This window comes from Odocoileus virginianus, chromosome 1, assembly GCF_023699985.2.
Source record: "Odocoileus virginianus isolate 20LAN1187 ecotype Illinois chromosome 1, Ovbor_1.2, whole genome shotgun sequence".
Lineage (NCBI taxonomy): Eukaryota > Metazoa > Chordata > Mammalia > Artiodactyla > Cervidae > Odocoileus > Odocoileus virginianus.
Genome location: NC_069674.1, coordinates 57885004 through 58029182, shown reverse-complemented (window position 1 = coordinate 58029182; position 144179 = coordinate 57885004).

The window sequence follows — 144179 nt, the reverse complement described above, 5'->3', positions numbered from 1 at the left end:
CCAAACTCTATAGAGTTGGGGAGTACTGTTCTTCCCCATAAATGGTGCATGTATAGTCAACCTCTGTGCTCTCGCATCCCACTGTAACTTGGGAGGAAGAAAAAAGAGCACAAATATAAGAATTATTAAGAAAGTTCTTTATCTCAAAAATTGCCCCAATCCAGGTGCCAAATTATTTGCAATATCTTCATTATAATTCAACTCAACACAAATTCTTTTAACACTAGCCAAAAAAGATACTATGGGTAACTCTATATGTAATAAAGATAAATAAGGCACAGCTCCTACCCTTGAAGAGGTCACAGTTCAAGTAGAAAGAAATAAGGTATATTGCTCTGTATTATGGTTATTTCATAGATGCAGAGAATAGAAACTTTTATGAAGTGCTATGAGGATACAGGGCTTCCTTGATGGCTCAGCAGGTTAATAGTCCACTTACAATGCATGAGAGACAGGAGACATGGGTTCGACCTCTGGGTTGGGAAGATTCCCTGGAGGAGGAAATGGCAACCCACTCCAGCACTCTTGCTGGGGAAAATTCCATGGTCAGAGGAGCCTAGGGGGAGGGAGACAGTCCATGGGGTTGCAAAGAGTTGGACACAACTAAGCTACTGAATGATGATGAGATGAGATGAGGATAGAGAATGAAGGTCATTTTCTTTTGGTTAATCATTGCTCTCTTTCAGATATTATTTCATTCAAATTATTCCAAATAGCAGTACATTATTTATTAGAACTCTCAGCCCCTTATCTCTTCCCCAAACTGTGAGGTACAAGGTGATAAGTGTGCAGGGAAAAATTAGAGCAAGAAGCATCAGGGACATACTCATTAATGCATTCATTCATGTATTAGACATTTATAAATCAAATCTAAGGCTGATACTGTGCAGGATGAAAAGTGCTATCAGGCATAGTTACTGTCTTCAAGGAAACACATATTACTACCTGTTCATTGATGTTAAGAATTAAGTTGGGACTTCCATAACTTAGAGTTTAATAGCTGAACTTTTAATATTTCAGGACTATAACATCCCATTATACAACAAGTACAGACCTGCCTTATATCTTTTATTCCATGAAGTGTCACTCAGGTTCATTCCTACCATAACATTTTTTTTTGAAGGAAAAGATTAACTGCTTATATCTATATTTCACAGAATGGAATCACAGCTATTTATACCAGAAAGAATCACTTGATTGCTTACAGAATACAGAAAATCTGACTCAGAATCTCTGCATTTGAGGGTCAGAAATCTACATTTCTAATAAGCACACAGATCATTCTGATGAATACTCAAGTTTCAGAACTACTATCTAGCACACCTTTACCTTTGCCTTATGCCCTTGAAGGTTTAGACTATTTTCCCTTTTAAGCAAGTCTCTGCCTCCTGGACTCATTTTCATTCAGAATAAAGTGATCAAGCAGCTTGTATAGATATGAGAATACAATTAACTCATGATGTGGCTTCATGGCCCTGCAGATCTGACTTCTGCCTTCCTTTCCGAATGCATCCTTTACTAAGGTGAGCTGGCCTCTTGCCACCCACTCCAGTGTTCTTGCCTGGAGAATCCCAGGGATGGGGAGCCTGGTGGGCTGACATCTATGGGGTCGCACAGAGTCGGACACGACTGAAGCGACTTAGCAGCAGCAGCTGTCTAGCCACAGTCTGACTTCCACTTCCCTCCCTGTGTCAAGTGCTTCCTCAAACCAAAGGTTTCTATCATGTCGTGGCTAACAACTACAAGGTTTTCCCCTAAATTCTTTGCCTAGATAATTATTTTTCATTCCTCATATATCATATCAAATATCCTTTTCATGGTGAGACTTTCCCTAACCACTCAAAGTTAACTAGGTCTCACCTAATATTTTTTTTATAGATCTCAGTTCCTTTCTATCAAGGAGTTTACCACAATTTATTATTATACACTTGTGTACATTTTTCCTGACACATATTTCTCCTGCCACTGCAAGCAGCTTCAGAATGGATACCATTACATTTTTATTTCACCATTGTATATCATCTCCTAGCAAAGTGCCTGACACAGAGTAGACACTTAATAAACACTTGAATGAAAAGCAAAATAAGTAAATAGTGATTATCTTCATATGAGTGAAGACAGGGAACAGAATACTGCATGAATAATATGTAATAGCTAATTAATTAATTATATGCAAGTCATAAAATGGTTTAAGAATTCAGAGGGCAAAGACATCAGTGTGCACTGAAGTGGTCAGCAAAGACTTAGTAGATGAAATGGAACTTTAGCTGGGCCCTAGATAGTAATTAAAATGGGCAAAGAGAAGGGGAAAGGTCTCATAGGTAAAAGTTCAGAGGCCAGATTACTGAATTTCCAAGTTAAAGTATCCCAACATTTATTCCAATTCAGCATATTCTGTTTATAGATAAAAGTGGTTAGAAAATTTTTGATTGTGATTGATTCTCTTACCCCCAGAGAAAAGGTCCAGAGAAAGAGCGATATTCTAAATTTTTCAGTAGTTTTATTGATCCCACCACCAATCCCCAGAAAAAATAACTCTGTATTATTCAAAGTATAAAGAGAGGTTAAAAGAGCATCAAAATGTGACCAGATATCAAAGCTGATATTATGAAACATGACAGAAGTGATGTAAATATTGAAACAAACCACCCCCAACTTATCAGGGAATTAAATCAGAAGATGAAGTTGCTGATCCCTCTAATACAAACCAGGAATCTGTATGTCAGTCTCCCCTGAACCTCAAAAATATCACTGTTCTCCCTATGTTTATTTCTACTCAAATTGTCTTCCCTTGTTTACAAATGTAACCTCCCAAAAACATTTTTTTAAAGCACTTTCACCTAAATTCCTAGTCTACTGAACAGTCTGAACTTAGATGTAAATATAAAATGGTTTTATTTTTTCCTCTTTTTATTTTTGCCAAACGTATTTTGAAGGCTATGCCTACACATAGCATTGGTGTCTCTTTGAGTCTTTTAAAAAGCCCCTTGACATGTTATTGTGTGTCCTTTTCTGAGGCTTCTACCATATTAAATTAAGTAATTTGGTCTGTCTGAACTTTATAAACAATCAGAACTCTGGTAAAAAATGCACACACATATATCACTGGATAGGCAAAATAGGAGATTATACACTGATGGAAAAAATCAGTACTTCTGAAGACATAGCAATAAAAAATTTTCAAATTGAAACAGAGAACACAGTGACTGAGAGAAAAACTGAACAGAGCCAAAGTGACTTATGGGACAACTTAAAATAGTCTGACAGATATGTAATTTAAGTGACAAAAGGTAGAGTCAGCAGAAGCAAATTATGTAAAGAGAAACTGTCCCAATTTTTTTCATATTTGATGAAAACTATATACCCATGTATCCAAGAAATTCAATGACTCAAAAGAAAGAAGAAAATAAAGTATAAAGTAGCCATACCAAGGCATGCATAATCAAAAAGAGAAAATCTTAAAGGCAATCATGGAAAAAAAAAAGGCCTACTAAATATACATGAAGGGCTCCCCTTGTGGCTCAGCTGGTAAAGAATCCTCCTGGAATGCAGGAGACCTTGGTTTGATCCCTGGATTGGGAAGATTCCCCTGGAGAAGGGAAAGGCTACCCTCTCCAGTATTCTGGCCTGGAGAATTCCATGGACTATATAGTCCAGAGGGTTGTAAAGAGTCAGACACAATTGACTGAATGAATTTCACACACACAAATATATATATGAAAAGGAAGGACCAGAGCTTTGTTCAAAAACAATGCTATCAATAAGAAATATAATTTCTTTAAAGTGCTACAAATTGTTATTCTAAAGTTTTATACTCAGCAAAAAAAAAAAAAAAAAAAGGTAAAAAATGTCATTTTCAGACAAACAAAGCCAAAAAAAAGGTGTTACCAGCAAATATGCACTATAAGAAATGGTAAAGAAAGTTCTTCAGGCAGAAGGAAGAAGGTGACAAATGACAACTTTGATCTGCATATATCATCAAGAACTTCTAAAACAGTAATTATGTGTGTAAATGTAAATGATATCCACATTTTAAAATTTCTTTAAAAGGTTACATGATTAAAAAAATAAAAATATATTACTGACTTATGTAGAAATAAAATGTATTACAACAACAGCATAAAGGATGAAAGAAGAATTAGGGGGTAAACTAAGTTTCTGAAACTTTGTCTGAAGGGGTACCATATTATTCTGAGGATGACTCTGGTAAGATAAAGGCACTCGCTGTTAACTCTACAACCACCAATAAAAAAAGCTGTAACTTATACTTCAGTAATGTATATAAAATGAAAGGCAAAATGTAATTAATGCAAGAGAAGGCAGGAACCAAGGGACAAAGGAACATCAACAGCAGAAAATGGCACAAACAGAAAATAAATATTATTTTGCACTTAAACTCAACTACACAAAATTTTGTACTAAATATACATGAAGCAAAGTAATCAAAGTAGAAATTATTAGATTGAATAAAAATCAAAACCAAACTATACATGTCTATAAAAATACTCTTTAAATATAAAGACACATGTAAAATAATAAAGAAAATTACAAAAATGCTAATCATAAGGAGGCTGGGAGTGGTTATATTAATATCTAAGCAGATTTCAAGACAAGAAATTTATCAGGGATAGAAAAGAAAATTTCTTAGTAATATGAGGGGTAATTCATTAAGAAGGTATAATAACATAAATATGCTTGTCCATTTTTGAATGGTGACTTCAACAGTGTGCTCAGGAATAATTAAAAATAGTAATTCAAAAATAATTAAGTACAAAGAATAATTGAATCACACTATCAACTAACCTGATTTAATTGACATTCATAGAACAGTCCTTTCCAATTATATTTTAGGTGCAAATGGAATATTCACCAAAACAGATCATTTGCTGACCCTAAAAGCTGTCTCAATAAATACTGGAATACTGAATTTGAACAGATTAGATTCTCTAACCACAACATGTTTGCTAGAAATCTGTTTTTATTTTTTTAAAGAATTTAATGGAATATTGCCAAATATTTTGAATATTAACAACACTCTCCTAGATGACCCATGGATCAAAGAAGTCATAAAAGATACTAGAAAATACTTTGAACAAGTGATGGTGAAAGAAAACATGTAAAAAAATTGTGAGATACAAATAAAGTAGTACTTAGGGGGAATTGTATATTATATTAAAATAAAGATCTAAAATATTAAAATACCTAAGAGTCAATCTTAAAAAGCTTCCAAAAGAAGAGCAAATTAAGCAAATGTAAATCAATCAATAAAAGAATAAAAACCAGGAAAAATTAATGAAATAAAAGGTGATTCTTTAGAAAAACCATTTAAATTGACAAACCTCTACCTAGACTAAATGAGGAAAAAAAAAAAAAGCACAGATGACCCGTAATGGGAATAAAAGATGGCATATAAATGCAAACCCTACAAGAAATTAAAAAGTATAATTTGAAAAATTTTATGTCAGTTCATTAAACAAAATAAAGTCCTGGAAAGATATAAATTACCAAAATTGAAATAAGATAAAGAAAATATAAATAGCCATATGTCTATTAAGAATTTGAAAGGATAATTAAAATCTCTGCAGGGAAATTTCAGACCAGACAACTCATTATAGTGGTCTATAAAATATTTATACAAAAATGCTAATCCTGTATATATTATTTTAGAAGATAGAGAAGGATGAAACATTTACCAAATCATCACATGAAGTCAGAAGTGCTCCAGGTAGACAAAGCATTACAAGAAGAGAAACCTACAAAGTCAATATCCATCATGACTACAAATGCAAAAATCCTTAACAAAATATAAGACTGAACCCACAATATATGTAAAAAAAATATTGTGACCAAGGGGCATTTACTCGAGAAATTTGAGGATGCTTTAACAATTGAAAATTAATGTTATTCCCTATCTTAACAGAATAAAGGAGGAAAATATGATTAACTCTATAAATGTATGTGATTATACTGGATAACCACTTATATAAGTTTACTAGCAAATGAAGAATGAAAGAAAATTCTATCTGACCAAAGGCATCTATGAAAAATATAACATTAATTCCAATTTAGTAGTGAAAGACTGTCCCTCGCCCCCCAAATTTGGGAGAAAGGCAATTAAAGTCTGCTTAGCTAAACAGTACAAAGGTCCAGTTAGAAGATAAATAAGTTCTGGGGAGCTAATGTATGGCAAGGCAATTATAATTAATATTATAATACTGTATTTTATACTTGAAAGGTGTTGAGAGTAGATCTTATATGTTCTCATAATAGAAAAGAAATGCTAATTAAGTGACTTGATAGAGGTGTTAGCTAATACTATGGTGGTAATCATTTTGCAAAATATAAGTATATCAAATGAACAGGGTTAAGCTTGTACAACATTATATGCCAATCATTATTGTAAATTATATAGTGTTCCAATGTAATATGCCAATAAACCTGGGGAGAAAAGGAAGTCTGCTCTCAGCACTCAAATATTCTACTGAGGGTTCCAGCAACTATAGTTATACAAGAAGAGAAAAAAAAAAAAAATAAAGCATATACAATTGAAAGAAAAAAATTAAACTGTCACTATTCTCAGCAACTAAGACTGTATGTATAGAAAGAAAACTATAAAACGAGTACTAAACTAAGTGAATTTACTGAGGTCTCAGACACGGTATATATGAGTAAAACATAAGAATCAACTGTAACTCTATACACTAGAAAATAAGATTTTTTTAATGATACAATTTCCAATAGCATCCAAAAAGATAAAATTTTTACAGATAATTTTCTACGTGTACAAAACCTATATACTGAAAATATAAAACATTGTTGAGAGATATCTTAACATATTAAATAAATGGAAATATATATGAATTTAATGTATCAGTATTGTTAAGACTCAATAGTTTTAAGGTGCCAGTTTTCCCAGTAAAAAGCCAATGTTCTATAGGAATGTACAAGCTGATATTTATACACATGCAAACACTATATACATACACATATATCAGACAAAAAAGCTTGTATCTAGATATTTAAAGATTCTTATAACTCACAATAATAGATGAACAATATAATTTTAAAATGGAAAAGATTTTAGCAAGACTCACATGAAAACTGGGGGTCCCTATCGGCTCAGATGGTAAAGCACATGTCTGCAAAGCAGGAGACCCGGGTTTGATCCCTGGATCAGGAAGATCCCCTGGAGAAGGGAATGGCAACCCACTAGAGTATTCTTGCCTGGAGAATTCCATGGACAGAGGAACTTGGTGGGCTACAGTAAATGGTCTCACAAAGAGCCCAACAAAACTGTGCGATTGAAAATATTGGGAAAAGCAGTTCAGTTCAGTTCAGTCACTCATTCATGTCCGACACTTTGCGACCCCATGGACTGCAGCACGCCAGGCCTCCTGTTCATCACCAACTCCTGGAGCTTACTCAAACTCATGTCACCAAGTTGGTGATGCTATCCAATCATCTCATCCTCTGTCATCCCCTTCTCCAATCCTTTAGGATGGACTGGTTGGATCTCCTTGCAGTCCAAGGGACTCTCAAGAGTCTTCTCCAACACCACAGTTCAAAAGCATCAATTCTTCGGTGCTCAGCTTTCTTTATAGTCCAACTCTCACATCCTTACGTGACTGCTGGAAAAAACACAGCTTTGACTAGACAGACCTTTGTTGGCAAAGTAATGTTTTTGCTTTTTATTATGCTGTCTAGGTTGGTCATAGCTTTTCTTCCAAGGAACAAGCATCTTTTAATTTCTTCCAAGGAGTCACCATCTGCAGTGATTTTGGAGCCCCCAGAATAAAGTGTGTCACTGTTTCCATTGTTCCCCATCTATCTACCGTGAAGTGATGGGACTGGATACCGTGCTCCTAGCTTTCTGAAAGCTGAGTTTTAAGCCAACTTTTTCACTCTCCTCTTTCACTTTTATCAAGAGGCTTTTTAGTTCCTCTTCACTTTCTGCCATAAGGGTGGTGTCATCTGCATATCTGAGGTTATTGATATTTCTCCCAGCAATCTTGATTCCAGGTAGTGCTTCATCCAGCCCAGTGTTTCTCATGATGTACTCTGCACATAAGTTAAATTAGCAGGGAGACAATATACAGCCTTGCCATACTCCTTTCCCTATTTGGAACTAGTCTGTTGTTCCATGTCCAGTTCTAACTGTTGCTTCTTGACCTGCATACAGAGTTCTCAGGAGGCAGGTCAGGTGGTCTGGTATTTCCATCTCTTTAAGACTTTTCCAGAGTTCGTGGTGACCCAAAGAGTCAAAGGCTTTGGCATAGTCAATAAAGCAGAAATAGATGTTTTTCTGGAACTCTCCTGCTTTTTTGATGATCCAGAGGATGTTCGCAATTCGATCTCTGGTTCCTCTGCCTTTTCTAAAACCAGCTTAAACATCTGGAAGTTCACGGTTCAAGTACTGTTGAAGCCTGGCTGCAACAGAATTTTGAGCACTACTTTACTAGCATGTGAGATGAATGCAATTGTGTGGTAGTTTGAGCATTCTTTGGCATTGCTTCTTTGGGATTGGAATGAAAACTGACCTTTCCAGTCCTGTGGCCACTACTGAGTTTTCCAAGTTTGCTGGCATATTGAATGCAGCACTTTCACAGCATCATCTTTTAGGACTTGAAATAGCTCAACTGGAATTCCATCCCCTCTACTAGCTTTGTTTGTAGTGATGCTTTCTAAGGCTCACTTGATTTCACATTCCAGGATCACATCACTGTGGTTATCTGGGTCATGAAATTCTTTTTGTATAGTTCTGTGTATTCTTGCCATCTCTTTATATTATCTTCTGCTTCTGTTAGGTCCATACCATTTCTGTCCTCTATTGTGCCCATCTTTGCACCAAATGTTCCCTTGGTTTCTTTAATTTTCTTGAAAAGATCTCTAGTCTTTCCCATTCCATTGTTTTCTTCTATTTCTTTGCATTGGTCACTGAAGAAGGCTTTCTCTTCTCTCCTTGCTATTCTTTGGAACTCTGCATTCAAATGGGTATATCTTTCCTTTTCTCCTTTGCCTTTCATTTCTCTTCTTTTCTCGACAATTTGTAAGGCCTCCTCAGGCAACCATTTTGCCATTTTGCATTTATTTTTCTTAGGAATGGTCTTGATCACTGCCTCCTGTACAATGTCACAAACCTCCATCCATAGATTCTCAGGCACTCTGTCTATCAGATCTAATCCCTTGAACCTATTTCTCACTTCCACTGTATAATTGTAAGGGATTTGATTTATGTCATACCTGAATGGTCTAGTGGTTTTCCCTACTTTCTTCAATTTAAGTCTGAATTTGGCAATGAAGAGTTCATGATCTGAGCCACAGTCAGTTCCCAGTCTTGTTTTTGCTGACTGTATAGAGCTTCTCCATCTTTGGCTGCAAAGATTATGATCAATCTGATTTCATTATTGACCATCTGATGATGTCCATGTGTAGAGTCTTCTCTTTTGTTGTTGGAAGAGGGTGTTTGCTATGGCCATTGCATTCTCTTGGCAAAACTGTTAGCCTTTGACCTGATTCATTTTGTTCTCCACCAAAATTTGCCTGTTACTCCAAGTATTTCTCGACTTCATTCTTTGGCATTCCAGTCTCTTATAATGAAAAGGACATCTTTTTTGGGTGTTAGTTCTAGAAAGTCTTTTAGGTCTTTATAGACCCATTCAACTTCAGCTTCTTCCACATTACTGCTCAGGGGACAAACTTGGATTACTCTGATATTGAATGGTTTGCCTTGTAAACGAACAGAGATCATTCTGTTCTTTTTGAGATTGCATCCAAGTATTGCATTCTGGACTCTTTTGTTAAGTATGATGGCTACTCCATTTCTTCTAAGGGAGTCCTGCCCACAGTAGTAGATATAATGGTCATCTAAGTTGAATTCACCCATTCCAGTCCATTTTAGTTCTGATTCCTAAAATGTTGATGCTCACTCTTGCCATCTCCTGTTTGACCACTTCCAATTTAACTTGATTCATGGACCTAACCTTACAGCATTGGACCTTGCTTCTATCACCAGTCACATCCACATCTGGGTGTTGTTTTTGCTTTGGCTCCATCCCTTCATTCTTTCTGGAGTTATTTCTCCACTGATCTCCAGTAGCATATTGGTCTCCTTATGACCTGGGGATTTCATCTTTCAGTATCTTAATTTTTTGCCTTTTCATACTGTTCATGGGGTTCTCATGGCAAGAATAGTGAAGTGGTTCACCATTCCCTAGTGGACCACGTTTCGTCAGAACTCTCCCCCATGACCCGTCCATCTTAGGTGGCCCCACATGGCATGGCTGGGCTATGCTCCCTATGAAAAACTAGAAAATGAATTCTTCCTTGCTTTCTAGCTTTCCGCATTTTCTGGAACTCCATGGTTTTCTTTGCCTTGTGGTTGCATTGTTCCAATCTCTGCCTTCATTATCACGTGGTGTTCTCTGTGTCTGTGTATCCAATCTCAAGACCTTCCAGGTTCCAAGATGGCTGAGGAGGTTCCAGGAGATTATGCACACTTTTCTGTCAATGGGAGGGTCGTGTTCCCTCCCTGTTGTTTAACCTGAGGCCAAGCGTGCTGGGGAAGAGCAGTAAGAGCCTGGAAAAGTGCTCAACATCACTACTTATCAGGGAACCTCAAATTAAATATCACTGAGATAGTGAAATTTAAAAGATTAATAACTTCAGCTTAGAACCCTACCTGGGGGCTTCTACTACAACAGTTGGGGAGAGACCCTGTACCCGACAGGGCTGTGACAGGCACAGAGCAAAGAGAAGGCCCCATCCTACATCCAGGGCAGGCTGTGGTCACTACAACACCAACCAGACCCTCCATGAAGCGGACAAGGACCAGCACACCCTGAGGAAAGACAAGATGCTGTCCATACCCAAAACAGCCCTCACACCAAAAATACTAGACTCATGAAGACTACACAGGGATGCTCCCAAATAACCATCAAAACCACAGCAGACAACTGTTTCTCCTAGCTTCATAGTCATATAAGTAAAATCAAGAAGCCGGGGAACCACTCCCAATGAAAAGAACAAGAGAATTCCCCTGCAAGAACAGATGATGAGACAGACCTCACCAGTCTACTGGACCATGAGTTCAAAAAATAGGCAAAATTGTAATGATGCTGAAGGAGCAAAGAAGGCTATTGATAGAAAGGCAGATCACTGTAACAATAAATAGAAACTGTCAGCAGTCAATCAAAATTAGACAACTCAGTTGCCAAGATGAAAACTCAGCCAAAAGCAGTAAGTTGCTGCTGTTTTTTAATCACTAAATCGTGTCTGAGTCTTTGCGCCCCCATAGACTGTAGCCCTCCAGGCTCCTCTGTCCATAGGATTTCCCAGGCAAGAACACTGGAGTGGGTTGAATTGCTATTTCCTTCTCTAGGGGATCTTTCCCACCCGAGGATCAAACCCTTGTCTCTTGTATTGACAGGCAGTTTCTTTACTGCTGAGCCACCAGGGAAACCCTGAAGCTATAAATAGCAGAAAATAAATGCAGAAAGACAAATAAGTGACCTAGAAGATAGAAGAATCAAAATCACCCAATCAGAACAGTAGACAGAACAACCAAAATATTAATATCAAATGCTGCCAAGAATGTGGAACAACTGGAAATTTCATTTGATGAGGATATAAATGGTTGATGAGGATATAAAATGGCATTTTAGTCAACATTGTAAGAGCTTCTTATAAAATTACCCATACACTGAATACACTGTTGTTATTCCATTCCCATCACACAGATGAAGTCAATATGACTTGGCCCACAGGTAATGAAAAACTATGAAGTGTTTGATGACAGTCAAGGTTTTAATAGTCTTAGAAAAATTTATTTTGTACTAAGAGGAATTAAAGGAGGCGGGGGAAACTGGGACAAGGGAGATACTATTGTAATACCTTAAAGCACAAAGAGAGAGTCTCTCAACTAATGCTACTGTTAAAAATATGAAAAAAGCCTCCCACAGAATTTTACCAAGTAAAGATACATATTTTATTTTAGCTAAAGACAAAGGCTACATCCTAAACATTGCTAAAGGATTCATTTTCCTTCCACCTTGAAGAGAAATGTTCATAGGAATCTAGACAAAGACAAATGGGAACACATAAGTGACTCTGAAAAGCTAAAAACTCTTTTTACTAGTAGTTTAGAATACATGTTTAATATTTATTTAGTGGAAGCAGTGAGAAACAAGTGTTTTATTAATAAAAGCTGTACACCTCAATTTAAATTTGAAGTAAGGAATTTATCATATGTACTGAACATAACACAGCATTCAGAATATTTAAATTGTCATCAAATTGCAATTTTCCAAGCCAGAGAACTTCTTAAGGAGCATAATAAAGGTATTTAAATTAATGAAATAGAGTACTGATTCTGAGTAAACACCACACCTCATGGATTATTGTTTCAAGTTTTTAGCTGCCCGCAGTCATTAAGTATCTGGCCATGGGATTTGGTGGGTGTGCTGTGGTTGTATAGTACATTCTATATGGAAAACTACAAAGTACTTCTTAAAGATTAATTGGCAACAATGAGGGTGGTTGTTTACTTGTCTGATGGTTCACTCAAAGGTGGTAACTTTGTTAGGAGTGGGACCTGCTATCTGTGAAATATGAATTTACTGACAACACTGAATGTCATTAAGCATCATATGTCTACCTGATCCAGCTTTGAGAGCTCTTCTGGCCCATTGTATGCTAAGGAACAGAATTCTCAGAGTGAACATAAGTTAAAAGTGCTTAGATCTATGAGGTCTTACTAGTGTTCCTGTATGTATGTGTTTGTTTGTTTTTAATTTATGTTTTTATTTGCTTTTTTCTAGTACTGTGGCTGATTCTCTGCCCTGGAAACTCACTCCAGTCTTGAAGGATAAGAGAAAGCTGGGCTCTAGTCAACAAAAAAAGAAGCATCATCAAAATTGCTCAAATAAGCCTCATCCTTGAGAAATGACTTCCTGGCTCCCCTAGGATCTACATCGTAGGTTCTCAGACTTGACAAACATTGGAATCACCTGGAGAGATTGTTAAAACACAAATTCATGGACTTTCCCCCAAGAGTTTCTGATTCAGTAACTTTTAACAAGTTCCCAGGTGATTTCAATGTTGCTGGGACAGGGATCATGCTTTGAGGACCACTAATTAACTAATTAATTGGGGCCTGAGGTTCCAAAGATAAACTTTGGGTCTAAATCCTAGATATTTCTAAGTGTTTTGTTTTAGTTTTGGCCTTTCTTCTTTGTAATTCCTTTTGGTCTCATAAACCTGCAGTGGTTGTAGGAATCTGATTGAAGGATTATGAAAAAGTTCCAAATACCACTATGTATCTTTCAGTCTTGGGCACATGACCAGCAACAAGCAGTGTGGGTCTTACTAAAGAAAATGAAAGTGTCAGTCGCTCAATTGTGTCTGATTGTTTGTGACCCCCATGGACTGTAGCCCGCCAGGCTCCTCTGTCCATGGAATTCTCCAGGCAACAATACTGGAGTGGGTTGACATTCCCTTCTCCAGGGGATCTTCCTGATCCAGGGATTGAACCCAGGTTTCCTGCACTGACAGCTGGATCCTTTACCATTGCACCTTGTGGCTCCTCCCATAATAATGATAATTATAATTAACATTATTTCATAGCTTCTAAGGGATGACATTTGCAATTAATTGTTTCACTGTTTTGTTTCCTGTTTGTTTTTTCTTATGAGTGTCAGAGAGCTGGAATGGGTAACCCCCTTAAGTTCTGTGGCAGCAGGTTTGAGTAAAGATGGACAAGCTTTAATACTGTGCCTCATGCACATGGAGCAGTCATCAAAATGCATTTTAAACTACCTTGTGTACAATTTATACTGCAAAGCTGTCATCATCAGATACTATCTAAATGAAAAATAGGAGTTGAATGATATTAACATATTAACAAGTGTAGAGAAAATGAGAAATGAGTTCAAGAAAAATTTCTGTCCACCATCATACACAATATAAACCAAGAAGTGGGGGGGGGGGGAATCTATTTAGGAAAAGTAAGTAGATTCAATTAATCAGATTCAGAAGGCAAATGACAAATAGGTATGAATAAAAATGCAAAACTCTGGCAGAATTAAAAATGTAATGATGTTAAGAAAAACATAGGGGGATTTAACTAAAGGAAAAACTCCTGTGCAGACAAGTTTACTAGAAATACAGGATATATGATATATATTACATACAATATGGCTTTATGGATCTCAGATAGATTAGATTTTTCGAACTAGTAAGGGTAAAAACAGGCAGAATGGATTCAGGTAAAGAATGAAAAAAAGGAAATCTTTACCTTATTCAAAATATCCAGTCTTGGATAATGGAAATCTATAGAATATAACACTTAACTGACATATTGTTTTATTCCACAGAGACAGAGAAATGTTGATTTGAGACTTGAGGTATTAATACAAAGTTAACTTTAAAATCCACCAAGGCCTGACATTTGTCCCCCTCTATTTCTACCCATTAAGAACTGATAATTCTAATTATAATCTTAAGGTGCTGTAAGATACTTCTAAAAGAAATATTCAGGTCAGTTCAGTTCAGTTGCTCAGTCATGTCCGACTCTTTGCGACCCCATGGACTGTAGCATGCCAGGCTCCCCTGTCCATGGATTTTCCAGGCAAGATACTGAAGTGGGTTGCCATTCCCTTCTCCAAGGGAAATTCCTGACCCAGAGAGGGAACCTGCATCTCCTGCTTCGCAGGAGGATTCTTTACCACTGAGCATCTAGGGAAGCCCCAACATTCTAGTTAAGGTTTCATCAAAACAAACAGAAAAGCAATACACTTATGTAGGCCACTTATATTTCAAAGATAGCTACAGCAGATAAGTATAACCCTCTTTTGTTTTTAAATCTCCTTTATGGTATTAGTTACTTTCAGCAAATATTTACCCAGCCCCAACTTAATTACAATCTCTCTACCTACATTTTATAATGTGTGGATTTTTTAAAGCAATATATTCTGCCCAAAACGCAAATTAAACCATAAATACCAAGGTAGATGTTGTAAGGAATTACTAAATGTCTTTCCCTTGCTTATAAACCTCAACAAAGGAATTCTGATTTTAGAAATATTAACTCTTTAATCTTATTCACTCTGGATTTATAGAAAGAGAAAACAAGAGCATTACTAAGGCTTTGTATTTTGATGTCAGTTTCAGTTGTTACATGGAGGAAGAAATGGATTCTTACGCTTCATGTTTTTCCTATTTACATATTGTTTTTCTACACATAATAATTTATATATGAGATATAGCAAAACCATCAAATAGAAAAACTTCAGGAGTTCATCAAACATTATATAAAAATGAAAGAACTATTCAAGGATGATCAGGTATTGTTACATTAAAAAGTATAATTTGTTCTGTAACCTGATTATACAAATACATTCTTCTAATTAGGGTAGATTGATGAAATCTAAGTGTTTAGAATGACTACTCAGGAAAAAAAGTGGTATTTAATTAATGCAACTCATAACAGTTTCTATAGCTCTTTGTACTATTGATTCCTCTTTTTGTGAAAAATTACTCATGAATAACTCATAAAAGAATAGTATCATTCATAAATATAATAGCAGGATATATATATGATAAAAAGTATTCAGCAATTTACTCAAAGCTATTTTATTACTATTTACTTGATAATAATTCTTGGTGTTGGACAAAAATAAAAGAGAAAAGCATACTCTTCTGGTTCTTGACAAATGCTTAATTTTATTTTTAGATTCACAAAAAATAGATGAGTATTTATAATTATCCATAATTAAATGATAATCCATAATCACTCACCATTAAGTAAAACATATGTTAATTAGAGAGTCTAAAACTAATTGCAGGCTGTCAAATGCATATGTGTAATAAAAATTTCTTATTTTCATAATAGTCTATAATTATATATTTCACAATAGACTAATGGATTTTCACGAGCCATCACATTGTGCAGTGCTCACTCTTATTAAACAACATGGTGAATAATTTAGAAAGAGCTGTTTTCTTTCTTATGCTATCAAAAATGAATTAAAACCAAGTAAAATTCTGGTTCAGGAAACCAGAATCAATTTATATTAATAGTCTAAAGGGAAAAGATCAGAGTAATTCTTTGTCAGTTTCTTCTTTTTTTAACTGAAGGTATAGTGTTAGAAGACTGAATTTTAGTTCCAGGCACATCTCTTTTTTTCTCTTTTCCAACTTTAGCTCCACTTTGAAAAAATTTTTCAAAACCTTTTTACTTTGTATTGAGATGTAGCTTATTAACAAACAATGCTGTAATAGTTTCAGGTGAGCAGTGGAGAGACTCAGCCATCCTTGCGTGTATGTGTGTGTATGGGTGTGTCTTCAGTCATAGCCCGCCAGGCTCCTCTGTCCAAGGATATATACATGTATCTCTTCTCCCCCAAACTCAGCTCCCATCTAGTCTGTGAAAGTTGCTCAACTGTGTCTGACTCTTTGCGACCCCATGGACTATACAGTCCATGGAATTTTCCAGGCCAGAATACTGGAGTGGGTAGCCTTTCCCTTCTCCAGGGGATCTTCCCAACCTAGGGATTGAACCCATGTCTCCTGCATTGCAGGCGGATTCTTTACCAACTGAGCCACAAGGGAAGCCCAAGAAAACTGGAGTGAATAGCCTGTCCCTTTTCCAGGGGATCTGCCCGACCCAGGAATCAAACCAGGATCTCCTGCTTTGCAGGCAGATTCTTTACCAGCTCAGCTACCAGGGAAGCCCATCCAGGATAGGCACATCTTTATTGGAACCCATCCAATGGGGTTTGTTGGTTGAAGTAATAATAATAATCACTTTTAGTAGTAATTGCACAAAAGACTAGGAAAAATATTTTTTGGCCACTTCCTTATATTTTTGCCCATGAACAGAATACAAGTGAGAGAGGGAATAATGTAGAAAAGCAAACTTCAAAATACTTGTACTGTAGAGCTCTTTGTCCTGGGTTCTTTAACCTTATATCAGATTCTAAAGACTTTGTACTCCATGAGCCATAACTCAGCCCAGCAGGCCTGGGATGCAAAATTATTGTGACAAGCTCAATATACAGAGTCAGTATTCACAGTTGGTATGGATACCATAGTTCCACTGATGACACAGTGGTCCATGTTAATTTATAATACCACAGCAACCATGAAAATAATCTTGTCTTTTCAATATTCTCATCATTTTTATCCTAAAACACAAATATTATAAAAAGAAAAGAAAAATCAAGCAGCACACACATCATAAATTTTTAGGATGTCATCTTTAGATAAAATAACAGAAGTCAGAGGCCATAATTCATATATCAACATTTATTTAGTACTTACTAAACTCCAGCATCTGAGTAAGGCACTTTGACTTACTATTTCATCTTATCACATATTTCATTTAGGATTTAAAGGGGAAAATCTAGATTAGTTTTCAACTTAAACACACCATCATTTCTGCTTTATTGGGGAAACATTCAAATGATTTTTATTTTTTTGAATCTTTAATTATTTTAATAATCTATCTTCACCTTGCTCTTTATTTTATATAAATAAAAACAGTCTGCAATTCACCTCACTTCAGTCAGTTCAGCCACTCAGTCTGACTCTTTGAGACCCCATGGACTGCAGCACACAGCTTCCCTGTCTGTCACCAACTCCCGGAGCTTGTTCAAACTCATGTCCATTAAGTCAGTGATGCCATCCAACCATCTCATCCTCTGTCGACCCCTTCTCCTCTTGCCTTCAATCTTTCACAGCATCAGTGTTTTTTCCAATGAGTCAATTCTTCGCATCAGGTGGCCAAAGTATTGGAGCTTCAGCATCAGCATCAGTCCTTCCAATGAATATTCAGGACTGATTTCCTTTAGGATGGACTGGTTGGATCTCCTTGCTTTCCAAGGGGCTCTCGAGAATCTTCTCCAACACTACAGTTCAAAACCATCAATTCTTCAGCACTCAGTTCCCTTTATGGTCCAACTCTCACATCCATATGTTACTACTGGAAAAAACCATAGCTTTGACTAGATGGATCTTTGTTGGCAAAGTAATGTCTTTGGCTTTTTAATATGCTGTCTAGGTTGGCCATAGTTTTTCTCCCAAGGAGCAAGCATCTTTTAATTTCATGGTTGCAGTCACCATCTGCGATAATTTTGGAGTCCAAGAAAATAAAGCCTCTCACTGTTTCCATTGTTTACGCATCTATTTGCCATGGACTGATGGGACTGGATGTCATGATATTAGTTTTTTAAATGTTTCATATTTTTTTGCCTTTTCATACTGCTCTTGGGATTCTCAAGGCAAGAATATGAAAATGGTTTGCCAGTCCCTTCTCCAGTGGATCACATTTTGTCAGAACTCTCCACCGTGGCCCATCCATCTTGGGTGGCCCTACACGACATGGCTCATGGTTTCTTTGAATTAGACAAGGCTGTGGTCCATGTGATCTGTTTGATTAGTTTTCTGTGACTGTGGTTTTCATTGGGTCTGTCCTCTGATGAATGAGGATAAGAGGCTTGTGGAAGCTTCCTGATGGGAAGGACTGACTGAGGGGGAAACTGGGTCTTGCTCTGGTGGGCTGGGCCCTGCTCAGTAAATCTTTAATCCAATTGTCTGTTGACGGGCGGGGCTCTGTTCCTTCCCTGTTGTTTGACCTGAGACCAAACTATGGTGGAGGTAATGAAGAAAATGGCGACCTTCTTCAAAAGGTCCCATGCATGCACTTCCACACTCAGTGCCCCGGACCCTGCAGCAGGCCACCGCCTACCCACGCCTCCACCAGAGACTCCTGGACCCTCACTGGCAAGTCTGGGTCAGCCTCTTGTGGGGTCACTGCTCCTTTCTTCTGGGTCCTGGTGCACACAAGGTTTTGCTTTGCCCTCCAGTCTGTTTCCTGGCCTACCGCAGGGGCAGGGGCTCTGGGTGCAGCTACCTGGTCACACAGCCTGTGGCATAAGCCCTCTTGGAGGAGGTCACCATTAACCCCACCATAGGGCCACCAAGCAGAGGACCCACAAACTGCAGAACAATTATACCAAAGAAATTCTCTCACTGTTAAGAAAGTTCTAGGACTCACAACAGATTTCCCAACCTGGAGATCTGGCAAAAGGACTGCAAACTCCCAGAGAATCTGTGATTCACCTAAAATTCTCAAATCATTTTTGATTAATATTATACTACTTTCATTGGTTTTACTGAATTAATTCTATTGACTTTAAAATTATCTTTAAAAATCTGACTTAAAACCATTAGTTCCTTTGGTTGTGATACATTGGTTTTGAAGACTGAATCTCTGAAAATACATCAGCATTTCCTTAATGTAAAGGTAAATAGAAAATATTAGATATTTTCTGACATAAGAAAGGGAGGAGAGAAAAAATAGAGAAGAGAGAAACGCTTCTCAGCCAAATTCAAAGCTAGCTGACTTCCTAAAAAGAAAGAAGAGGCAGGAGTAACACAGCTATTTTGTAAGACTAAGCCCATGAGCTGGGCTTGTGAAGGCAGGAGGGAATTTGGGACATGTTTAATTAAACCGTATTTATTGTAATATTGTCTCCCTGAGTAGTTAAGTTTTTTAGTATCTGCATTAAAAAATGTCACTTTTTTCCTCACTTTCTAACATGAACTAGCTCTTTCTCCAAATCATTTGGGAGCCACTGAATGGTCCTTGGTGTTTGCACCCCAACAGAACAGAGTTACTTCAAAATAGTTATAAAGTCCTGAAAACACATATGAATATAACTCACATTACCCTACTGTACTGAAAAAGCAGTTAGATCCTTGTTGACAGGTCTGAGAATTACAGTCATGTCATTAGCAAGGACTTCAACTTCCAGGGGAGGGATCAGTTGTCATCATGGCTCCCCTGTAGGGCAAAGACATTCATTAGAATGAGAATTGTGTTTCCACTGGCCTTGACAGGCTGTCCACAGATACCAACTCAAGACTCCCTCTCTTGTTTATCATTATCAGCAGAAATATCTGATAGTTTTTTTCTCCTTGAGCAGATGTGTAAACTAACAGGAGAGTATGGCCTGTCAAAATGACAATGTACATTGATTCCTCTTATCTAGATGTCTTTGGGAGGACAGCTTATCTCAAATTTATAAAAGAAAGAACTCTGTATCAGAGTTTCTTCATCAATAAATGACAATGGCAGGCTTACTTTATAACTAATTGCCTGTTTTCAGAGCAACATTTAAAATATAATGTAAAGCATCCATCCTTATAAACTGATGGGAAACTACCTCTGCTTCTGAATAAATAAAGCCATAGTATTTAGAAGGAATAATAAAAAAATCATACTGTTACAAAAGTATAAATATATACATAATTTTAAAAAATGATTATAACAATGACCATAAAACTAAGAACTAAAGTGTAAGTTTATAAGATGTATATTTATAGAAGTAAGTTATATGTGAACTATAAGATAAAGATGCATGAAATGCATAGAGGAGGATGTATGATAAACAGTACAGTGAACGTGAAAGTCTCTCAGTCATGTCCCACTCTTTGTGACCCTATGGACCACACGGTCCACGGAATTCTCTAGGCCAGAATACTGGAGTGGGTAGCCTTTCCCTTCTCTAGGGGATCTTCCCACCCAGGGATCGAACCCAGGTCTCCCGCATTGCAGGCAGATTTTTTATCAGCTGAGCCACAAGGGGAAGCCCAGGAATACTGGAGTGAGTAGCCTATCCCTTCTTCAGGGGATCTTCCTCACCCAGAAATTGAATGGAGGTCTCCTGCTTTGCAGGCAGATTCTTTACCAACTGAGCTATCAGATACTTAACCCCAAACTCACTGAGTGATAGCCATTAAATATATACAGATTTTTACATGTCAACCATAATTTAATAAAGCATTTTATATAATAATAATAAAATAAACCTAACTTTTGGCTCTTATACTCTTAACTTTTTCTCTTTATTTTTAAAACCATAAAGTTTGGAAGGGCATCATTTTGTACCAAATATTAAAAACTTCCTATAGATATATAATATAGGTATTTATTAATAAGTGTGATTGACCAGTAAATGAGAGAGGAAGACAAAACTAATCAGCTCAATGACAAACACCACCTTCCAAAACTCTGCCCTATCTCCCTTCTGACTCATTCCTCAAAATCTAGTTTGTGAATGTGGGGATCAAGGAAGCAGTATGCCTGAAAGTTAAAATATACTTGTTGTTTTTTATTATTTCCATGTACCTAAAATTAACTGTTAAGGAGAATGGCCTAAGTGCATTCTTTTAGTCCTTCTGAATTTTTGGATTCATTGCTTCAGCTTAGGATGTAGATATAAAGAGCTAGAAAAGAATCATCTATAATTACCTCATCTTTACATCTCAGGTGCCATATCCACTGTGATCTTGAAGTTTGGTTGAGGTTAAAACTAATTTGAACTATTTCACTTATAGCAGTTACCAACTATGTACCATGTAAGCTATTTAATTTCCTCATACCTCAGTTTTCTCATCTGTAAAGTAGGGATAAAAGTATTTATTTCAAGTGTCTCTGGAAACACAAAATGAGATATTCCACATAAGGTTCTAAAATAAATGCCTAGCACATGGCAAAGTTTCAATAAATTTACAGTAAACACCATGAAACTATAATGGTCAATAACAATAATTTAGGCCAGTTTCCTAAAAGGGACACTATGTATCACTTAAGCCTAATTAAAAAATTATTCTTTAGAATTCAAAAAGCTACCCTATCATGCTAAGTCTGCAGTGTCCAAAAATAATCACCTTGACTTCTGTGAAGTCATATAAACTTAGAGATTCTGGCTAAATTTTACTCGTACAAATCAACACCTCTGTTAGGATAGCCTGTCCTAAAAAGGTGTACCCAAAGTCAAAACTATTTTAAAGAGGTGAGCTTTGCTGAGATAATTCTCCTTTACAGAGGAAGGACTAGGATAGAAGTATATAGTTAAATTTGATAGAGTGATGCATGCTTTGAAATTGAGTGCTTTGTCCCTATTATTCACATCGACTATTGAAAGGTGTTTCTAAATTTTTTTCGCCAACTAGTCATGTACACAGAAATAGCATATTTCTCTGGGAATACTTAATTTAAAAACTAGGTAGACCTTACCCTGAATAGCCAAAGCAATCTTGAGATAGAAGAACAAAGCTGGAAATATAATGCACCCTGATTTCAAACTGTATTACAAAGTTATAATAATTGAAACAGTACTGCATTGGTATAGAAATAGACACGTAGATTAATACAACAGAATAGAGAGCCCAGAGATAAATCCATGGATATGTAGTCAAGGACTTTACAACAAAGATGCCAAGACTATACAATGAGAGAAGAACAGTCTCTTAGATAAATGGTTCTGGGAAAATTGAAGAACCACATGCAAAAGAATGACACTGAACCACTACAATATTACACCACAGACAAAAAATAACCCAAAATGCATTAAAAATTTAAACATGTGATCTGAAACCATAAAACTTCGAGAAGAAAACATGGGTGGTAGGTTCATAGAAATTGGTCTTGGCCATGATTTTGGGGGATTTGACACCAAAGGCAAAAATAAACATGTGGGACTACATCAAACTTAAAAGCTTCTTCACTGCAAAGGAAACCATCAATCAAATGAAAAGGCAACCCAATGAATGATAAAACATGTCATGTATTTGACAATGGGGTTAATATGCAAAGTATATAAAGAACTCATACAAGTCAATAGCAAAAATTCAAACAGTCCCATTTAAAACTGAACAGAATATCTGAACAGACATTTTTTAAAGATGACAATACAGATGGCCAACGGGCACAGGCAAAGGTGCTCAACATCACTAATAGTCAGAAAAATGCAAGTCATAAGCACAGGGAGAGATCACAAACTGTTAGAATGGCTATTATGAAGAAGATAAGAAGTATTGGTAAGGATGTGGAGAAAAGGGAGTCCTTGTGTACTATTAATGGGAATAAAATTTATGTAGCCACTACAGGAAGCAGTATGGAAGTTCCCCCAAAGTTAAAAAACCTAACTACCTTATGGTACAGCAGTTCTGCTTCTGTGTATTTATCTGAAGAAAAAGAAAAAAACTAACTCAAAAAGATATATGCACTCCAATGTTCATTGAAGCATGATGTACAATAACCAAGATATGGAAAAAACTTGTGTACAACAATAGAAGAATAAAGAAAATGTGATATATATGTGTGTGTGTGTGTGTGTGCGCGTGCACGTGTGTGTGTCTATGTGTGTGACTGAGTGTGTATGTGATGTATATGTAATATTATTCAGCCATAAGAAAGAATGAAATCATGCCATTTGTAACAATCTGGATGGACCTTCAAGGCATGATATTAAGTGAAGTAAGTTAGACAAAAAAAGACCATATGATCTCATTTATACAAGGTACCTAAAAATAGCACTGAGCTCACAGATACAGAGACCAGGCTGGTGATTGCCAGAGGCATAGGATGAAGGCATGGGTGAAAGGTACAAGTTTTAGGTTATAAAATAAGTAAGTCATGGAGGAAAGTAATGTATAGCATGTTGACTATAGCTACTTTTACTGGACTATATATTTGAAAGCTGCTAAAAGAGTAAGTCTTCAAAATTCTCATCACAAGAAAAAAATTGTAACTATGTATGGTGATGGATATTAATAGACTCCTAGTTAACATCCATCACCATACATAGTGGCGTACCCATACATCATATTTTCAGAATATACAAATATAAAATTAAAAAAAAAAAAAAAGACTGGACAGATCTTCACTATTCCCCTCCACCCTCATGGAAAGAAAAGACCAAAGTTGCTGCTTTGATACCTATCTGGCACCTTCTGAGTTAAGCATATGAGGGAGCAACTAGTGTTCCACCAAATATATGGTTTATACACCCAAACATCAATCCTATTCACCGTCTGAGTCACATACAAGACCTGACTGGCAAATCACACTTAAACGAATCAGAGATCCTATGAGGCATTGTATTTTACTAGTAATTTCAAGAGTACAGACAATCAAGAGACTCAACAGAGGAGAAAGACGCCTAGGACATCAAGGGCAGTTCCTCAGTCTTATTCTGCCAGGTAAAACGTTAACCTTTGGCACATAACAAGAAATGAAAAATAAATCTCTAAAAGTGAAGTCTGTGGCATTACTTCACATAGCAGAAAGTGTTAGTCATTCAGTAATGTCCGACTCTTTGCAACCCCATGGACTATAGCACACAGGCTCCTCTGTCCATGGAATTCTCCAGGCAAGAATACTGGAGTGGGTCCAGATTCTCATCTACAAGGGATCTTCCCAACTCAAGGGTTGTACCTGGGTCTCCCATATTGCAGGCAGATTCTTTATCATCTGAGCCAGCAGCAAAGCCCCTCACGTAGCAGAAAGGCTTTAATTGTGAAATATCTCCATTTAATACCCTAGAGAGTTATAGCAGTTATACTGCATTCTCCAGGAAGCTATGCCTCATAGATTCTAATTTTATTAAATAATCCATTGGCCAGGGAATAGTTCCACCCTCAGACCTAGTAAGTAGGGCCTCTGCCCCAGGACGGGTCCCCCAGAGAGTCCCTTCATTGAAATTTTCTAAGTTCTGCTTCAGTATCTGGGATTATATGAAGTAGTCAATTCAGGAAGAGTTTCCTAACCTGGTCCTACCTGGTCACCAGAAACACAAAGTTCAAACTTTCTATCTCATTTTGATGGTTGGGACTGGTTGAGACCAGCAATACTGTCTCATCAGGATGTCCTTAGCCGGGACCGGATTCTATTTGGGCCCCTTTGCTAGAAATGCCTCCCGGAAAAGTTTCTAAGTCCCTTCCAATGACTGGGACTGCCTGGGATCAGTAAATCCCTGCTGGTACAGAGCTACATGTGCTATGGTTTCCATGGTTTTTTTTGGAGCTCTCTCTGATCCTTTATATTATACATGGGGTTAACCAAATACCTTGAGAAGCTCTGGTCGGTTTTGATACAGCTCCACAGTCCAAGGACCGGGCCCCAGTTCCAAGAGGGCAGCCTTACAAACAGATTGCTTCCTCTAGACAGTTTATTTCTTTCATTACATTGCATGAAATTTGGTGACCAGTACTGTGCTTACACACTGATTCTGTGTGACTCACACTCGTATCAGACACAGGACAAGAACAGATTTCTGAGAGGTCAGCCCACCTCTGACCCCTGGGCTTGAGCTGCTTGTTTAGGTGTATGCATCAGCTCTAACCTGTCTATGTCTTGGCTGTGGTGCTCGCTATGGGCTTCATACATGAGTGCTGGAGGTGGTGGTAGGCATCCTTTACTCTGTGTTCCCCAGTGCTGGCGCCCAATGCAGTTACCCTACTGCTTCTAACGGTTCTATATGACATACCAGGCAGTGTCCTCATGTAGCCACATCCATCTCTTCCAAGGATATTTCATTCATTGGTTTGCAACCCAAATGGGACATTCCAGTTAATGTCTGATGGTTGTGCATGCTCAGTTGTGTCCGACTCTTTGTGGCCCCATGGAGTCTAGCCTACCAGGCTCCTCTGTCCATGGAATTTTCCAGGCAAAATTACTGGAACTGGTGGCCATTTCCTTCTCTAGGGGATCTTCCCAATCCAGGGATTAAACCCATGTCTCTCGTGTCTCCTGCTTTGGCAGGCAGGTTTTTTACCAGCTGAACCACTAGGGGTGCCCAGTGTCTGACTGGAGTGGTGATATCATGCTCTCCTAGATCAGTCTTAAGGTAGGCCAGGCAAACGGCAAACATTCCTTTCCCAAGTAGCATCTCTCTTTTTATTCTATGACCTCCTGCCTAGCAGTTCCTGGTAATGGTGAGTAGAAAAGAGAGATGTGGTCAACAGTGAATGAGGTCACATCATAGGAATGCAGTGATTATGGCATGAGGTGTTCAAAGTAACACATGATTGGAATATACAATAAGATTTATGCTATAAAATTCTAAACAGTAAATTTAACAGGACCATGAAATAAATTGTCATTCACATTTACCTGCATGCTCTCTGACAGTCTTGCACTTGTGGGTATCAACAACAAAGCACAATCACAACCTTAGAGCCCTTGAGGTCCATATTCATAAGTACATGATGGATAATATAGCACCCTGTATAATGATGCAAACAGAGTAATAAATATATGATTTCAGGGAGCTGTAGAGCCAAGAATATTCATGTTGTTTCAATAGAAATAAGGAAGATCCATGACAGGTGAGTAACAACAGTATCAATACCTTTTGATTAAGTGGGAAATAGAAAATTTGTCAGGAAGGGCACATTTGACAAGAGCATGAAGAACATTGTTCCTGGATCTAATGCTGCCTGGACAGCATGAAGAATTATCATGTGCTCTGATAAAAAAAATAAATATTTAAGTGGCTCAGCTGGTAAAGAATCTGCCTGCAATGTGGGAGAACTGGGTTCGATCCCTGGGTTGGGGAAATCCCCTAGAGAAGGGAAAGGCCACCCACTACAATATTCTGGCCTGGAGAATTCCATGGACTGTATAGTCCGGGGTAACAAAGAGTCATACAAGACTGAGTGACTTTCACTTCACATACCCAATGAGTATTCATTTTATTTTCTGCTATTTAATCAAATTTTATAGACAGGGCTCCCACACCCCATATTCCTAGAAAACATTTCCCCGGGTTTTGCCTGCCCTACAGGTTGTCCTGTATGGTGCATCCATTTAGGAATACTAAATACCTACAAGGAATGTTCAAACTATCATACAATTGCACTTATTTCACATGATAACTGGATTATGCTCAAAATCACTCAAACTAGACTTCAACAATATGTGAACTGAGAACTTTCAGATGTACAAGCAGGATTTAGAAAAGGCAGAGGAACCAGAGATCAAATTGCCAACATTCACTGAGTCATAGAGAAAGCAAGAGAGTTCTAGAAAAACATCAACTTCAGCTTCATTGACTACCCTACAGCCTTTGACTATGTGGATCACAACAAACTGTGGAAAATTCTTAGAGATGGGGATATCAGACCATCTTACCTGTCTCCTGAGAAACCTGTATGCAGGTCAAGAAGCAACAGTTAGAACTGGACATGGAACAACTGACTGGTCCAAAACTGGGAAAGAGTAGGACAAGGCTGTATATTGCAACCCTGTTTATTTACCTTATATGCAGAATATACCACATGAAATACCAGGCTGAGTGAATCACAAGCTGGAATCAAGACTCCTGGGAGAAATATCAACAACCACAGATATGCAGATGATACCCCTATAATGGCAGAAAGCAAAGAGGAACTAAAGAGCCTCTTGATAAGGGTGTAAGAGGAGAGTGAAAAAGCTGGCTTGAAACTCAACATTAAAAAAACTAAGGTCATGGTATCTGGTCTTATCACTTCATTGCAAATAGAATGGGAAACAACGGAAATAGTGACAGACTTTATTTTCTTGGGCTTCAAAACCACTGTAGATGGTGACTGCAGCCATGAAATCAAAAGACACTTGCTCCTTGGAAGGAAAACTATTACAAACCTAGACAGCATATTAAAAAGCAGAGGCATCAGTTTGCTGACAAAGGTCCATACAGTCAAAGCTGTGGCTTTTCCAGTAGTTGTGTAGAGATGGGATGTGAGAATTGGCCCATAAAGAAGGCTGAGTACAATTGATGCTTTCGAATTGTTGTGCTAGAGAAGACTCGAGAATCCCTCAGACTGCAAGGAGATCAAACTAGTCAATCCTAAAAGAAATCAACTTGAATTTTCATTGGAAGGATTGATGTTTAGACTGAAGCTTCAATACTTTGGCTACCTGATGCAAAGAGTTGACTCACTGGAAAAGACCCTGATGGTGGGAAAGATTGAAGGCAAAAAGAGAAGGAAGCAGCAAAGGATTAGATGGTTGGAGGGCATCACTGACTGAATGGACATGAATTTGAGCAAAGTATGGGAGATAGTGGAGGACAGAGGAGCCTGGCATGCTACAGCCCATGGGGTCACAAAGACTTGGACATTACTTAGCAACAACAACAACAAAATAGCTACAGTTCTTGAGTAATATTAACGTCCTGCGTATCCTAATTTGCAGGTGACAAGGAGACTTGATAGGGTGATCTGCCTTCTATTCTTTGCCTCAGGGTATCACCCTTGGATACAATGTGAATAAATCACTGATCAACTATTTTAACTCTTTTCATTTTGAAAAGAAGAAACTTAAAGAAAAAAATATGTCTGTAGTTGAATTCTGTCTCCACTCTGTACTGGCTGCCTGACCTCACACAGCTATTTAACAGCTGTGTGCTTCAGTTTGTTACATGTAAAGCATTAGTTCATTTTACAAGCATTTATTGAACAACTATCATGTACTATATAATCTTCTAGACTGCCCAGGTGGCGCTAGTGGGTAAGGGACTACCTGCCAATGCAGGAGACTTAAGAGATGTGGGTTTGATCACTGGATTGGGAAGATCCCCGGATTGGGAAGATCCCCTGAAGAAGGAAATAGCAACCCACTCCAGTATTCTTGCCTGGAGAATTCCATGGACAGAGGAGCCTGGTGGCTAGAGTCCATAGGGTCACAAAAAGTCGGACAAGACTTAGCACCCATGCACTATAACCTAGGTGGCTGAGATACATCAGGGATCAATAAAAGTCCTGTCCTCATAAATGTTCTTAGGAACTCCCTTCCACCAGCATAACTTCTTTTCCTATTTACTTTGAAAGACTTTTCATCTTAAAAAAAATTTCTGTCTTGAAATAGAAATGTCTTAGATGGAAGGTACAGCTAAATTATATCAGCCAAAAACCTAATTTAGTAAACATTTAACCAGGGCTCAGTTGGCAACTGAAAACAAAAATGAAACACCGGTTAAATACTGTTGGATTGGAGTTGTGTATGGGTGAGCTGGTGCAAAACAAAGTTTTGATGTACAGGATTTGCTGATTTCTGTGGTACAAATATTCTCCATTATCAGTAGCTTTCAACCAGCTTGTAAAATCCTTGAATTTTTAACAATCATATGAACATCGGGTACAAGTTGGCTTGAGTACACCACTGGGCTGGTGGAGAGTGGGCAGAAGGATCAAAGGCAAGCAAACAGAAGCAGGGCTTTCAGCAAGACAGAGGCAAAGTCAAGGAGACTTTGCCCAGCGTTAAAACATGCATAGGATAGCTTCTGGGCTTCTCCATCACTTTGTACTCCATACATAGATGAGTTTTATACTTAAAATAATAGTACTCAGTGTTATTTTAAAAACAGTAGTAACTAAAAAGTTTCAGTTGACCTCGGCCCTAACAAGAGCAATAATTAACCCAGCCACTAAAACAATTATATGCCACTTTAAAAGAAGTACTATCCATTTGACTTTAAAAAGGAACTAATCCTGATATATTTAGCATGAGTGAGAGTACGTGTGATGTATTTTGACAATTTCAGATATCATCATCTTATACACATACAAAGAAATGCACATACATAACTAATATCATTTACCAAGTGCTGGGAGCCATCATAAGAATAAGAGCTAGGTACTTTATTTATGCTCCTGCTGTTTTTCAACCACTTAGAAGATAGTGTGGTACACAGTAGGTGCTCAACAGATATTTGTGAAATAAATGAATGTTTTAGAGGTAATAAGTAAACTGAGGCACAGAGAGGTTAAATAATTATTCAAAGTCTTGGAGCCAGTACGGAGTAGACCTGGAAATCAACATGAGTAGTCTTTTAAAGGGGTTGTTAGCAAAACTAAAGACTGGCAAGGGGAAGAGAAACAAGAATGTGAGCTTTCAGGAAATTAGATGGTATACAGAATGAGTGGCAGACCTGGAACTACACAGTCTGGAAGAGACAAAACTCAAGTTAGAACTGTTTTGGCCTAGTAAAATATGAGCTACTTTGAAAATATTCTTGAGTACCTCAGGTTAGAAGAGAGGTGAGAAGAAATCTAAAATGATAGATTCTCAAGAAGGTAGAATTTCAGTTCAACAATGCCAGTAGGACATATAGGAAACAAGTGACCCACTTCTTCCTGCTTCATTCATGGTGAGTATTCAAGTAGAGGCTTCATAAAGTGGTAAGTTAAGATTATAGCCATTGGGATTTTCCCAGTTCAAATATTCTTTGTTCTTGGAAATTAAGCACACTCAAATTAGAATTTGTCGAAAAAGAAATGAGTTTGGAACAATTAACACTTTTAGACCTGCCACTTGATTTCTGTTTCTTACTTGTTTCAAACAAATGCAACCTCATTGTCTCTTTGAACTGAGGAATGGGAACTCAGTGAATACATTTTAAAGTATCTTTGCATCTAAGTCACAGGCTGGATTAAATAGATGAGGATATTTGGCTGTATGTGCCTGGTTTTATACTTTTCTTTTTAACCAAAATGAAGATTGAAAAAACTAGACCAAGACAAAAACTCAAGAGAAAAATGTTTGCCAATCAACCACATTTTTAAAGTCTCCAAAACAAACCATCACATATTCAAGAGCATCTAAAACTTTATCCTAGCTAATTTTTCAGGAAGTGCCCGAATTCAGTAAGAAATGTCTTTAATCAGTAATTTATTCATTAATATGTCTCCAAGGTATGGAAATTAGAAAAAGTTTCTTACAAAGATCAAGGGGTAATATCTCACAGTAGCAGGTCAGTGCTTACATACGAGTTTCCTATTTCTCTATGGTTGCCTGGGAAGAATTCATTCAGTACCAAGTTCAAATGTAGCTGCTATGCATAAAGTTGCTGGAAATGATTCATTACCCTCCCCAGCATTAGCTTTGTAGAACCTGCCATGTAATAAATATTAAGACTATTATATAGAGAAATCTGAAGTGCTTTATGACTTCAGAATCTTCAGTGGTAATTTGTTATTGGTTTTTGGATGTGCTTTCGGTACCATTAGAGCCAGGACATATGCACCCTTGTCCAAATTAGAGAAAAAAGTTTCCTGTGGGGTCAACCAACTAAAAGCACAATTCTTCGCTCTTTCTTCCTCCCAGGGTCATGACTTGACAAAAAGAGCCTGGGGTAGATTCTCATGCCTCAGCCTGACACCCTTATGAGGGCATGATCGGGACAGGTGTTGGTGGAAGTCTGAGTCAATTTTTAACCACAGAATATCTCTGACTCTGAAAAAATATGTTTAAGATAAAAGCTGAAAGAAAAAACATCCTTTTGCAACGCATTAACTATTCTCCATTTACTACTCCTACTCCACCCCACCCCAGCCCCCAGCACCAAACAAATGGGGTCAACCCAGAAGCAGACAATTTTCAACTAATTATTTATTACATTACATTCTCAAAACCTAGCAATTCTCACAATTGGTTAAAAAATCTAAAATAGGCCAGATGAAAATCACTCTTGCTCAAGACTAAGTCTATGTTTTCCTTTTAATCCCCAGGGCAGGCTTGCTCCACTGGAGTTCAGGTATTCCAAACTTACCCCATGGCTTTACCACTGATCTATTATTGCTTTTCAAATCTCACTTTGGGGTCTTTTCTTGACCTTGGTTACTACAGATCCTCAAAATACTCTTTTGATAACACCTTCCATACCTTAACCTTCCTTCACACTCCTGATAATTAACTATCTAATCTTTCAACTATTATTCATTAAGCATTTATCATGTGTTTGGTTAGGGCTTCCCTGATGGCTCACAAAGCAAAGAATCTTCCTGCAATGCAGAAGACCTGGGTTTGATCAATCCCTGGGTCAGGAAGTTCTCTTGAAGCAGGGAATGGCTACCCATTCCAGTAGTCTTGCCTGGAGAATTCCAGGAACAGAGGAACCTGGCAGGCTACAGTCATGGGGTTGCAAAGAGTCAGACAATTGTTGGAAATACATATCCTATCAAGTGGGGCATTCCTGAAAGCAAATACATGAAAACAGTCTTATAAAGGCAAAAAACAAAGTAACTAATCTTTTAGATTATGTATTGGAGATTCAAAGAGAAATAGGTCATCTGCTAAAGTGACACAACTGAGGACTCAGGTTCTTCCAACTTGAGGCTGCAATACTGCCACTCTTTACATTTGATTAACCTATAAATTAAATGATTCATTTATTATTGCAGAAAGCATGTTTATGAACAGCACTATTTTTAGTCACTGTGGCAAGAAAACCATAAGGTGAAGATGAAAGCTGTCAACTCAGAATTTACAATTTAAACAAAAAGGCAAAGTGAGAGAGAGAGAAAGAAAAATATAGGAAATGAAGGAAAAAGTGTGTCTTGACTAGTATAAAATGAATAGCTTAGATTAAATTCCATGAATTTCCTACACATTTACCTACATTTTCCAACATTCACTATTTACAAGGGCTTCTAATCGACAGATATGAAAGTTCACGTTGAGCAGCTAAATTTGCACATGTATTATACTTCTTATTTTGACATTGTTAAAGTATGCTCTTCTTATGTACTATGGAGATACAGGAACACTTTGTACAGTTTATAATTTTAAAAATAAATCTCTTTCAAAATAATAAAATGGATCAAGATATTTCTCTGTAATTTAATTCTTACAAAAAAAATATGTTAACTTGAGTCCCCACTTTAGCTAATGGCCTTTATCTGTTTATCTGGTCAATCAAGTCAGGACTAGAAAGGTTATGCCCTATCATCTCTTCCTGGCATCTCCAGGACCCATCAGTTAATCACTAAATTAAGTGGAACCTCTTTTGAAACTACTCCCTCCCTCTTCAAGTACCACAGGATTTATATAATTTCCACTTAGACGATGGCAATTGCCTCCAAAAAATACCTTTTTGCCTCTGGCCTTGACCCATTCCAGTTCCTCCACAATATTGCTATAAAAGTTATTTTATACAAAAATCTCCAGGGCTTAAATCCCTTTATTGGTTTGAATTTCCTAAAGAAAATGGTTAAACCTTGTGTATGCATTTCTTCTGACTTTACTTCTGTCTGCTTTTCCAATGGAATCTCCCCTATTGTCACTTTGAACTCTTAATTTCCAGCCAAACAAAGCTACTTGAATATCTTCTAAATATTTCATCTTTCAGAACATATGCCTTTTCACATCTCTTTGGTTAGAACAGCCTTTACTTTGTTCACCTGACAAAAATCCATTTTTCTTCACTCTGGCTTAAATAATGTCATTATCAGCAGTATCCTTCAAATAAACACCACTTTATTATTGCCCTGTTTTCCTTCCCTGCCAACATATGAGACTCGGAAGAAATCTGCTGTGTTCATCTTGTTATTCCCATATTTTAGTGTAATATCTGACAGAGCACTCAAAAAATGTTGATTGAATTCAACACTCTAATACAGAGTATTTCTAAGAATGACTGGATGTTTTTTAGAGTTTGGGCACTTAGAAAACTGTATCAGAGACAAAAAAGAATGATGCTGTTTGGGCACTTAGAAAACTGTATCAGAGACAAAAAAGAATGATGCTGTTCTGGATTGTCTGTTGACAATCTGATACAACTGCTATTTTCTTCATTCAAGTGTGGGAAATTTATTTTACAGAATCCCCTTCTCTGCGTGATTTCATGCTGATGTTTGGTAATGAGAGCATCTCATAAATTATTTAGAAGGTGAAACTGAGGTAGAAGCCATTATTCCTGGAGACCCTGGGAGTCAAACGTGATGACTTCATTTACTGCAGTGCTTCTTCAAATATTTTCATGAGTTCCCAATTTGAGGTTTCCTGGGGAGAACTCAAATATTGTTCAAGATTTTTCACTCATGCTAGTGCTTCAGAATAAAGGGATTAATGAGAGTTTCTCTATCATCTAGCTGCAGCTCTGCAGACAATTCTCTAGCAGCTACCCACAGAATCATATAAATTTCAATTGTCATATTAAACCATTGTACTTGTAGTGGTGCTGAGCAAACACTGACTTACACAGCTTTTGGTACTAAAAGTGGATCCAGGGGAATAGAATCTTTAAGATGAGACTCTAAAATTAGTTCTATAACTGAATTAGATTTAAAAGCACTAATAACCTCATTGTCCATGGTAAATACAACTCTTTGTAACCCCATGGATTGTAGCCTGCCAGGCTCCTCTGTCCATGAAACTTTCCAAGCAAGAATACCACAGTGGATTGCCATTCCCTTCTCCAGGGGGGATCTTTCTGACCCCGGGATCGAACCTGCATCTCCTGCATTGCAGACAGATTCTTTACCGTCTGAGCTATCAGGGAAGCTCGGTAAACCTGATACAGACCACAACATATGGTTGTAAAACAGTTTCTTAAATTATCCCCTGGGGTCAACTGGAATCAGGAGACAATAACTTTGGGTGACCATGTGAAAATGAAAGAGAAAGCATGAGTCACTCAGTTGTGTCTAACTCTTTGCAACCCCATGGACTATAGTCCACCAGGTTCCTCTGTCCATGGGATTTCCCAGACAAGAATACTGGAGTAGGTTGCCTTTTCCTTCTTCAGGGGTCAAATCTGGGTCTCCTGAATTGTAGGCAGATTCTTTACCATCTGAACCACTGGGGAGCCTACAAAAAATATCATGATAACATGGACTATAAGGACAGGGTAGGGGCAGAGGAGATGGCTGGCTATTTCAATAGCACTGGAAAAACTGGGAAAAAAAAGGAAATGATGTCAAGGCTTTAAATTTCCATGTCAAGTCCTAAGTAAGGAACCAGAAATATCAATGGCTACCATAAAAGATTGCTTATTGCTTTTAATTGAAGGTTTGTAAATTTTGAAAAACAAATCCAAAATCTAATACTGCCAGTTACTGAATTAAAATGTGGGTCAAGTTCATAACTTCTTGGGATTTCTTACAGTATGTCTATGACATTGATTGGGAAGGACTGGAACCCTGAAGATTGAGATAGAGATATCTGGATAGATTCCAATGAACTGAAGAACCCTGAACCACCTAATTCCACCTAGTAGGAGCCTCCTTTGCCTAAATAAATTCACTTTCTCTTGCTAAAAATCCTGTACCTTGTGGGAGAAATGCTGATTCTTACAACTCATTCCATCACCTCTCACTGATTCTAAACTTTTAAAAAGGATTCAAGCCTTGGGGAAAAAACAACAAAAGTCTTACTCTGGAGGCAATAGTACACACACCAAGAACATTACAAGTTTGACAGTTTACATCAGTGGAACCTGGGGAAATATCATCAGTGGAACCTGGGACACCAAGGATGTTAGGACTAGGAGGAAGAAACACACTGTTTGATTCAGCGGGGTTTATTTATGTGAATCACTGACAAGTGATTTTGGATTCAGTGTGCTAGCTTGAACAGTCAGGAATAACTCTAGCAGCTTGTTTGGTTGACTACAACTATGTCCCTGTGGTGGCCAAAATGAACTGAAGGTAGTATCCAAAGGCTTATGGAGATAGAGGTGGAATTGCGGGGTTCCACTGCTCACACGCACCCCTTTCTCCAAGTTTTTCAGAAATACAGTGTTTAGGGGGAACAAGCAACCCTGAAAGAGTCTTTAATGGCTATTCTTTGCAAATCAGGAATACAGAGAGGCTATTAGTGGAAGACACTCCCAGAAAACAATGAAGATGGTATGATTATGACATGGCAAGGAGTCGCATGATACCTTTAGCTGCTACTGGAACTTAATTCACAGGGTCAAGGTAGGCAAAGTTACTATAATGGGTAGCAAGGACATGCAGACATGTAGAAAGCCCTGTTTGTGGCTAAATAATTATATTCCTAGGACTAACAGATGAACAGCCTACTACACCAAATCTACTTGATATGCATAAGTGCAAACCTTTGGGACCAGTGAGTAGGGGCCTGAATTGCATTACTATAATAGTTGTGGATTTTATTTACTTTCCAAACTTCAGTGGTTTGCAGATTCAGACCTCTTTACATGATAAGGAGGCTTGATTCTCTTGAGGAAGAATACAGCCACACTGCCAAAAGTGTATATTATAAATTATTCATTTAGATTTTTCCAAAAGAACCTGTAGGGTATTTGTGCTTTAGGTAAGAAGTACCAAATATCTTATGAGATTACTGGACACCAGGTTTGAGCTAACACAAATTCTTGGGGACACAAAATAGCACAGTTTCTACTTTTCAGGAAGAGGACCTGAGAGAGCGAGGTGATTAACTTTAACCACCTCCAGAGGGGCTCTCAAGACACTGTATGGTCATGTTCCTTGTACTAAAGTGTAGAGCTGGAATAGATGCACTCATCAACATGGGCGTCCATTTAATGCTGATATGACTATGTCAATGCTGAGTGTCCAACCTGCCAACAGTACAGATAAACCATGAGCCCTTGGTATCATAGTATTCCATAGTGGGGATTCTAGGGCAGATGGCTATATGACAACAGGTTAATTATACTTCTTTCATGAAAGGGGCAGTGATCTCTTCTTACTGGATTAAACACTAAATCTGGATTTGAATTTGTCTTCCTTGCTAAAAAGCTTTCTGCTGGCTTAGATTTAAGTTTCCAATAAAATAATGACTCTGCAAGGAGATAGAATAATGGCTTCATTAAACTAAAAGCTGAGAATGCCACCTAGTCACTTTAAGTTCCTTACACTATGGAATGAACAGCCCAAAACATGGCAACTTGAGTGACTGGTTCAGTTGAACCGCTAATACATAATGGTGGCAGAAAGAAGTATGCCCAATGAGATAGGCAGACTTCTAAGGCGGTCCCAATGATCCCCAGCATTTGATGTTTATTCCCTTGTGCAATCCACTCCTTTTGAGTGTGGAATGAATGAAGTGACATGCTTCTAGCAAATAGGATACAGCAATGCAGTTTAGTTTCTCACAGATGTGTTGCTATTTCATTATTAGGTTACAAAATATTACAACTTCTGTCTTAGACTCCACCATTTTTCCAGCTTGCATAGGCTGAGGAAACAAGCTTCCATGTTTGCTTGGTAAGGAAGTGACAGAAGCCTCTGGGCAATACTCAGTCAGGAACTGAGCTCCCCACCCACCCAAGCGCAATAGCCCATGAAGAATTTAATCTTGACAATAACCAGAGGAGTCTGGAAATGGATCCTTTGCCAGTCAGGCCTGGAGATAACTATATTCCAGTCAACAGTTTTATTACAGCCTGTGATGGATCCTGAAGCAAAGCATTTCAGCTAAGCTACTCCCAGATTCCTAATCTATGTAATTTATAAGATAATAAAGATATGTTGTTTAAAATTGCTAGACTTTGTGGTAATCTGTTGGGCAGGAATAGGTAATCTATACTCCCATGATTCAGGAGATTCCCTAGGGCACCTCTTCATAATCTTGTGACAAAACTGAATGGAAAACTACAACATGAGCATGAGGGCTAAGAGCCCAGAATGCCTCCGGAGTAAAAAGTCTGGGTCACCAAGCAGCAAAGAACTGCAAACAACTGAGGAAGTTCTGAGAACAAAGGGATATGACAGGAGGAGGAAACCAGGGAGATATAATACCAATTTACACCTATGTGACCACAATGCAGAAATAAGGAGTATTACAGTGATACATATTTTCTTGTATCTATAGACATTCACATGCATTACATGTGCATTCACATGCATATATTTGCATTATATATATGTAGAAAACATTATATGTAACATAGTTATAATATAACATAGAGTATGATATAATTGGGCTTCCCAGGTGGTTCAGTGGTAAAGAATCCACCTGCTGATGCAGGAGATGCAGGAGACATGGGTTTGATCCCTGGGTTGGAAAGATCAACTGGAGGAGGAAATGAATGGCAACCCATTCCAGTATTTTTGCCTGGGAATTCTCATGGACAGAGGAGCCTGGTGGACTACAGTCTATGGGGACACAAAGAGTCAGACACAGCTTAGTGATTAAACAACACCATGATATAATTATTAGTCAGAGCTATGATGTGGATTGTGTGAGTGCCAAGTTGACAAAAGAGGAGACCATGCTGGATTGTACCATGCCATTTTGGTTAGCTTGGAACAATGACCAATCAAGTTTACAAGTGAAAGAACTTGTGTTAAGATAAAGCAGAAGTGAAATAAACAACATTTTTATAGGGAGATCATGAGGGAACCGATAGCATCTCTGTGAAAATGGCTAGTAACTTTCTCTGATCTTCCACACACAGCCTCATGGATCATGTTTACCTCAGCTACTCACAAAGCTAGGAAGCAGTTAATTCCTATATTAAATCACTGTTCCTTTAATATTTGTGACTGCTATTCTCAGCAAATTGAGACTGATACACTCAGTACAACCTGAATAGTAGTATAAATGTGTTTTTAAAGTTTAGAACTCATGTATTTGATTTTTTCAATTTACTACTTTAATATAAACTTGAAAGTAGTGAAGAAGTACAAAGATAAGGAAAAAATTAACCATCAGCTCCATGTCCCCTCTCTCATCCCATCTTCCTATCATGAGCCAACCTATGTCTTGTCTGTATTTTTCCATATATTTCAACTTGCTTATTTAAACTTATCAAACATCTTCGTGCATATAAACAGATACTTTAAAAATTCCCTTTGCTCAGTTGCTTATTTTGTCATAATAAAATCACACAATAAAAATAATCTGAACTTTGGCAAAATCTTTATGTAGATCTAAGTATGTCTGGCTTCTTGTTGTCTTCTAAAATTAGAATTATAGTAAACAATTTTCTATATTCTGATTTTCTTATTCATAAATACTTTATGGAAATCCCTCCAACTCAACAAGCATAGCTGTCATGTATTTAAATTCGTGCAAAATATCCCATAGTTTGGCTGTTCCATTATTATTTAAGTATTTTTCTATCCACAAGCATTCACATTGTTAACAGTCATATGCCATCAACATCCATGTGAATATACTTTAATTTGCATTTATTTGTATAAGATAGATGTGAAATATTGAGTTGTCTAGGGCTTAAGGTTTGTGAACCTTTAATAATTGCTGCCAGGTTGTTAAAACGTGTAGCAATTCATATTTCTTTTAAAACCAGAACATATGAGTGCCTCAGTTTTTTACATTAATTTTTGTTTTGTTTCTATTGTTTGCATTGCCACAACTATTAATTCAGTAATTGTTCATATGTTTACTGGCCATTTGGTTAGTTTTTTGTGAACTGGGCATGTTCTTATTTGCTTGTCTATTTTTATCTTGTCTATTGATAAGCCTTTTTTGTGTTGTATAGAAGTGTCCACTTTAGCTGTAATGCAGTTTACAGAGAGATATTTCCAAAATCTGTCTTCTTCAAAATGATTTTATCTATGCTTTTTGCTGTATTAAAGTTTTTATTTTTCCTTCGTTTTAACTGGAGTTAATTGCTCTAAAATGTGTCAGTTTCTGCAGCACAGTAAAGTGAATCAGCTATCTGGACACACACATCCCCTCCCTCTCGCACCTCCTTCCCACTCCGTCCCCCACCCCATCTCTCTAGGTCATCACAGAGCACTGGGCGGAGCTGCCTATGCCATACCCCAGGGTCCTGCTAGCCATCTATTTTACACCTGCTAGTATATTTATGTCCAATCGAATTTTCCAGTTCATCCCACCCTCTCTTTCCCCCTCTATGTCCACATGTCCCTTCTCTATGTCTGCATCTCTCTATTCCTTCCCTGGAACAAAAGTTTCTTTTTTCAGTCATAGCTTCCAGTTTCAGCTCCCCGACACAAACAGCTTGAAAGGCATCACTCCCATTCTTGTAACAAGGAAAAGCTATACAAACTGAAGATCGACAGTTTTCTTGAATCCGTCAGAGAACTGGAGTTGCAGATAAACCATCATCCCTCAAATGTGGAGAGACAGGTGCCTCAAGGAAGAAAGAAAATGGAAATCTGCCTTCTTGGAGCAGAAGCTGCTAGAGCAATAAAGTGGTAGGAACATTTAAATGTAATTTGATAACTTCCTGGAGGCTGGTTGTGAACAAGTGGAGAATGCGAAACTCCAGGGGCAACACGCTTGTGGGGCTGCTTCTCCCAGAATTCCATCAAGTCCCTGCGCTAAGGATTCCAGGACATCCCTACCGGCTCTGGCAGTGGGAAGGGAAGTGCAGACATTGCAGAACCAGCCCAGAGCCTTCTTTGTGACAAATGCCTACACTCCTGAGCCTGGACCGGAGTTCCTCCCGCCCAGCTCCCTCCAGCCTTCCAGTCTCACCTAATTAGGCAACCAGGGATACATAGCATTCAGGGCCACAGATTCAGGAATAAGGGGGTAGGGAGGAAAAACAAACAAACAAACACTTGTATTACTGGAGAAACACTTATGAGTATCACAGTCCTGAAACACAAGTCCACTGAAGGACTGACATTTAATTGGAAGATTGTAGAACACTCATCTTCCCTCATGCCTTAGCACAATAGGGTTCTGGTATAATAACACTGGATTATATCTGAAAGAGCTTCAACGCATAGGCTCTCTAAGAAGCAGCATTCAGGAAAATCTTAAACCAAAAGGAAAGATAAAAACAAGGATGCTAGTGAAATCTAAAGCCTTTGAAACCTGTAACTTCTATTTTAGCCCAACTCCTAGCTATTAAAACGTATCATTAACTGATTAACAATATGTTATAACACTTAGCATGTTAATTCACGGATTCTTGTACTAAAGGTCTATTTATCTCATTTCCTTTAACCCTCTACAGCAGGCGCAGCTTTCAACAACAAATTACAAGGCACGCCAAAACCCAAGAAGAAATATAGTCTGAAGAGACAAAGCAAGCATCATAGCCAGACTCAGATATAATACAGATGTTAGAATTATTAGAAAATTTAAAAACATTATTAATAGTTTAAAGGTTCTAATGGAATAAGGAATCTTATTTGCAAAAGCAAATAAGTAATGTAAGCAGAGAGAAAATTCTGGAATTTATTGGTATAATCATGTTATGTGTATTCAACAATAAGAGTGATATTTTGAGTTATGTTGACAGATTTCCTGTTATTGAACCACTCTTGCATTGCTGAGTTTTCTTTGATAATATTTTTTACAATTTGTTAATCAGATAGTTTTACCTATCATTTTCACTGGGGCATTGCACATATTATCTTTTATATTAAATTTATATAGCCTTTATAAAGTAATTGAGGATTATTTAATCTGTTTGACATAGTTTAAGTAACATGGAATTTATATTTAAAATTTAAATACAAATTAGATGTGACTCCACCTGTCCTGTTATTTCATTTTAATGGTAATCTTTAATCATTATAGTCTCTTTTATGTTCATCATTCTTTCTCTGGGGGGTTATGTTTAATCATCTCCTTTAGTTTTTAAAATTTCTCACCATAGAATCGAACAGTTTTTTTCCCACAGTTAATCTTCAATATTTGTTAGTTCTCATTATTTATCAAGTATATTTTTACTCTCTTGTTTTTTAAAGATTCTTCCTTTGGTTTGGCAAACACTTTGAATTTTCTTCCTAAAAATCTAACTTGGGATTTAGTTTTATTTAGTTTTTTATTGTACTATCATTTTTGTTATTTGTTTATATTTTACTAACTTTAGCTTTTTTTTGTTAATCCTTCTTCCTGTTTATGCTTATTTTACCTATACAATTTCCAATTGCTTGAGAGAAATAATATTTTTAATCTAATGAAGGCATGTAAAACTTATTAGTTTTCTTTTGATAATAGATTTTTTTCCTTGTGTCCTATAGTTCGTGGTGAAATGTTTTCCTCTATATTCCCTTTTCACTCAAAGTAGTTTTACTTCTTTACATTCTCAATCCAAAGGTTATCTAGAAATATGTTTTTTAATTTCTAGGGTATTAACATTTTTACTACCATTTTCATTACTTAATTTCATTATTTAAACAATGTTTTAAAAAGAATTTGTAACATTATTTTTGTTTTTGAAATATAATTTACTTTTTAAATTATTCATGGATATACACAAATATGTATCACTTCATATTTAAGTATAGCAACTTTGCATCTTAATGATGTATTATGTATTATATGAATTGAAACTGTTAGTTGCTCAGTTGTGTCTAACTCTTTGCAGCCTCATGAGCATAATCTGCCTGGCTCCCGTGTCCATGGGATTTCCCAGGCAAGAATACCAGAATGGGTTGCCGTTTCCTTCTCTAGGGGACCTTCCTACCCAGGGTCGAACCTGGCTCTCCTGAATTGCAGGCAGATTCTTTACCGTCTGAGCCACCTGGAATCTGTATTATATACAGGTGTGTTATTTCAGTTAATTATTCCGTGCTTTAACTCATTTTTATGTTAAGTATTTCCAAATATAAAAGGAATACATTAAACTCTCTCATAATTTGGCAGCATGGACTTCCATTTAAATTAATTTTATTTTCTATATCAGCTCTACTATTTAGACATGCAGGATTGTGTTTGCTACATCATCTTCATGAAATATAGTTTTTACTGCTCTTGCCTAATCTCCTTGGGTTTCCCAGGTGGCTTAGTGGTAAAGAATCAGCCTGCAATGCAGGAGATATATGCAATGCAATGCAGGGGTTTGAACCCTCTGTTGGGAAGATCCCCTGGAGAAGAAACTGGCTACACTCTCATTTTCCTGCTTGAGAAATCTCATAGACAGAGGAGCCTGGTGGGCTACAGTGTTACATGGGGTCACAAAGAGTCAGACATGACTTAGTGACTGAGTACGTATGTACCTCTGTCTTCTTCATATTGTTTAGTGTTCTTAATTTAAATCCCACACTGTCTAGTATTAATATTGCTATGACTACTTGCATTTGCAGTTGCCTAGGAGTCTTTTTGCCCATTTTCTTTTTTGCAGTGTGCCTTTATCTTTTCTTGTGAAGTGTATATTTCTGGGTTTTGCCTTCTAATCCAAATTGAATCTCTGGCTTATGGGGATTTAAAGCCATTCACATTTAATATATCTTATATTCTTTTTATATTTCCTCCATTGTAATTTATGTTGACTATCATCCTTCATGGCTTTCTGTTTTATTGATCTATATTTTACTTGGTATGATCAAGCTGGTATGATTCATCCCATTTAGAAATCTTCTTTGATAATTTAAAAATTCTTCTTCACTTTCTACAAAGAAAATAGATTCCTAAGTTCACACACACTTGCAAATGGAAGATTTACATTCTGTTAATGGCTGAATAATAGTCCATTGCATGTATACACCACATCTTCTTTATCCACTCATCCATTCATGAACACTTAGGTTGTTTACATAATCTTAGTTACTGTAAATAATATTGTCATTAACATTAGGGTGCATGTATCATTTTAAATTAGTGTTTTCATTTCCTTTGGATATATACCCAGGAGTGGAATTGCTGGATTATATGGTAATTATATTTTTAGGTTTTTTTTTTTTTTTTTTTGAGGAAACTCCATAATGTTTTCCATGGTGGCTGGACCAATTGACATTCCCACCAACAGTATATGTGAGTGTTTAAATGGAATACAATCTATAAAAGTGTTGAATTACTATGCTGTACCTGAAACTAATATAAATAAATCAACTATACTTCAATTTTTAAAAAAAATTTAGCAGAAAAAAACTCAAGCAAAAACAAAGCAATGGATTCCTAAAATAAAATACATAATTTGGTACTTATTTTCAACTATCATATAAAACTAAGGCACTCATCATTTCTCCTCCACAATGTGCATTTTCCTGTGCCCAAAATATAAAACTTGTAAGATATCTTTACTTTTTCGATTCTAAAATTGCCCTCAGAAAAGGGCAATTTTTACTTCATCATTCTCTCACCTCAGTTTATAGATTTTACCAAAGTTTTCTAGTCCTTTTATCATAGATTATTTGTAGATTTTTCATTTGCCTTATCATTATTTAACATTATCCATACATTAATATATTTATTTATTTACAATGGGAGAAGGTCCATTGCTCATTACTGTTTCTTCTTGGTCATCCTCTCTCTTGATGCCTACTTTGAGATTTGTTACTTGGTTAAATTTTCCTTTCATTTGTTCCTTTTGTTGTTGAAATGCAGTTGATTTACAATGTTGCCTTGGTTTCAGGAGTCCAGCAAATTGATTCAAATAGGTCAGAATCTTTACCCATGTGTTTTCCTCACTTTAAAGTATATAGTTAATATAATTTTTGAATATTGTATATTAACAAGTATCTTTCTTTCTCCTTAACAAGTGTCTGCTACCTTAACTAAAATAATGGATTCTCATGTTCAGACTTTCTCATGCAAGAGTCTACGTAGTCACTATTCCATAGTCTTCTAACTTCTAGTGTACAAATCAGAAGTTTGATTCTCTTTGTAAGTAACCTATTATTTACATCTGGAGGCCAGAAGAAGTCCTATTCAGCATCCAGTTCTATTGCTCAGCTTCTGTTACTTTAAAGTTGGGACTAATATATCTTCTTTCATCTTTCTGCTATCTTCAAATAAAAGCTGCTCTGCCATCTGTACTGTTTCTTCCTTTTATGTTCAAATGTCAAAAAAAAAAAAAAAAATGTCAGACGACAACAAGAAGTTGAAGTAGAAAGTTGTTCCCTATCTACTCTAAAATGATATTATTATAATATCATGAAAAACTAGCTTAGGTAAAAGTGGTGAAACTTTACTCATAAGCTAAACTCTGGGCCTTAATTTGCTTACACTTCCACAAGACAGATGTTATCACCTACAAAAAGCCATGCCATCATCACTGTAAAATACTCGATTGGCCAAATATTCATTCAGTGTTTTCTATAATATGTTACAGGAAATTCTGAATGAACTTCTTGACCAACCCAATAATGCGGGGGAGAAGTATTTTTAATAATCACAATTTTGAGTCATTCACTGAACTCGTTCATTATATACAGCCCAAGAGCACTGTGTAATTTTCAAATTCCATTTCTGCCACTCAGAATTGTCACTGTGCAGTCAATAGTTGCTTTCAAAATCCATCTGTCTCTTCATTTGGCTTTATGCCATAGCAGGGAGTTGCCCAATTGTTGTACTATGAAGTGTTAGACTGTGAAGCGTTCATATAAATATAATCCAGGGCTTGTGCCTCAGGAATCTACCAAATATAGGAGTAAAGCAACTTTATTTGTTTAGTTCAGGTATGTATAAGTATCACTGAGTGTTTAGAGAACAGAGATATAAGTTCAAAAAATATTTCTATGACTTACAAACATAAAATTATTTTTCTATGTTTTTTCTTAAACATCTAAAGATATGACTTTAACATTTACATAATTTATGTGCTTGAAATTATGATGTGAATATAAGTTTGCATGTGCACATGCATTTTCTGCGAGGTAGGAATGCAATATTATTTTTTCATTTGTTGAGCTACTTTTCTCAACATTTCTTAACAATTTATTTCTCCCCAGTGATCTGCAATGATTGCATCATATATTGCATTTCTATATACGTATAGATTTATTTTGATATTCTTTGTTCTATTCTATTTAGTCAATGTGTCATGATTTACAAAGTTTCATAAAAAGTCTTAATTTCTGGTAAAGCAAGCTTTTTTTCTCTCAGAATTGTCATTTTTGGTCATACTCTTCCATATACATTTTTAAAATCAGATTTTATGTTTCAAGAAAACCACTAGCAGCACTTTTATTGTCAACACACTGAATATATAAATTATTGTGGGGGGAATTAACAATAGTATCATTTTGTTATCAAAGCTTCACAATTAAGTTGGTTCTTAACAGCCCTGAAATGGGTGAATGTGGGTAAAATAATAGACAACCTTTAAAATTTATTGACTTGCTTTTATGGACTGGTCTTTCCTCATTGTAGGAAATGAGTTCTATAACTATTCATTAGATACATCTCATTCCCATGCTATTTAAATTTTTTATATTTTGCTAATATTTTTCTGATTGTTCTATCAATTCCTGAGTGAAATACATTAAACATTCTCATTATCTTGATGCATCTATTTTTTCCTCGTAATCCTGTCACTTTGTGCTCATCATATATATATTAGTAGTTTCATATATTATTGATGAACTTATTATTATTCTGATCTATCTTCTTTATAAATAATCATGCTCTTTAAAAATCTTGTCTTGAAATATATTTCCTTAAAATTTATGCAGATATAATAGCATTCTACTGATTAGTTTTTTTCCTGGTACATCTTGGTGTATCTCTACACTTCTATCTACCTGTGGCCTAAGATTTTAGTTCTCTTTTTTTTTTTTCAGTAAAGATCATAAAACCAGATTTTGTTTTATACCTTTTCAGCAATCTCTCTTATTTAAGCACTATAATTTGGTTATATTTATTGATTCCACTTATCTACATCATTATGGATCTGTTTGCTTTTTCTAATCTTGTTTTTTTCTATTTTCTTTTCCACATTTAGATTGATAAAGTTTGGTAACTCTATAATTTTCAATTTGTTTGATAGTTAATATCTTCTAGGAATAAGCAAATTACAGCCCACTGGCCAACTCTGCCCTGCTTATTGTCATAAATATTGTTTTATTGAAATATAGTCATGCTCATTTCCTTTTCTTTAAAATGGTGAAAAGCAAGTCTTTTTATCCTTGGGCAATGTAAAAATTGAAGATTTTTTTCATCAAAATGGAAAATACAAAGATAATCTATTTTGTGATAATCACCAGAGTTGTCCACCAAATATTTCTAATGTTACTTCTGTGCACTAACTCTGAGCTAGATGGGACCATGTGTCTTGCTGTAGTTATTGAGATGCGAACAAAGTGACATGTCACTTCCAGATGGAAGCTTTAAGAACCAGGGTACAATGTTCGTGCTCATTTCCTTACCTATTGTCTTTGGCTGTTTTCATATCACAGTGGCAGAGTTAGTTACTACAAAGATCATGTATGCTGCAAGGTTTGAAATAGTTAACTGTTTTTACAGAGGAAGTTTGCTGACCTCTGCTCTAATCTATTATTTTTTGTGGGTATCCTTAAAACTTTAATTTATATACTTAAAGTAAACTCCAAACTTAATTAACATAGTATTGACCAGAGATATATTATAATCATAGGCATTAGTTTCTGTGAAAATCCCCCAGTCAATAATATGCTAACCTTTTCTTGTTCTTATTAAAACTCCAAAATTGTTATTTGAAATAATCAATGTTTATATGTATATACAAACACATATATAATTTAATAACACTATTTTATTGCCACCAGGATTTTTTTCTGCTTACTAATTTCATACCTCATCTTCATGAATTTCATTCTTTTCTGCATTCACATCTTCCTTTTGGAATCATTTTGTTTTTACTCTTACTGTTACTAATAATACTAATATACTGTTACTAATATACTAAGATACTGTTACTAATATGATCCTTCATTTTTATATTTTTAAATGCCTTAATCTTACTCTATTCTGAAATAATTGCTTATAGGTACTCAATATTATTTTAATACTTATTTTTCCTCTCAATGTTTTGAAGAAAATCTTCTATTATTTTGCTACTAGTATTGCTATTGAGAAGCTTCCTACTGGGTTACTGTCATTACTTTGTAGGGGTCTTTCTTTTCATTCTTTTTTCTTTTTGCCTTTGTTTTCTGCATTTACTAAAACAAAAAAAAAAAAAATGACTGCTTTTACTTAACCCTATTTGGAAGTTACTGTGAATACTCCTATCTCTCATCTATTCTGAAAAGGTCTCAGCTATTATCACTTGGAATATTGACTGACTCATTCTAAATACTGTACCTAGAAATACAATGGGACAAATGCAAGAAAATTTTTTTTTATTCTCCTTGACTCTTACACCCTGACTTACATCAGTTTGATCTCTTCAAGCCTAATTTTTCAGACCTATCTTCCAGTTCATGAATTTTTCCTTCAACTGTAATTAATCTATTATTTAACTTTTATTTTAGTGTTAAGTGTCAATATTTGTATTTTTATTTTAAATGCTATAAGGGTTTTTATATTTGCCAGGTTACTTGCCATAGACTCGCATGCCCTTTTCATATTGTTAACTTTGCTTTTTATTTCTTGAATATTGTATTCATATTTTTAAAAGTATATTTTATGGTCATTTCAGTAGATAATGTACTTTGAGCTCCATTTCTGAAATTGAAATTTTCTTCTGATTTTCTCTCATAAGTGGCTTTTCCCTATATTTTATTAAGACCCATTTATCTGGCTGGTTAAATCTCTAGTAATCTTGAAAGGCACTGTTGAATTTATATTTCATGAAAATAATTTGCTTTTGTTTATGATAGGGACTCTGGACTATTTTAATCAATCATACTTTAAAGTAGGTGATTAACTTTGCTGAGACATGATGTTCTATACAGCCAACAGTTCTTAGAGTATCTATTTTTCCATAGTACTGGAAGAAAGAACTGATTTCTTTTTTTTAATGCAAGGTTAACAAAAGAACTATTATAGTGTTACAAGAAAAATTTCTTATTATCATTGCTTAATTGTACATAAACAGATGTCTATATTCTCTTTTAGAGATAGAAGAACATTTCTACCTCTCCACTAATTTGCATTCATAAGTGCTTAGAAAATTATAGGGTAAGAGACTGAATCTGCTTTATGAATCATACCATTCCCTTTGTTTGTGGAGTAGGCTTATGGACATAGTATATAATTTTCCTTAAATGTATTGATTTTGTCTAAGATCCTTTCCATTTTCTCCAACTGTTTCCAAATCTTTCTTCTTCCCTTTTTACTGTTTACCTCCTCTTCTCTCATCTAAATAATTTGTGTTAAGAACAAATAAAATGCCTTTTCTTCTATTTACTATGTCAGGTCACCAACCCACCTGAGCATCTCCTTCACTCTCAGGGGTTTTTGGCAGTGAGCATATAAGATAGGTCAAAATACCTGTGAACTTTATTTCTGTTGCTCTTCTTGTAGTATTAATTTTATGTAATATCACTAAAGACCTCTAATCAAGAATAAATATTTACTGTTTACAGGACCTATTTGTGGGGTTTGAGTCATTTTAATTGTAAAGGGAAGCCTTTTGAAAAAACAAAAATTAACCTTTCTTTGATTTTTATATCTTTTAGGAGCAAAAATATTAAAAAACAAACTTACTATGCATAATTTAGACTAGCTTCTATAAGAATTCAATTGTTACATTATTAAACTATCACTTTCAAACCACTATTTGTATGTTAGTTGCTCAATCACATCTGACTCTTTGCAACCCCATGGACTGTAACTCACCAGGCTCCTCTGTCCATGGGATTTTCTGGGCAAGAATACTGGAGTGGGTTGCCGTTTCCCTCTCCAGGGGATCTTCCCAACCCAGGGGTAGAACCCAGGTCTCCTGCATTGCAGGCAGATTCTTTACTGTATGAGAGAGACTGATATTGATGTCCCTGAAGAAAGCCTAAGGAATTTAGAAGCCAACTATGATAAATGCTTTTGGGATTGGTAAGCTGCTTACAGTCTGAAGTACTTAAATAGAGAGGCTATTTTCTTTTTTTCTTTTTAGGCACACTCTGCTAAAACATAACAAGTTTTAACTTAAACATAAGCAATGTAAATTAGGTGGACAGCTAGATAATAAAATCAGTTCAAAGAAGGGCCGGTATTATTCAACTATTCTGAATTAAAGGAGATTTCTCTTTTAATGAGTTTGTGGGAAATTATTTGGTATTTTTTGTCTTAGATACTGAAGTATTTCAAGCTTTATCTACATATAGTAGATAAAAGTCCATATTATTTTATTTAGACTGTTCTGTTGCGAAAAGGTAGCCTAAGGCAGGCCAGGATGAGTAGGTTATTAAAGGATGTATATGGAACCATAAGTGAGATGAAATTTCATGAAACAGGAGGTAAAGCAGATTTGGACTTAGTAGAAAACAGCCATTCTGGATCCAAGGCAAATCAAGAAATCCTAACAGTGCGAATGCGTAAAACTCAGTCATGTCCAACTCTTGCGACCCCATGGACTGCAGTCACTAAGACTCTGTGTCCATGGAATTATCCCAGCAAGAATACTGGAGTGGGTTGCCATCTCCTCCTCCAGATGATCTTCCCAACCCAGGGATCAAATGATGTCTCCCATCGCTCCTGCATTAGCAGGTGGATTCTTACCACTAAACCATCCAGGAGTCCACCAGAAGGAAAATTTAGATAGTAATCTCTTTTTTTAACATCTGTTTCAATTTCTTCTTACTAACTGAAAATCCGCACCCTGTAGTTTATCTTTTCACTTTCTCATTAGCTCAGTTCAGTCACTCAGTCGTGTCTGACTCTGCGACCCCATAGACGGCAGCACGCCAGGCCATCCTGTCTATCAACAACTCCCAGGGTTTACTCAATTCATGTCCATTGAGTAGGTGATGTCATTCAACCATCTCACCCTCTGTCACCCCCTCCTTCTCCTGCCTTCAATCTTTTCCAGCGTCAGGGTCTTTTCAAATGAGTAGGTTCATCACATGAGGTGGCCAAAGTTTGGAGTTTCAGCTTCAGCATCAGTCCTTCTAATGAATATTCAGGACTGATTTCCTCTAGGAAGGACTGCTTGGATCTCCTTGCAGTACAAGAGACTCTCAAGAGTCGACTCCAAAACGACAGTTCAAAAGCATCAATTCTTTGGTGCTCAGTTTTCTCCATAGTCCAATGCTCACATCCATACATAATGACTAGAAAAGCCATAGATTTGACTAGATGGACCTTTGTTGCCAAAGTAATGTCTCTGCTTTTTAATATTTTGTCTAGGTTGGTCATAGTTTTTCTTCCAAGGAACAAGCGTATTTTAATTTCATGGCTGCAATCATCATCTGCAGTGATTTTGGAGTCCAAGAAAATAAAGTCAGCCACTGTTTCCCCATCTATTTGGCAAGAAGTGATGGGACTGGATGCCAAGGTCTTAGATTTCTGAATATCGAGTTTTAAGCCAAATTTTTCACTCTCCTCTTTTACTTTCATCAAGAGGTTCTTAGTTCTTCTTTACTTTCTTCCATAAGGGTGGTGTCATCTGCATATCTGAGGTTATTGATATTTCTTCTGGCAATTTTGCTTCCAGCTTGTGCTTCTTCCAGCCCAGCGTTTCTCATGATGTAATCTGCATATAAGTTAAATAAGCAGGATGACAATATACAGCCTTGACGTACTCCTTTCCAGATTTGGAACCAGTCTGTTGTTCCATGTCCAGTTTTAACTGTTGCTTCCTGACCTGCATACAGATTTCTCAAGAGGCAGTTCAGGTGGTTGGTATTCCCATCTCTTTCAGAATTTTCAACAGTTTATTGTGATCCACATAGTCAAAGGCTTGGGCATAGTCAATAAAGCAGAAATAGATGTTTTCATGGAATTCTCTTGCTTTTTCAATGATCCAGCGGATGTTGGTAATTTGATCTCTGGTTCCTCTGCCTTTTCTAAAACCAGCTTGAATCTGGAAGTTCACAGTTCACATACTGTTGAAGCCTGGCTTGGAGAATTTTGAGCACTACTTTACTAGCATGTGAGATGAGTGCAATTGTGTGGTAGTTTGAGCATTCTTTGGGATTGCCTTTCTTTGGGATTGGAATGAAAACTGAACTTTTCCAGTCCTGTGGCCACTGCTGAGTTTTCCAGATTTGCTGGCATATTGAGTGCAGCACTTTCACAGCATCATCTTTTAGGATTTGATATAGCTCAACTGGAATTCCATCACCTCTGCTATCTTTGTTCATAGTGATGCTTCCTAAGGCCCACTTGACTTCACATTCCAGGATGTCTGGCTCTAGGTGAGTGATCACACCATCTTGATTATCTGGGTCATGAAGATTTTTTTGTATAGTCCTTCTGTGTATTCTTGCCACCTCTTCTTAATATTTTTTGCTTCTGTTAGGTCCATACCATTTCTGTCCTTTATTGCACCCATCTTTGCATGAAATGTTCCCTTGGTATCTCTTATTTTCTTGAAGAGGTCTCTAGTCTTTCCTATTCCATTGTTTTCCTCTATTTCTTTGCACTGATCACTGAGGAAGGCTTTCTTATCTCTCCTTGCTATTCTTTGGAAATCTCATTCAAATGGGTGTATCTTTCCTTTTCTCCTTTGTTTTTTGCTTCTCTTTCCAGCGCTATTTGTAAGGCCTCCTCAGACAGACATTTTGCTTTTTTGCATTTCTTTTTCTTGGGGATGGTCTTGATTCCTGTCTCCTGTACAATGTCCCTGAACCTCCATCCACAGTTCTTCAGGCACTCTGTCTATCAGATCTAATCCCTTGAATCTATTTGTCACTTCCACTGTATAATTGTAAGGGATTTGATTTAGGTCATCTCTGAATGGTCTAGTGGTTTTCCCCACTTTTTTCAATTTAAGTCTGAATTTGGCAATAAGGAGTTCATGATCTGAGCCATAGTCAGCTCCCAGTCTTGTTTTTGCTGACTGTATAGAGCTTCTTCATCTTTGGCTGCAAAGATTATAATCAGTCTGATTTTGGTATTGGCCATGGTAATGTGTATGTGTAAAGTCTTCTCTTGTGTTGTTGGGAAGGGGTATTTGCTATAACTGGTGCATTCTCATGGCAAAACTGTGTTAGCCTCTGCTCAACTTCATTTTGTACTCCAAGGTCAAATTTGCTTGTTACTCCAAGTATCTCTTGACTTCCTGCTTTTGCATTCTAGTCCCCTATAATGCAAAGGACATCTTTTTTGGGTGTTAGTTCTAGACGATCTTGTAGGTCTTCATAGAACTTTTCAACCTCAGATTATTCAGCAGCACTGGTTGGGCCATAGACTTGGATTACTGTGATATTGAATGATTTGCCTTGGAAATGAACAGAGATCATTCTGTCATTTTTGAGATTGCATCCAAATACTGCATTTTGGACTCTTCTGTTGAGTATGATGGCTACCCCATTTCTTCTAAGGGAGTCTTGCCCACAGTAGTAGACATAATGGTCATCTGAGTTAAATGCACCCATTCCAGTCCATTTTAGTTTGCTGATTCCTAAAATGTCTAATGTCACTCTTGCCATCTCCTGTTTGACCACTTCCAATTTGCCTTAATTCATGGACCTAACATTCCAGGTTCCTAAGCAATATTGCTCTTTATAGCATCAGACTTTGCTTCTATCACCAGTCACATCCACAGCTGGGTGTTGTTTTTTCTTTGGCTCTATCTCTTTATTCTTTCTGGGGTTATTTTCTTTTTTCTTTTTTTTCCTGGAGTTATTTTCCACTGATCTCCAGTAGCATGATGGGCACTACCAATCTGCAGAGTTCATCTTCCAGTGTCCTATCTTTTTGCCTTTTCATACTGTTCATGGGGTTCTCAAGGCAAGAATACTGAAGTGGTTTGCCATTCCCTTCTCTAGTGGACCACATTTTGTAAGAACTCTCTGCCATGACCCGTCCATCTTGGCTGGCCCTACATGTCATGGCTCATAGTTTCATTGAGTTAGACAAGGTGGTGATCCATGTGATCAGGCTGGTTAGTTTTCTGTGATTGTGATTTTCAGTCTGCCTGCCCTCTGATGGAAAAGGATAAGATCCTTATGGAGGTTTCCTGATGGGAGAGACTGACTGAGAGGGAAACTGGGTCTTGTTCTGATGAGCAGGGCCATGCTCAGTAAGTCTTTAATCCTGTTTTCTGTTGATGGGTGGAGCTGTGTTCCCTCCCTGTTATTTACCTGGGGCCAAACTATGATGGACAGAGGATGAGATGATTGGATGGCATCACTGACTCAATGGACATGAGTTTGAGTAAATTCTGGGAGTTGGTGATGGACAGGGAGGCCTGGCGTGCTGCAATTTATGGGGTCGCAGAGAGTCAGACCCGACTGAGTGACTGAACTGAACTGAATCTATGGTGGAGGTAATGAAGATAATGGTGACCTCATAGTCTTCTCATTGTCTTTACTTAATTAATGGCCTCTTCTCTCTCATGTTTTTGGTTTGTCATCATGGCTTGTGTTCCTGTTCCATCTTATGTCCTCAGCAATAAACTCATTCAGTTTTATCTCCTTGCTCTCCATGACATTAGTCTCACAAAATTTCCCAGGTCAGTTTTCTAGGAGGTAGAATTGTACTGACCCAGTCATGTATTTGTTCGCAGCTGTACCATGGGATCCTGACCAGCCTTCTACTCGATGCTCACAACTGGTCTTATTAAGGAAAAACCCCTACTGTAGAAAATATAGTCCCACAATACTGCCCATCCCACAATCTATGGTTGAATTACTCCTTAGAAGGGGCTCTTTGATTTGTAGATACTTTCAAATAACTAGCCCATGGGTCAACGCTTCCCTGGCAGCTCAGATGGTAAAGAATCCGTCTGCAATGCAGGGGACATGGGCTCAATCGTTGGGTTGTGAAGAACCCCTGGAGAAGGGAATGGCAACCCACTCTAGTATGACTGCCTAGAGAATTACATGGACAGAGAAGCCTGGTGGGCTACAGTCCATGGGGTCACATAGAGTCAGATACCACTGAGCAACTAACATACATAGCCCATGGATCTCAGAAATTACATTTCTTCCAGGTTGCCAATAAATATTTACTGACTAATTACTTTATAATAGTTTACAAAAGAAATGATATCTAGATCCTGTTCACAAAAAATTAAAATGCTGCCTCATTCAGTCTCAATTTAGAGAATATTATGCTTCTAAATATTTCCCTCAAAGTCTACACTTTTCTTATTTCTTTTAAGTAAAAATTCAATTGACACTTCTTCCTTAAAACTTCTTTCCATTCAAGTGAGGGATAGTTAGGCTTCCTTCCTAGCTAGTTTTTGTAAATCCTACATTTCTACTAAAATAATTCAAAGTTGATCATTCATTTCTGATTTCCAGTTCTGCATATGAGGATTTGGGGAGTTGTGACTATGTCTTGATAACAAGTATAATAAGAAGCTGAACACTGAAAAATGACAACTCTTTTTGAAACCATGGAAGACAGAAGGACACAGGGCAAACCACTGATCTCAAGATTAGAAGGGGAGGCAGGCAGGTATTTACAAGGAGGACTAGCTTACCAAAGGAGAGATTCTGGAGAAGAAACAGCCTTGAGAATGAGGATGGGGTAAGGAAATCTGATCCATAATGAGGAATTGCTGGAGACTCAATGCAATAAAGCTGAGATTTAAAAAAATCCAGGGGGACTTATTCATAAGGGGACCCCTAAAATATTGTGAGATTTACCTGCAGGAGCCTCACCAAGTACCCATAGTAAATATCAGAGAAAAATTCCCTTGTGCTTCCAAAAGGGAATAGGGAAAAGAAACCTCTTTGAAATATACCAGAGCACTCTGTTCCTCTTAACAAGGCCTGCCTTGTGGGCAAGCTAGTTAATAGGGGCCTAAACTCTGGGGTGGGCTTCACTGGTGTCTCAGACAGTGAAGAATCTGCCTGCAATGCAGGAAACCCAGGATTGATCCCTGGGTTGGGAAGATCCCCTGGAGGAGGGCATGGCAACCCACTCCAGTACTCTTGCCTAGTGAAGTCCGTAGACAGAGGAACCTGGTTTTCTATAGGTCATAGACTCACAAAGAGTTGGATAAGACTGAAACGACTTAGCATGCATGTTCAACTACCACAAAAAGGAAAAATTACATGGCTTACCTAAAACTAAAAAACACAATTGGAAGAGACAGAACAAGTGTCAGAAGCAGATATGGCAGAGATGTGGGATTATCAGACAGAGAATTTAAAACAGCTATGATTAATAGGCTAAGGGCTCTAATGGAGAAAGTGGGTAACATGTAACAGATGAGCAATGCAATCAGAGAGATAAAAACCCTAAGAAAGAATTAAAAAAAAACTCCAGAGACAAAAATCATTCATCACTTGAAGTATTTCTAGGGAGTAGGCAATATCAATCAAAAGCCTCTGATACTGAAATTCAAATCCTATTAAGTTACCTAGGGAAATAATCAGAGTCACATATATACATTAAGGTATAAGAATACTCATAGTAACACTCAATTTAAAAAAACTGTAACATTGAGAAATGAAATTGATAGTATAGTCATGTGATCTAATATTATGAATAAAATTTTAAAAATATTCCACAGTAAAATACTCATGTTAATTAAAAGATATTTATAAAAGATTAGACATATTATGATATGCATACATAAATAGAAGACATAAATATATGCAGCAAAATATTTAAACTGGTTAGCCTTAAGTTTTAGGTGTTTGAGTGATTTTCACTTTTTCTTTATATTTCTTCTGTCCTTCAAATTTTCTGTTTAATTGGAAATGTTTTAAAAACTGTCTATAGTTCTCAAGAATTCAAACTATGAAGCACAACTGATAAGAAGCAGAATCAGCCCAGGTGTCATTTGAGTTTTAGGAACTATCTAGGACTGGCTCTCTCAAAAATTCATGACCAAGATGATTATACCCATATGCAAAAGAATTAAGTTGGACTCCTATGTCACACAGTATGTAAAAAAAATTAACTCAAAATGAAACAAAGACTTAAATGCAAGAACCCAAACCACAAAACTCTTAGAAGGAAACAGTGGTATAAATGTGCACAAATGTGGATTAGGTAACAGTTTCTTAAATACCTAAAACATAAGCAATCAAAAAAAAATGGACTTAGCCAATTTTTTTTTAAACTGTGTCTCTAAAAACACTATTAATAAAGTGAAAACACAACTCACTGAAAGAAAGAAAATATTTGCAAATTATAAATTTTAGTATTTCATTTTGCAAATTATATAGGGTCTGGCATTCAGAATATACAAAAGACTCACAATACAACAACAAAAAGACATACAATCCAACCGTAAAGGGCCCATCAACTGATGGAGAGACATTTCTCCAGAGAAGATATACAAATTGCCAATAAGCACATGAAAAACTCAACATGATTGGTTATCAGAGAAATACAAATCAAAACCACAATGAGATCACACCCCATACCTATTAAGATGATTATAGTCAAAAGAAAAGAAGAAGTAATAGCAAGTATGAAGAGAAATTGATATTCTCATATATTGCTAGTGAGAATGTAAAATGGTGCAGCCACCTTGGAAAATATTTTGGCAGTTTCTTAAAAATAGAACAGAAGTGCTATAAAATTGAATCAGCAGTTTCAATCTTAGGTATATACTGAGAGAACTGAAAACATGTTGACACAAAAACTTAAACATGAACGTTCATAGCAGCATTATTCATAATAACCCCAAATGGAAAGGATTCAAATGTTCATTAACTGGTGAATAAATAAACAAAGTTTTTGTTTATTTTGTTTGCTCAACTGCTCCGTCACGTGTGACTCTCTGCGACCCCATGGGTTACAGCCTACCAGGCTCCTCTGTCCATACAATTTACCAGGCAAGAACACTGCAGTGGGATGCTCTTTCCTCCTCCTGCGGGTCTTCCTGCCCCAAGGATGTAACCCGAGTCCCCGCGTCTTCTGCTCTGGCAGGTAGATCCTTTACCACTAGCACCACCTGAGCGTCCATACTATTGACTATTACTTAATCACAAAAAGAAGTGAAGTACTCTTACATGCTACGACATGGATAAAACTTGAAAAAATTATTCTGAGAGATGGCAGGCACAAGAGGCAATGTATTTTAAGATTCCATATATATGAAGTGTTCAGGATTGTTATATCCTGTGGTATATCCATAGGGATATAAAGTAAATTAGTGACTGATAGGGGAAAGAGGAGAATTGGAACTGCTGATAGGTTTGGAATTATGGGTTTTCCAATTGGGGCCATGGAAATATTCTGAAATTAGATAGTGGTAATGGTTGCAAAACACAGTGAATATACTAAAAGCCACTGAATTGCACACTTGAGATGGTGAATTTTATGTTATGTGACTAACATATCAATAAAAAGTTCATGACTGCCTATGTCTTGCTAACTCTACCTGTTTTACATCTCTGGCTATGATAAGAGCTGATTTTGAGAGTCAGATTATTTCTTTGAAAGTCTTTTGGCACTCAAATTGGGAATTGGGAATGAAAGAGGTTTTAATATATGAGAATTTCCATTTATAACAAATACTGTTGTTTTTCCCCCTTGGGAAACTGAAATATGTGGAGTAGTCAAATGATAACGATATGTATTAAAGTAGTAGTTCAGTCAGTAAATCATCTGTCTGCAATGCAGGACACCTGGGTTCGATTCTTGGGTTGGGAAGTTCCCCTGGAGAAGGAAATGGCAACTCACTCCAGTATTCTTGCCTGGAGAATTCCATGGACAGAGGAGCCTGGCGGGCTACAGTCCATGGGTCGCAAGAGTTGGACACGACTTAGCGACTAAAACCACAACCAAATGCATATACTACTTCTTCCTCATTGAAACCATACACATCAGGTACAAATAATACCCTATTTTGTAGATGAGAAAACTTAGTTTTAAGTAACTTATTTGGAATTATTACAGAAAGCTTGATTCAAGGGTACACACTTTTCACTGCTGTATTATTTCGTGTGTTTGATTTAAAGTATACCATGAGTGAAAGCTGGCCATCTAGAATATGTTTATTGTTTCAAAAATGTCCTTCAGAACGGTAGAGCAGACAAGCCAGCGGTTTCATCACCTGCTTAATCTACCTGCTGAGCTAACCATTACTATTCCATTTTTCCAGCTTTATCCATTACAAACAATGAAGCTGGCATTCTAGAGTTACTGGCCAAGAAGACAGTCAGCTTTCAATTATATTACTTAACTTTTCTGTTTAAAAATGTCCAAAGCCCAGTCGCAGGTCAAAAATGTGAATTGCAATAATAACAGATATTTTGAGACCTATTAACATTGCTACTCCTACATCTATAAAAGTACCTATGGCTGGACAGATTAAATCATGCATGTTAAAAAAAAAAAACCAGAAGCATTAACAAGACTCTCCCACTCTCAGTTTGTTATTAATAGAGCTGATGAGAAAATATTCAACTATTTTTTACACTCACATTTGATTGATAGGCATCTATAGTACCTACGTAAGGACTTACTTTCATAGTAGTTCTGACGTATATGCTTGTAACTTAATGATTATGAGCTGTATGAGCAGGAAATGAGCAGGATCCAAATTGAGGCAGGGCTAGATGCTTGCGTGGATTATTTCTAACTGCTTTTCAGTGAGGTAAACTGATCAGCTTATACCCTAGGTTGCTGATTCCAATGTATAACACTGGTCACTATGAATGCAATTAAAAAAATACAAGCTATCTCCATTATGAGGAAAAATCAGATTGAATAATACAACAACAATAAATGCTGTTCATGTTGTGGAACATTTATGGAGTACTGCTTGCATCAGGAAGCTTGCCAGAATTGTGTGTCTTTGACGTTGATCTGCAGCACTTGCCATGTGCAGGAAGCATGGCATGTTTTCTTGGTACAGGAAAGAGCAATTGCCCCCCTTGTCTTTACACCTTCTCCCTTCCCTGGGGTTTCTCTTCTCTTTACTTAGTATGCACCTCCAAATGCCTGGCACTTGACTTCTCTACTGATTCAGCCAGCCAACATCTCGCTACATTAAAATTCTTTGTGGGCAGTAAGAACTGTTCTCAACCTTGTTTATCCATGAATCAAGAGCAGAGGCACTTGCAACTCTCGCTTCAACACTCTGGGAGTCACAATCTACCACCACACTCTCCTCATCCTTGGAGAGTATTCCCACTTGGAAATAAAAATTGAGATGGAGAAAGGAGCCCAGGAGACTTGATGGCAGGCAGCATTAATGTCAGCCATACTGCAAGATTGATTGCAGTACCCACCATGAATGAATAAGGGTCAGATCATTGGATTCCCTAGAACAGAAGTCAATAATGTCACCTACTTCTGGGAATTAGAGCACCCGTTGCTATCATTAAAACCAGAAAAGAGACCCTACTGGAAGGATTCCTCATCTACTCACGAGGGACATAGGAAATGAGAAAGATGAAGCTAGGGTTAACCTCAAAAGAGTTTTCTGAAATGCCTACACACCTGCAACACTAAGAGTCTCAGGATGACTAATTTATTTGGAATATTTAAGGCCTTTATTTATCTTGATAAGAATCTTAGGCAATAACCACAGGCACCTTTACTGTAGGTCACCACTCAACAACAATAGCATAATTGTGCAATTCAGTGGATCCTAATGGAAATACAAATGAACCGGCTTTTAGCTCAATATAATCTTTGCAGTCAACAATGCACTTGATGCATTTTGTGGCTGGTGAACTATTTATCTTCTCCTGGTCTCACAACTATACACGCAAGGTACAGTGTTTATATAAATAATCACTTAAAATACAAAATCTAAATGTTGCTGACACTTTTTCACATGTACATTGTACTTCAAAATGCTACTTAGAAAATAAATCCATTGCTGCAAAGACACCAACTATGAAATGATTACATAAAGAAAATGAGTATTTAATTTAAAAGGGACTTAGATTTGTAGAATCAGATTTAATATATAAACAATGGAAGACATAAGCAGTAGCCATGTGAGAAGGTAAAAATGGCTGCACAAAAATCATCCAACAGAAAGACCTCCTAACGTTTAAACAATTACCTCAAAGCTAAGAAAAAAGAAAATATAATGATCAATTGCAAACATTCAGTTCAGGACTACAGCATGAAATTTTCACAGGGAAATATGTTTCTAGAGAACATTTTCTCTCTCTTAGGTCATTACCATGTATGTAAAATATATGTTTGAACATTATGGATAATTTGCTTCTTATATCAACAATATTAAGAACATTCTCTGAGCTTATTTGGATATGCCTATCCAATGAATAAAATACGAGTTTGCAGAGACAAAAATGTGACCATTTTGTTTTCTCTTCCACATAAAATGTTGAGTGTTTGTGCGCTCAGATGTGTCCTACTCTTTGTTACCCCATGGACTGTAGCCCACCAGATTCCTCTGTCCATGGAATTTTTCAGGCAAGAATACTAGAGTAGAGTGGGTTACCATTTCCTACTCCAGGAGATCTTTCCCACCCAGGGTTCGAACCTATGACTTCTGCCACATCTCCTGCATTGCACGTAGATTCTTTACCACTACACCACCTGGGAAACTGTTACTGTGTCTTTAGAACAAATTAAAATAATGAAGTAAGCTTTTGCTTTATTATGGTGTGAAATGCACATCCAAATACACACTTTTTTCCTTAATAGTTTTCTTTCCCTTACATCAAATATCTCCTGTGCCAAAAAGTTCTGACTTCAAAATATTAATAGGTCCAATTTTCATGACCGCTGCAGCTTTCATTCTGGTTCCACCCACAACCATTTCTCATTCAGACTCCTGCTAGAGTTTCCTAATTGCTCACCCTGTTCCCATTCTGTAGTTCCTACCCCACACAGACAGCAGAAAGGGAAATTTGCTCAGTCATGTCCAACTCATGACCCCATGGACTGTAGCCTGCCAAGATCCTCTCTCCATGGAATTCTTCAGGCAAGAATACCAGAGTGGATCATGATTGTCTTCTCCAGGGGATCTTCCCAACCCAGGGATGGGACCCAGGTCTCCCTCACTGCAGGAGGATTCTTTATCATCTGAGCCACCAGGGAAGCAGAGTGAGTTTTTATTATACCCAACAGATCACCCTAATTCTCTCTCTCTAGAACCCTCCAGGAGCCTCCTATAGCATTCATAATAAACTCTACACTCCTCATGGACTACGCAGCCCTGATATCCTGCCCCCTACCTACCTCTCCAGCCTCATCTCTCACTACTTTCTCTGTTGTGTTCCCCCCATTCAAGTAACACAGGGCTTCTGGTTGCTCCTCATTCACACCAACCATTCTCTGCCTCAGGGCCTTTGCACTTACATGCCCTCTACTTTAAGTTCTTTTGGAAAAAAGCAGTTTTGTTGAGATACACTTCGCACAGCACACAATTCACGCATCTAAAGTGTACAATTCAATGGTTTTTTTTAGTATATTCACAGGTCTATACAACCATCAGCACTTTCAATTTTAGAACATTTTGTCCCCTCCAATAGAAATCCCATAGCATATCTTTCTCCTCATTTCTGCTTTTTCCCCTCCCTGCTCCCCAAGCCATGCTGCTGCTGCTGCTGCTAAGTCACTTCAGTCGTGTCCGACTCTGTGTGACCCCATACACGGCAGCCCACCAGGCTCCCCGTCCCAGGGATTCTCCAGACAACAACACTGGAGTGGGTTGCCATTTCCTTATCCAATCCCCCAAGTCATCAGTTCAGTTCAGTTCAGTTGCTCAGTCATGTCCGACTCTTTGCTACCCCATGAATTGCAGCACGCCAGGCCTCCTTGTCCATCACCAACTCCTGGAGTTTACTCAAACTCATGCCCATCGAGTCAGTGATGCCATCCAGCCATCTCATCCTCTGTCATCCCTTTCTCCTCCTGCCCCCAGTCCCTCCCAGGATCAGGAACTTTTCCTATGTGTCAACTCTTTGCATGAGATGGCCAAAGTACTGGAGTCTCAGCTTCAGCATCAGTCCTCCAGTGAACACCCAGGACTGATCTCTTTTAGGATGGACTGGTTGGATCTCCTTGCAGTCCAAGGAAATTTCAAGAGTCTTCTCCAACACCACAGTTCAAAAACATCAATTTTTCAGTGCTCAGCTTTCTTCACAGTCCAACTCTCACATCCATACATGACCACTGGAAAAACCATAGCCTTGACTAGACAGACCTTTGTTGGCAAAGTAATGTCTCTGCTTTTTAATACGCTATCTAGATTGGTCATAACTTTCCTTCTAAGCAGTAAGCATCTTTTAATTTCATGGCTGCAATCACCATCTGCAGTGATTTGGGAGCCCAGAAAAATAAAGTCTGACACTGCTTCCACTGTTTCCCTGTCTATTTCCCATGAAGTGATGGGACCAGATGCCATGATCTTAGTTTTCTGAATGTTGAGCTTTAAGCCAACTTTTTCACTCTCCTCTTTCATTTCCATCAATAAGCTTTTTAGTTCCTCTTCACTTTTGGCCATAAGGGTGATGACATCTGCATATCTGAGGTTATTGATATTTCTCCCGGCAATCTTGATTCCAGCTTGTGCTTCTTCCAGCCCAATGTTTCTCATGAGGTACTCTGCATATAAGTTAAATAAGCAGGGTGACAATATACAGCTTTGACATACTCCTTTTCCTATTTGGGACCAGTCTGTTGTTCCATGTTCAGTTCTAACTGTTGCTTCCTGACCTGCATATAGATTTTTGAAGAGGTGGCTCAGGTGGTCTGGTATTCCCATCTCTTTCAGGATTTTCCACAGTGTACTGAGATTCACACAGTCAAAGGCTTTGGCACAGTCAATAAAGCAGAAATAGATGTTTTTCTGGAACTCTCTTGCTTCTTTGATGATCCAGCGGATGTTGGCAATTTGATCTCTGGTTCCTCTGCCTTTTCTAAAACCAGCTTGAATATCTGAGGTTCATGGTTCACATATTGCTGAAGCCTGGATTGGAGAATTTTGAGCATTACTTTACTAGCATGTGAGATGAGTACAGTGCGGTAGTTTGAGCATTCTTTGGGATTGCCTTTCTTTAGGATTGGAATGAAAACTGACCTTTTCCAGTCCTGTGGCCACTGCTGAGTTTTCCAAATTTGCTGGCATTTGAGTGCAGCACTTTCACAGCATCATCTTTCAGGATTTGAAATAGCTCAACTGGAATTTCATCACGTCCACTAGCTTTGTTTGTAGTGATACTTTCTAAGGCCCACCTGACTTCACATTACATGATGTCTGGCTCTAGGTGAGTGATCACACCATCATGATTATCTGGGTCATGAAGATCTTTTTTGTACAGTTCTTCTGTGTATTCTTGCCACCTGTTCTTAATATCTTCTGCTTCTGTTAGGTCCATATCATTTCTCTCCTTTTTCAAACCCATCTTTGCATGAAATGTTCCCTTGGTATCTCTAATTTTCTTGAAGAGGTCTCTAGTCTTTCCCATTCTGTTGTTTTCCTCTATTTCTTTGCATTGATTGCTGAGGAAGGCTTTCATATTTCTCCTTGCTATTCTTTGGAACTCTGCATTCAAATGGGTATATCTTTCCTTTTCTCCTTTGCTTTTTGCTTCTCTTCTTTCCATAGCTATTTGTAAGGCCTCCTCAGACAACCATTCTGCCTTTTTGCATTTCTTTTTCTTGGGGATGGTCTTGATCCCTGTCTCCTATACATTGTCACGAACCTCCGTCCATAGTTCATCAGGCACTCTGTCTATCAGGTATAGTCCCTTAAATCTATTTTTCACTTCCACGGTATACTCATTTGATTTAGGTCATACCTGAATGGTCTAGTGGTTTTCCCTACGTTCTTCAATTTAAGTCTGAATTTGACAATGAGGAGTTCATGATCTGAGCCACAGTCAGCTCCCAGTCTTGTTTTTGCTGACTGTATAGAGCTTCTCCATCTTTGGCTGCAAAGAATATAATCAATCTGATTTTGGTGTTGACTATCTGGTGATGTCCATGTGTAGAGTCTTCTCTTGTGTTGTTGGAAGAGAGTGTTTGCTATGACCAGTGTGTTCTCTTGGCAAAACTCTATTAGCCTTTGCCCTGCTTCATTCCATGCTCCAAGGCCAAGTTTGCCTGTTACTCCAGTTGTTTCTTGACTTCCTACTTTTGCATTCTTGTCCCCTATAATGCAAATGACGTCTTTTTTGGGTGATAGTTCTAGAAGGCCTTGTAGGTCTTCATAGAACTGTTCAGCTTCTTCAGCATTACTAGTTGGGGCATAGGCTTGGATTACCATGATATTGAATGGCTTGCCTTGGAAACAAACAGAGATCATTCTGTCATTTTTGAGATTGCATCCAAGTACTCCATTTCGGACTCTTTTGTTGACCATGATGGCTACTGCATTTCTTTAAGGGATTATTGCCCACAGTAGTAGATATAATGGTCATCTGAGTCCTGCAGGCACAGGAGGGCGAAGAGGAGCTACTCCATGTTCAAGGTCAGGAGGGGCGGCCGTGAGAAGATACCCCTTGTCCAAGGTAAGGAGCAGCGACTGCTCTTTGCTGGAGCAGCCGTGAAGAGATGCCCCATGTGCAAGGTAAAAGAAACCCAAGTAAGACGGTAGGTGTTGCGAGAGGGCATCAGAGGGCAGACACACTAAAACCACAATCACAGAAAACTAGCCAATCTGATCACAGGACCACAGCCTTGTCTAAATCAGTGAGACTAAGCCATGCCATGTGGGGCCACCCAAGATGGGTGGGTCATGGCGGAGAGGTCTGACAGAATGTGGTCCACTGGAGAAGGGAATAGCAAACCATTCTTGCCTTGAGAACCTCATGAACAGTATGAAAAGGCAAAATCAGTATACTGAAAGAGGAACTCCCCAGGACGGTAGGTGCCCAATATGCTACTGGAGATCAGTGGAGAAATAACTCCACAAAGAATGAAGGGATGGAGCCAAAGCAAAAACAATACCCAGCTGTGGATGTGACTGGTGATAGAAGCAAGGTCTGATGCTGTAAAGAGCAATATTGCATAGGAACCTGGAATGTTAGGTCCATGAATCAAGGCAAATTGGAAGTGGTCAAACAGGAGATGGCAAGAGTGAATGTCAACATTCTAGGAATCAGCAAATTTAAATGGACTGGAATGGGTGAATTTAACTCAGATGACCATTATACTACTGTGGGCAGGAATCCCCAAGCCATAGAAAACCGTAGATCTACTTTCTATCTACGTTTTCCTGTTTTGGAGATTTTATATAAATGGAATCATGCAATATGTAGCCTTGCGACTGGTTTCTTTTAACTTTTCACATTGATTTCAAGATTCACCTATATTGTAGTATATATCAATGCTTCATTTCTTTTTGTTGCTAATATTCCATTGTATAAATGTGCTTCATTTTTAATCTATCCATTTATTAGTTGATAAACATTGAAACATTTTCTATTCTGGTTATTATGAGTAATGACGTTATCAAAACTACAATGAGGTATCACCTCACTTCTGGTCAGAATGTCCATCATCAAAATATCTACAGATAATACATGCTGGAGAAGGCATGGAGAAAAGAGAACCCTCCTACACTGTTGGTGTGGATGTAAATTGGTGCAGCCACTGTGGATAACAGTATGGAGATTCCTTAAAAAACTAAAAATGAAACTACCATTATGATCTAGCAATCCATCTCCTGGGCATAAATTCAGAAAAGACAAAAATTCAAAGTAAAAAAAGCAAACATGCACTTCAGTATTCATAACAGCACTATATGCAACAGGAAAGACATGGAAGTAATGTAAATGTCCATTGACAGATGAATGAATAAAGAGATGTGACATATACATACATATACACCACAATCTAAATATATATATATATAGCCTAATATATACAATCTAATATATATGTATATTCCACAATGATACAAATAACCTATTTACAAAAGACAAATAGGTTTACAGACATAGAAAACATACTTAGGGTTACCAAAAGGGGAAGGAGGTGGGGGGGATAAATTAGGAATTTGAGATTAACAGATACACAGTTATATACATAAAATATATTATACACATAAAATAGATAAGTAAGAAGGACCAACTGTCTAGCACAGGGAACTATATTCAGTATCTTGTAATAAGCTGTAATGGAAAATATATGTGTATGTGTATATATGTGTGTGTGTATATATGTGTGTGTATGTGTGTGTGTGTGTGTGTATATATATATGTATATATATATATATACATATATATATATATATATATATATATATATATATATAAAGTATCACTTTGAGGTACACCTGACACATTGTAAATCAATGCTACTTCAATAACCATAAAATAAATAATGCTGCTATGATAGAACCTGTACAAACTTTTATGAGAACATGTTTTCATTTTTCTTAGGTGTGCACCAACGAGGAGAATTGTTTGATCATACATCAACACTATTTTTAACATTTTGATGAATCATCAAATTGTTTTACACAGTGGCTGTCCTATTGTACATCCCCAATAGGATACAATTAAGACTGAGAATGCCAACTGTGGGCAAAGATTTGGAGGAACTGGAACTCTCACACATTGCTAGTGAGAGCATAAAATAGTAATCATTTGAGGAATCAACTGGCAATTTTTCATAAACATATGCTTACCTCTTAGCAACACCACTTCTAGGTATTTGCCTAAGAGAAACAAAAATAGATACACATACACACACATACACAAATGACTTGTATAGGAAAGTTCATAGCAGCTTAATTCACAATAACTACAAACTGTAGAGAATGCAAATTGTTTCAAATTTGTACTAATTCAACAATGACAGGAGAATGGATTTGAAATTATGGTATATTCAATGCCCATTAACAATATGAAACAAAATACTGCTGGATGAGCTACAAGGACAAACCACAAAAACTGGTAAAATCTGTTGAACACATAAGTTCCTACTGTTTGAAGTTCTATAACAGGCAAAACTAGTACATGCTTTTAAAAAAAGGACGGAGGTTTTGAATGGGAGGAGACATAAGGAAATTTAAAATAAAGACAATGTTCTGTATTTTGGTAGGATGTGGATTATGTGTGTACACATTAGTCAGAAATTATCAAACTGTATACCTAAGATCAGTGAATTTCACTGAAAATAAATGATATATCAGTGAAAAAACTTAAATAAATGTATGTTTATGTGAAAAATAAATTAAGAACAAAAGAGAGAGGAAAAGTCAAACAACATATGGTAGTTCTTGTTGGGTTGCATGTGTACCCAGGCCAAGAGAGCTTACAGCCTACTGAGAGTTATAGGAGATACTAACTAAATGTCTGCTATTTAAACCTCTATAAGGAATACGAATGAATGACAGTTTTAGTCCTCAAGGAACTGACAACCTTCTTTTACCTCCCACTCTGTATCATCAGTAAAAATGAGTCAGATATGACTAAAAACAACTTAGAAAGGAATATAAAGAAGATACATGATTTTCCTGAATATTTACTTATCAATCTGCAAATAATCAAGAGTTTCCTGAGAGAGGGGTCCTAAAAATAATATCCCAGAATCTGAGCAAAGCAATGGAAAAGAAAAAAATTTAAAAAATGTATGAACTAAGAATATCACAAATTAATGTGGAATAAGCAGGCTGAGTTTACTCTTAGCTAATCTGCCTTTTGGTTTTTACATAAATGCAACTGGATGCAAAAAATTAGTCTCATAAAATATTTTACTTCAAGAATGCAGTCAAGAAATGTTAACCAAGAACACAGCTCTGCCGGGTTTTTTAAAGGTTTCAAGGATTAAAAGTCAAAGACAATGAGAAATGAAGACTCATCGCTGGGGGATTGTTATGATCAGGTGTTGCAAGTGTGGTTTGAGTCCAATAATTTAGATGCTTATTAAGGAAAACAGAATAGGTAAACAACATGGTAATTAAATTTACTGTTAGTATTAAAGTAGGAAGTGTTAAAAAAATCAGTAGAGACAGCTTTTTATAATTGATTGAGGGGGAGTAAGGAAGTTAGCAAAAAAAATAACAAAGGACCTATTATTCTGGATATGCTTGTGCCTTTTCAATGTAGAATAATGCATATTGGAAATTTAAGAGCAATCATAAATAATCTGTGACAGGGACCTAGAAGTATTATTACTATAAATGTGTAAGGAATTGTTGTCCGTTCTCTGAGAGATTTCTTTCCAGGTTCATCTCAGTCTAATGCTCCCTGCATGTAGAAAAGAGAGAGCATCTTGACTCATTCCCTAAAATTGTTCATGGATGGAATCATCACCCTGAACTAGGCACTAAGTGTGCAGTCACAGCTCTTAAGGAGAATAAGAATAAACAAAGGACAGAAAGCAACTGATGAGGCATTCGGAAGAAACTGGTGAGGACTTTTACAAATCATTCTGACCTACCTACATAAGATCTGATTCTCATCTAGGGGGAATCAGCCTTGCCCAAATACAACAAGGTGCTGGTAAGGGAGAATATTTAAAACTTATGCCAGGTCCATCTATGTCTAAGAGTGCCTGACAGGGGCTGCACATATTGTATAATAAGAAATGTATAGTGGCCATGGTGACTTACTGATGTTAAAGAGTTGCATGAATTCATTAAAAAAAACAAACAAACATAAACTCTTAAGACTTTCCAGGTAGAAAGGGACTATGAATTGTTCTAACTCAAACTTTCAGTTTCATACTAATTGTGTGTCCCTACAAAGGAAACGGACACAAACCTAGAGGCAGAACCAAAACTGTGATACAGATCACCTCAAATCCAGGGCTAAATATCCCTGACTTCCCTCAAATCAAGATCACTCTCCAGAGTGGGAACGTTGTCTAAGCCACACAACCCATTGTCTCTGCTTAATTCACAGCTGGTCTTGACATTCAACTGTAAACATGACAAATGTGTTGATCTTTAAAAGTCTAGAAGAAAATAAAACTAATAGCACAAAAAGATTATTTCTGTCTTAAAGAAAAATTAGAGAAAACTCAGTTGAATAATCAGCTAAGCAGAAACAAATGATGGAGCATAAAATTTAAAAAAACTGTTCTAAAGGTGAAATACTATAGAAGTAAAGGTAAAAGAATAGAACAATGGTGGAAGTATATGCAAGTGTGTTAATACAGTATAGGATTATGCAATAAAAGGGTGGTGGGAACAACCTCACTTAACCTATTCAAAGTAACTGAGTAAATATATGCTTAATGGTATGGTCATATTAAAAATATGCTTATGACCTTGGAATCAAAGATGCAATAAAGATGCATTGTTAATATTCAATCAAGTTGTTCTTAAGCCAAGAATCCTTTCATTAAAATATGTTCAAGTCTAGAATATTCCCCTGGAGATTAGCAACATAGGATACTGGTTGAATTATGAGAATGTATTTCTGCAAAATTAATGTCCAGGAATAATTAGAAGTGATTTATATAACCAAAACTACCAAAAGAGATGTCCTTTTTATTACAGGAGACTGGAATGCAAAAGAAGGAAGTCAAGAAACACCTGGAGTAACAGGCAAATTTGGCCTTGGAGTACAGAATGAAGCAGGGCAAAGGCTAATAGAGTTTTGCCAAGAGTATGCACTGGTCATAGCAAACACCCTCTTCCAACAACACAAGAGAAGACTCTACACATGGACATCACCAGATAGTCAACACCAAAATCAGATTGATTATGTTCTTTGCAACCAAAGATGGAGAAGCTCTACAGAGTGAGCAAAAACAAGACCAGGAGCTGACTGTGGCTCAGATCACGAACTCCTTATTGCCAAATTCAGACTTAAATTGAAGAACGTAGGGAAAACCACTAGACCATTCAGTTATGACCTAAATCAAATGAGTATACAGTGGAAGTGAAAAATAGATTTAAGGGACTATACCTGATAGACAGAGTGCCTAATGAACTATGGACGGAGGTTCGTGACATTGTACAGGAGACAGGGATCAAGACCATCCCCAAGAAAAAGAAATGCAAAAAGGCAGAATGGTTGTCTGAGGAGGCCTTACAAATAGCTATGGAAAGAAGCGAAGCAAAAAGCAAAGGAGAAAAGGAAAGATATACCCATTTGAATGCAGAGTTCCAAAGAATAGCAAGGAGAAATATGAAAGCCTTCCTCAGCAATCAATGCAAAGAAATAGAGGAAAACAATAAAATCGAAAAGACTAGAGACCTCTTCAAGAAAATTAGAGATACCAAGGGAAAATTTCATGCAAAGATAGGCACAATAAAGGACAAAAATAGTATGGACCTAACAGAAGCAGAAGATATTAAGAAGAGGTGGCAAGAATACACAGAAGAACTGTACAAAAAAGATCTTCATGACCCAGAGAATCATGATGGTGTGATCACTCACCTAGAGCCAGACATCCTGGAATGTGAAGTCAAGTGGACCTTAGGAAGTATCAATATGAACCAAGCTAGTGGAGGTGATGGAATTCCAGTTGAGCTATATCAAATCTTAAAAGATGATGCTGTGAAAGTGCTGCACTCAATATGTCAACAAATTTGGAAAACTCAGCAGTGGACACAGGATTGGAAAAGTCAGTTTTCATTCTAATCCCAAAGAAAGGCAATGCCAAAGAATGCTCAAACTACCACACAATTGCACTCATCTCACACGCTAGCAAAGTAATGCTCAAAATTCTCCAAGCCAGGCTTCAACAATACATGAACTGTGAACTTCAGATGTTCAAGCTAGATTTTGAAAAGGCAGAGGAACCAGAGATCAAATTGCCAACATCCGCTAGATCATCAAAGAAGCAAGAGAGTTCCAGAAAAACATCTATTTCTGCTTTATTGACTATGCCAAAGCCTTTGACTGTGTGAATCTCAATACACTGTGGAAAATCCTGAAAGAGATGGGAATACCAGACCACCTGAGCCACCTCTTCAAAAATCTATATGCAGGTCAGGAAGCAACAGTTAGAACTGAACATGGACCAACAGACTGGTTCCAAATAGGAAAAGGAGTATGTCAAGGCTGTATATTGTCACCCTGCTTATTTAACTTATGTGCAGAGTACCTCATGAGAAACACTGGGCTAGAAGAATCACAAGCTGGAATTAAGATTGCCGGGAGAAATATCAATAACCTCAGATATGTAGATGACACCATCCTTATGGTAGAAAATGAAGAAGAACTAAAGAGCCTCTTGATAAAAGTGAAAAAGGAGATCAAAAAAGTTGGCTTAAAGCTCAACATTCAGAAAACAAAAATCGTCACATCCCGTCCCATCACTTCATGGCAAATAGATGTAGAAAGAGTGGAAACAGTGCAGATTTTATTTTTTTGGCCTCCAAAATCACTGCAGACAGTGACTGCAGCCACAAAACTAAAAGACATTTATTCTTTGGAAGAAAAGTTATGACCAACCTAGATAACATATTAAAAAGCAGAGGCATTACTTTGCCAACAAATGTCCATCTAGTCAAGGCTATGATTTTTTCAGTGGTCATGTATGGATGTGCGAGTTGGACTGTGAAGAAAGCTGAGCACCGAAAAAATTGATGCTCTTGAATTGTGGTGTTCGAGAAGACTCTTGAGAGTCCCTTGGACTGCAAGGAGATCCAACCAGTCCATCCTAAATGAAATCAGTCCTGAATGTTTTTGGAAGGACTGATGTTGAAGCTGAAACCCCAATACTGTTACTACCTGATGCAAAGAGCTGACTCACTGGAAAAGACCCTGATGCTGGGAGAGATTGAAGGCAAGAGGAGAAGGGGATGACAGAGGATGAGATGGTTAGATGGCATCACCAACTCAATGGACATGAGTTTGAGTAAACTCTGGGAGTTGGTGATGGATAGGGAGGCCTGGTGTGCTGTTGTCTATGGGGTTGCAAATTGTCAGACATGACTGAGAAACTGAATGAATGGACTGAACTGAACCAGAGCTACAGAGTTGTTCCCTTCATGACTATCATTAATCTGTCTTTCAATAGTTTATAATGTCTCCGGTCCAACTGTTTCAGCAGATTGTCCTAAGGCATCTATTTAGGATTGGTGGTGGCTCATATGATAGAGTAGGTGGAGAGAAGATAACCTTTTCTCTTGCTTCTGTATATTTACCCTACTTCCACTCTTCTTTCCTTCTAGATTGAAGGAAGAGGAAGATAACACTTAGAAAGTGCTATCGAGGCTGATTATTTTATACCCACTTTACAGATGAATAAACTGAATTTCAAAAAAAAGATATCTTTCAAAGTTACACAGAAAGTAGGAGATGTGATCTAATTACCAGGCCCATGGTTTTCTATTGCATATTATGACTCTCCACAATGCTGGGGTAGATGTCAGAGGTGGGATAGAGGAAAGGTGAAAACTATAATTACTATGATTTTCCTCAGATGATTTTTCTGGAAATTATAAATGAGAAGAGCAAATGGCTCTGTGAGAAAAATCATGGGCTTCTAAGTCAAGCAGACAAGTTAGAAGCTTGTTCTGCCACTTACTGGTTATATGAAATTGGGTAAGTTGTTTAGTACTTTCTAAACCCTTTAGTTTAGTACTTTTTAAACCCATGTCGTTTGTAAGACATGGTAATGACACTGCTCTCACAACATCTTTGGAAGGATTTCATTTAAAGCACTATCACAGAGACTAGTACTATCAGTTTTTCATTAATTGTTGTAGGAGACAGGAAGAATAAAAGAGAAGCAGGCCCCGGCAAGGGCCGCAAAAGAAATTTATAATTATTGATAAACTGGATGCTATTAGGTGTGAGACTCTTGGAACAAGTCCAGATGGAACAGTTCATAATTTTGAAAACAAGATGTGATCCTGGGGTCGGAAAACCGATCCCAGACTGTTTCTCAACTGGCATCTCAGAGTTACATGTTTTACGTATCTGGTGGAAAATCTATAGATAAAAATATTAGTTACTGATTAGTTATCGATTACTGTTTCCTAATTACTCAATGGTTAATGATCATTTTGTTCTTTGGCCCTGAAGGCCACACGAGTTATAGTTTAACTCCCCACATATTCTTTCATTCATGGCTGAAAGTATAACAGAGCTGGCTTGGATTCAGTTTCAGCACCTTCACCTTGGAGTGGTGTTGGTCCCCTGGTCCTCGCTTTTCTCTGAATTCTTGTGTCTCGTTTCTCATTCTCCTGCAGTATCGTGCTTTCGGAAATCCTGCTTGTCAAGCTGGTCTCAACAAATTGTGATTATTTCTACTTTTCTTTTTGGTTAATTTTATTTAAATTAATATTGCTATGATTTTTAATAAATTCTTTACATTTATGGAAGAAACGTGTTTCTTGTAAGCAGCATTAAAGGTGAGGTGGTAACTAGCTGACCTATTGGTATAGGGAATCATCATCTTCTCCAGACTTTTCCTAAAATAAATACAATTCTTTTTAAATATAAAATTGAAGTCCAGCCATTAAAAAAGTCCAGCTTTTTAAACTATAAGCCAAAGACTCCAAAGTGGTCATATTTTTAAAAACAACAGTCAAACAGACTATAGTAGTGGCCCATTATTAGGTGAATGATTAAACTAGGTAGGCTTGAAGGTCCTTATTAACCTGGAGTCTATTAAGACTCTACATAGACACTGATACACATTAGTAGTTTTCTTTTTTTCTCTCCCGAAAAAAATGTCCACCTACTCCATTTTGGAGTGTGGCTCCTAAATGGTCCCATCATCATTCCTGCAACAATCCACGCAGCACAAATGACGCTAAGTAGGCTTTCTGCGGAAATAGTTAGTTTTCTGACCACACAGACGCTACATCTCAAATATTCAAAACCTTTGGTCTGGGTAGACTAGCTCCTAGACTGGCCTCATCTTTTGACTTTGAAATTAATATTCTTCTTAACATATTCCTAGGATACCATAAATATCTTGTCATTATGACAGTAAAAACAAGCAAACAGAAAAATTGCTAGCCCTTTGATGTTTATCCTGACAACGGAGTTTAAGGAATTTCAATAACCTGAAAATAATCTTGAATTTGCTTGTCCATTGATTTATTACTAGTTCTGGATCAGACACCGGGTGGTTAGATGCCTTCAGGTATAAAGTCAACCACTGTATGCTAAGCAGATCAATTTAGGCTAAAGTCAATTTAATGAGGAGATAGAAGAGAAGATTTACAAAAGCATCAATAGAGTACCTTGCTCTATGATTTCTAAAGAATGGACTAGGCAAAGATTTGTGGAAACATTACCTCAAGGCCTCAAAGTTCTGTTTTGCTTTGTTTCACAGAATTAGACTTACAAACTTCTCAAAAATCTAATCCAGAGATATCACTGCTTCTTTCTGATCTACTAAATTGATGCAATAAGTTTCCCTTAAGAATTTGAATATCGAATCTAGCTGAAAAATCAGCAATTAATAATACTCTTTCTTCTTCTACCACAGAAAGCATCTACCTTGTGTATATGCATATAATTGTATGTATTAAATCATTTGGGGGGCTCAGTTCAAATCCATCCAATTAAAGATAAATTGGATCATACTGAACTTGAGGTCATTTCAGCTTTATGTAACATATTTAATTTGGTATTTTGATAGGACCTAGACACTGTCAATATGCTGGATTCTAAAAAAACAGAAAGATACCTGCTTTTCTGCTAAAATCCTCCATGTGATGGAGTTAGGCATTTCTCAAAAGGTGATCTATGGGTCACCTGTGATGGAATCACCGGGGGAGTAGTTGTTAAAAATGTGGGTTCCTGGGTTCCACACCAGATACAGTGAATCAGTGTGGGAGGTAAAAGGTATTCCAAAACCCACATTTTAAACAAGCTTACTAGATAATTCTTATGCACAAAAAAGTCAAAACCATTGTACACATACTACGGCCAGGGATTAAATGGTAACTGCTATACAAAATCTGTAAAGAGAGCAAAGTGACAAACTCAAGAATTGCCTTTTCATATATATTTCAATGAAAATAGTAATAAGAGTTTATGAACCTTGGCACAACTCAGCCACTCCCTTGTATAACCTTTCACAAGACACTTAATCTTCCTAAATCCTCATTTCCTCCCATGTTAATAATATCTATGTGACCAGGGTATTGTTTTTCCTCTTTTACCTTATATATCTCTTCAATTCCATGTCTCCATGTAAAAAAGATAAACAGTGACACAGTTCTCTTTTTTATATTTTACAAAAGAGAAAACCGAAAGTTCATAAATGTGAGTTGTCCGAGGCCCTGTGATCAAAAACTCATGCCTTCTGTCTGATTATAGTACAGTTCAGACTTCTGCTGTGGTTACTTTTTACCAGATTTGCCACAATTATTCTTTAAAAATTATAGTCATCACCTCTGCTAGAAATTATTCTAAACAGCAAAATGCGCAAAATGCTTGTTCCATAGTTGACCTTATCCATATTGCAGAAGAGACATAAAACAAACAAGAAGAAATAGTATTCTTAGGTCTTATATTTGACCACTTATCTCAGCAATGTCTAACCTTTCTCACTGGGCTGCATACTCATAAAGGAGTACCCTCTCTGCTCTCTGGACGTTAACGACAGTACTTTGCATATAGACAGATTTCAATAAGTAGTTTAAAAATAAATGCATGGGAGACAAGTGCTCAGGCCTGGTGCACTGGGAAGACCCAGAGGGATCCGGTGGAGAGGGAGGTGGGAGGGGGGACCGGGATGGGGAATACATGTAAATCCATGGCTAATTCATTTCAATGTATGACAAAAACCACTGCAATGATGTAAAGTAATTAGCCTCCAACTAATAAAAATAAATGGAAAAACAAAATAAATAAATGCATGGATTTTTATTTTCATCTTTTTATATTTTCATGTCTGTTTTACTCTGGGTTGATGTGGAATGTGGTGTTCCTTTCTGTAGTTCCTTTGGTTACTCATTTATCTCTTTGTCAACAGGTTTGCACCTGAAATAAATGGCAAAGCTTCTTAAGAAACTTGGTGGAAATGATTACTCAGTGATGTATTTAATAAGTAGACAATAAGTACTCCCCATTGTTCAAGAGGCTTTGAGAACTATGAAAGTATTTCAAGAAATAAAAATTTAATTATATAGTAATAATGAAGGCTACCACCCACTGGGTATTTCTATAATCAGAAACCATGAGATTTATAGTAAGAACTTTACCTTACTTATAAATCCTACTTTGAGTCTCAAAGTAAATTTCTGAAAGTCATAAGAATTCAATCTATCTAATGCTTTCTATCCAAATGTGGAAATTCTTAGGAAGGTACCATGAGCACTTTGGGCTGCAGTAGCTCTGTAAGTTAGGAAGGAGCTTTAGAGATGAGCTAACTTATCCACTGATGATATTTATGGATTTTTTTCCCCTAAATTGTGGGATAGAATAATGGGCTTTTTTTTTTAACCTTCTGATGGTTCCAATAGATTAAACATCTCTAGAGGTAACATCCATGACTTATAGGCCTATTTTCAGGCTAGTGACCATGTAAACAGGTCTGACGTAGTGACCTCTGACTGTAGAATTCCTCCAGAGTCAATGGACTTCTGACTTCTCTAGGCCATGTCCTTTGTGGAGCATGGTCAGCTTCCCACCTTCAGGTGATCTTGTAGTGCTGACAAAGTTCATTAGATAAAATAGCATCTACTTTTCTTCTGTAAGATCCACTTTCACAATAACCTAGTGAGGTCTTAAATGTCCTCCATTGTCCTAGTAACCCAGGGCCTTAGCTAAACGCTAGGTCTCTAATACTACATCCCAGTCATTTCTTAGTGGAATTCTTTCAACTGAGGATGCAGAACTGACTGACTTTGTTGTAGTGGCGACAGAGCTAATATGGAGCCAGTCCTTCCTAAGCATGCTGACTGAATCCTAGACGTGAAGGTTGTTCAGTTGCTCAGTCATGTCCAACTCTTTTGTCAAATATTTGTCTATCATCCAGGAGATATGCCAAAAAGAGGTCCATTGTTGAAATCCTTGGTGATTCCACACTTAGTACTTTATTTTAGTGTGCACTATGAGCTAGATTTAATACCAATCCAAAGTCACTGAAAATGTATAAAACAAACAACAAATATTTTTTAGCCATATCTGTTTCAGTCACATGAACTAAACCACTGAGGCTTAATTTACACCCAAGCTAGAAACCTAGAACTTTATAAAAGCTAGGTCTGTATTTTCCTGGAGATATTCCTCTGAGCTTTTATAAAATACTTTTAAGAGACTCATTTTTAGGATTTATCGATTGTTTTTATGTTTTCTGTTTTATGAACTCTTGTGGTATAAAGTGTCCTAGTTACTTTTTGGTACTATGTGAAGTTTGGATGATTATAGAGCTACAGGAAAAATACAGAAAATAACTCATTGGTCTAACGAGAGTGGGGAATTGCTCCAATACCAATGCCTCACATGATAGAAAAAGAATCCTTGAAAAATCACAGAAACATAATTATTTTTATCTTTAATAAGTCAGCTACTAAAAAGTAGCTGTCATCTTAAAGGCTCCAGAAAGTCCATATTTATAAGCATAGGAAAGCATACATTTTTAAATAAATAATTTAAAGAAGGGTTTAATATCTGGTTCAATGTCTTAATTAAAAATTTACATATTCTAAAATGTTTATTGAGTACTTATTGAAAGCCAGATACTGAGAATAGAAAGTAAATATTGACTAACTTGTCAATATATTTTAAGTGCATGATGATTTGTGAATTTGCTAACTGATGTAGAGTTAGGAAGTCACTAATCCAGCTGGTGCTATTTACTTCCTCAAAAATCTTTTGAAAATATTTTCTACATTTCTATCAATGTACTGGGCCCTAGAAATACAACATAAGAGCTAAAGAGACTCACACAACCACACTCACACAACTCACACACATCCAGAGTCCCTGCGTTCAAGTTGTTTTCAGAGTAATGCAGGAATAGAGATTACACAGGTAGCTATGAAACCTTGTGATGAAAGAATCACAAGATGGGAGAGTATGTAACCCACTGCAGGGTGCACACAGCTTCCTGTAGGTGATTATGCATGAGCTCAGTCTTAAAAAAGTGCACGTTAGCTAAGCAAGAAATAAGTGCAACAGCAGTCCAGAGAGAATAGCGTTTGCACAAAGTTCTCAGAGTGAATTAGTGGTGCTTATGGGTATCTGATTAGTTCAGAACTCTGCTTAAGTCAGTAGAAGGGAGGAGAGGAGCAAGCATAAAGCAAGAGAGAAGGGCCCTGGAAGCTATACTAAAGTGTTTCATTTTATGTTAAAGATAGCATGAATTCACTAAGAGAGGAAGGTAGACTTACTCATATTCACATTTTAGAAATATTATTTTTGAGATAGAATAGACAAGTGATGGGAGAGAGTCAAGGATAAGCAGGAAATCTAGGTAAACTGCAGTCATTAAAAGGAGAGACAATGAGGGGTTTCATCCTGAGTGGTGACCTAGCCCCCACACGAGTTGCATCTCAGGCAAAGTGGTCAGAGTGGCGAGATGTTTATGGATGACAGGAGCCTTGTCCTGGGCCCACCCTCCCAGGTAACTCCCAGGCTGAGAAGAGGGCAGGGGAACTTCGGGGCCAGGGGTGGGAGTGAGACCAGGACCGTACCAGATAATTGCCTGCCTGGAGGCTGAAGCCTGAGGCCTTAGGGCTCCTGGCACACTGCCTCCTTCAACTCAATTCACTCTAGGGAATTACCATGGTGACTGATCAAAACTGAACTCCTCACTGCCTATTTCTGAAAAAGCCCTGAATCTGAATCTCAGAATCTACTTCAGAATCTATATTTCTTGGCACATGGACTGACCTGCACTTTCCTATCCTGCCAGAACTCTTGCATAAATACTTCTACTTTAAGGGTTCTTCCATCTCATTCAGAAAATAAAGAAATAACACCTCCCTCCCCAAATACTCAACAAACTGACAAAAACATAGGAGAGATAATGAGATGATGAATTAATTGAGTGACAAGGAGGAAGAAGGAGGAGGGGAATAAATAAAAGGATATTAAGAAAATTAACTAACACTGTTTGGTCATCCATTGAATGGGGAAAGTTTCAAAGAAGGGATAAAGGGCGGTCATCAGGTTTCTGGTGGAGGCTTTCATGAGGATAAGGAATATGGATGTGAGAAGAATGGGAACAAGTGCTGATGTGCAGAGTTCGGGTGTTGGCATTCTGTTTCAGGTGTCTATGCAACATCCAGGTGAAAATGTCCAGTGAACATTTGAATACATAGGTCTGAATTACAGGTAAGAATTCTGCAATGGAAATAATAATGAGTAGCTAACATTTTTGAACACTTAGCCTGTGCCAAGAGTGATTTTAGGCATTTTATATGTATTTAAATCTCAACCACAATTATGTTCCCATGTGATAGAAATACAGTGAACTGAGGCACAGGGGAAATAAAGTTTCTAAGATCACACAGATCTAAGTGGCACAAGGTTGGTTAACCAGGATTATACTAAAGTCCTTGGTGAGCAGTTAAAGTGGAGTAGATGAAAGAAAAGGAAAATTACTGTATGTTAAAGCATGAATGAGAGGTAAAGAACTAGAAACAAAGAGTGCACATTACTGTTTTCTCACACAATATTAAGGCCTTACTGGCCACTGAGAATAAAATAGGATGACATTAACCATTTTTGTTTTATTTGTTGATTCTTACATAACCTCAAGACAATCATCAAAATAAAGAAATGTCTTGATAAAGTTCTCCCATGTAATGATCAAATCCCATTCAAGCTTTAATATCTTTTACAGCAAAAACCATCCAGCCCAGGAGCACACACATTTGTCATTTCTCTTTAGTTTCTTTCCATTTGAAATAGTCTGTCTCTCCTTGGTTTTAAGGACTTCATACTTCTGAAGATTATAGGCTGGTTATTGTGTAAACTATTCCTCAGTTGGGGTTTATTTGCTACTTCCTCATGATTAGGCTCAGGTTATGCCTCTTGAGTGGTAATATCACAGAGGTAATACAGTGTTCTTACTGCATCTATTATGTGGTACATGATTTCCATTTTTCCCATTACTGGTGGTGTTAGCTTTGATCTCTTGATTAAGGTAGTGTCTGCCTGGATAGTAGCTGTGAAGTTGCTCTTCATTTCTTTGTAATCAGTCAGGTTTTTATGGGGAATTATTTTGAGGTTATGTGAATATCCTATTCATGATCCAATGTTTGACTTATGCACTTTTTTATATCAGTATGAACTCATGAATTACTACTTTATTCAATTGGTTATGATCAATACTGTCAAGTTTTTCTTGTTGTTGCTTTCTTTAATTCTGATGCTCAAGTTATGCCATATTTGACTATCAGGAGCCACTTGAACCTGGATTCCATGTGCTTTGGCATGTTCCCACCCTTCTATTAACACATTCTTACTTTTTAGCAAAATAAAATTCCCAGCCTCATCTTGTACTTTCTCTGTCTCAGTCCTGGAAGTAAATTTTTCCCTTCAAGAAGGGGTGGTTCATTTTACTGAATGGTGCATAGAAGCCATATCACAACACCACTTTTTATTGGAGTGTTACCACTTAGGACCTTAAATCCCCATTTCCTCTGCCAGGTTATACTTGAATGAAGTATGTTCAAGAATGTTGAATAATTGATAGAGGAATATCTTCCAACTTTAGAGAAAATATCTTCATTCATAGGATCACAGCCTTTCCATATGGACAATTTACACGATATTAGCAATTTCTGCATCAATTAGACATATAGCATTGAATATTGGAACCAGTCTGGTTTCTTTATTCATCTGCTCTTCATTATCAGGTGTAGGTAACCCCCCTGGTAAGGATTCTATGTACTTTCTGCAGACATCCAATTGCCTTGATTACGTATTTCCTTCCTTAGCCTCTTGCGTAAGAATACCCATAGCTCCCCCAATAGCAAGCAACATTTGACAACACTGGTCCTTCTAAATTTATTCAGGACCAAAAAGAGTTCTCTCATGTCCTCCCATTACATAAACAGAGACAAAGAACATCTCAGAAGTGTTAATATGCCCCAGAAAAACAAAACAGTTTATACTGCCAACAGAATGCTAGATCTGGAAAAATATGAGATTTGGGTTAATAATGTTCTGTTCTTCACAAGAACAATAGGGGAATGCTTCTTTATATTTATCTAACAAAGATGATTAATTATTTTTCCAGAACGACAACAAAAAAGCATTTTATCTGCCCTTAAAAATCTACTTGCTATTTTCAAATGACAGTTTCCGGTCTCTGTTGTTTAGGTTTTTTAAAATATTTAAAGCCAGGCATTTCAGCCAGGACACCCCCACAACATTTGTGAAAATTTTAGACAGTGGAAGAAAGGTAAGATTTTGGCAAATAGTGTGGATTGAGGATGGGTTGAGTCTTTTTAATTTGGGAAAGAACTAAGCACATTTACAAATTGAGGAGGAAGAACTCATAGGGTGGGAGAGAGAGGCGATGCAGAGGAAGAGAACACAGTTGTTGGAACAGGCTCCTGTGGAGATGGGCCGGCCTTTTGCAGAGTGCTCAGTGGTGACAGATTGGCAGAGATGCCCTGGTCTCGAGCTTTGATGCATGATTTGGGAATACCATTGGGTTGGCCAAAAAGTTCATTCAGGCTTTTCTGTAAGCTCTTATGGAAAAAACCTGAACAAATGTTTTGGCCCACTCAATTTCCCAGCAATGATATAAGCCAAGGCTTCAGATAATACCTGAGTCCTTATCAAATGGGTACTTGTGAGTCTCTGTGCAGACTGTCAGAGCCGTCTCGAGAGTGTTCTAAAATGGGAAAAGTTCTGGAGCCCCTGAAATTTATAGCACAAGGGGAAGTGGTGTGGCTCATGGCTGGCCAGTCACCAGTGAATCAAAATTATACTATTCTTCCCACCCCCAGGGTAAGTAGTGGGAGATTAGAAGCCCCTTCAACATGACTGGACGATTAGAGATGATATCTCTGAAGAAGCAGTAAGGTGTTTGGTCAAGGAGTCCTTCCCTTTGAAGCTTTTCTTTCATTCTCAAATTAACCTTCTCTTCCTACCTAGTACCTTACCCAGAAATACAGTCACCATGGTGCTTCCTCTGAGGCTCAGTGCTTGGCCTGGCACCAGGATAATTTGGCGGGTGACTAACAGTTGACTCTAACTTTAATATATTGAAAGGGATGGATGTATTGTGTGTGTGTGCTAAGTTGCTTCGGTCATTAGCACACACACAGTACATCCCTTTCAACAGACTAAAGTTAATTTTAAGTGATTTCAAGTATTACTAAGAAGGTTGAAGAAACTCGAGTTTGAGTTTCTAGGAGGGAGTCCCAAACCATACTGCACAACAGAACCATCAAAGGAACTTCTGCCCCTGCTTCAGTTAGAGGCTGCCTGTGGAATTAGAGTGTTGTTATGACAACCAACTGGCCCCAGAACCTTTTTTTTTTTTCTGCTAGATGCATCCCAGCCTCTCCATAGTTCCAAATTCAAGTCTCATGAAAATATATCTAATTGAGAGACTCCGCATTACATCCTGAGTCCTAGTATTGAAGGGAATCCTACTTTCCACTCTCTGAAGTACAGAGGACACACTAGAAATAGATTAAATTGTGTACTGAATGGGCCAACATCTACCACAATGTTCTACCTATACTCTTGCAATAACGTTGGTGGTTCCTTCCACCAGAGATATTACTTCCTTGACCAGTGGCTGTCAGAGACGAGACACCACTCCTCATTCTGAATGGGTTATTGCTTGGGTGCCAAGATGCCTTTGAAATTGAAATGGGGAAGAAGGAACTTCAAATTTCTTACTCTAGCTAGGTAGTTTTCATTTTATGCAAAAAGGCGGCACGAGAAGGAAATTCATCCTTTATCTCTGACTCTGCAGTTGAGTTTTTAGCATAAAGGACCAACTATAACATTCCTAATGTCTAAAGACTGACAATCTTAGGTTTAAAAAGACAGTCTTTTTGAACAAAAAAACTAAGATGAAGTCTCAGTTCAAAGAGACAATGAGGTTGGATTTGCTAGAAACAAGTAAGAAACAGAAATCAAGTGACAGGTCTAAAAGTGTTAATGCATTCCCAAACCATTTCTCTTTCAACAAATTCTCCTTTGAGTGTGCTTAAGTTTCCAAGAACAAAAAGTACAAATTACTGAAACAAATCTGAAATACTGAGGAATACAAAAGGAAAAAATGACATTTACACATGTGTATGAAGAGGCATAAAATTATGCCCTGGGTCTTGAAGAGAAAAACCTATAAAAACATGTAGATTTCATGCAGATGCTGGATTTTATTATATTTTGAGCTGCTGTCTTGGTGAGGTCGTAGAACAAGGTCAAGATACTGATTACAAGTTGAAGTCTTTTCTAAAGAGCATAAACTATCCCAATATCCATCCCCTAGGGAAGAGATGGAATGCTAGACAAGAATATGGAACTCAGAGCATATTGTAAAGCAGAGGTCATGTAGTGTTGGTCTACAAGCCAAATTCAATCAGCAAATAGACTCTATGAAGTCAAAACTACATAGGAGTTCACAGGTTATTTTAAATTTTTGCTATTTTTCTAATTGCTTTTTTCACTGTCAAAACTTCTGGATTATCATCTTTCACATAAAACTCTAGTTTCCTGTCTTTTTGGGAAGTTTTTATAACCTGGGTTCCACAATCTATAACGGTGACAACAGAGGGATCTTCGATATTGCTATCCCCAGTTTGCTGGGAAACCACCACACACTATAGTGGCCAATTTCACTTATTTGATTTTCTGACAGGTCACTGTATGTATGTGAGTTGGTAATTTCTGCACAAAGATAGTCAGCAAAAGCAAGTTCCAAGTGTTATGGGACTCAGTCTCTTGAATATGTCCTTAAAAGACTCCAGATGAGATAGAATGCTCATCTGGTGGGAGAAACATTCAGAGGGTTCCACAGGAAGACAGTCAACACACAAAGCCTGCTGCACTCTGCTCAATAAATGTTTGTGAAAGGGATGAATATATGAAGCAAAAAAAAAAAAAAGAAAATAGATAAATAAATATGGAGAACAATTGATGAGTTTGGTTGTCAACTTTACTCATTTAAAAGCTGATTATTGTTTATTACAGGATCTGGATTCAGTTCTTATTTGTAACAAGTTTTCACATATTAATTGAACAAACATTTGTTACTTATATAAAGCACTATGCTAAGTGTTAGGAGAATATACATTAGGCATCACTGTTCCAAAGAAGGGCTTCCCTGGTGGCTCAGAGGTTAAAGTGTCTGCCTGCAATGCAGGAGACCTGAGTTTGATCCCTGGGTCGGGAAGATCCGCTGGAGAAGGAAATGGCAACCCACTCCAAAGAAAGTTTAATCAAAATGTATCTATAAAATGGCCAAAATTATCCCCTTTGAACTTTGCAGTAAATAGTAATTTAAAAATAGAGTCTTATTTACACTACTTTTATTGACCAATCATTTGTTTAATAATGTATTCCCTTTTTAAAAAGGTAATGTTCTGTGTTAGTTGCTCAGTCCTGTTTGACTCTCTGTGACCCCATGGACTATAGCCTGCCAGGTTCCTCTATCCATGGAATTCTCCAGTCAAGAGTCTTGGAATGGGTAGTCATTCTCTTCTCAAGGAGATCTTCCTGACCCAGGGATAGAAGCCAGATCTCCTGCATTGCAGGCAGATTCTTTACTGTCTGAGATACCAGAGAAGCCCTTTTAAAAAGGTAACATGCTGATAAAAATGAAAATGCTTTTTGATATTACAAACATGTTCAAATTTCACACCCCCCTGTTTTATGGTAGAAGAATTAGCTGAATCAACTCTTACTTGAACTGATGTGTAAAACGCAAAAGATTTTCATTAATGGAAAAGATAATAAAAGTGAACCATGCATTTTCTAAGTATTAATTCCTATTATGGTGCTTATATGTCCTTTAGATTAGTATCAAATTAATAACAAGCAGTATGGTCTTGGTTAAGAGCATTAGATGACATCTACCTTGGATGAGTCAAACTGATCTTGGCCAGATCATTCAATGTCTCAAGTCTTAGTATTCAAAGCCATAAAAATCAGCTCATAATAACTCCCTGCATCATTGTCAGGATTAAATAAGATGAGAAGAAAAGGTTTTAGTACTATGCAGCCACATAAGTGTTCCATCAGATAAAAACATACTAACGAAAGCACTAAATATTTTCAGGTCATTGAATACACCATGAAGATTCAGAGAATATATACCAGAAATACCTGACTAGTATCCTCTGAAGTAAAAATAAGTTTTGTTTTTAATTTAGAAAATACAAATTCAGTACAATTAAAGGATTTTTCCATCAATTTCATTGTACTTTTAATCTCTAAGATTAATCTCTAAATTTCGTGTTAGAGTCAGATAAGATATTTAGACAAATCAAGTCCACAAGAGATGTATTTAAAAACATCAAAATACTGCCTCTGTCCACTCCTGTTTTTTATAGTTATGTGGTAACACACTGTACATACTATTTTCCACTGAGTTATTTTGCTTAAGAATATGCAATAGTATGTATATTCCTTAATCTATTTTCCAGCTGCTTAATACTCAATCGTGTGTATGTAGCAGCGTGGTTTATTCAACCAGCCCCATTGATGGATATTTGAGTTATTTCTGCTTGACCAAATAGTGTTTCATGAACAGTCTTGTGAATATGGTAAGAGGGTTTAGGTTGGATCTCTAAGATAATTTCTAACCTAACTGAAAATCAAAGATATCCTGTAAAGTCTAGGAATTAAAGTACTTCATGAAACACTGGCTTATTGCCTATCTGCCAGGCCTACTCTAGACTTCTTGTGTTACTGTGACAGTACAGAAAGCAGTCTGCCTCTTCAGGAAATCCGATGGTTTGCTAAAGTTTTTTGCCCTTTTATGCTTGTTACTAAAGATTGCTCACATCTTTCTGCCTCGGTGAGATGCCAGGAAAGTTCCTTAGTAGAAAGCAGACATAATATATTTTTCATGGCTCCTTATTGCATTTCCTCGTTCTCACACACATTGTAAAGAGAGATTTTAAGATTTTTTTTCCTTTTTCTCTCACCTTTCTCCAAATTTTAACCACTTTAGTTTAAAAAAAAATTTCTAATTACATTTTTATTAAGCTATAACTAATAGCATAAAATTCACCACTTACTTAAAGTCTATATTTCAGTGTATTTTATCATATGCAAAACTGTGGAACCATAACCACAATCTAACTTTAGAACATGTTCATAATCCCAATAAGAAACTCCAGACCCATTAGCAGTGCCCAACCTCCTGACTAGGTACCCATTAATCTACTGTTTATAAATTTGCCTATCCTGAACAATTTACATGGCCAAAAATCAAACAATATATGGGTTGTTTATTTTGGAGCCAACTTCCTTTGCTTAGCCTAATGCTTTTGAGATTGGTCCATGTTTTAGGATGAATAAACACATTGTTGATTTTTTATTGCCAAAAAAATATTCCATTGCTTGCATTGATATACCATGTTTTGTTTATTGTTTCATCACTTCATGGATACTTTGTTTTTTCACCCCACTTTTTTACTATTTTGAATAATGCTACTGTGAATATTATGTACACATTTTTGGACAGATATTTTAATTTTTCTTGGGTATGTACCTAGGAGTGAAATTATTGAGTCATGTGGAAATTCTATGCATTTTAGCTGCCAAACTGTTTCCCAAAAACAGCTGCAACATTTACATTCCTGCCAGCAAACTGAAATGCATGCATAAGGGTTCTGGTTTTTTTATACACTTTCACCAACACTTGTTATTGTCTGCCTTCTTGGGTGTATCTATTCTAGAGGATGTGATTGGATTTAGATTTTCCTGCTGGCTAGTAATGTTGAGCATCTGAGCATCTCTTCACATGCTTATTGGCTATATCAATATCTTTTCCAGATAAAGGTCTATTTAATTCTTTGCCAGTTTTTAATGGGTCCAGTTTACTTTTTATTACTGAGTTATAAGAACTTTTTATATATTCTGGATAGATAGCAGTCTCTTTCAAATACATGATATATAGTATTTTCTCCCATACTATGGGCTATACTCTCACTTTGATAATGTCTTTTTTTTTTTAAACTCTTGGTGAAGTCAACTATTTTTGATCATTTGTGATTTTGTTGTCATATCTAAAAAAACATTTTCTTATCTAAACTCATAAAAATTGACACCTCTGGGTTCTTCACATTCTTTTATACCTTAATTCTTACCTTAGGGTCTTTGATTCATTTTGAGTCATTTTTTTTTGCATATGGTAAGGGTAAAAATTGACTCAGGGATGTTGTTAACTGTGTTTGAAAATTTTTCTTGAAAATACTATCCTTTGCCCACTGAACTGTCTTGGCATAGTGTCAAATCAGTTGACCATAAATGTATGGTTCACGTCTGGATTTTCAATTAAATTCCAATCTCTATATATGTCTCCTTATGCCATGACCATGCTGTCTTGATTATTGTAGTTTTTTAAAGTAAGTTTTACAACTGGAAAGTTTGAGTACTCCAATAAACACAAGAAGTAAATCTAAACATACAGATCTGGGTCAGTTATGAAGGTGTTTTCATCTTATTTTGTTTGGGATATTTAATCAGGAGAGTAACATGATTGGATTTGACTTCTAGGAAGAAGACAAGATGGAGGGTCAGTTGGGAGAAGCAGAGCTCCTGTGGCAAAAAGACTGGTGGTTAGAAGCCTGTTGCAATAGTTGAAAGAAGATGGTTAGAAGATGAGATAACCACTGAGAAAAATGATCATAGGGATAATTGGGATAAGATAAAAGTAATCAGTATTTAACAGACAATGAACATAAGTGAGAGGAATGTAAAAAATGACTCCAAGCTCTCAAATCAAGATTTCAAGTAAGATGCTTGGGAGAACAAGGTATCACACTGACTTGCATGTTAAGTCACTAAATCTTGACTTGGGCCAAGAATGGTCTCAGAGCCTTAAGTGGGGTTGAACCTGCCAGTGGGTACTCACTAATCGGTCCCATATTAGATATACTGGGTCAGATAAGTCATTGCATTGTGTTAAGAGCCCTCTTACATTTTTCCATGTCTTTGCTAAGGATATTATAACTTGCTTAAATTCCTGCTGAAGTGTGTCTATAGCATCTCCTTAACCTGCCAGTCATATAACCCTCCCTTAAAAAATAGTACATTTCACTTGGCTGACTTTGTTCTCTATAAACTAATATCTGGCTAAAACATTTTTCCCCAACCACTCAAACCCATTTAAAACACCCATTAAATAGTTTTGCTAGATATTTACATTGGAACTGTCACTCCATAGATTTTTCAATCTAATTTCTCCTGATTTTTGAAAGAAATCAGAACAGCATTTACCAACCTTCCATTTTCTGGAACATCTCTTATTTTCTATGGTGTGTAATCAAACACCATCCATGTTTTGTTGGGGATTACTAGATATGTCACCTGCATCTTGAACTTAAGATGAAAAAGAAATGAGATACCCAGGACTATTAACTTAGTATTCTGCATCCATTCTCTCAGACAGTTATAAATTTGAGAAAGAGCATTATACCCATTTGTCTGGAGTGCAATAAACAAGCTGGAGAGCAGTAGGTGATGGGATTAATGGGGTAGGAAAGGACCATATCATAGAAGACAAATTAGCACAGACTGGAAAACCAGGCCTATCTTGGTTAGCTATAGTATCACAGTATCATAATATAATATCAGTACTTTCTGAATAGGTGAGCCTTAAGGACAATGTTTGTGTCATCCCAAAGTTCATATGTTGAAACCTAACCCTCAAATTGATTGTATTAAGAGGTATATTAATAACCTTTGGGAGGTTATTAGATTTAGATGAGACCAGGAGGGAAGAACACACCTGAATGGGATTAGTGTTCTTGCAAGAGTTTGGAGAAACTTGCTGTTCTGTGTGACTGGAGGATACTATGGAAAAAGGAAGCAACCTATAAACTGGGAAAGGAGTCCTCACCAAACACTGGGTCTACTGGCACCTTGATCTTGGAATTTCAGCTTTCAAAACTGTCAGAGATGTTTGTTATTTAAGTTACTTGGTCTATGGTAACTTTTTATGGACCTAACAGAAGCAGAAGATATTAAGAAGAGGTGGCAAGAATACACAGAGGAACTGTACAAAAAAGATCTTCATGACCCAGATAATCATGATGGTGTGATCACTCACCAACAGCCAGACATCCTGGAATGTGAAGTCAAGTGGGTCTTAGAAAGCATCACTATGAACAAAGCTAGTGGAGGTGATGGAATTCCAGCTGAGCCATTTCAAATCCTGAAAGATGATGCTGTGAAAGTGCTTCCCTCAATACTCCAGCAAATTTGGAAAACTCAGCAGTGGCCACAGGACTGGAAAAGGTCAGTTTTCATTCCAATCCCAAAGAAAGGCAATCCCAAAGAATGCTCTAACTACAGCATAATCGCACACATCTCACACGCTAGTAAAGTAATGTTCAAAATTCTCCAAGCCAGGCTTCAGCAATATGTGAACCGTGAACTTCCAGATGTTCAAGCTGGTTTTAGAAAAGGCAGAGGAACCAGAGATCAAATTGCCAACATCTGCTGGATCATTGAAAAAGCAAGAGAGTTCCAGAAAAACATTTATTTCTGCTTTATTGACTATGCCAAAGCCTTTGACTGTATGGATCACAATACACTGTGGAAAATTCTGAAAGAGATGGGAATACCAGACCACCTCACCTGCCTCTTGAGAAACCTATATGCAGGTCAGGAAGCAACAGTTAGAACTGGACATGGACCAACAGATTGGTTCCAAATAGGAAAAGGAGTATGTCAAGGCTGTATATTGTCACCCTGCTTATTTAACTTATATGCAGAGTACATCATGAGAAATGCTGGGCTGGAAGAAGCACAAGCTGGAATCAAGATTGCCAGGAGAAATATCAATAAAACCTCAGATGTGCAGATGTCACCACCCTTATGGAAGAGAGTGAAGAAGAACTAAAGAGCCTCTTGATGAAAGTGAAAGAGGAGAGTGAAAAAGTTGGCTTAAAGCTCAACATTCAGAAAACTAAGATCATGGCATCTGGTCCCATCACTTCATGGCAAATAGATAGGGAAACAGCAGAAAAAGTGGCTCTCTTTATTTTGGGGGGCTCCAAAATCACTGCAGATTGTGACTGCAGCCATGAAATTAAAAGACTGCTTACTCCTTGGAAGGAAAGTTATGACCAATATAGATAGCATATTAAATAGCAGAGACATTACTTTGCCAACAAATGTGTGTCTAGTCAAGCTATGGTTTTTCCAGTGGTCATGATGGATGTGAGAGTTGGACTGTGAAGAAAGCTGAACATCAAAGAATTCATGCTTTTGAACTGTGGGGTTGGAGAGGACTCTTGAGAGTCCCTTGGACTGCAGGGAGATCCAACCAGTCCATCCTGAAGGAGACAGTCCTGGGTGTTCATTGGAAGGACTGATGCTGAAGCTGAAACTCCAATACTTTGGCCATCTCATGTGAAGAGTTGACTCATTGGAAAAGTTCCTGATGCTGGTAGGGATTGGGGGCAGGAGGAGAAGGGGATGACAGAGGATGAGATGGCTGGATGGTGTTACCTACTCGATGAACTTGAGTTTGAGTAAACTCTGGGAGTTGGTGATGGACAAGGAGGCCTGGCGTGCTGTGATTCATAGGGTCGCAAAGAGTCAGACACTACTGAGCGACTGAACTGAACTGCACTGAACTTTCTATAGCAGCCGGAACTAAAACAATGATCAAAAAGTCAACTACTTTATACTTTCAAAGCTGGTTTGCCCACCATGTGTTTACCTAGTATCAGATAACAATAACAGAGGTCTTTGAGTTCTTTACTAAGTAACAGGCACTATTAAGCTCTTTCTACATTCCTCCTTTCATTTATTTCTGATAATATGTCTACAGGGCACTATATTAGCATTTAGTTAAAGAACAACCTCCATCCTAGCTACATTAAATGACTTTTTAATATAAGGTATTATATAGCTTGAAGAAGCAATAAAGAACAGTTCCACAAGCCACACCACAAAGTCAGTGCTCGTCTTCTAAGATCAGAAAATCCTTGGTCCCCAAATTGATGCTGGTCAGGAAGCCACAACAGCCAGGTGGCTGCCATAATCAAAGAACTGCCATAAATCAGAAGCTTCTCCAGCTGCCAGCCTAGGAGTCATTCCATGCGAGCAACAATCTGCATTAGCAGAATGGATGTCCCATGCCTGCCTCTTGGCGCCTACAAAGCAAATGATTGGACATAATGATCTCTGCTTAACGCTGCCACAGAACAAATGAAATGCCTCCGATACCTCTTTGCCAGCAGGAAAAAACAGAAGTACATCATCTGCTTCACTTCAGCCTTTTAAATTTCAAGAAATGTATCTACTATCATACCCAGAGCACTAACTGCAAGTGAGACTGAAATATTCAGCTTTATGAGATATGAGACTGGAATAAGCCACTTTTGATGTGGCTTCATTGGGTCACAGTTTACATAAAATAAAATTCTCCCACTGAAAGTGTAGAGTTCAATGACTTTTGAGAAAGTATACAGTTATTTAACTACCACCACAACCAAGATATACAACTTCCCACCATGCTAAAATGTTCACTGGTGTTCCTCCCCAGTCAGACACCACCTACCACCACTGCCCCAGGGAACCATGAATCTGTTTTCTATCTTTGTAGTTTTGCCTTTGAGAATTTCATATAGATGAAATCATATATTACATTGTCTTCTACTGATTTTTTCACTTAGTATAAAGCTTTTGCATTTGCCTGTTATTGCATAAGTTACGAGGAGTAAAGTGCTACAAAAATTCACTTACAAGTCTTTTGTGAATATGTATTTTCATTTCTCATGAGTAAATTCCTAGAAATGAGATTGTTGAGTCATATGATATATGATATTGAAAGATGAACTGTTTGGTCATATAATCTATGATGCTGAAAGATATGACACTGAAAGATGAACCACCCAGGTCAGCAGGCGTCCAATATGCTACTGAAGAAAAGCAGAGACACTGCTTCAGAAGGGACAAACAGGCTGAGCCAAAGCAGAAACACCTAGCTGTGGATGAGTCTGGTGGTGAAAGTCAAGTCCAATGCTGGAAAGAACAATATTGTATAGGAACCTGGAATGTTAGGCACATGAATCAAGGTAAATTGGACATGATCAAACAGGAGCTATTTCAAATTCTAAAAGATGATGCTGTTAAAGCATTTCACTCAATACGCCAGCATATTTGGAAAACTCAGCAGTGGCCACAGGATTGGAAAAGGTTAGTTTTCATTCCAATCCCCAAAAAAGGCAATGCCAAAGAACGTTCAAACTACCACACAATTGCACTCATTTCTCACGCTAGCAGTGTAATTCTCAAAATCCCCCAAGCTAGACTTCAACAGTATGTGAACCAAGAACTTCCAGATGTACAAGCTGGATTTAGAAAAGGCAGAAGAACAAGAGATCAACTTGCCAACATCCACTAGATCATAGAAAAAACAAGGGAATTCCAGAAAACATCTATTTCTGCTTCACTGACTATGCTAAAGCCTTTGACTGTGTGGATCACAACAAACTGGAAAATTGTTAAAGAGATGAGGATACCAGGCCACCTTACCTGCCTCCTGAGAAACTGGTAAACAAGTTAAGAGGCAATAGTTAAAGCCAGACATGGAACAACAGACTGATTCAAAATTGGGAAAGGAGTAAGTAAAGACTGTATAACGTCACCCTGCTTATTTAACTTCTATACAGATTTTATTATGCAAAATGCCAGGCCAGTTGAAGCTCAAGCTGGAATCAAGATTGCAGGGAGAAATATCAATAACCTCAGATAGGCAGATGAGCCCATCCTAATGGTAGAAAACAAAGAGGAACTAAAGAGCCTCTTGAAAGTGAAATAGGAGAGTGGAAAAATTGGCTTAAAACTGAACCTTCATAAAATGAAGATCATGGCACCAAGTTCCATTACTTCATGGCAAATAGGTGAGGAAACAATGGAAACAGTGACAGACTTAATTTTCTTGGACTCCAAAATCTCTGCAGATGGTGACTGCAAACATGAAATTAAAAGATGCCTGCTCCTTGAAAGAAAATTTATTGCGAATCTAGACAGCATATTAAAAGGCAGAGACATTACTTTGCTGACAAAGGTCTGTCTAGCCAAAGATGTGGTTTTTCCAGTGGTCATGTACAGATGTGAGAGTTGGACCATAAAGAAGGCTGAGCACTGAAGAATTGATGTTTTTGAATTGTGGTGCTGGAGAAGACCCTTGAGATTCTCTTGGACAACAGAGGTCAAACCAGACAATCCTAAAGGAAATCAGTCCTAAATATTCACTGGAAGGACTGATGCTGAAGCCTCAATACTTTGGCCACCTGATGCCAAGAGCTGACTTATTGGAAAAGACCCTGATGCTGAGAAAGATTGAAGGCAGGAGGAGAAGAGGGCAACAGAAGATGAGGTGGTTGGATGGCAACGTTGACTCAATGGACATGAGTTTGAGCAAACTCTGGCAGATAGTGGAGGACAGGGAAGCCTGTTGTGCCGCGTTCCATGAGGTCACAGAGTAGGACAAGACTGATCGACTGAACAACATGGTATGTGTTTATATGTATATATAACTTTATAGGATTTTCAAGCCATTTTCCTAAGTGGTCAGAGTATTTTGCATTCCCTCCAGTTATGATAAGAGGGGTACAAATATTCTACACCTTTGTCAGCATTTGAGCATGTAATTCTTTTCCTGTCCATTCTAGTGGTTTGTATTGTGTTATGTTGTTGCTTAATTTGCTTGTCTTAATAACTAATAATGAATGTTTTTGTGGTATTTTTTATATTTCATTCACTTACCAGTTTATGTTTAGTATCTATTCAAGTTTTTTAGTCATGTTTTTTGTCTTAACATTTAAAGAGTTGAGTACATATTCTAGATAAAAGTCTTTTTTTATAGAAATGATTGACAAATATTTTTTTCCAGTTCATGTCTTGTCATTTTCTTTCAAAGAGCACAAGTCTTCATGATGTCTTATGTATCTTTGCTTTTTGGTTTATGCTTTTTTTCTAAAAGATCTTCGATTAAGTCAAGATCAAAAAGAAACTGATTTTTATTTTTATCCAGAAAGCTTAGAATTTTAACTCCTGTGTTTAAGTCTATGATCCATTTTGTATTAGCTTTCGGAATGTGGTGTGAGGGAAGGGCTGAGGTTCATTTTTCTAAATATGCCTGCCCAATTCCCCACCATTTGTTGAAAAGATTATTTTTTCCACTGGATTGCCTTTATACTTCTGCTCAAAATCAATTGAATATACATTAAAAGTCTATTTTGAGATATTTTATTCTATTTCATGATCTATATCTACTTCTCAAAGTACAGTCTAGGTCTCAGAGATCTTTTCAGAGATCTCTGAGGTCAAAATTGTTTTCATAATAATACTAAGCCATTTACCTTTTCACTTTTGTTCTCTAACAAACTTTCAACTGAGTTTCCTAGAGGCTACACTGTATGCTATTGCAACCAACTGAACGCAGAAACAGAAATGAATCTAGTTGTTTCTTATTAAGCTGGATACTAAAAAGATATTTTTAAAATGCCACTCATTCAAGTTTTGAAGAGCTTGTGAACTTATACCATTTTTCATCAAAAGTATGTTTTCTCATAATGCAATTATATTTTGAAGGGAACATGTAAAATTAATTGTCCAAATATATATTCTAAAAATTTCATTTTAATTTTTGTGTTAAATTAATTAGAATATATGGTAGATATCAACAGGTATAATTCATATAACTCATACAAGCAAAAAGCCCTTTCAGATCCTCAATGCTTTTTAAGGGTGGAAAGGTGTCCTCACACCAAGAGGTGAGAATCATTGATCTGTAGATTATCCCCATACCAATATTATTCCATTGATTATGGTTTACATAGTATATCTTTCCCCACCCTTTTGTTTTTACCTATCTTTCTGTTTACATTTCAAATAGGTTCCTTTAAACACAATATGGTTGTGCCTTGCTTTTCCACTAAGGATGAAAAACTTGAGCAGCCTTTGTCTACTTTGAGTGCCTAGACAATACTGTGGGTTTCCCTAGTAGCTCAGGTGGTAAAAGCATCCACCTGCAATGCGGATTGGGTCACATCAATCCCTGGGCTGGGAAGATTCCCTGGAGAAGGAAATGGCAACTCACTCCAGTATTCTTGCCTGGAATATTCCATGGACAGAGGAGACTGGTGGGTTGCAAAGAGTCAGACACGACTGAGCAACTAACACACATAGACAGTACCATTGCTGTGATTTTAAATGAGTATTTTCAATGAATTATTTTACTACTTGTCCTCTTAATTAATTGCCTCAATTTTTCACCATTCCTTTTTCTTCTTTGCCTGCTTCTTTTGAATTGAGTATTTGATTATGATTCTATTTATCTCCACTAATGGCTCATTTTCTGTATACATTAATGTTTGTTTTTTGGGGGATTGCTCTAAAACAGACTTCTATGTAAGGCAATCTGCCTTACATACAATTTCAACACTGTTTATACTATCACGGCAGTATACGTCCATTTCTTCTCTCATCCTCTGTGCTGTTGCTTTCAGACAGTTTACTTTTGTATGTTATAAACCTCACATTATTTTGCTTTTAACAGTTATCTTTTTATCTTTTAAGAGATGTTAATTGAGATAAAAATATATTTTGTACCTACTCATATGTATTTCTCACCATTTTCACTTATTTTTATAGAAATTTTTCTGCCTGACAAAAAACCTCAACATTCACTGTAGTGCAGGTTTCCTAGAAAAGAATTATCTTCATTTTTTACTGTTTGAAAAATATTTTTCTTTTGTCTTCATGTCTTTGTGAAATTTTTTGTCTTCTCTTTGGCAACTTTTAAGATTTTTCTTTTATCATATTTTGGGAACAGTTTGATAATATTTGTGTCCTGATGAAGCTTTCTGAACTTTCATTTGGCTTGGGGTTCTTGGAGCTTCTTGGATCCAAGGGCTTACATTTTCATCTATTTAGAATTTTTGGCCAGTGTTTTCTTCAAATACCACTGTCCTCTCCCCAGGCAACCATCTTTCTTTCCTTCTAGGACTCAAAGGGCTTCCCTCATAGCTCAGTTGGTAAAGAATCTGCTTGCAGCACAGGAGGCACCAGTTTGATTCCTAAGTCAGGAAGAGCCTCTGGAGAAGGGAAAGGCTACCCACTCTAGCATTCTGGCCTGGAGAATTCCATGGACTGTATAGTCCATGGGGTCACAAAGAGTCGGACATGACTGAGTGACTTCCACTTTCACTTTTCAGGACTGAAAGGTCTCTGAGACATACTGATATTGTCCCACAGGTAGCTGATGCTCTTTTAAATTTTTTTCAACCTATTTTTCTCCCCATGCTTCATTTTTACATCTTTGGTGCAATATTTTCAAGTTCACTGATCATTTATTTAGCCCTAATTTATCATTAACCCTCTCTGGTGCGTTTTTCATTTCATATACTGCACTTTCATTGCTTTAAGTTCTACCTGTGTCTTTTTCATTTCTCTTGCCTTAACATTTGCTTTCTTTTACATTCTTAAACAAATTTATAAGATTCATAATCACTGTCTGGAGTCTCTTTCTGTGAATTATATCATCTATAAGCTTATATCTGTTTCTATTGATTTTTCTCTTGGTCAAGGACAATGTTTTCTTATCTCCTTGCAGGCCAGGGAAGTTTTTCAGTGATGCCAGACATTGTACATTTAAAGGTAATGAATGCTAGATTTTATTGTATTCTCTTTAAAATGCTCAACTTTGTTCTGACCTGCAATAAAATGACTTTGAGTTCAGTTTGATCCTTTTGGGATTTTAACTTTTTTCCTGGCATACACAGAGCTGTCTTTCCTCTGGAATAATCTCTCTTCACTACTATAGCTTGCCTTTTCTGAGTATGCTATCCAGTGGTTTGGGTATTATGAAGCTTAACCACTCTGGCTGGAAGACATGTGATGCATTTCAAATCTTAAATGCTTCTGGAATCATTTGGCCAATCACTTTCAATGTTTTTAATTTCGCCCAGCTTCATGGTATTTCACCTCATATTTACACAAATTGGTACCCAATGAATAAACAAGGCACCCTAAAAAATCTTGGCACTCTCTCTAACTTTTTCCTTTCTGAACATTTGATCTTGCAATTAGAGCTACCTTGGCTTCCTTCTCTACCTCTTTTATTTAGTAAGGCTACCAGATTTCCTTTGGTGTCCCATCCCCATTCTATGACCTGGGAAATGTTCTTAAACAGTAAATACTAGAACTCACTTCATCTGTTCCCTTTCTGTATGGGATCACAGTGCTTGTCTTCCATTTTTTAAAAAAACATTTGTTTTTATAAATTTTCTCCATCTTTCTAATTGCTTATAGGACAAGAACAATTCCTATAAAAATTCATCGTTTACAGCAAGCAGTGAACAATCTCACAAACAACAGTTTTCAGTTTTCTATACTACAGAGAGAAAGGTACTCTAGATAGAAGGTGGAATGAGTTGTGAATGTCATAAACCACATCTATCCATGCTATCCTCATGCTGCAAGAAAGAACACTGGGGCATAATAATTCATGAAGATAGCAAGTGGTGGGCTTCCCTGGTGGCCCAGACAGCAAAGACTCTGCCTGCAATGTAGAAGACCTGGACTCGATTGCTGGGTGTGGGAGATCCCCTGGAGAAGGGAATGGTTATCCATTCCATTATCCTGGCCTGGAGAAGCCTATGGACAGAAGAGCCTGGTGGGCTACATTCCACGGAGTCACAAAGAGTCAGACACAACTGAACAACACTTTCACTTTCACTTCAGAATTCGAATTAGAAATGATCTTCTCTCAGATCCTATGCCATTAGTCACTCTTCTCTCAGTTTAGTTCAGTTGCTCAGTCTTGTATGACTCTTTGCAATCCCGTGGACTGCAGCCTGCTAGGCCTCCCTGTTCATCACCAACCACCAGAGCTTGCTCAAATTCATGTCCATCGAGTCAGTGATGCCATCCATCCATCTCATCCTCTGTCCTCCCCTTCTCCTCCTGCCCTCAATCTTTCCCAGTGTCAGGGTCTTTTCAAATGAGTTCATTCTTTGCATCAGGGGGCCAAAGGATTGGAGTTTCAGCTTCAATATCAGTCCTTCCAATGAATATTCAAGACTGATTTCCTTTAAGATGGACTGATTGGATCTCCTTGCAGTCCAAGGGACTCTTAAGAGTTTTCTCCAACACCATAGTTCAAAAGCATCAATTCTTCGGTGCTCAGCTTTCTTTATGGTCCAACTCTCAACATCCATATATGACTACTGGAAAAACTATAGCTTTGACTAGATGGACCTTTACCAGCAAAGTAATGTCTCTGCTATTTAATATGCTGTCTAGGTTGGTCAAAGCTTTTCTTCCAAGGAGCAAGTGTCTTTTAATTTCATGGCTGCAGTCACCATCTGCAGGGACTTTGGAGCCTAAGAAAATAAAGTCTGTCACCTGTTTCCATTGTTTCCCCATCTATTTGCCATGAAGTGATGGGACTGGATGCCAAGATCTTAATTTTTTGAATGTTGAGTTTTAAGCCAGTTTTTCCACTCTCCTCTCTACTTCCTCCTTAATTTTTTGAGACATTTTATATATTTGAAAGACAATTTTGAGTATGGAGAACATAAATGTAATACACTACTTGTTATTACTCTCTGTTTCCATGGAAGATAAAATGAAATCTATGAATATTCTGTAATTAAGAATGATATTCTTTTTAATGATACCATATTTTTAAAATTCCTCCTTAATTCTAAATATTTATACCCGTACATGCCTGACTCTGATTCTTTTCCATTTTGGATCTACTTTTTGTTATATCCAAACCCAGTCTCACAGAGTAAAGGACCTGAAACACAAGATAACTCATTAAAAAGAGAACTCACTCTCATAGATAACCCATGTGAAAAAATGTAAATCCATGGTTCTTTATCATCAAATCAACTTGACATTCAGAAGAATTAAATTTCTGATTGATGCTGTAGATATATCCCCTCTAAATGAAGGTCTCAGCATCTCATTCTCTTCTCATTTAATACTTTTTCTCCATTTTTTTTTTTTTTTTGGTAATTCTCCTTGACTGATAATCATCAAATAGTGGGTGGAGCCTACATTTTTAGTATTAAAATTAATTGGGCATTAGAAATAAAAATTCTTGTCATTCAATATCTGGGCTCAGGAACTCTACCCTAAAAAGATTTTCACATACCTGTTGCTTAAAGTAGCATTTTGTTATTTGTTATTCTGTCATTTAACTTTCTCTCTCTCTCTCTCAACCAACAAATATTGCTCAACCTCCAGAATCATGGCTTTATAAATCATGTAAGGCAACACATGTTCTATTTATAAACAACGTTCAAAGGCCATATTGTATCCTCAATCCACATGCCCTACTCCCACTGAGATTTGTCATGTGTGGATCAAGGTCTTACCATGGATAATATTCTCACTTTCATCTCCATGTGAGAAACTAGGGTGAAGGCAGAAGCCCTTTACATCAGTAAAGTTCAGGCTCCAATGTAATTGAATGGGGTCCAAAGCCAAACACAAAGGCTGATTTTTAACAGAATTGTTGCCAGGGCTCGGTCACCTCACAGATGTACCTGCATATCAAAGCAACAGGCACAAACTGTTTGAGACTGCTCAGATCACAGCGAACCAAAGGACTCAGTCACTCAGAATGCAGCAGGATCACTGCCTGGAAGCTGTCAAACAATAGGCTATTGATCATCCAGAATCGATAACCGTGCTCTTGCCTCTCACTCACATACCCACTCACTGTTAAGCTGAGATGATCCAGGCGAAATATAGTTTAGGAAAAAAAAAAAAGAGAGAGAGAGAGAGCCCAGGAAATTCCTAGCCTTAAACCTTCCTTATGCAAAGGTAACTCCCTATAGTGATTCTTATCTTTCAGGGTCTTAAGTAATTACATGACTTAGAAACTTTATCCTAATTTATCCCTTGTTTGTATCAAGCAGTATGTTATTTTCTTTTCAAGCTATAGGGATCATAATTTCTACAGCCCTGTTGTTTGGAAGATGGCATATATTCTTTATTACTTCAAGCTGCATTAGAAACATTATGTTTAGCAAGTATCCAAGCAAGTCAAGTGGAGGAGATCCCATAATAATGCGGACATTTCTGTGTATTACTCACTCAGGCAAAAAGGTGAAGTCAAGTGTACACTGGTTGGAAATGTATAAAAAAGACTTGGCCTCCTCCACTTAAGAAAATATCGCATTCTTATCCACCTATCTTTCAGAGCCAATATTAGGGGTGATGGCCCGTTTCAGGTCCCAACAACAACAAAGTGGTTGCACTGGCTTTAAACAGATTTGCCAAAGATGAGAAGTCAGTGTGGCACTGTCCTCATTTTTTCTTTTTATTTCAATAGATTTTTTTCACTGCTTCTGCTGTTTAATGCAGGCTACATGCCAACACTGTCTTAGAAAGTCTGTTATGCCAGATGTCACCCTTTTGCCCTTTTGCTCTATCTGCAGATTTTCTTTTAACAACAGCTGAAGCCCAAGTTAGCAAGCATGTATTTTCTACAGTAAAAAAGGTATTATGAATAACACCTTTTGTATTTTGAATAGCATCCTCAAGGAACACAGCACTTTATTCACACACCACATCTTGAAGAAAGGATTATTTGTGGGTCCTTTAGATTTAAAGGGGGAACTTGATGGTTTTATCAGTTAAAGATCAGTGTCATCACCTGAAGTAGAAGCTGATGAGTAAGGTTTAGTACACTGATTGGTTTGTTTTTGCCTTTTAAACTGATCTTTTCTAGGAGTAAAAAATATATATAGATTTTAAGGAATGACATTGCCTTTTCAGTAAGTGCTTTATGTAAGATTGTAGACAGTGAAACTATCCCCTCCCCACTGTGATGGAACAGACCTACCAACAAAGTGCTTCATTCAAACAACGGTGGGGTAGGTACTACCACAGGGAAGAGCGCCCTGGTCAATGGCTAATTAAGGCAGGAGGAAGTCCTAGGGAAGTGGCTGGCTACCTTTGGCTCTCCATACTTCTTCTACTTTGTCAGCTTCCAGCTTTGGAAGTGTCAGTCTGGAAGCTAGTCAATAATCTAAGAGCTGATTGTAACAGAAATTGTGCTGACCCAATCAGAAGACAGGGCATTAGATACTTTGAATTTTAGAAAATTGAAAAAGTATGAGAGAAAGAGGTTCAGGGCAAATGAATTCCTTTTCATGGGGACATCTTATTCTAAGTATTCTGTTCTGAGTTTCCTCTAAATTTGCTTCTACCCATCTCCAAATTTGTCTTACACTATGTCTTATAGGCACCTAATACATAGTTATCACAACAGCAAGGTCCTAGATGGTGCTCTTTAAATCTCAGAAATAATGTGATGTTAAACTCAGAAAGTAAGACTAGGTATGGAATGAGCTGGTTTACATTTAAATACAACTGAACAGTAGCTATTCATCGATACCTCTAACTACAACAAAGCCAGACACTCTCAAGAACTCAGAAAGGAAAATTGAAAAGGAACAGCTGTCTCATTTTGTATGTGAGGAACACAAACCACTGAGAGAAGTGGTCTGTTCAAGGTCAGAGTCAGAGTTTCTTCCCTTCTTCACACTATTCCTACTCCACAACACTGCAGATCATTCTGGGAGGCACTTCTGGTCAACTGGTAGTGGTGCCCTCCATCACTTTTCACGGAGATTCTGAGGCCACATCAGGGCTCAGTGCAGAAGGAAGCCACAACTGAGAGATCACGTCTGCCATAAGCTTCAAGGAAGCTGCTGGTGCCATAAATGCTCTGTGAGCCCTGTCTCCAGGCTAGCTGGCAAAACTAGGTCCATTGAATTACCAAGTGTCATCACACAGTCAGGTCATGAGGTAAGGAGCAGGAATAGGTTGCTGTTTATCCATCATCAGGATGTCTCCTGGGGAACTCTCTGGAGCTAATTTTATGGTCCTGCACCCATTTCAGTTGTGCTTTATAGATCCAGACATAAGAGAACTAAAGAATGAATTCACCTGATTTTCAATCTGAACAGGAACACATTCTTTTCAGTGCAATTCTGAATACACCCTATTAAGAATCAAATCTCAGACCAGCTAGAAACTTACAAAAAGGAAAACAACTGAGAGCCAAAAGGAAGTTAATTGAATTCAAAGTAATTACTATTACTTGGGCATTTAAAACACTTTTGCCAATCCTTAGCCAATCTTCAGTTTCCAAAATCTGTTACCCATTAGAGAGAAATGCTTCAAAATAATTTGACAAGCATATTCAAACCTGCACTGATGTGAGCATCTGTGTTTCTTAAACCAGCTGTTTAGAGAAAGCAGTGCTGCGTTGAACTTGAACAGTTCCATGCCAGGACACCCAGTCTGCTCAAAGTGAGCAGCATTATAGTGGAGATGGAGAGTTGATCACCAGAAAGTCTCTGTACCCCCCAGACACTTCTGCATAGTCACTGGTTCCCAACCTAGGCTGCATTTTAGAATCACTGAAGGGAGCTTTGAAAACACACAAACTCCTGGCCTTCACCTCAGAGACACTGATTCCATAGATGTGGTCTAAGGAAGCTTTCTGGTGGCACTAATGGTAAAGGACCCACTTGCCAATGCAGGAGACGAGAGACGCAGGTTTGATCCCTGGGTCGTGAAGATTCCCTAGAGAAGGGCATGCCAGCCTACTCCAGTACTCATGATTGGAGAATCCCATGGATACAGAAGCCTGAAGCGCTACAGTCCATGGGGCTGCAAACAGCTGGACATGACTGGAGTGACTTGGCACAGCACACTAGAAAGCCTTTTGATTACTTTTAGTAGTTCTCCAGATGGTTCCTATATAGCTAGTCTAGGCTCTGGTCTTTGGAAAACAGAACCACAGCTTCTCTCTGAACTAGAATGGTGTTTCATCTGCTTTTATCCATTCATTTCTTTCTTACCTTTCTTACTTTCTCGTGATTGTACTTATCAGAGAAAGGACTACTCAAAGTGGAAACAAAAGAGAAGTAAGATCACCTGTAAAGGCAACAAACCAACAGAATCGTAAAATGTAGAACCTGGGTAGGAACACTGAAAACCATTTATACCACAGTATACACTCTTACCCCTTTAAGTTATGACTGGCCCACCTCTAGCAAAAACATGACGTTTCTGATTTGGCCATAGGTTGTGGCACTATATTATTATATCCTGGCCCTATTAACACAATGATGTTACTGTCTGGCCCTCCTGTAGACAGGGCCACCAAGATGCACATCTCTAGAAGGCTCTGTTCCTCAAGGTCGTCCATGTATATAGACTACGGTGGGAATATCACACTGTGGAATTATGTTCACCCAGTGGCCCTGCCCATAGGAATTTGAGTTCTTGACTTATGACCTTTTCTAAGCCTCTCATTTTTCAGATCTGCAAATTGAAGTCCAAAAATATAATGGGGCTTGCCTAAAATTATACAGCAGGTTGGTGACAGAGTTAGGTAAATAACAGATGTGAATTCATAAGGACAGGTATCTAGCTCAATACAGACATCCACTCAGCAGTCCCAGCTCCAGATAAAATAAGGACCGAGTAATGAGATAAAAGAGACAACCCATTAGAAGTCAGACAAAATATTGTGTCACCAGATTCCTGCCACTGAAGTCTGTATTTCCCATACTCCCAGTCAATCTGAGGGATCAAAAGCAACAAATTCAATTACACTGCAGTACATATTTCCATTTCAAGAGATTTAGTTACCTGACAGGAGAAGGAAGCAAGGCAATGTTGTTTAGTTAAGAGAAAAGGTAATAACTTGCTTTATAAGTTTCAAAAGATACATTGTTGTTCTTAAGATTTCTCTTAGGTTCTCTATTCCTGGTCATCCTAGAGGTGCAAATGTCTACATTAGGAAATAAGAAAAATCATGGAAGGGTCTCAATAATAATAGGATTAACTGTTCAATTAAAGAGTAGTACTGTCAAGATGTCTTCAGAGAAGTTGGGCAAGGAAACAGAGTAGGTACACTGTACACTGAAGTATGGGCTGGTGGGCAACGATTCTTATGGATATCTGGTTTTATGAGAAGAGGCACTGACTGCCTTCATTCCAAATAATCTTTAGAAGGACATTTATAAAGAGAACAAACTTGAAGATAGTGATAGCATCTTCCTCCAGAGCAAAGGACACGTTATTTTTACTACCCTATGAATCAAGATAATATTGTCCTCTGGGCCAAAAGACAGGCTCAGAGGAAGGCAGACTTACTGCCCACTGTGCAAAATTCAGGTGTTCTATTGTTCAGGATTCCTCACTTGTAATTCAGTCCCTGTGTGTACCGTATTCTCCTTGGTCTCTCCATGTGACCCAGGGGAACCAATACAAAGATGATGTACATTCCACTTCCTGTTGTTGTAATAACGTCCTCTGTTTCTCTATCAGAAGCCTCAGGTCTTCTGGTAATATAGATGAAACTATAACAAGTAAACATGTTAGCTTGCAAGGAGGTAAACTATCAGAAACATTACAGTTCTTAACATGGGGAAACACCACAAGTTCAGTACAAAAACTAGATTTTCTTTTACCACAGTATGAATATGAAAAGACAAGTTGCATCTTGTTATTCATACAAATACTAATAAAGTTAGTATAAACCGTGAGCTTTTGTTTCCTAGTGCTACGTCACACAGATACCAGACTATTGCATGAGACTTACTAAAAGCAAGCAAGGAAAATAACCAATTCCTGGGGTGGAATCCAAAGATGCCAGTTGCAAATGCAAGGTATAACATCCTAAAGATGTATCAGGATGAAGCAACAAGCAAGTAAATAGTGTTTGGTGCAGGGTTGAGAGGGCTGTGCATGCGTGCTCCATCACTCCTTTGTGTCAGACTCTTGGCAACCCCATAGACTGTAGACCACGAGGTTCCTCTGTCCATGGGATTTACCTGGCAAGAATACAAAAGAGGGTTGCCATTTCCTCCTCTAGAGGATCTTCCCAACGCAGGAATTGATCCCATGTCTCTTGCATTGGCAGGCGAGTTCTTTACCACTGAACCACCTGGGAAACCCTCTAAGTGGGCTGGAGAAATCCAAACTATCAGAATGGTAGAGGGGCAGCTGCTTCCTGGCAAAGCAATGGACATTATCACTGAGTAAGACAGAGGTCTGGATGCAAGAAACATAATCCACTCTCAGCCATAAAGTGACTCGGAGGATGAAGAGTGGCCAGAAATAACTAGACTATATTAGTGGAACAAATCTAAATTAGGACTTCAACCATGGAGAGAGACTGCAAAATTAAGCAGGCTTACTGGGCAGAAATAGAATAGGATTTAAAGAAGGATTTCAACTGTAGGACTGGGCTAAAGAGAAGGGAAATATTGAGAGACTTGGACTCTGCACAGACCTCAGGGCTATCCTTGGCCCATTAGATACTGGCTTCAGACTAAGGCTTAAGACAACTTTTTGCTTCATCCTGAACTGCCGTGACAGTCAGGTGGGCCTAGACCTGCTGCTATAGCTTTCTGTAGATTCGGTATGAAGATAAAGGCAGAGGCGGGGGCGGTGGCGGGGGGGCGGCGGGGACAGAACAAGGGAAAATATGTCTCTAGTCAGTAAGAATTGTGTCTAGCTTGTAAAATATAGCAGACTAAATATGGTTATGTTTTTCAAAATAGACAACTGAATCATTCAACAGTCCATTCAGTCAATGAGCCGTGCCATTTTTGTTACAGAACTAACCGCTCTGAAGTCAAAATGGAAAGATATGTACAAGGTTTAGATTTGATCTGTGTGGGGCATATGGCCTTTAAAGACTGATAAAGAGATTTTTTTTTTTAATTGTCCCAACAGAAATTTATGTCTTAGACTCAGAGCCCAGTGACCCATTAGTCCTGTGGGGAAGGGCTGGGATAATCATCATGGCATACACTTGTCATCCTGTTGCAAAATCCTTCCTCTTGGTGACCTAGCTACCACTTCAGTCAAGAATTCTAGATCTAAAAAAAATGGTTCATGTATGGAAACTAGAAAAAGATAGTGATTTTTTTATTGGGGAAATTGCTCTTAGTCTCTTGCCCATATGTTTCTCTGCCATTATGTATATTCAGCAGTAACCCTGTGGGCTGTCCACCTATTTTGCCCTGAGAACACCATGTGCATTGAGCATTTTTATAATTCTCTGCAGGTTAAATCTGCTTGGCTGCCCTTTATGATATCTGGAGGTTAAGTGCCACCACCTGGCCCCTAATACTTCAGGGCCCTCTTATCCCATTTTATCAGAGAGCCACCTGTGTAATACTGTCTCTATCAGCCTTGCTCTTCAGAGGAGAGCCACCACTGAGTTTCTTACTGAAGCTGGTCCTTTTCTCATTATCACATTCCTGATGACCTAGGTAAAGTTTTCAGCAGGTCTCTGACCTCACATCTTATAACCACTCCAGCATATCCCCATTCGTAAACATTTTAAGTCCCTCCTCTGCTCTCTGTCATGGGAATTCAGGCTTGTTTATTTCTCTCAGCACAGGCAAGCACTTCGTTCAGGTTCTAGGAGGCCTCCCCAAAGTGAATCTGTACCAGCCTCTGAGGTCCTTGTCTGGGTATTACATCTTGCCTGCCAATAAATCTTCCTTAGGTCAACAAGATCTCCCTCATCTAGCCTTATATTCATCTGCTGGTTCCCTTGGTCTAGGACCCTCAATACCCAGGCCCATGGGTGTTTTCTCAGCTTCTGTGACATGCTGGCCTCTTTGGGGTAGAGGTCCATTCCTCCCTTATCAGGGCCAGCATGTCTCTAGCTGGGTTAAGCTGAAAATTAGCCCCAGTTATTTATCTGGCAGCCAGAAGTGGAAGTAGGAGGAGATCCGGGGTGGCGGGGGTGGGGTGTCCTTCCCTAAGGAAATGAGTTTGGTTTCTAGTTTTCTGCCAACTAGTATATATAGGCCCCTTTGTAAATTTTACCAAAGCCATCTTCTACATACTTAGTTTTTAATTGTTAACTGTTTTCAGCTTTACATTAATCCTTTGCAGACAACCAAAATAACAATACCAGCCAATTCCATTTTTCTCCCAACACACTTTCAAAGCCTGGATCATTGCATCTTCAACTCACCTCCACCAAAACATTCTCTCACATCACCACCAGGGAAGACTTTAGCAACTGGTCCACCGTCTGGTGCCAGGGACCATCCCACCCATCACCCTGTCTCACTGCCTGCTTTCTCAGAACAATCTGAGCCTGCTGTGTCAGTAAAGTCCTCCCTGAGGCAGACACTGAGAATGAGGTAGGAATGCAAAAGTCTAACATTCTGAAAGGAAAGGCGAGGAAGAGTAAGATTGGGCAAGAAAAGCCATCCAACCACAGTGCAGATCCATAGTCTGCATTTTGCATTAGAGGTGCTAGTTCCTGGTGGAAGAGGCTAGACCCTTTACCCCAATATTGCTCAGCCATTAGCGGGGACCCCTCCCCAAAAAGATGTCAGTTCAAAAGTGAAGTGGGTGTGAAGAAAGCTCACAGCTAACCATGTCCCTCCAGCAGGGCAACTTGAAAGCGGAGTCAGAGGGACCACATCTCTGTGTTTGGCCATGTTGTTGTCTTCAGTTTTCACTGCACAAATGCCAATGGCACACAAGCTTTCATGACTCTTAGTCCACACCTGCTTGTACCTTGAAGTTCTTAGAGTTGTGGCAACTAGTATTGCTATAAATGTTGAACATGGCTTTTGCTTCTGCTTTCTAGTCTATTTTTTATGGAGGAATTTAGGAAGACCCCAACTCAGTTTGCCATTAATGCCATCTTCCCAGAATTAGGTAGAGGTTTTATTTTTTAAACTACACTTTCAAAGTAAAATGTGGAACCTTCAATGAAAAAGTTGATATCTGCTATAGCATTTATGCTGAATCAAGCAGCTGAAGGAATGGCATCAGGAAAGAAGACATTTAAAACAGAAGATTAAATTTCAAGTTATTATACAGCTTTTTTTTTTAACCAAGAAAGTGACGTGCCTGAAACTGATTCAAAGAATAATGAAATGACCTTATACCTTCCTTCTACCTGTCACATTTCAGAGCTAATAATATAAGTTTGAAAGACACAAATTACATAGAGATGGGGGACTACAGTGAAGGATAAATACAGTGGCCAAATAAAAAAGGACATTCTGAATTTGCACAAATGTTCACTTTTGAAAGTGGAAGAAAGTTTATGCTTGTTATTTCACACAAATGGATACACCTAACCATAATTAAAGGCTCTGGCCAATTAAAGTTGTAATAAAACCACAGACAGCTAGCTGTAAAATGAAAAGAAGAAGAAGAACAACCCTCCTGAGGAGTCATAAGGTTACTTATGGCTCTGTTTTAGACTTGGACTCTGAGAAAATAATGAATCTCAGGACTTTGATGGTTTTGCCCAAATTCCTTTCAGAGTGTTTTCTTCCTTTTAGGACTTTCTTTCCCTCATGTATATCAGATGTGTAGCATGTGTGATTCCCATATGAAATGTAGCCTCTGAGGATCTGAGTTGCCTTTCCTTTGCCAGGCCCATCCATTCAATCAAGTCTTTCAATTTGGGTAAGAGTCAGGATGGCTCAATGGGAGGTGAAGGAATTTCAGCAACACCAAACAGACCCAGGTTCCTACTTAAAGGGGCTTCCCAGAGATGATGCAATGGTAAAAAATCCACCTGCCAATGCAGGAAACGCAGGTTCAATCCATGGGCCGGGAAGATCCTCTGGAGGAGGAAATGGCAACCCGCTCCAGTATTCTTGCCTGGAGAATCTCATAGACATAGGAACCTGGCAGGTTACAGTCCAGAGAGTCACAAAGAGTCAGACACAACTTAGCAACACAACAACAAAACCACTTAAGAGAGAAGCATTGGGCAAGTGACTTAATTGGCCTGTATAAATGGAAGAAAAAACTAGCAATAAAAAGCATGTTGGTATCTTCTTGGTTTTCATTCCTCCGAAGTACTAACAATATTATCTAAATGTAACTGATAGAAATTAGATAATCAAGAATGAAAATGTTTGCCTTTAAATTTCCCAGCAAAATATTCAACCCTGTCTGTCACACCATTGAAGTTTTGGCTTTGGTTTTCAGTTTTATTTGCTGTTGTTGTTAAGATGTAACTGAAACTCATGATTATATTAGAAATTCATGTCTACAATGAGTACAACAATTCAAAAATATTTATTTAAATCATTGAAACATTTCTTTGTCCACTGCTGCTACTTTTGTGAGTGTGGGATATTGTAAAAGAAAAAAAAAAAAGAAAAAGAAAAGAAAGCATTACGACATTATTTATCTTGCCAAGAATAAATGTCAAAGTCATATCTGCAAGAATACTGAACTTTTTATTGAAAGCCAGCTGCTAAATGCAAATTAACACCTATAAAGAAATATCTGACAACTCCCTGAATATTAGTAAGTATGAAGCTAGAAGTTGATGGAGGTTCATAGAGGTTCATATAAGAAATAATATGTATCTGTAGATATGATATGGTAGTAAACACAAATCTCTCTTCTGAGAATGAGATAAGCTGGATTTTACTTTTTTAATAATTCATTTTTTAAACATTTTTTCAATTTATATTAATAAGTAGATATTGATTATCCACCAAATACTATCTAATAATTAGGAAAAGCTAACAATGAAATGGATAACTTTAGGAGATAATAAGCTCACTGACAGTAAAAGGTTCATAAGAAAGCTAGATGTTCATCTGTCAAAGGGGCTTCAAGGGAATCCATACATTAGATCAGAACAAAGATATGAAAGATTTCCTGCCTCAGGTGATTGGTAGGGGCTGCCCGTCTCTCTTTATGGAGGATATTTCTGAAGCTACAGGTTTGTTAGGGAAGAATGCCGTGTTGTCTTAGCAAATTCTGTCCAAGACAAAGGAGTGAGACGTTTATTCACCATTTATCCACCAGGTTTACTTTTACAGTGTGCTCAGTCCTGTCCGACTCTCTGCGACCCCATGGACTATAGTACGCCAGGCTCTTCTGTCCATGGGATTTCCCAGGCATGAATACTGGAGCAGGTTGCCATTTCCTCCACCAAGGGATCTTCCCAACCCAGGGATCTAACCCATGTCTCTTGTGTCTCCTGTACTGGCAGGCAGATTCTTTAACACTGCACCACCTGAAAAGCCTTTGCTTTTACTACCATATTATATACACAAATATTATTAGTTACCTCAGTCTAGTAGTAGATCTAGGTAACAAACATTAACAAGTGCCATCAATAAACTATATTAATAAATACACAGCACTGACTATGTATTCTAAGCACATTATCTGATCTTCTCAATAGCTCTGTGAAATATGGGCTGTTACTATCCTTCTTCTACCCATAAAGGAAACTGAGAAATAGAGATGTTAAATAATTCACCAAGTGAACATTAAGTAGTAGGGTTAGGATGTGAATGTCACTCCATCTGAATCAAGGCCCCACTCATTCACTCGCTAAGAAAACATGTTAGGTCCTGCCAGGCTCAGCAAACAGCAAACAGACAACTAACAAATGTCTTGCTTCGTTATTGAAAACCAATGGCCAAGAACTCAGCGAACAAACCCAACAGTCAGTATTGAGCCCACGTGCAGTTTTCCCAGTCTTAGTCTGTGATTGAGGCCAAGATCTCGGTAACCAGACTCCTGTACTTAGAGCCTTCTGTATGCTAAAGGGCAGTACCTACTCTCATAGAATCGTGCCTAGATGTCTGTCCTGTCCATATCCCTGAGTCCCTGGCTAAGTTGTCTAATATCCTATGTCCTCATCCTGGACCCACCTTCTCTCTGCTAGGTTCTTCCTCGGTCTAAACTCTTATCCCAACCCACTCTCTGTGGCCACTACAGCTTTGTCTGTGTCCTTGCTGTCTGCACCACCCCAGAGGGTCGACGAGATCAGAGCTCCCCTCCATCCCAGACTGCCTGGCCCGCTGCAGACAACCAAGCCTCTGGGGCTTTGATCCAGAATGGGATGAGACAACCTCTGAATGTGCTTCCACCTCTAAGATTCTACCCTCTGAACCTGAATATTCATAAGGTAGGAGAGTATGTTTTTAAAAAAGAAAAAAGTTTATCTTGTAGTCTTAGGTTGTACTGAGTCAGTATAAGGATATTGAAAGAACAGAATGTGTTGACAGTTAAAGGAGCACTAAGAATTTCACAGGGAGCCCTTCTCTTCTTGCCCTGAAGCCTGGGCAGGGTCAAGCACTGAAATAAGCAGGCTCCAGGTCAGTCTTGACAGCCTGGAACAAGAACATAGTCTTTTTGTATTAGCTGAGTAACACCTGAATTCTCTTGCCAGGAAGCACAACGTTTAGAGACAGCCCCAAACAAAACTGAGATGTAAATGGTGACCATCAATATAGCAAATCCCTTCCACTCTCTGCCCGTTGCCCTACTTCTCCTCCAATTTAGTGCAAAGTTGTAGAAATACTTCTTAGGCTAGGAGGTACACTTAGGTAAAAATCCAAGCTCTGCCACTTACCAATAAGGGGCAAGTCATTTAAATTCCCTGAACCTTAACTTCTCAGTCTGCAGAATGGATAAGCTGTTTATCCCTGTATAATGTCAATAAGTATTTTCGTGATTCCCTCTTTCTCATTCCTTGCTTCAGCTCAGTCTGTAAGGACCAGAAAGCTTCCTACTGCTCTCTAGTTTCTGAGTGTTTTCTGCTCAAATCTCTCCCCCCACCTGTCACTTTATCACATGGACCTGCAGACTCTAATTACCTCTTCTTCCTCCTTACTTACTACATATAAGAATACTGTTTACTTAATCCTAGTATGTGATCTTCACATAATAGGAAAAAAAAAAAAAAACTTAGAGTCTTACTGGCTTGCCAAACACCATCCTTACCTTGAGAGTTTAAAGTCTAGAAAGCAGATGCCATGGTCTGTGTAACCCTGTCTAGAGACTGTCAGATGCCCTCAGCTTAGGGATCTACTATTTTTAGAGTGTGCCTAACTTGGATCCTTTCATAAAATTATGACCCACTGGACTTCCCTGGTGGCTCAGGCAGTAAAGTGTCTGCCTACAATGCAGGAGACCCGGGTTCAATCCCTGGGTCAGGAAGATCTCCTGGAGAAGGAAATGGCAACCCACTCCAGTATTCTTGCTTGGAAAATCCCATGGACAGGGGAGCTTGGTAGGCTCAGTCATGGGGTCGCAAAGAGTCAGACATGAATGAGCGACTTCACTTTGTCTCTTTTCTTTTACCATCCAGGCATTTTGCTTGAGAAATCTACTTTGGGGATGAGTGAAAAGGATAGGTGTTTAACGACTAGTCTGATACAGATATTCAAAAGAGGCTATTGATGTTTTCTAATTCAAGATGAAAAAAGATTTTTAAAAAATGCTCCTGGATACTACCTGTGAACATTGTCTGTCTGAAAAATCTCCTGGAAGCCCTTAGAACAAGAACTAATTTAGGACAAGGGAAAGCTACTCTCCATCAGGCTCCTATGAGGTCTACCTGGGCTCCAATGAGATCATAATTACTGCATACATGTAAAACTAAGACGATATACTAGGACACTGAAAAGGTGTCAGTTATGTGACCTCACTAATGAGAAAAGCAGTGTTTTGTTTTGTTGTTTTGCTTTTGTTGTTGGAAGTCTCTAAGTTGTGTGTGATTCTTTGTGACCCCATGGACTATAGACTGCCAGGCTCCTTTGTCCATGGGATTTCCCAGGCAAAAATACTGGAGTGGTTTGCCATTTCTGCCTCCAGAGGATTTTTCCAACCCAGGGATTGAACAAATGTCTCCTGCTTGGCAGATGGATTCCTTACCACTGGAAAGAATTCTTTACCACTTTGCCACCTGGAAGCCCAACCATATTATATTTTATTGCATAATATACATACTAGGAAACACTGATTCAATATCTTCAATTAATTCTTAATTATAGGAAGGAAGATAATTGACCAATTACTTTTAAGAACATACAGTGATTTTCTCAGTTCCCCTAAAAAGTATTGAAGTATTACTTCAGTGGAAGACAGAGAACTTTATAATGAGGAAAAAATATAGTAATAGGACATTAATAGTATAGCTATAATATTAACTAAAAATATAAATATTATATGAGTATATATATGACATCCTAGGATTCACACTAAATTTAGCAAAGGTTGTGTGTCTATTCCAGAAAACAGAAGAGTCTCTGTAAACACTTTTTCTTTTCTCAGGAAGTTGAAGTTTTCAGTGATTAAGAAACCTGCCTAAAATCACATAGCTTGTAAGTGGTAGAGTTTCAATCACTGATTGTCTGAATCCTAATCTCACTGGTGTTTTGACAGCATGGATTGTTGCTTTCTCCGTAGTTTTACTACTCAAAATGCTTACTTCAACCGTGGACTCACTTGCTCACCCAGCCATATTATAGTTGGGGCCCTTAAGTAGACCAAGATTGAGCAAAATGTTCTTCAAAATCTGAAATGTAATTCTGAACCAGCCACAGGATGTCACAGTTTTACTTGGGGTATTAATTCCACTGCCAGAGTCACTGTAAGGGAAATGTTCTTCCCTCTTCTTCAGCTCTGTCTTCTCCAATGTCTCTGCCTACAAACACACACAAATCCTACACTATTCCACAGTCCCCTACCCATACACATACTTTAAAAACTCTTCCCTCCTTTTCAATATCTTTCCAGGCTCAGTAGTAGTGTTACTTGCTCAGTCATGCCCAACTCTTTGTGATCCCAGACTATAGCTACCAGGCTCCTCTGTCGTGGAATTCTCCAGGCAAAGATACTGGAGTGGATCACCATTTCCTTCTCCAGAGTATCTTCCTGACCCAGGGGTCAAACCTGGGTCTCCCACATTTCAGGCAGATTGTTACTGTCTAAGCTATAATATTGGTTTCCAGGCCCAAATCCTTTTTTTTTAAACCTTACTATTCAGCCTTTTAATAATCTATAATCACTTTTCTATTCATCCCTAAATCTCCTTCAATATGACTCTGCTCCCAATACTTTTCCTCAGTGCTGTTTCAAAGACCCCCTTTTCACCAGATTAAGGGGACACTTTTGAGAGTCCTCATTCTCTTAGACTTTCTCTACCTTCTGTGGCTATCTCCTTAGATCTCCCTATGTCTGACTGATTCTCAGATCCTACTGACTGGTTCTCAGGAGGATTATCCTATCACACTCTCCTTTCTTCATGGCACCTCATCCTCTACTTGGTCCCCACGTGCAGATGATCCTCAAGATTACATCCTCTACCATCCTGTGTGTCTACTTGCCAATTTCAATTCCCAGCTCACTAACATCACCCTCTCTCCTAAGTCTAAGACCTGCATTTCTAACTGCCTTTGAACATATCTGAATGACTTATCCAAATTACAAATGTAGCATGTCAAGCCTAATGTGTCTGCCCCACAAGAAAAACCTAATGTTTCCATCTAATTTAGGATTAAGTTTTGTAGTCACCCCTCAACTCTTCTCATTTCATGATATGTAAAACCCTGCTGTTAAGTCCTGTAAATTTTCTCACTGTTTCTGCTCTTTCCATCACTGGTATCTCTCTATTCAAATCCACTATGCATTCTGCTATTAGATAAATCTTTCTTAATCTCAGCATCAATAACAACATCAATTGAACATTTAATGATGATCTACTTTGTACAATGAGCAACATCATTATCTTATCAGATTCTCATAACTCTTGGAAGTAGGCACTAAAAATCATCATTTTTATTGTGGAGAGGAGATAAAAGTTTCAATGAATTTAAACCTGCACAAGGAAATGCGCCACAAAAAGAGCAGACTATGTGTTTACAAGGTTTATCAGAGGCCCACACCCAGGTGCTGCATCATCCAGCTGTCAGAAGACATCAAGGGCTCCTCTGCCTGCTTTCTTCATCTGGCATTGTATTCCCTCATCAGTGAATCCCCAGTATACCTTCCCAGCTTTCCTTCACACTGTTCTCTTCCAAACAGCCTACAATTCAGTCAGAATCTATACTCTGAATTCTTTGCAATCTATAAGATTTGTTTAGACTCTCTCCAGTTTAACGCTCCATTTCAGCTTCTACCCATTTTCCAAGGCCAACTTCAAAGGCCCCTTCTCTCCACAAAACCCTGCTTTGTTTTCCAGGTTAAGTGGAATCTCTCCATCCTCTGACTCTGTGCAATATTATGCTTTTAACCCTTGAGAAATGTCTTGTTTTATGCTTTATATTATTGTGCTTCTGCTCTTATTAAACTAGAATGCAAAATGCTTGAGGACACAAACTGATTCTGACCCATCTGGTTGCTACCCTTGTATCAGAACCCCTAGAACTGTATACTAGACAATCAATGAAGAGTCAGTTCAACTGAACTAGATCTTTGGGGCCCAAGGATTCTGAAGCAAATGGGCAATGAGGCTCACCCCTGATTTTATTTTAGCCTTTTTATTCATAAAGCAATTCTTTGATCTTTTTAAAATCTCAATTCTACTATTTTTCAGCATTTCTTTCATCTCAAGGAGACCCCTCCTCAGTGATTCAAGTCACTCTGGTCACAGTTTAAAGGACTGGCACTTTTATTCCAAAGCACTGATGTCTGTCTCTATAAAGCCCAAAATAACCTTGAACTCTCATTCTGCCATTTCCTGTCATGCTCCTTTCCAATACAATTAGCAAATCAAAGGGAAACCATTTTTAAAGTGCTTATCTTTTAGGTTGTTCTCACTTTGATGAAAAAAGACACAGTGATTTTTTTTTTTTTGCTAGTCATTTTGTTGTTGTAATCCAGAACCCCTGCAGAATTCTACTGAATATAGTTCAGTTGTAGCTTTTTGCAATTTAACATCACTTATAATCTCTATAAATAATTCTGAATTAAGTATGCAAAATATATCAGAAATATTCCTTTCATTTGCCTTATATAATGTTTAAAATATTTTTCCAAACAGTGCAACGCATCTTTTACTAGAGCAATGCTAAATATAAATGTGGAATTTAAAGATACTCCTATGTGACTCTTTAGGTGACCTGGTTCTTGGTGGCACTTTATGTAAACCTATTGTGGTAAATTCAGACCAAGAGTTCAAAACTATTTGTATGGATCAATGGGCCATTTGGCCAACCTGTCTCATTACTAATAGCCATGTATAAATGGGTTATTAGGATGACACTGACTTGCTAAAACTTTTTTCCAGTGGTCAAACAAATGTTACACTTAACATTCCTTTTTGTAATCTCCTTTGAAGGGTTGCCTCCCCTTCATAAAAATTACTTTTCTTAAAGTATTGCACAATATATTTTCATTTCCTAAAGCTGTTAAGTTATGAATATGATTCATCATTTCTAATCAATGAAATTGTGATGTCATTTGGCTAAACAACAACTATAGTTTAATTAAGTTTTCAGTCTCTGTGAGAAGAAAATCATCATTCTTATAAGGAAAAGAAAAATTGATCACCTGGGATATTTTAGGAGATTAAAACTTACAAAACAATTTGACTGGGTATTGTTTCTTTGATAAGCTGTTCCAACATATCAATATAAGAGCATTATACTTTTAATGCCAGGGTTGTATTAATATGCAAAAAGGAGATGCCTAATGTGCCTAAGTGCCTCAGTCTCTTAAACTATTAAATAAGAATATCTGTTTCACTGGCCTGTTTTGAGAATCAAAGTGATATATTAGAACATTTTGTAACAGAGTTCTATAAAAATATTAATGGCACCTCTTTGTCAACCATTCTGTATAGTGGATGTTCACATTTAAACTTACAGACAATAATCTTTTTAAATTCATTTAATTTCTCCTAAAGAGAACTCCACATTTTTTTGGGGGGGAGCTGTAAAGAATGAAGAACTATATATTTTTGCATGAAACTTTGCCCATTATTTACTGATATATTGGTATTTAACACTTGTTGAATGACCAATTCCATCAAATATAGATATCAAGCTGCCTAGTAGAAATAATTCATACTACCTGGAGATGTAAATCAAAACTCACAGGACCTCCACAACACAGTCTTGTAGTCTGACTTGGGTTCAAGTTCTTGCTCCAGCATTCACTTAAAGCAGTGTGACACTGGACAAGTTACTTAATTAAGCCTTGAAGTGAAGTAAAAGTCGCTCAGTCGTATCCGACTCTTTGCAAGCCCATGGACTTAATCCATGGAATTCTCCGGGCCAGAATACTGGAGTGGATAGCCTTTCCCTTCTCCAGGGGATCTTCCCAACCCAGGGACCAAACCCAGGTCTCGCACATTGCAGGCAGATTCTTTACCAGCTGAGTCACAAGAGAAGCCCAGGAATACTGACTGGAGTGGGTAGCCTAATTAAGCCTTGGGAAATACCAATTCCATAGGATTATAACAAGGATTTGTATAAAATACTTATTCCAGCATATCTAATTGTAGCTACTGTACAATTATGAAAAGCAACATATTTTATCCAAAACCATGTTGCTTGTTCTCAAAACACATCAGTTGAATACTTGGGGCAGATAGAATATTCTGAAGACTCCCAGAACTATATCTGTAGCCCATCAAAATGCTTAGCTCCAGATCTCTGAATCCAACAATTATAGACTGTGTCTACTTAAATATGTTCTAGACACATCAAAGCCTACAATTCACTGTAGAGTTAGTCGCTCAGTCATGTCAGACTCCTGTGACCCCATGAACTGTAACCTGCCAGGCTCCTCTGTCCATGGGATTCTCCAGGCAAGAATACTGGAGTGGGTTGCCATTCCCTTGTCCAGGGGATCTTCCCGACACAGGGATCAAACCTGGGTCTCCTGCATTGTAGGCAGATTCTTTGCCCTCTGAGCCACTAGAGCAGCTGTAACGCTCTCTTAAAACCTGCACTTATACCACTAACTTCAGCTCCACCAGTTTCCTCATCTGGCCCAGCTGGAACTACACAGTCAGCCCTGACTCCACCATCTCACTCACCCTACTGTCAATCCAGTTAGAGGTTATCTGGAAGTGTTCCCATTGTTTAGCTCTTACCAGGATAAAAAAGCAAAGATATATTTATATATGTATATACCTTAGAAAATATATTTTAGATACCCTATTTGGAAACATAAGGTAATTTGATGGAAAAAATAGGAACCATAATGCAAAGTGAGTTAACAGTGTTTCTCTTTCTCTATTCTGATGAGCAAGTTTTTTATTTCCTTTGCATTTGGATAAGACTCCTTAATTTAGGAAAGGCAAAATGCCAAATACTCAATAATGAAATAAAGTTTAATAATAGGAAGATATCCATTAAAACAGTGAATTCTGAATATAATGTAGAACCTAGTGGTAAACATTCCTTAGGATTATTACAGATGGCTGAAGTTTTAAAGTACTATAGGTAGGAAGAACACTTTCACACCACATAGGAAGTATCTATTCATTAACTTTAAGAAGAGTTACTAGGAGTCCTTTTTGCAATCAGTACACACTCATGAATTTCTCTATTCTTTTTTAATCACTGACAGTCTTTTGACTCCTTCATGAAAGAACCTATGCTAAGAGGCTTCCTAGGTCTTTTAGCTAACCAAGATATGGTCTTTCATAGGATCTTATATCCATCTTTTTTTTCTCTTCAAGATGGAAGCAAGCCAACCTGAGCAATGATAAAATTTTATACATATGCTACAGAGGATAAGATGGTTGGATGGCATCATTGACTCAATGGACATGAATTTGGGTAAACTCTGGGAGCTGGTGATGGACTGGGAGGCCTGGCGTGCTGCGGTTCATGGGGTCACAAAGAGTTGGACACAACTGAGCGACTGAACTGAACTGAATTATAAATAAAGCAATGGTGTTTTATGAATATACTGAGATGTAGGGAATAAACACTCTCCTAAGGTTTTGATTGCCTCACAGCTTAATGGAAAGCAATTTATCTTAATAAATGTTTTCTATTTTTCCAGTAGGTTTGTAAGATATAGCAAAACTTACAAGAAAGTGAAATGATCAGTGTTCTTTTTTTAATGAAAAACTTCCTTTTCAACGAATGATGAAACATTTGGAACATAGTTTACCACAGTTGATCATCTGAATTAGTGCTAGCTTTTCTTGATATTAAGATGTTACAGCAAGATTCTTTTCACATCCAAGAGGGATACAAATTAAGGTGTTTGCCAGTGAAAGGGACTGAAGCCCTGGCACATGTGTGAGACCACTCACCCCCCACCACCACATACACAGCTCTTGACAGTCAAAAAATAACCAAGGGAATCTTCCAGGTATTCTTTGATCCCTAACTTATTCATTATAAACTCTGGTGAGATTTCATGTTGTGGTAGATACTCTTAGTCTGCCGAGCGAAAGGTCTGGGTCCCTGCCATTCTGTTTGCCCCTTCCCTTAAATCCTTCCTTGTTCACATGAAGAATTATGTTTAGGTTCAGCCTACAAAGAAAACTAAAATCCCATTTTTTTAAGATAAAGTCAAAAATAAAGGAAACAATATGTTATAAAGTGTCTGAAACTAACTATATGCATTAATTCCAGTCTGTAATTGACCATCACGAGGGAATCCATGAATTTGAGTCAAGAGTCTTTTGTGTGAAGTGTATCTGAGAGACTGATAGGCTCCTTGATATATAGAGTCAGCCTGGCCTCACAGAAAATGGGAATTAAACATGCATTATTCCACATGGAGAATAAAGACACAAATTCCAATAAACCAAATCCTTAGTCATACTTGTCTCTAGCAGGTTTTCCCTATAAAATTCCATTCTTGCTAGATTCATGGTAGAAGTCAGCCCTGTGGCTGAATTTATAGTGATGTCCCCAAAGACAATTAAATGAGGTTCCAATTAAGGAATCACTTAACTCTTCCTTGGACTCAAAAAACATTCATATGGAGTTAAAGAAATGTCCATTTCATATCTTAAAACAGCATAGGATTATTTACTATTAAAGGTCTAGACTTCAAGGAGAATTAGATCATAATGTCACTCAGTATTTGGTCAGTCTTAAGAAAAGAGAAGATTTTTTTCTATAATCATCACTAATGGCATTTAAATTATTCAATATCTCTATGTTTAAACCACTTACTACTGGGGTTCCTGGGATTCAGAAGACTTTGGAAGGAGTCTAGAAGCTGGGCAAGATGATATCAAACTATAATAAAAGGTCTGTAAATTGCTTTATTGAGTGAGGTGATAATGGTAAGAAAGAAAAATCAGAGAGAGAAGGCAAAATGTCACCCAACAGGTAGTTAAAAGATTAGAATTCTAAATAATGTGTGACTTTACCTAAGGTACTTTAATCTTTTTGGACATTTATTTTTAACTCTTCAATAAGAGGAGATTAGAACTGCTACTTCCAGCAGATGAGGAAAGGCCCCAGAAGAGATCATTCCTCCACTGGCATGAACAAATGTGGGGTAACATATAACCTATATTTGATGTCTGAGGTGTTTAAGAAGAATGAGAAAAAGGAAAATCCTCAGATGGGCAGAGAGAAAAGAAAGTTGAGAGCCAGACTGGCAGCCCTGGAGTCTTTGGAATGGCTGGAGGTGGGTCATTTTCTACCATCATGGGACATACCCTGGTGCTAGGTGGAAAAATGTCTTCAGAAAGAATTTTCAACTCTAGCTTTTCCTCAGTGGTTTGGAGCACAAATTTATATGAGATATGGTACAGAAAAATCAGGGCCAGAAATTAATAACAGTGACAACAAAACAGACTTGAAGTGGTACTATCCTAAGCCAGCCTGTAGCAGAAGTACATGTAAAATCACTGCGAAGGACCCTTTAACCACCCAGACCTTGTCATCTCCCCAGAGAGAAAAATCAATTTTCCCTCATTGGAAATTCAAATTAACATTCAGAAATTTCAAAACCCAAGGGAAGCAATCAGCAGACATGAAAACCAGACAATTAACACTCCAGGATCTCAAATTTTAGATCCATAATTTTAACAAGCTTGTGATGAGTAGAATTTTGTTCCCTCCACCCGCTACCACTGATATTCATACACTGACTTCCTAACTCCCAATACCTCTGAGCATGACCTTATTTGGGAATAGTCATTGCAGGTGTGACTAGTTAAGATGAGTCCTTCCTAGGGACCTAGAGACTGTCATACTGAGAGAAGTATGTCAGGCAGAGAAGGAAAAATATCATATGACATCTCTTATATGTGGAATCTAAAAAGAGATGATACATATGAACTTACTTACAAAACAAAAAGAGAATCACAGACTTGGAGATTGTACTTATGGTTTTGGAGGGAGGGTTGGTAGGAAGGGATAGTCGGGGAGTTTGGGATGGACATGTATACACTGCTTTATTTAAAATAGGATAGCTGACAAGGACCTATTGTATAGCACATGGGAGTCTCCTCAAGGTTGTGTGGTGGCCTGAATGCAGAAAGAGTTTGGGGGAGAATGGATACACCTGTATGTAGAGCTGAGGCCCTTCACTGTTCGCCTGAAACTGTCACAACATTGTTTGCTAATTGGCTATGCTCCAATACAAAATTAAAAGTTTCAAATGAATAAAAAGCTGCCTTTCTACCTAATTAAATAAAAGAAAGAAAGAAAGAAATGAAAAAGAAAAGGCCTTCCTGGAAAAGGTGGGCCCTTGATCCATTAGGACCTGTTTCCTTATAAAAAGGCAAAATCTGGACAAAGAGACATACACATAGGGATAAGACCATATGAATATGAATGCAGAAATCCAGGTGATGCTTCTATGAGCCACGAAATCAAGAACTTGCCAGCAAACCACGAGCAGCTAGGAGAGAGACCTGGGACAGATCCTCCCCTCGCAGCTCTCAGAAGAAACCAATCCTGCTGACACTGGAATTGGACTTCTAGCCTCCAAACTGCTGACAACAAATTTGTGTTGCTTGTGATACAAGAGCCCTAGGATCTAATAGAGAGACACAAAATAAGCAGGTGTAAAATAAAGAGATATGAGAAGGCAATGATATAAAAATAAAATAAGACACAAAAAAGAAATACAGATAGACCGATTAAAATCTCCATGAACAAGTTAAATGTTGGACATAACAAAATAAATATCAATATATGAGATTACTACCCAGAATGCAGCATAGAGAAATAAAGACCTTATAAGTTGAAATAAAGATTAAAAGACACAAAGGATAAAATAATAAGACTGAATATCAGCCAAAAAGGAGATGTAGAAGGGAGAAAACAGAGAATATCACCTGAAGGTACAAGAATTTCCCAAAGTTGATAGAAAATCTCTCTCCTCTAGGAAGGGCAATAGAGCCCAAGCAGAACAGATAAAAATAAACTCCCAACAGTATGATTACATGAAACTGTAGGAGATCTAAAGCAGCTTGAAATGTGCTGAAAGACAACTCTCAAAGCTAGAGTTGTATATGCAGGAGACTAAACACTGTTTATGGAAATATAAGATTGAGCACAAAATGAAAAAAGCAATAAGGAGCAAAGGAGGTGAAAGAATTGCATGTATATCTACATTCAAGTATATTTAAAAATTAGGTGGAACCCTATTGGTAGTTAAATATGATTTGACCAAACAATAGTGACTAACTTGAAAGATGTTAAAAGCCAAATGGAAATATGTATACAATTGTCAAAACTCAATGTACTTTTAACATGTGCATATTTTATGTAAAGTATAAGCCAGAAGCGGATTTTTTAAAACAAAAATGCTACATTATAAGAAGTTAGAAAAAGAGCATAGGTCACATTTAAACTTTTCTAATATATATACACATTGTTTTGGAGGAGGAGAAGAAAAATGGTTAACTTTAGATTGTTATCAAGGTTAAAAAAAAAAGAGCATGTTGAACATTTAAAGGTAAGATGAAAAGAATGGAAGTTCTGAGGATACAGGGACAGTGTGTTCTTCATTCTTCCTTTGTTATGACTTTAAAAATATAACACAGGCACAGAAATCAAGCAGTAGTACCCAGTCACGAGGAGTCAACCTAGTGATCCCAGAAAGCTTTTATTAAAGGGTTATTTAAATAAAACAGAGAGAGAGAGAGAGAGAGAGATTGGCCATGCAGGCCCTTGAGGATAAGTCTTCAGGTCAGATTTTGAGGAATTTTTTTTCCCCCCACAATAATGAACATGGAAAATAATGAGATGCAATAAGGCTGGAATGGGGGCATGGGAGCAGATGTTGATATTAAAAACTATTCAGACTTGGGAGAAATGTATAGTATCCTGTGGACAAAATGAGTTATAGATCACAGTTCAGAGATGAATGATTGCAAGACTTTTAGAGAAGTGGAGAACCTTTGTAAATTTCTAGGTCAGGCACTTTATTTAATAGATGAAGACACTGGGGTCTAGAGAGGCTAGTAATTCATGCTACAACATTTGTATTCCTGAACAATCAACTGCTACTATATCCTTTCTTCCAAGAGTAATTACATTTTTCACACCAGAGACAAAGATTTATATAACACCTTGGGAAATGCCTTTAAAAATGTGCTATTCAGGACAGTTATTTCAGTTAAGGTAGCTAATTGGGTACTTAAAGTAGTTAGTGTATTTGCATGCTTAATTAACTATAATTTATTTAAAAGTGCTCCAATATCAAATTGCTGTGGAATGCATTTGAGGCTAAAATTATTCTTTTAAAAAGTTTTATTCCTCTCCATTTCTTTTGTAATACTAGGTAAAACTAAAATTTTATTCTGTTAAAGGAAAATCGTCAAGTGGAACTAAAAACACAAAATGAAAAAAAATATGAGCAGGGATAAGATGTTGAAACTAAATAAAAACAGATCATTAAAGACTCATACAAGGATTACAAGAAAAACAATTTAATCCAAGTAAGAATAATTTGCAAATAAAATAGTAGTAGTAGTATGTGACAGAAAGTACTGCAAACTAAGTTAAACCACTTGGATTTTAGTAGTAGTTTTAATCATTGACAGCTCCTAATGTCTCTTGACCTCACTATTCTCATTTGCACAATGGGTTTATGTAGTTACCTTTAAATACAAAATTTCAAAGGACCAGATTTGATTAAGTAAAAGCACTTTACCCTAGGGCCAGCTTTATCACCTGATAGATCTGGATTTTCATGCAATCAATTCAAACAGCCTATGTATCCACCCTTGGTTTGCGGTTTTGCTGTTGGTGGTGGTTTATGGTAGCAAGTGCTTATTGCTAAATACCTGTTTTCTGTGGATATAGAGATTACAATTAGATGGTATTCACAGCTTCAAGTGACACATCATTACCCTCTTGTTTAATACAACCTGATGGGAAGAGCTAACTCATTGGAAAAAATCCTGATGATGGGCAGGAGAAGAAGGGGGTGACAGAGGATGAGATAGTTCGATGGCATCACTGATTCACTGGACAAGTTTGAGAAAACTCCAGGAGACAGTGAAGGACAGGGAAGCCTGGTATGTTGCAGTCCATGGAGTCACAAAGAGCTGGATATGACTTAGTGACTGAACAACAAATGGAGCTATTTTGGTACACAGTAACTGTTTCTCTCTGCCCGGATCCTTAATATCTCTGGAATTCTTCCTCTTCTCTCCATTCTTGTTCTCAGAGTCTTAGGTCTGACTTAGTTAGTTATTACTTATCTGGAGGCAATAGCCTCCTAATTAGTCTTGCTTTCTTTGCCAATCCATTTACCACAAACCTCTTAAAAGCATCATGAGAACATGTACATGTGATTGTGTTAAAAAATAAATCTTCAACTGTCGCCCAACATTTTTAAATGAAGTCCACAATTCTCAGGATGATATCCAAGGTCCTTAAAGGTCTGATCCATGCCTCTCTTCGCAGAGTCAACTCTATTGCCATTTCAACAACACAATACTCTGTGCATCCAGTGATTTTATTGCCACAACCCCTAAATTTGCCCTCTACTGTTCTCTCCAACCAGTAAGTCCCTGTCCTTTCCACTTTGCATACTCCTTTTCTGCTCGCTTCACTCCTAAGCTTTGCCAAATTCCCTCCCTGTCATTTAGCTACAGTGACCAGAGCACTGTGTGGATAATTATTGGAACCTATCGCACTGTATTATAATTGTTTACTTTTTTAAAATCGCCATTAGAAATGGGGAAATTAAAACATTGTTCTTCTGTGGTTTTTGAAATCATCTGTTTCCTGTGCCTACAACACGTTCTATCTGAGAGTAGAAGGTCTACAAATAATAATAATATAGTGATTGAATAAATATCCTCTTTTATACTTTGTCACAGAGAACAAATAGCTTCTCCTCAGATATAAAACCCTGCATGCAGAATTCTAAAACATTAAATCCTTATACTTTTTCTGTAACTTTGAAAATTCCAAATTATTTATTTATGAATATTGGGTGCATTTGAGTTAGACAAAGAAAAAATATCTGACATTTGGATGGAGAGTATATTTCCTGCAAATGGAGCTTTTCATAAGAACTAAATGACATGTCTTAAAAACTGATGACAAATGGAAATTTGTCAGTAACTATTATTAATGTATAGCTTTATTAACAGCTGTGTTTTTGTTTATTGTTAAATGTAACAATATCTATAAAGGAAAAAATGTTAGTTTTAAGTAACAGGTGGAGAACTGAGCCAGAAATTTTAAGATCAAGAACAGGAGTAGATATGATGTAAGGTATCAATTGTTCTGTGCATTATTATTATTATTATTATTGGTGACACTGAGTTACATGCTTTTGTGACTCTGGTTAGATTTTCCAGCAATGTTAGCTATCAGTACTATTATATATTATATACCTAACACTATTTTCAACATCTTGCACAGAAACTCATTTATTCTTAGTGATACCCTATAGGGTAAATAAAGTTATCTTTCCCATTTCATGTAAGAGGGAACCGAGGCACAAATGGGTTAAGTAAGCACTAAAAGTCACGTAGCTAGTTAAGGACAGAGCCAGCAGTGGATTCAGTACCTTCTGGCTTCAGGTGTTCTCCAATACATGACTCTTAAGGAAGTTGAAGAGTATCCAATTCACGAAGCTGATGCCAAGATTAAGGTCAATACCCGTAGTAGACTGTATTCTTGGTCCTAATTCTTCAGTTCTCCCTATCTTCATGCCCTTTGGCATGTGATGACTTTCAGTTTCTTCCACTAAAAGAGCAAGTTACTCCTCTACCTGGTGATTTGGGTCCTACAACCTGCTTTGGTCAATTGAACTGGATAAAGATGATGGTGTGCCTGTCAGTGGTATTGTACTTCGCCATCACCATGGAAGGAACATAACTAAGGTAGCCCCTGGTCCCAGGAAAAAGACGAGACATGTGACACAGCTCGCCAGGTACACCAGCCTAGATCAACCCGCTCCAGCTGTTCTTCAGATGTCTGAGCTAAACAAATGCCTCCTTTTGTACACCTGAGATTCTGTCATTCTGTTAACTACAAAACCCATCAAAATATGCACTGGCAGTCTGTGTTAGGACTCGGTGCTTTCACTGCTGGGCGCGTGCATACTAAGTTGCTTCAGTCGCGTCTGACTCTCTGCAACCTCATGGACCGTAGCCCACCAGGCTCCTCTGTCCATGGGATTCTCCAGGCAAGAAGACTGGAGTGGGGTGCCATGCCCTCCTCCGGGGGAGTTACCTGACCCAGGGATCGAAACTGCATCTCTTACATCTCCTGAATTGGCAGGCAGGTTCTTTACCACCAGTGCCACCTGGGAAGCCCAGGGGCCCAGGTTCAACACCTGGTCAGGGAACTAGGATTTCACATGTCATGCAGTATGGCCAAACTAAAAAAGTTTAAACTTTACCTAGGCCAGGAGCTGGAATATGGAAGCTTTCTATAGAGATTATATATCATATTCTACTGTCTCATTGTGCTCATAGCTCTATTTTAAACAAATAACTTCCTAAGAATATATAATTAAATTTTCTTTTTAATTTTATAAGGTAAGAGCACGCAGGCTATAGCATGAGATATAAGCACTGTGATGGCAAAAACCCTCTTTTCTTCCGTCTTTTTACGCTCAGCTCCTCCAGCAGTACCCGAAGTAGGGGTTCAATAGATGTCTGATCAAAGGACTGTTTGTTTCTTCCTTTCTAGTGGAATTGTTCCAGGCTGAGCTACCATATTTGGCAGTGATGAGATAGGATGGGAACTTCAGAAACTGTTTAGTCACGTACTACATCACTATCTATAATTTCTACAAGAGGACATTTTATCTTAAATCTATTACAATGAGTATGTTTTAGAAATTAAACCCTCTTAAATAATTAAACACCCAAAGATCATCAACTTCAGGGTTTTGTTACTGAAATAGTAACTGGTTGTAAAGAAGTAAAAAACATTACCAGATGAGTGTATTATAGTGGTGCTAGTTACAAAGAAAACAGACATGCCTCTTAGCCTGTGCAAATTCAGAAAATCAAATTTGGGACTTTCCTGGGGGTCCAGTGGCTGAGACTCTGAGCTCCCAATGCAGGGGGCCCAGTTCAGTCCCTAGTCGGGGAACTAGATCTTGCATGATGTTGGCATGCAACAGTAAAGATCCTGTGTGCTACAATTAAAACCCAGTGTAGCCAAATAGTTTTGTTTTTAAAGAAAATTGAACTTCTCTCCAACCATCCATTCAGCATTCCTCACAAACACTAATGAAAGTATGAACTATATTTACTAGACTGTATCTACTATGACTAAATCAAGAAGAAATTCTGCAAGCAGTAATTGGATTCTCCATGTCCCCTGCTTCACCATTTCTAACTAGAGCAGCCAGAGGCATTATTCCGCCCAGGCCCTTTGAGACTCCTGGAAGCCGCACCCTATCCAGGCCCTGACTGAGCACTCTCTGGGTCTTTGATTTGTATGTCCAGTTTCTGGTCTCAAGACCCACACTAATCCCTACCCATTTCAGCCTGCCCTGGGCCTCTGGTTCTTCATGACTATTGAATCCCACTAGTTAGTAAAGAGAAAAAGTAAAACTTATTCTTTTCCTTTAGTGCCCCAACTTTTCCTTCTTTTATTTTTATTCCAGCAAAAGACGTTAAATAAAACGGTCTTTTCTGTGAGTAGAAGACACCAGCCAACAGTGCAGCACACTTTCCAATACTGGTTATAGGTTTATATATGTAATGATTCCCCCTCACCCTTACACACACATGCTACAGGCTAATAAATCTCTACAGCTATCTTGTGTTACAGAAGTGATGGGAGCTGCCCTGGCCGAGAGACAAAAGAGTGGGTACTATCGGGGGTACCTTTATATCCTTCCCTAAACCTGTTAAAGTGTTATATAGAAGACCTTAAAAACTTTGCAAGGGTTACTTATTTTACATGCTTGTGGCTGATCTTTGTTGCCTCCTCCTAAATTGAAGATTTGCCTTACAAGGTGAATCACACGAAAAGTGAAGTTAAGAGTTGCTGCTAGGCATGGCCAAGTATAAAGCCTATAAAACCAAGAAATTAGTGCTACTCAAAGTTCTTACAAATATCAGTATTTTCATTACTCTACTCAAATATTTAATAAAAGGTAAAATTTGAGAGAAATCATTTATATTTTTTCTAACTTTTTATTTTTATTGGAGTACAGCTGATTAACAAGGTTGTGATAGTTTCAGATGGACAGCAAAGGGGCTCAGCCATGCATATACATGTATCCATTCTCCCCCAAACATTTTAATTAAATACATTACATTAAATTAAGAACAAATTATAAAAGATCTATTTCATTCTGGATTATTCTTTGTTTCCTTCTCCCCTCCACTTTAAGATGTTCATGTCTCTATAGCTACTTATGTAATATGCATTTGTAAAGTGCTTGAATATTTTAAAAGTCATTATTAAGTTACTTAAGGAACTCAAGAGGAACTTTAAAAGATACGTACAAAAGTATTTTCTCCTAGGCAAACAATGTAAGAATTTAGTTTTCTTTAAACATTTCAATAGGCATTCATAATTAGGGGTATTTTCTGATTTCTATCCTAAAGGAGACTGTCTTTTAAATGAGGAGAACTTGTGGGATTGAATGACCTGAAATCAAATAAAAATTACAGTAGGATTTGGTTACATAAAATAGTTCCCTGAAAATACTAACAAGAAACAAGAAATATCTCCTCATATTTCTAGCATTAAATTTCTGTTGCTTTTTAAAGTAATATTTGTAGATTGTATGGTTTATATGGGAGGTAATAAAAGCAAGTGATGCTTCTTCAAAATGAAAAGGTATATTCAAGTCATGTTTTTATTTTTTGAGAAATATACTCTATTTGCTGGAGAAGGAAATGGCAACCAACTCCAGTATTCTTGCCTAGAGAATTCCATGGACAGAGGAACCTGGTGGGCTACAGTCCATGGGGTCTCAAAGAGTTGGACACGACTGAGTGACTAATGCTTCACTTCACAAACTCTATCTACACTACAAGATGACTTCCTTGGTGGCACTAGTAAAGAATTCACCTGCCAGGGTGGAAGACATAAGAGACGTGGGTTTAATCCCTGGGTCAGGTAGATTCCTCTGGAGGAGTAAACGGCAACCCACTCCAGTATTCTCTCCTGGTGAATCCCATGGATAGAGAAGCCTGGTGAGCTACAGTCCATAAGGTTACAAAGAGCTGGACACAATTGAGCACTCACACACATGCTATAGGATACAAGTCAACGGAGTTGTCTGTTGGTGGAGTGCATATCACTCACCAACAATCAGCAAGTTCTATATGTTAGGGAAATATCATCAAGCAGCCACTAGGAGGAGGCATTCTAGGCAGAATTCTAGGAGGGACCCCAACATCCTTGCCTCTTGGTGTAACAACTGCGTCATCTCGTCCTCTACAGTGTCAATGGCACATGAATAAGGCGTTTACTCCTGTTATTAGGTATTTTTACAAGACAAGGCTAAAGGGACTCTGAATATATAAATAGGGCCCCAAAGGAGTTGACTCTGAGTTTATGAAAGGAAGATTATCCTGAGTGGATCTGACCTAATTCAGCCTTTAAAAAGAAAATCCTGCTATATGCAGTATCAATGAACCCTGAGGACATTATGCTAAGTGAAGTCACAAAAGGACAATATAGCATGTGTCACTTATGTGGAGTATCAAAAATAGTTGGTTTCATGGAAGCAGAGAGCAGACCAGTAGTTGCCAGGGGCAAGGGATACAGGAAAATGCAGAGTTACTAATCAATGGAAATAAAGTTTCAGTCTTGCTCAATGAGCAACTTCTAGAAATCTGCGGTATAACATTGTGTCTGCAGTCAACATGATTGCACTGTACACTTATAATGTTAAGAGGGTGCATCTCATGTTAAGTGTTCTCACCATAATAACATTTTTTTTTAAAAGGAGTTCTTTCTGAAGCCCCAGATGAGTGGATTAGAGAGGGCAAGCACTGGAGAAATTAAAAAAAAAAAAAAATTGGTCTCTAAGGCTCAAGTAGAATGGCTTCTGGTGAACACTATAACAGAAGGAATGGATTGTGTATTAATTTATTAACTATAGGTTTAAAGGGGAGAAGACATTTTAATCTGGGAATTGTGTATGAATAGGATAACGGGACACAAAATCCAATCAGACTCACTTTCACACTCTATAAGAAGAATGATCAAAAGGAAATGAGCTTTTCTATTTATCAATACTAATTTTTCCTAAAATATTTCTATAGCTCATCTGCCTCAGAATTACCTGTAGTGTGTGACTTTAAATCGACAAACCTGATCCTGTGGCTAGTAAATCAAGATCTCTGGAGGCCTATGTTTTGTTTTGTTTTGGAATCTCAAATACCAAATGGGCTCTGTTAAGATGCAGAGTTAGAGAACCACTCAGCTATGCACTTCCAGATGGAGTACCTCTTTCTGGGAGAGGGTTAAGTTTGCAGAAAGATGACAGGGACCAGGCCTAGGACTTTTTCAAAGAGTCCAGACCAAGAGCATCATATGCTTTTCAGTAGGTCTTCATTCCCAGGGAATTCTGAGGTCTGGAAATGAGTAATTATGAACACCCAGACTTTAATTTAGAAAGAACATGTTATTTGGAAAACAAATATAGATATACCTTGGAGATATTGTAGATTCTCTGCCAGGCCACCTCAGTAAAGCAAATATCACAATAAAGCAGGTCACACAAATTTTTTGGCTTCCCAGTACATATAAAAATTAGGTTTATGCTATACTGTAGTCTATTAAGTGTGCAAAAGCATTACATCTAAAAAACAATGTACATATTTTTTAAAATGCTAAAAAATACTAATAATCATCTGACAACGTCAGATTGTTCCAAACCTTCAATTTGTAAAAAAACAAAAACAAACAAACAGAAAAAACCCTGCTGTTTTTGTGATGTGCAATAAAATAAGGCACAATAAAATGAGGTATGCCTGTATTCTTTATTCTTTTTAACAGGTCACAATGACACAAAGCCTCTTATACATTGGAGTTAGAAAAAAGACCCATATATATCTTCAACACAACAAAAGCCTCTCTTCCCCTGACCAGATGGTTTCTCATTCTAATTGAGGCAGAGCAGGAAAGAAGAAAGGTTAGAGGCAATCATTTTGTGACAGTTTATAGAATTATAAAACTGGGTTTGAGTCCTTTCACCAGGACCCAAATGCTATCATATTTAACATGTCAATAGATTTCTAAACTTGTGTCTTCCAACTCTTTGAAATCCAGTGCCAAATTTCCAGCTGTCTGATATACCCAGTACAAAATCCTCTTTTTCCCTTTTCTCCTCCTGTATTATCTATTTCAATAATCTGTGCCTGGCTTCCTCCCCCACCTGATGTCAGAGAAGGTGCACAAGAGGTGTCCCAGACTCATTAGTTATCCGAGAAATGCAGATTAAAATTGTCACAAAGTAAAAGCACTAACTCAAGTGTTTAATTCTATTGTAAAGAATTTATAGAGCGACTGGGACACTCATACAGTCCTAATGGGAATGTAAAATGACACAACCACGTTGGAACATTGATGGTTTCCCACAAAGTGAAGCATACACTTACTCTATGACATAGCAATCACACTTTTAGTTATTCACCCAGAAAAATGAAGCCAATACATTGGTGCAAGAATGTTCAAGCAACTTTATTCAAAATAACCAAATGTAGAAATAACCCACAAGTCAGTAGCAGATTTAGAAAAATGAACCTGTTTTATACTTATGTAATAAAATACTATTCAGCAATAAAAATAAAACAAAATACAGGTACATAAAACAGCATAAAGGAATTTCACAAACATTATATTGAGCAAAGAAAGTCAGATACAAATCACTGTATGATGATTCCCCTTATAGAAAGTTCCAGAACAGAAAAAAGTTATCTATGGTCTTAGAAATCAGATTTCTTAGAAAGGGGGCTACTTTGAGTTAATGAAAATGTTATACATCTTGATAGGGCTATAGGTTACGTGGGTATAGATGTTTATCAACACTCACTGAAGTATTTAAGATACATACATTTCACTGTACATGGATTTTACCTCAAAAAAGTGCTATTAAAATTTATGGCAAATTTTTTTTTGTTATTCTTGTAGAATATACAAGAGCAGGAAAGAGTAAATTGCTCTTTGTATTTCATACAGAAAAGCATTTTTCCCCCATCTAGGAGGTCATCATGTTGCATTCTTAGAAATCACAAATTCTATGTACATGTTCTATATCAAGCACTTTATTCCTATTTCTTTAGGACTTATAATATTTACCAACCTAGAGTCATTTCTCTTCTTTGTCCTTGAAAGCTCCTGTTTTGAACTGCTGGTTTCTAAGTTCACCAGGGTCCATTAGAGACAGATTGAAGCAGCAGAAAAAGAATAAAGCACCAGGTATAGGAAAGAAAATAAAATGCACTGACAGTCTATTATTTTATCCTTGGAACTAACACTGCTTGCAGTAGTACCCTATGTCAAACAATCTATCAGCTATCAAGCACACAGTCCTGAACCTTAGAAATAAGAAATACCAAACAGGGGGCTGACTAATTGCAGTGACAGCACCTGAGGACATAAATATCCCATAGCAGAACTTGAAACAAGACTGGTTCCTCATGTATCCCCTCCAGATAGATGAGGATTCAGCTGCAGTGAAATGCTGGTCAGAGTTAATGAAGAGTTGTCAGTGCTGGGAAATGTTGAGTTTGAATTTACAGTTGACTGAATCTGGCATATCATAAGCCAATCAGTATGAAAGCCAAGTACAAACAAAATACCTGCTAATTAGTGATGGCCAGTTCAACATGGATCACACTCAAAATCTTGTCACCATCTGTCATTTGCTTGAAAAGCTATTAAAACTATAAGACCTGGATTATTACTAACTATCATTTTTCATTCCATGTGCTACCACATCTCTGTTGCAATTTCTTCAATCATGTTAGATAGCACTTATTAAAAAGAAATATTTCCCTTCTCCAAATAAATTATAGTCAGAAACTTGTATGTTTTAATTTCTTGCACAAAAACATTTCAATGCACTTTAAATAGGTGTTTACTTAAATAATAAGTGATGAAAGGAAGTAGAAAATATTTTGAATTCAATAATATAATGTAATTCTGGGACACCACAAAAAACCCACACTGAGTTCCAGCTCAAAACGCATAGGACTATAATTTCAAAATCCCCTCAAAGCATCCTTTGAAGCTGCAAATATCTTATACTGACTAAAAACATTAACATTCCTCCAGGGTACCATATGGTTTTGGATAAATAAAAACTTGAAATTGGCTCATGTAAGTTCAGATCAGTTTGCTGCAAGAAGAGTTGTTCAAAAACTTTCAACAAAACTGTTCATTTCTCAGAGTGTTTTGGATTTTGGACTTATAACCTAGGCTGGGGCTTTATATTTGGCTTTCACACATATCGACTTGCACTGTTAACTTCTCATTAACTCTGATCATCATTTTCTTGCAGCTGAATCCTGATCTATCTGGACACAGTACTTGAAAGTAGCCTTGTTTCAGGTTTTACTAAGCTATGAATTTTCATTTTTGTGGTCTGAGGAAACAGAAGAAACGCACCAAAACCTGCAATAGAGATGAACAAGAGAACCCTTATACAGAGGGTTCCAAATGTTCCAAATTTAGTCTAGAGTCTATTACAACATGACAAGGAACTTCAGGGACTCTAACCCTCTTCTATTTGCTAATATTCTCTCAGCAGTCCCTCCTAAAAAGAAAAATAGTTTTGTTCAAATGAAAGAATAGACTGTTATCTTCTTCAAGTCATATGTGGCCGTTACAACTTCTCATACATTCATTCATCAAAATTTTACTGAGCACTTTATATGTGTCAGAAACTGCTAGAACAAGGGACACTGCCATGAACAAGGCAGCCAAGTATCCTAGGCCCACAGAGTTGACATTCTCAGTAGGTGGAGCAGCGGAAATGAATGAATGGAAAATAAACAGCAAGTAGATCATTACAGAGCATGATAAGAATGAAAGGCCATAAAGAGGTTGGAGAGAAGAACTGAATATAGGGTAGACTTCAGATAAATGGGACAGGTCTCAGATATGAAAGAGAAACAACAGTTGCCAAGGAAGGAGTCAAGTCTTCAAAAAAAGGAATTACAAGCATCAAGACTGAAGTATGAAAGAGCTTGGTAAATTTCAAGGCCAGAAAGGAGGGGCAGCACACCTAGATAGTAGTGATACAACCAATGAGGTAGCAAGAGTCAGACATGGTCACACAGCCTTGTAGCCTACATATTTACCTCTAGGTACAATAAGCCAGTAAAATATTTTATGTAAGAGAGTTCCATAAATTTAAATATATGTATATTTAAAAAGTCACTATGATTTCTGTATGGATGTTGCATCACTAGAGATCACAAAGAATAAAAAAACACGTTAGACTCATAGCAGTTTAGGGGAAAGATGGTGATGTTTTGGGCTAAAGTGGGATAGCAGAGGGGGAAAATGTGCAGAGCAATGGCAAGGCTTACTCATAGAGTAGGTGTAGGTGGGAAAATAGAGATACATTGGTAAGCTTAAGTATTGAATAAGCCACTCAAGGGAGCAATCTGGTCTAGAGACAAGTTTGTGAGCCACAAGCACACACACACACACACAAAATACAAAAGCTACAGGACAGGATGAGATGACGCTGAAAGAGAGAATATAAAGAGCTAGAATAGTGCCCAAGGGCCCTATAACACTTAAGTTTCAGTTGAGGAAAAGAAGCTAGCAGAGATACTAAGATGAAGGTACAGAGAAAGAGGGGGAAAATGGAAGTATCATCATAAAAATCAAGGAAATAAATATCTCAAGGAGGGAAGAAGGGAAAGAAATTAACTAAGAAATGGGCCAAAGAGCCTGTTAGATTTGGCAATAGTATAAATTATATAATTTAAAAGTCAATTGTAATCTAACATAGCATAAATACTGACACTAGATCCTACTCCAGTGAAGAAAACCAGGGATTACTGCAGCTTCTGAAATATCTATCCCACCCCCATAAGTTAGAGGAGAAGATGGCATCTGAGTGTTCTTCATATCTCTGGCAATGTAAATGCACACATGCCAATTTTTCTCTGAACAGAAGTAGAAGGAATAGGAGTGGAAAGACATCTGTCCTGACTTGGACCACCTAGTACCACACATCCTTATTTTGCCATGATGGAGAATGACCCAGTCAACTCTGATCTTGGACTTAAAGTTATTAGGACTGGGATCTACAGAATGGAGAGAAAGAGAAGGAAATCTTGAGGCTGTAGAGACAGACAAAGTCTGTTTAACACAAAATCACACCTGAAAAGCAGTTGTAATGAGAGATAAAAAGAGGCACTATCTCAGGACAGAAGGCAATAAGCAAGTCAGCTATATCTGAACCAGAGACTAGATACAGTGAAGACATGAGTGATATCTTAGTTTTATACCAGCCATTTTGAGCAGCAGAATCTTTGCTCACCTTCTGGATATATGTACAGAGACGGGAACACCCCAACCAAAGTCCTGCCCATGTGATGTCCCCATTCCTTGCTGGGCCCAAGCTCACTGCAACTTTGGACCTTTATCTCTCTCCTCTTTATCCTTCCACAGGGTCCAAAATCAAGGAAGTTGAAAAGTTGAGGCAAGGTGGCTGTCCCCATCTGATCATTAAGTTTCTCCTATATGTAAGGTGGGGCTTCCCAGGTAGAACTAGTGGTAAAGAACCTGCCTACAAATGCAGGAGACATAGGAGATGCAGATTCCATCCCTGGGTCAGGAAGTTCCCCTGGAGAAGGGCATGGCAAACCACTCCAGTATTCTTGCCTGGAGAACCCAATGGACAGAGGAACCTGGTGGGCTACAGTCCATAGCATCGCACAGAGTTGGACAGGACTGAGGCAGCTTAGCACACACTCATTTATAAGGTGACTGGTGACTGTTCTCAGATCACCATCAACACAGAGGCATTTTAAACATGAAAACCTTTAAGGAAAACTGTGGCCTCAGAATAGCCAACCATACTTCTATCAGAAGTACATGATAAGCTACATGGCAGATTTTTCTTTTTCCTAAGCCATCTCAGACTGAAAGAAAAGCTCAATGTCAAAAAGATAACCTAATAGAAAAGATGACTTCAAGTTCCCACGTTTTCACATACACAAATCACATATTGGGTCCTCTAGCAGAATTTGTTGCCCTAGACAAACAAAGGTTTATTTTAATACAGCAGAACCCAGCTCTTCTGCATAACCCGGTATTACCCACTCATTGGCTCATCCAGGCAGCCTCACCTTTGGTCTACAGAGCAGACAGCCAACATCAGGTGGTCCTGATAAATCAGAACCTTGCTTATTCTCAAAGGTAATTTTTAAAAAGATGCAGAATTGATAATTTAGTTTTATAACATATACAATTGAGTTTATGTACACACATAGACACACACATATCACACTAAAAAAAAAAAAAATGTTTAATAGAAAGTGCCCTGGGGATTGGAGTTATCTCTGTATTAATATCCTATTGTGCTCACACATGTACTGTGCACATATACCAGCACTGCTTTCCAAAATTTTTTATATTATTCACATCATGATTTCCTCCAAAGGAAGTCAACACAAAAAGACAGACAAGGCAAATTAAATGTAATTTTCTCCCAGTACCACCTCCTTGATTTCCAGGTAGATTGTTCAGTGCTCATTGTCCATGACCATTCTATTCTCTGAAGACATTTTTTTTTTTTTCCCCATCCACAGGATGGGGAATGATTCTTGAAGGATTTTCTAGCCTGAGAAGCCAGCTTAAATTAGATATGGTTTGTGTAAATATTACCATTCAAGTCTTTCACAGTGAACTCTGTTACAATAGGAGTCATTAAAAATCCACAGCTTCAAAGATGATTTTGCTCTAAGGTGCACTAACCCTGTTCAAAGTGAAGGCAAATCCATTAAGAACAGATGACCAGGAATGGACTTTAGAAAGCTAGTTTCAATTTGGCTGGACACTGCAAGGACTCTTTGCAGCCTGATAATTTATGATGAAATGAAGATGGACTAAAGTCATTCTGTTATGAGATACCAAATAGATTCTGTGTTAACTCTTCAGAGAGCAGTGCACACAGCTTGGCAAGGTGAAATTGCTACAGAGAAAAAAAAGCAATAGAAAATTGTAAGAGCTGAGGTCCTGGGAAAAATAGACAAAGTGAATCTGAATGTCTTACTAAGAAATAAATAAGAAAAATCAAGGGAAAAATCAAAAAGCTTATAGGGGCAATCTGTCAGGTAACTAAAAATGAAGTTAAAAAAAAAAAAACACAACTAGACACCATGTTAAAGTACCCTCCCCACAAACAAAACAAAACAAAATGAAAAACTGCATTCGTTTCTTTAGAAAAGCTTTAAAAAAAATTATGTCATTAGTTGAAAGGGGATAAGCTGTATTTTAAGAAGCCTACAACATGATTTAATTTGTAAATATCTGCTATAAGCAAAGGTCATAAAAACATTTACAAATATTAGCATCATAGAAGAGCCAGTTCAGTTCAGTTCAGTCGCTCAGTGGCATCTGACTCTTTGAGGCCCCATGGACTGCAGCATGCCAGGCCTTCCTGTCCATCATCAATGCCTGGAGTCTACTCAAACTCATGTCCATCGAGTCAGTGATGCCATCCAACCAACTCATCCTCTGTCATCCCCTTCTCCTCCTGCCTTCAATCTTTCCCAGCATCAGGGTCTTTTCAAATGAGTCAGTTCTTCACATCAGGTGGCCAAAGTATTGGAGTTTCAGCTTCAGCATCAGTCCTTCCAGTGAACATTCAGGACTGATTTCCTTCAGGATGGACTGGTTGGATCTCCTTGCAGTCCAAGAGATTCTCGAGTCTTCTCCAATACCACAGTTCAAAAACATCAATTCTTTGGCTCTCGGCTTTTTTTATAGTCCAACTCTCACATCCATACATGACTACTGGAAAAACCATAGCCTTGACTAGATGGACCTTTGTTGGCAAAGTAATATCTCTGCTTTGTAATATGCTGTCTAGGTTGGTCATAACTTTTCTTCCAAGAGCAAGAGTCTTTTAATTTCATGGCTGCAATCACCATCTGCAGTGAACTTGGAGCCCAGAAAAATAAACAGTAAGGAACATAGCTATTCCTTGAATAGCAACCACCATTTCTCATCTATTTGCCATGAAGTGATGGGACCAGATGACCTGATCTTAGTTTTCTGAATGTTGAGCTTTAAGCCAACTTTTTCACTCTCCTCTTTCACTTTCATCAGTAGGCTCTTTAGTTCTTCTTTGCTTTCTGCCATAAGGGTGGTGTCATCTGCATATCTGAGGTTATTGATACTTCTGGCAATCTTGATTCCAGCTTGTGCTCCTTCCAGCCCAGCGTTTCTCATGATGTACTCTGCATATAAGTTAAATAAGCAGGGTGACAATATACAGCCTTGACATACTCCTTCTCCCATTTGGAACCAGTCTGTTTTTCCATGTCCAGTTCTAACTGTTGCTTCCTGACCTGCATATAGGTTTCTCAAGAGGCAGGTCAGGTGGTCTGGTATTCCCATCTCTTTCAGAATTTTCCACAATTTATTGTGGTTCACACAGTCAAAGGCTTTGGCATAGTCAATAAAGCAGAAATAGATGTTTTTCTGGAACTCTCTTTTTTGATGATCCAGCGGATATTGGCAATTTGATCTCTGGTTCCTTTGCCTTTTCTAAATCCAGCTTGAACATCTGGAAGCTCACAGTTTACATACTGTTGAAGCCTGACTTGGGGAATTTTGAGCATTACTTTACTAGCGTGTGAGATGAGCACGATTGTGCAGTAGTTTGAACATTCGTTGGTATTGCCCTTATTTGGGATTGGAATGATAACTGACCTTTTCCAGTCCTGTGGCCACTGCTGAGTTTTCCAAATTTGCTGGCATATTGAGTGCAGCACTTTCATAGCATCATCTTTTAGGATTTGAAATAGCTCAACTGGAATTCCATCACCTCGACTAGCTTCATTTGTAGTGATGTTTCCTAAGGCCCACTTGACTTCACATTCCAGGATGTGTGGCTCTAGACTGGTGATCACACCATCATGATTATTTGGAATGTGAAGATCTTTATTGTATAGCTCTTTTGTGTACTCTTGTCATCTCTTAATATCTTCTGCTTCTGTTGGGTCCAGACCATTTCTTTATTGAGCCCATCTTTGCATGAAATGTTCCCTTGGCACCTCTAATCATCTTGAAGAGAACTCTAGACTTTTCCATTCTATTGTTTTCCTCTATTTCTTTGCACTGAGTGCTGAGGAAGGCTTTTTTATATCTCCTTGCTATTCTTTGGAACTCTGCATTCAAATGGGTATATCTTTCCTTTTCTCCTTTAAGTTCAGTTCAGTTGCTCAGTCGTATCTGACTCTTTGCAATCCCATGAATCGCAGCATGCCAGGCCTCCCTGTCCATCACCAGCTCCCGGAGTTTACTCAAACTCATGTCCATCGAGTCGGTGATGCCATCCAGCCATCTCATCCTCGGTTGTTCCCTTCTCCTCCTGCCCCCAATCCCTCTCAGCATCAGGGTCTTTTCTAATGAGTCAACTCTTCACATGAAGAGTTTCACAAAGTAAACCTTTGTGAGATGAACACTACATAGACAACTGTGTGTACCTTCTGAAACATCACACTAGAAAGTAATATAATGTCTGCCACATGATTAGGGATGACCTTTCAGCTCACTTGTTAAGGGTGTACCTATCAGATCCCTATTGTGCATTCATCTTTTTTCTTTGTAACTAATAGATAATCTGGTAGTTTAGACTTCAGACAGTGTGAATATCCTGATCCCAAATCATCTTTCACCTAAACATTTCATATTCATTAATCATGCTTGGCTGAGCTGATTATTAAAATCATTGTTACAAAGTGAGATCCATTCTTTTTCTGCCATCAATAATTTAGCCTTTGGATTATGAGCACTTTGGCACCTGTATCTGATTTTTAGCTTTTAGTGCATTAGCTTAAACTGACACAGATAGAATTTCAGTATAGCATCCTGACATAAATTGTTACTATTAATACTTTTATAGAGCAAAGACTTCTGCTACTTTGCATTATAAACACTTCAGGACCTAGCATGATTACTTCTAAATGGAATGTAGTAAAAAAAAAAAAATGAACATTTGATTAAGTGTGAAAAAATATTGCACATATATGTATATATAGCTTTACATTAGAATTTTGCACTGGCCCTAATTGAAAGAAAACCCTAGGTTAAAATAATACATTAATTTGGAATGTCAAGAAGCTTTCTTAATTTTGTGCTTAAAATATTTGACATTTGGGAAGTAGCATACTTATAGTAGGGGCTTCCCTGGTGGCTCAGTGGTAAAGAATCTGGCTGCAATGTAGAAGACACAGGACAAGTGGGTTTGATCCCTGGGTTGGGAAGATCCTCTGGAGGAGGGCATGGAAACCCACTCCAGCATTCTTGCCCAGAGAATCCCATGGACAGAGGAGCCTGGTGGGCTACAGTCTATGGCATCACCAAGAGATGACTGAAGTGACTGAGCAGCAGCGAATTCATGGGTAAATATAGGCTTAATTTAGACATCCGTGTGAACTTGCATATATTCCTTAAGTTCTCTTTGTCTCATTTCTGTAATATTTAAAATGGAACAAATAACACCCACATCTCAGAAAAGTTTTAAGGTATAATGACATAAGTAGAAACTGCTTGACATCATTCCTGACACAAGGGCATGTCTGAAACAGGACACTTGATAAATGGTGAGATACATTATTATAATTTTTGCTACTGAATCATATTAGTAAAAACAATATTAGTAAAAAACAATATTGCTCTGAGTTTGTACAAAAACTGTATACAATAAAAAAGTAAAATATAAACTAAATATAAAATTTGACATTATCTAAAGGAGAAAATAGGAAAAGGAGTACGTCAAGGCTGTATATTGTCACCCTGCTTATTTAACTTATATGCAGAGTATATCATGAGAAAATCTGGGCTGGAGAAAGCACAAGCTGGAATAAAGATTGCTGGGAGAAATATCAGTAACCTCAGATAGGCAGATGACACCACCCTTATGGCAGAAAGCAACCCACTCCAGTACTCTTGGCTGGAAAATCCTATGAATGGAGGAGGGTGGTAGGCTACAGTCCATGGGGTCACAAAGAGTCAGATAGGACTGAGCGACTTCATATCACACATTATATATATCTAAGATTTATAGTACATAAATCTATTAAATATGTCATTGTCATAATAGTGTCTATAAGAGGTACTACAAAGATACACAAAAAAATTACTAAGTAGCTATAGAAAGAATTAGTGGTATGTACTGCATAGCATATTATAGCTGTGAAAAGAAGAGAAGCAAAAACAAAGGAGAACAGGAAAGATATACCTATTTGAATGCAGAGTTTCAAAGAATAGCAAGGAGAGATAAGAAAGCCTTCCTCAGGGATCAATGCAAAGAAATAGAGGAAGACAATGGAATGGGAAAGCCTGGAGATCTCTTCAAGAATTAGAGATACCAAGGGAACAGTTCATGCAAAGATGGGCTCAATAAAGCACAGAAATGGTATGGACCTAACAGAAGCAGAAGATATTAAGAAGAGGTGGCAAGAATACACAGAAGAACTATACAAAAAAAGATCTTCATGACCCAGATAATCACGATGGTGTGATCACTCACCTAGAGCCAGACATCCTGGAGTGTGATGTCAAGTGGGCCTTAGGAAGCATCACTATGAACAAAGCTAGTGGAGGTGATGGAATTCCAGTTGAGCTATTTCAAATCCCAAAAGGTGATGCTGTGAAAGTGCTGCACTCAATATGCCAGCAAATTTGGAAAACTCAGCAGTGGCCACAGGACTGGAAAAGGTCAGTTTTCATTCCAATCCCAAAGAAAGGCAATGCCAAAGAATGCTCAAACTACCACACAATTGCAGTCATCTCACACGCTAGTAAAGTAATGCTCAAAATTCTCCAAGTCAGGCTTCAACAATATGTGAACCATGAACTTCCAGATGTTCAAGCTAGATTTAGAAAAGGCAGAGGAACCAGAGATCAAATTGCCAACATCCGCTGGATCATCAAAAAAGCAAGAGAGTTCCAGAAAAACATCTATTTCTGCTTTATTGACTATGCCAAAGCCTTTGACTGTCTGGACCACAATAAATTGTGGAAAATTCTGAAAGAGATGGGAATACCAGACTACCTGACCTGCCTCTTGAGAAACCTATATGCAGGTCAGGAAGCAACAGTTAGAACTGGACATGGACCAACAGACTGGTTCCAAATAGGAAAAGGAGTATGTCAAGGCTGTATATTGTCACCCTGCTTATTTAACTTATATGCAGAGTACATCATGAGAAACGCTGGGCTGGAAGGAGCACAAGCTGGAATCAAGATTGCCAGGAGAAATATCAATAACCTCAGATATGCAGATGACACTACCCTTATGGCAGAAAATGAAAAAGAACTAAACAGCCTCTTGAAGAAAGTGAAAGAAAGTGAAAAAATTGGCCTAAAGCTCAACATTCAGATAACTAAGATCAGGGCATTTGGTCCCATCCCTTTATGGCAAACAGATGGGGAAACGGTGGAAAGAATGACAGACTTTATTTTTTTGGACTCCAAAATCACTGCAGATGGTGACTGCAGCCATGACATTAAAACATGCTTACTCCTTGGAAGGAAAGTTATGACCAACCTAGAATGCATATTAAAAAACACAGACATTCCTTTGCCAACAAAGTCCATCTAGTTAAGGCTATGGTTTTTCCAGTGGTCATGTATGGATGTGAGAGTTGGACTATAAAAAAGCTGAGCACTGAAGAATTGATGTTTTTGAACTGTGGTGTTGGAGAAGACTCTTGAGAGTCCCTTGGACTGCAAGGAGATCCAACCAGTCCATCCTGAAGGAGATCAGTCCTGAATGTTCATTGGAAGGACTGATGTTGAAGCTGAAAGTCCAATCCTTTGGCCACTTCATGCGAAGAACTGACTCATTTGAAAAGACCCTGATGCTGGGAAAGATTGAAGACAGGAGGAGAAGGGGACAACAGAGGATGAGATGGTTGGATGGCATCACTGACTCGATGGACATGAGTTTGTGTAGACTCCAGGCGTTGATGATGGACAGGAAGGCCTGGCATGCTGCAGTTCATGGGGTTGCAAAGAGTCAGACACGACTGAGAGACTGAACTGAACTGATATAGCATACTGCATAGAGTATGATTATATAATTAATGATTTTAGATATGATATTTTAACTTACTTTAACATATCTATCTAAAGAAAAGAGATTATATACAAATCCAAATATATTCTATGTTATATACAATGAGATATTATATATATATATATTTAGAGAGATTATGTAGAGATATAAATATTATATATTAAGAAATTTACAGGTGATCCTTGAACAACATGAGTTTGAACTAAGGCAGGAATACTTATACGCAGATTTTTCAACAGCAATCAATTCATGATTGTGGTTGCTTGAATCTAGGGATACAGAGGAACCACTGATATGAAGGACTAACTATTCAGTTATCTGTGATTTAGGAAGAAATGCATTCCTAGTCATAAGAAACAGATTTAGTCATAGGCATAAGAAATGATAAACCAAGTAAAGACTATAAACAACCTCTAGCTAAATTTCCCTCCCTACTCTCTGTGGAGCGCTATTTTTCAGATAATAGGGATCCCTATTTAAAAATAAAGCAATAATCATTTAGGAATAATTTTAAGACCTAATCTTGGGGAAAGTTACTGAACTTAAAGCCATAAAAACATCATTTTCCATACAGGAAAAGTTATATGGGAAGG